Source organism: Melospiza georgiana, chromosome 1 (genome assembly GCF_028018845.1).
Source record: "Melospiza georgiana isolate bMelGeo1 chromosome 1, bMelGeo1.pri, whole genome shotgun sequence".
Classification (NCBI taxonomy): domain Eukaryota; kingdom Metazoa; phylum Chordata; class Aves; order Passeriformes; family Passerellidae; genus Melospiza; species Melospiza georgiana.
The window spans coordinates 76905733-77049911 of NC_080430.1; the positions used below are offsets into that span (position 1 = coordinate 76905733).

At 34.9% G+C, this 144179-nt stretch overlaps 1 protein-coding gene across 3 annotated transcripts; it reads left to right on the forward strand.

Annotated features, from left to right (window-relative positions):
* Positions 1 to 21848: 21848 nt before the first annotated feature.
* Positions 21849 to 115170, forward strand: CDH10 (cadherin 10). Of its 3 annotated transcripts, none has more exons than XM_058041894.1 (12): positions 21849 to 21946; positions 60782 to 61160; positions 82737 to 83031; positions 91919 to 92038; positions 92635 to 92802; positions 97814 to 98001; positions 100887 to 101140; positions 102669 to 102805; positions 104915 to 105036; positions 110945 to 111053; positions 112957 to 113208; positions 114095 to 115170. In XM_058041894.1, exons 2-12 carry the CDS (start codon positions 60930 to 60932, stop codon positions 114586 to 114588), a joined length of 2370 nt encoding a protein of 789 aa, XP_057897877.1. In that variant the 5' UTR covers positions 21849 to 21946; positions 60782 to 60929; the 3' UTR covers positions 114589 to 115170. The 3 variants fall into 3 exon arrangements, with proteins under 3 accessions (XP_057897877.1, XP_057897790.1, XP_057897954.1); XM_058041807.1 differs by lacking the exon at positions 21849 to 21946 and adding an exon at positions 22126 to 22354; XM_058041971.1 differs by lacking the exon at positions 21849 to 21946 and adding an exon at positions 23372 to 23423.
* Positions 115171 to 144179: the final 29009 nt, after the last annotated feature.

A 144179-nucleotide genomic window follows, 5' to 3' on the forward strand; every position in this document is an offset into this window, starting at 1 on the left:
CCTGGGGGAAAGTCCAGGCAAGGGAGGGCAAAACACTGCCTGGCAGCCAGGGCTGAGTGAGGAGAAAGAGAAGGATGAGGTCAGGATGGTCCCCAGGCCCCCAGCAGGGATGCCTCTGTGGCCCCAGGAGAGACCCTGTCAGGGCAGGTGGACATGCTCCAAGGGACTCTGCAGCCCGTGGAGAGCCCATGCTGTAGCAAGCTTGTCTTGAAGTACAAGCTGCTTGTCTCCAGCTCATGGAAATGCCCCGGGCTGGAGCCAGTATAGAGTGTGAGGAGGGAGGAGCAGCAGAGAGGAGCTGTTATGGACAGCGCCCCATTCCCCATCCCCCTGCTCTGCTTGGAGAGTGTACTGGTGCATTTGTATTAAGCATGGTTTTGGTAATACCTTTGAGGTGGTGCCTAAAGTAACCTAAGCCACTCATTCACAACAGAGGAGAAGAGCTAGGGGACTGACAGATGAATAAGTAAAAGTAAACCTGGGAAAAAAAGAGGGGGATAGGGGTGGGTCAAGGTGATATGTGAATTCTGCTTTTGTTTCAGACTCCTCCAATCTTTTTTTATTTGGCAATTATTTACTTTGTTTTCCACCATTCGATGGTAATTGGTAAGAGATGTCCCTGTCTTTATCTCAATCCATGAGCCTTTTCATTATTTTTTCTCCTGATCTGTTGTAAAGGGAGATGAGACTGGATGAGTGGGGATCTGGGCATTACCTAAGGTAAACTCGCCATGTCGTCCTTCAAGGTAGATGTAGATAGCAATTAATTCACCCTTACCTTTCCTCTTCTTAAAGCCAAACTTTTCCTCACCCTTGTGGCCCTCTGCTGGAATCACTCCAGTGCATTATCTCCTTTGTACAGGGCAGTGCAAAACTGGATGGTTTCCAGAGGTGGTCTTGTAAGTGCCTGTTCCTGAATTTGGATATCCATTTCCAGTTAATGCTTTATCCCTAAGTTTAAAAGTTAACATCAACATTTATTTGAAAGACCTTTGCATCTGAAAGTCCTCTGTCACAAAAAACAAAGGAAAACAGTATAAGGATCTGGAATACTAAGTTAATAATGAAGGTCACAAGTGACCACTTTAATCAGCTAATATAATAGCATAAGGGAAATTCACTTCTGTCTTTAAGCTTTAATAAAAACTGTTACAATGCCTTTATAAAAGGACACAAAGTAAATATTAAAATTAAACAGCTGTAGGTATCTTACATATGTCTTTGGCAGATTTTACATTGCTAAATTAAACTGGCCAACAAAAAAAAAACACCAAATAAACAAATAAGCAGATAAACAAAAGAATCACAGCTATTGGATCTTTCCATGCACTTATTCAGCTAAGCAAGATAGACCTCAGGAATTGCCTTAACCTGTTGAATTTTGTTTTTCTTTTTGTAGAGAAGTTAATCTTAGACCACTCATAAAAAGGTGCTAGAAGCAAGTTTGCAGCAAATTGTTAAGGCAATGTCAGCATAGGATTTTGGAGTTTTACAGTCTTTAACTTATGGATGCTTGTTAGTTGACATTATAGTATTTTTGTTCATTTCAAGAAAATTTCTAAATGGTGACCAGTTAGATAAAAACATTGGTATGCTTTTGCTTTGCTAAAGCATTTCCATTTCTTAACAGTATTACATCTGCAGGGAAAATAACAGCAAAGTGCAAATGTGTATCTCTTAGCAGCAAAAATCCCAAACTCTCCAAAGATTTTAGAGAAAAGAGATTTTATTAATAACTACTGGTAGTGCTTTCCATACTCACATTGGACTAGTTTCTCCCTCGACCCTTTTTTATTATATATTTATAAATATGTATATAGAATATAGATGTATTCTTATTATAGATCCTTATACACAGTAGAAGTCGGACAAGGAAGAACAGAAAAGAGGTTTCCCTTTTGGACAGTGAATTATTAGTAGCGTGTTCCAGTAGTATTACAATATACTCCATATTGGAGAAGAAAACTTCTTTCTTAAAGAGAGAAGTTGCCTGATTTTATTAGGAAACTAAATATGCTTGTAGATAATTTTTGCATTTTCTAAAACAAAATTGTTTCTAAAAAATGTATTGTCAATAACTGGAAATTTTTCAGAAAGATACTAAAAGTTATTGCTGTGGATGAAAACTTAGAAATATTTAAACTTTTTATTTTCCTCTCTGATATCCCCTCCCTGGTTATTTGCACTATATTTCTGATTTTCAACCTATTGCATAATAATAATGAACAAATGTCACAATAATTTCATTGCTTAAATGTTTTTAACCCAATCCCTTGCCTCAGACACTTAGCAATATTTGAAATGCTTTCATTTTTACGTACTTTAGATTTATTTTAAGCTAGATATACTGAACACTGTAATGCACTTGATTAGCTAATAAAATATCCCAGTCTGAATTAGAAACCATATCTTAAAATTATCTTTATTTAACAGTTTGAGATAACTACATTAGGTATTTAATTTTGGAGCTTTGATATTGATAAAAACATTACAGTATTTCTCCTACTTATTAATGTTCCTTCATCTGCTTTTTAGTAATTACTTTTCAGTTTCAGCAGTTTATAGTTCTCCAAGGTGCTGGAGGCTGAAATGTTAATGGTTATTGACTCACACAATTGGCTGCTTGCAAAAGCAATGGGTGCTTTGGTGAGGCTGGGTTTGCAGCCCCCAAGCAAAGGTGAGGAGGAGAATTTTGGATTTGTGATGGCAAAACCTCTGACCCAAGTAAGACAGAGGCTGTGAGCACCCACTGCTGGAGGATGACCCCAACAAGCTGACCTTTGTTTAGATAAACCAGTTGAGCTCTGTGTCTTATGGTGTCCCTGATCATCTCTGAGTGATGTCTTAAACAAGCTGTTTTCTGGCCAGATAAGGGGAAAGGCCAATAAGAATAAGATCCTGCAGAGATGTGATGGCTTCTATTATGGTAATTCCTTCTGATAAGGCACAATATGAGAAGCAGGGCACAATACTGGCCATGTCATTAGAAAGGGCCAGAAACCATCAAACAGGCCCAAAGCACCCTCAGAGTCATTCTGGGGTCTTCCACCAGAGGACCGTCCATGATCCACAGTGTTACATCAGGGACTGTAAAACTAACTCCACCCAAGGGAGATATCTGGGCATCCCCACCCAAACCTGAGCATTTATTACCCCATTGAACTTTGTGTTTCGTGGGCTTCCCCCATACCAGACAGATCATGACTGGTGACCGTGTGACCATTACTTCGACCAAGGGACATCAACTTTTTAACAAGCAGGTGTCATTTTTGGATCCATGGCTGGTGATTTCTCTCTTGTCCACTATCTACTCTTATCCTTTCTTTCTCTCCTTCCTTTTCTCTTCTTATATATATTCTCTTTATACTTTTATATTGTTATATGTCTATTTATAATTAAAAAAAAACCAGCTTCATACCTCCCTTCCATTGCAACCAAATTGCTCTAAAATAAACCTGCCACATATGGTGTCATTTCAATCTAATCAAGAACATCAGTTACCCCATCGTCAGGAGCAGGTCAGAACAAAAAACTGGGCTTTTTCCTCCTCTCTAGTGGTTTTCAACTTGTATATTCCTTTGAGGGAGAGCATTTACTTCTTAATAGATTGCTGTGGACATGCAGCTACACGGCATTGTACTGAAATGAGAGCCAAAGTCTCAAGGTCTGTTTTCTGAACCTTTTATTTGTTTTAACAAAGTTGAAAATTTGCTTTAAAAGGTTCATTATTCCAAGTTATATTTCAGTAAAATAGTGCAAAGGATCAAAGGTTCCATTATTCCAAGTTATATTTCAGTAAAATAGTGCAAAGGATCAAAGGTTCTTGGATATCTCCTGAGTGTTTCCATTTTGCAAAGAGATACAGGGTGGTCTGCCTCAGATGCGTGCATAACATGGGATGCCATTGAGGGTCTCTTAATCTGTGCCTATGCAACACAAAGGTTATTGTGCTATATCGTGATAACACTTGGGACTGTGCATTCCAAAAGAAATTTTAGTTTTCTGTTTGAATTTACAATGAACCATATTAATCATTAGAAAAATAAGTGCCTGGTTGAATGGAGTTGAATGCTTGGTCAATACAGTAGAAGTGATTCATTTTTTTCTTTCCTATTTTCATAGTATATATATCCTTCAAGTATGTGTCTTGCAAGTTTCACACAAGGCAGATTTATTTTCTCTTCCTGCCACAAGAAAATTAAATTAATTATTAAATTTCTTTCATGCGCTGTTACCCATTTTGGTAACTCTTCCAATTTTAATTTCTGATTTGATATTTTTTGACTTAACCTTTCATATGAAGTAAAAACCTTGTCTATGGGACAATTTGCATTTGTACTTGTTGCTTTAGATTTTTTTTTTTCTGTGATTAGAATGAATCTTAGTTACTGGAGATATAGTAACAAAGATTTTAAAAAACAAACTCAACAAAAAAAGCTCAAAAACTAAAAATTGGGTCTTTATTTTCAGAAATTCAGGAAAATATAATCAAACAACTTGGAAAAATGGAAAGGTCATGTTATTGGCATGACATGTTCTCTTCCTTGCCCTTTGGAGATGACTTGGTACTTTCGCAATAATTTTACTATTACTGTGAAATTGCATTTTCCTTATTAACTGAATATATAAAGTTTATGCAACTACTTGATAAATTTGTATATAACAGGAATATCTTCAATTTCTAACAAATGTCCATATGTGGTAGATGATTATATTGTTTGGCATATTGAAGAGGCATTTCAGCTGAGCTGTGTAAATCATTGCAGATATAGAATGTGAGCTATCATTCATGCAAGCAGTTTCTTTAGAAAAGAAGAGGCAAGCACCAATATAATTGCAATGTTTCTTGAAATAATTTCCTCTAAAGTAATATATACAATTTTTATGTAGTGCACTGTATAAAAGTGTACTTGTTAAACAGTGTTTTTTAATGTGCCTTCCAAAGGTAGAAAACAATTAAACACTTTTACAACACCTATCCAAGATAAGTTAGGCAAGTTATTAACTTCTCTCTGTAGCCCTCTAACTTTTGGCAGAAGCAAGGTAATTAATTCATTTTTTATGATACCTAATACTGGAATTAACTGTAATTTTTGTTCAATGAAGAAATTAAAAATTTCTAGGAAGAGTAATTTCACTAAGTGAAGAAAGACTAGGACCAAAAGATGATAGAATAAACATTTGTGCTGATTTTGGCTGGGGTAACAAAGGTTAAAATAATAAAGAGACGATTTTTTTGCTTCTGAGCAGGGCTTACGTAGAGCCACGGCCTTCACTGCTTTTCATTCTGCCACGGTGGCAGGTTCTTGAATATCTCCCGTGCGGGAGGCTCCACAGCCTCTCTGCACAATCAGCTCCAGAGCTCAGTAACGAGCCCTGCACAGTAAAGAAGTTCTTCCTCATGTTCAGGGGGAGCTTCAACAGGACAGAATGAAAAAATGCTTGCTGTCTAATTGAAAAAATTTGCCATTTCTATAGATGGAGACTTGATGACTTCTGATAAATTATATCCCACTCAAAACTTCTGCATTTGACTAAGTTAAAACAAGTTTGGCCTGGGGGAGAGGTGAAATATACTTTCTGATCTTTTTAAAAAATGTAACCAAGGTTTAGGTATCATCTTTCTCTCTTTACACATGGCAATTAGTGCCACTTTAAAATCAACCTGTCTGGCTTGGAACACTATGCAGTACAAATCCAGAAAATGGTTAGTGACAAGTAATGGCTGGTGATGCATACCAGTGTCCTATCCTCTTTAGCTTTTATTTAATTATTATATTACTATTGTATATTTAACAAAAATTCAACTTGAAAAGTAAGTTGGCACACTAGTATTATCAGTTTAAAGATGTCTCCTGGGCAGCAGAATTTTTTGGTCATTACTGAATGGATACACTAACACTGTCTCCTGCCAATTTTGGTTTGTAAATTTCTTTCCTTTTTTCCCCCAGAAAAAAATGTTGTATTTATTTCTGGAATAAGCTTTCTTTGAAATTATGGAACCAAAATGACAAACAATATACATGCCACCTCCTTATTTAATTTCAGTTGTGTTAACAGCATTAAAGCTTATCATAACTAATGGCTCAATCTACTAAAGTAGACTGAGATAAATAATCAAGATCTCTTAACTTGCTAATGCTCTATAAGTAAAGCATCTGGCAAGAGAAAGAAAATAGTTCTTTCTCTTTCTCATTAATTCTCTTTGGAAATTAACCTAACAACTCAAATAAAATGAGATGTTTGTGGACTAAGAATGACATATTAGTGGGAGAACTTGGTTACAGAGAGCCAAGAAACTGGAGATCTTTTAGAACAATAGAAATAAGAAAATATATTTATGAGGCTCAAATAAATAAAAAAAAACATTAATAGTTCTCTGAGTTACTGGGAGACTTATGAGTTCATAGGAGGCTAATTTCCAGTGCACTTTTTTTGTCGTTGTAGTTGACTGAATTTTTTGAGCTAACCTGTGGTAAAGTTTGAATGTGCACTCATCCTTCATAAGATACCAGAAATTGTTCATTCAGGAGAAATGTTGCACATGTCACATGGCCTAGAAAAATCTTGCTCAGGACATCTCGTGACATAATCCCAGGCACACATTGCCACTGCCAATGGCTGCTGGTTCCTCCACTCCCCTTTATTTTTTTGATGCAATTAAGGCTAATATTTCATTGTGGTATAAAAATTTTTAGTATTAATCATATTTTTCCTAATCTGTGTATTGATAACTTCTGTAGGGATTTATTGCTAATTGTTAATTTTTATTTGACATGCAAATCATACAGCTTCCTAGTCCTCCATTCCAAAATCTCCTGACATTCATAGGGAGGCTTTATTATATGTGCAGTAGTATTTTCCTATGTGAAATACAATAGCTTGTATATGTATGTATGTATTGTATATAATCTTACTTCATACATTTAGTTTTTAAATATATCAAGTGGAATATGTGTAAAGAGCTTATGCACTATTGTGATTTATTCCGTAAACTGGCAACATTATATATAGTACAAAATATGATGAGTTCAAAAATACCTAAATGACTCAAAAACTGCAGAGATATACCAAACAATGTCAAATCACCTCTGAACAATGCAAGGAGATTTCACATGCAGCTAGCCATATTTTCTTTGATTAAAAACTAGAGTTTATTCAGAAACTATTTTACTATTTGACCACATTGTTATTCACCCACAAGTTTACTTTAATGAAAAGTAGATGTTTTGGTTTTGAAAAGTTTTGAGTCTTTACATCTCAACATGAAAGTGCATTTCTATATTCAGTGCAGTGTGTCCTTATCTTCAGTTCCTTAATACATCCATACATCCTGGCTTGGTTCAGTTTTTTATTCTAGAAATCAGTTATTGCTGCATATATAATCATGATGAACCAATTTGGTTTTTTTGTTTTTTGTTGGTTTTTTTTTTTTTTTTTTTAATTCCATACCTTTTCAGTTCACTGGTAAAGGACATAAAAACAAAACTTAATAAGAGTTTAAAAAGTTTCATGATCACTCACATGCAATTTCTTGCTTTTCCAATGCTGACAGAAAAAAACCCACACTAGGTTACAGGAAAATGTCACAACTATAATAGTTTAGCCAGAATAATTTTATAACATCTTTTGACATTCAGAAGCTCTCTTGATTTTAATTCCCATGCAACTAAAATTAGAAACTCCATGCTGTTGTCCTGAATGGTTTCTTTACTCACACATAAGAATTACATTTGTATTCCCTGGTTACTAACTAATTTTCTTATGATTGATTTGGTTTGCTCAAGAGAAAATAAATTATTTCTGAAAACCTGGTTAAACTAGAGCAGTATCACATATATTTAAAGAAAAAGGGCTCTATTTTTTTAAATTCATTATATGACTCACATGAAGGCCTTCTGTAATTTATTTAAGCTAAAGTTTGACCCCCTCATCTTTTAACAAATACTGCTATTTTAATGTAGTTTCACTCTTTATCCCCCTTTTCTATTCTTTTCCACAGGAAAATAAAGATCCAATAGCAATTATGAAGTAGAAACTGGATGATGATTAACCAGAAATCAACTAATTTATGTAATAGAGTTGCTCATAGTCAAGGTAAGTATATAATGAAATAGCCTTTTTTAAGGATTAGATTGAAGATGGTTTTATGAACCTCTATTCAAAGACAAAGAATGTTAAAGGCTGATTTATATCTTGAAAATAATGTTAAATGCAAGTTTCAGAGTTTAAAACGAAGGCATTTTGAAATTAAATCATGGTACATAAATTACTGTTTAAATGAGGTACTGTTTGATTTTCCTTTCCATTACAATATGTTCAAGGTTCTTTTCTGAATGCTTCAAGTCAAAGCAAAGAGGTTTATTCTTAAAAATATTCCACATTAGAGATGCACAGAAAATTAAAAAATGAAGCAAAGCAGATCTTGATGTGACTATTCACTGAAGTGTATGTCCACAGCATGTCTGAAGCAAAGTCAGCAGGTACATGACAGATTACTACAAGGATAACTCTGTAGCAGTACCCGTCATCTCTCAACAAAGCACAATGTTCTTGCTTCTCTCAGTTGTCATTTTCTCAGCAACAGAAGGGACATTTCTAATTTAAATCTTGAAAACAAAAGTATTCTAATAAGACAGAAACTTCAGCATATGACTGTAATCTAGGGATGTTGTTTCTTATATTCTGAGTATTTTGATAAGATTAATCTCTCTCTCTTATTTCTGCAACATTTTAAAGTGAGGAAAAAAGATTTCAATCCAAAATGTCTTTGAAATACAGCATGCTGTTATGAAATAACATAATTGTGTCTTTCCTGTATGATAAGGCATATTGTGTTCGCCAGAAAAACTGACTTTCTGTTAGCTAAATCCAGAAAGATTGTCATTTCGAGAAAAGCAGCATGTCTTTAATGAACGCAACACCTGTCTTGCTTTGGTTTTGGTTTTGCCTTTCTGGTGATCCATACAAGGTTTGTCTAATCCTAACTTTTCAGTGACCTCAACTCTGTAGGCCAGAATGTTTTAGCTTGATATTTCTTTTCTTTTGAGCAGTATTTTCTACCCAAATGTTTCTTGTCATAGTGAAACATTAACTGCTCCTCTCCACACACACTATTTCCATATCTCTTTGTTTAGCTTCTCATTGTGAGTAAAAGAATATTCCAGAAATATTCCTGGGCTCTGGGGAAAAATCTTTCGACATTTCAGTGGGAATGGTGACCTTCAAAATTTGTCAGATTTACTGCAAACCTGAGAATTGTTCATCTGGATCAAAATAAAACAAGTATCCTCAAACAGTCTTTAAAAAATTGCCTTTGTAGAAAACATGTAAATAATTATTATTTATTGCCATTATTGTTAATATCCAGTTGTTTTCTAACATTGTATGAACATTAGTATGATACTTCTTACAGCTCTGGGGAAAGCCAATGATAAAATTAATAAATACAATCTTTTTTTGGTAGTTTCTAATGAAGGTATTTCATGTTCTTTAATGACAATTGAGACACTCTTTCCCAATATATGTCACCAATATTTTGTGGCTAGTAACAGAATTTTAATTGTTTAAAGTTTAGACTTACACAATTAGGAAAAAAAACAGTATCACATATATTTCAAGAAAAATTAGCCAGCATTCCATAAGTTTCAGTGGAAAAAGAAACATTGTCATCATAGAATTAAATGATTAATTATGCAGAAGAAATGCAAGGAAACTGTAAGCTTTGAATGAGCAATTTGCAAATTGAAGGTGAAATGTAGTAATTCTTTAATTAATATCTCCATTGTAGTGATGAACACAGATAAGGGATTGGCCAAAATTCACAAAAAGAATTTATGACAGAATTTATAATAGAGGTTATTATCTCTAGAACTTGACATGTGTTGTTACAGTTAGACTACACAGCATTTATAGTTAATAAGCTATTTTATAATACTTATGGAAGGGATTTTCTGCAGTTATCATCTTCTTCCTAGTACCCATTAATAGTCAGTTATGTTCCATGCATCATCTTACAACTTTCACAGTTAAGTGTTAAATTTTATATTTTTTGATTCATGTAAATTATGTCAGTTTTTCAAAAATTCAGGAATGTTCTTTTCTTCACGATGAAACCTAGGAGGCTGTCATGGTGTTCTCTCTGAATGCACTGTGCATTGTATTTTCTATACAATTTAACTGTCTTGAGACCTAAGAGACCAGTTACCTTTCAAAGATTTTTTAAATTAACTGTTTTTACTTAAAATCAAAAACTAAACAAGGGCAATATTAAGTGAAAAATGTTAAACAATGTTAGTCTGGTTTTCAGGGTTCTTTACTTTTGGCTGCATTGCCTAATTACTAATTCTGCATATGGCATTTATGACAAAATAAATATTAAAAATTATTTGCTATGTCCCAAAAAAACTGTGCTAATAGTCTCCCGTAGGCTTTCATTATACCTTATAACTTCATGTTATACTGCACAGAAGCATAATTAAAAAATGCCAGAAGTCGGAACTCTTGAATACTTGCTTTTTTGGGACCAGAATTAAGAATGTAGCACAATAAATGGCCTAACAAGAGAGCAAACCCAGGCTTCTAATCAGATGTTCAGGTTGAAGATAAGCTATAAAATGGTGTTGGCTCATTTGTGTCCTCTTGATTGAGTTTCTTTTTTTGTTGGTTTTTTTGGTTCAAGTTTGTTTGATTTTTTTTTTCTTTTGTAAAGCTATTGTCCTGAGGCTAAAATATTATGGTCTTTTAGAAAGCTGTATGGGAAATTAATTTTCTGCTGTGTTGTGACATTTTTGAAAAAGAGAAAGTATTAAATGACTGAATGGTGAATCATTGTATTGAGATTTATTTTATTATTATGTTACTATGTTATTAAAGGCCATATTTTGCTAAAATGTTGAAGAGTCAGAGTTTGAAGGTAAATTAATTTTTTTTAAATTTTTTAGGTCGCTTCTTGACTCCTGCATAAAAATATCTTGTCACAGAGGAATATTTTTCTAGAATGGTATCTATTAAATTTTATCCAGTATATTCCCATTATGTATCACTGTATTTTTCAGAAGACAAGAAACAGTTGGCAATATTATTGTGGTAACAAAAACATGTATAAACCTTCAGAACGATTTTACATTTACATTTAGAGTAATATAAATGTAACAATTTCTAAATTTCAAGTAGTGAAGAAAATCATATCTGTTGATATTAAAATATCTAACAAAACACAGAAATGACACTTTAATTCCTGTTTATGCCAGGAAGTCTGTAATTTTACAGAAAGAAACAAAGTTATACACAAGAGTAATATATAGTGTCTTGTATGTATTGGATTGACTGTGTTGTGTTATACTATTTGCAAGAATTTTCCCTTGCCTTATTTTGACTAAGCCATGAAAACCAACAACAAAGCAACCCACTCTATGTATTAGTTTCACTTGATTTTGATTCAATCAATTGTGATTGATTGATTGATTGATTCATTCAGTCATTTTAAACTCATCTGAACTTCATAGGCAGTTTTCTTTGCCTGTTCTTTCTGTGTTTTTTCATCCAGTTTTATTTCTGGCATCAGATGTTATGCTGTCACCTAAGCAAATCTCTTTTCCATTTTTGTTGAGTCTGCCAACAAGATTGCTACTCTAATGAGTACTGATGGCAATTTTTACGTGTGCATATTTATGATCCTTATTCATTGGGTCCTTATTCATTGGGCGGTTGTCCAAGCAATAAAGTGATTTTATTTAAACCACTAACTGGACATTAAATGATGACGACTTCCTATATTAACTACAGACTGAATTTTCATATAAGGTATGTGCATAGCCATGTCCTTGGTTATGTATATATTTGTTGACTATGGAAACATCCACATCTAAAAAGAGACTTGCCTGTAGCTATCAGATGATTTTGTATTGCAATTTAGTGTGTTGCTATTTGGCTAAAATTTTGACAATTAACATGTATCTTTTTCACAAACCTTAATGATGACAGTTCTGCAAACAATGTAAGTGCTGATACTTTTGCAGGAATCGGTAAAGGACAGACTGACTTTAAAATGCGACATCCTTTCAGTGACACTTCAGTAGGGTTCTTTTCTCAATACAGAAAGATCAGATTGAGGTTTAAGGAGGAACAACTGTGTCATGCAAACATGGATAGGAGCATTTGTTGACTTCACGTAACTTGCCCCTGGTGTTAGAGTTGAGCACTCTGCACTCTGAAGTCCTTCCTGTCAGATGAAGACAGTCCCTTTTCTGTGTCTGTTTGGTACCCCACTGAAATATAAAGAGCATGAATTCCAATCAAGGGCGCTACTTAAGATCTAAATCCCTACAAGTCTGCTGACTGGTAACTCTCTGGTATTGTATTTGGAATAGGGAAGATGATGATTTCACTAAATTTTTCATGAAAAAAAAAAATACCTGTAACACATGAATACAGAGGTTAGAAAAAAAACAGTTCTTCTAACAGATATTGATGGTGGTTTTGCAAACTAAAATGAGTTGTTTGACCTTGTATTTTTACTCCTTGTCAATTTTTTACTCTTTGTATTTCTACTCCCAGTATTTTTTACTCCTTCCTCAGAGAAAGATACTGCTATTCCTGTAGTAGTCAGGAAAGTTTAAGGCAAGAATGTTAGGCATACTGGGAGGGATTAAAAAAAGAAAAATATGCCATGTGCAACATTATGCAACAGCTACATTGTTTAAGCACAGATGAAGAGTTTCAGTCAATTATCAGCTTTTTTTTTTTGTTTGTTTCAAAGTGTAATCACTCTATTTAATGGGAGCCTCTTTTGGGGCTTTTTCCTTAATTCAATGAAAAATATACAGATAAGAGATTCAACTTTGTGACTGGGAGTTCAGAGTAAATTCTGATGTTAAGAAAAGGTGCTAGCATTTGTTATTTCAATGTCTTGTTCCTTTGTTACAAGAATAATGTAACTGCTGCTTGGAACACTTCTTTTAGCATACATCTATACAAGTTATATTTTTTTTTTTTGTTTTGTTTTACAAAGGCATCTTAATTTTCTCCTCAACATTTATTTTCCTTTACTTGTAGTCAAAAATATGTCAGTAACACTGAAGCTCTCTTCCTATATCTGGATATTGGACTAAGTCTTGGTCAGTTTATATACACAAAGTATTTTAGATGTATAGATCAGTTGCTGGTTTGTATTTGATGCCCCTAAAAAATCTTGTATAAAACAACTATAGCCAGAATCTGGAAGTATTTGATTTGCATGTTTTTAATCTGACTTGCTTTTCAGTAAAAATCTTAGGTTCTGTTTTATCATTTCTGTAGTATTTAAATGCATGTATTTTAAGCATATGAAGTCCTGGTTTTCTATCTGAGTTTTGGTGCTGAGTCAGAAATTATAGAGAAGTCTCCCTCTACCTATTCTCAAGGGTAGGCTGGATTATTACTCGGACTATCTGCAGTAGAAATAAATATTGTCTGAACTATTTGGAAGACAGCAGGTTGATATTTAATAGGGGACTTACCATTACTGTTAGTTTTGGTAGGATGTGAAACATTCAATGCCACATCACTTTTCTGCTGTTGGGCAACTTCCCCTTCTCTAATCAATGAGTTTATCCTTGTCCAATTATAGATAGAAGAGACTGAGTATGCTTAGGCTTGCTAATCAAGAATCATAAGAGTCATAGAATAGTTTAGGTTGGAAGGGACCTTAAATACCATCTTGTTCCAACCCCCTCCCATGGGCAGGGACACCTTTCACTAGACCAGGTTGCAAAGAGCTCCATCCAGCCTGGTACTGTACACTTCCAGGGATGGATCATCCACAGCCTCTCTGGAAAACATGTTCCAGTGCATCACCATCCTCACAGTAAAGAATCTTTTCCTACTGTCGAATATAAACCTGCCCTCATTCAGTTTGAAGTCATTTCCCCTTGTCCTGTGCTTTTGTGAATAGAACCTGTAAAAGAACAGATATCTGAATCAATTCCAGTAAGTAAATAAAAAATATTTTACAACCTCTCCTGTTACATAGTTTTGTATTCTCAGTCAGAACACAAATTCTTATCCAATCCCTAGTAAAATCTCTCCTAAGGAGGTGTTTCAAAGTAAAGCTGGAGTACAAGCACGTGATTAATTCCTGTAGGAGAATCTGTAGGTAAAATTTAGAAGAAATAGGAAAGACTGCTAATGGTACTTCCAGACCTGCTAATTGCAGCTTGACTTGCACATCACCTAAAACCTCCTAAGAAAGAATTGGGGGAATTTTTTGTTGTTGTTTGTTAAAACGTTTTTGTCTGACTTATGCCCTCGATATGTCATTCTCTATGAGGTAGGTTCTGTGTAAAAAAAAACATTTCCTCAGGTGTACTGCTTTGTACATTGGCAACTTGACCCATAACAGGGACAGCATAAGAAATAACAGGCCCCTTCTCTATTTCACTTATATGCTAGACAAGAAGGTGTGCCTCTTGACAAGTAGATAGCACAAGAGTAGCACTTTTCATAATATGATAAAGCTGAGAAGTGTCAATATGGATCCTGCTAATTGCATATGAAACATTCAATGACTAAAGAGCTTAAAATGTCCCTAAGTCTTTGAATTCAAATGTAATATGGCAAAAACAGCATACACATGTTGAAATGTAGCCTTTTATTTAATTTTATTTTTGTCTTTTCTACTGAGCAAGGTTATGATTTACTGTCTGCTTTTGTCTATAAATATAATTCCTGGTATTATTTAGACTGAAAATGTATGCTGAATTTGATTTTGTTCTCTGAGGGAATATAGTTTCTTTCAATTGTGAGCAATTGATCTAAAGATGGTTAGCAGTTTAGCTGTTCTTAATGTATCACCATCACACTTGCCAAATGAAAAATTGATACATTCAATCTGTATTCTTCCAGATATGTTATGTTATCAAGGGAGGTAAGATTTCTTGGCTGTTTGTTAATTTATTTTCAATTGCATTTACATGCACATTCTTATTTAAATGGAATGGAATGGAATGACACTAAACCGCCTTATAAACCTGCAGAGACAGATTTATGTGTAACAGCATTGTTATATAATATTAAATCAAAACCATGCATCTAAAGCAAACATATCAATAAGCCTGAAATATAAAAAATACCATTTACTTAGGAATGCAGAGAGACATATTAATAGGAATCAAAGAACAAGTTTTTGTAATTGTTTGTAACATTTCTGGTGCTGTTATCACTGAATGAAAAATAAGAAATGGAAATATCAAGGAAAAGAGAGACCTGGCAACCTTCACATAACTATTGCTAAGAACACTTTGGTGTGCAGTGGGTCTTTTACACCGTGTGATGTCTTATACCTGCAAATTAACTTTAACAAGGCTTGAACTAGTACTAACAAAAAAAAAATAACGAACAATTGGCTGACTTGAAAAAGGGAAATCTACAGAGTAATTTTGGTGAAGTCAAGTAATGATGTCTTTTTTCATATATATTTGCATAGTATTATACAGAAATAATTTTGATCCAAATTAGAGGATAGCTGTTCTATCAAAAGACTTCTGCTTGCTTGTATTAATAAAGCATTATTTTATAAAAGCTTTATCTATTCTAACTGCTAAAGAAATGAAAGGCTATTTGAAGACTGCTTCCAATAATCCATAAAGATTTTTCCTGCTGGTTGCAATAAATTTTTTTCCATAATTATTAAGTAAACCAAAGACAAGTTTTTATACAATATAGATTTTTTTTGACACCTTTCTTAGTTTCTTAGTAATTTAATCTTTTCTGTGTGTAGAATTCTGTATGAATTATGTTTCATTTATAAATGACACATAATTCCATGTTTGTAGATGTTTTCCATGTAAGTATAAACTTTTTATTGCACTAAAATTCACTTGTAGCATCAGAACATCTGCACTCTAAGATAGAGGAGTAAGAAGGCAGATTTATAAAAGCAAAAGTGTTTTAGCAGATATCAGGATGTGCACATTCTGAAATAACTGCAATTAATGAAAGACTGGATGTTGGACTGATTGTCTGGAGCCAGCTACTTCAGCTTTCAAAAATTGCAAAAAACCCCTATTGTTTTGGTTAAAATGAGATGCCAGAAATCCAAAGAAGTCAAAAAATCTTTCTTGTTGTTTTTGTTTTTAGTATAATAATAGATCAAGGGGAATTTATAACAGGAATCAGGGCATTGTAAGACATTGCTGAGACTGCACAGAGAGTTAAAGGAAATGTTGATATTGTCAGAGCAGCAGCTGGTATGAACACTACTGGATGGAATGGAGAGGTGATGCTACTTTTAGGAAAGTAATAGGGTACTGCTGTTGGATTTTTTTCTTAATGCATGCACTGTGAGATATTTTGCTCCTCCTTCTTTTTGTTCCTAGTAATACCAATATGTTCCTCCAGAGTACTTAGACTGTTTGATATTGGATCCTCTGCTCCTATATTACTGTCACCTCTCTCTACTATTTATTGTTATACTTTTATGGTTCTAAGAGACCTCTGCAGGTTGTCTTGTCCAACCCTTCCCACAAAAGGCCATCTAGAGCTGGTTGCCCAGGACCATGCCTAGACAGCTTTTGAATATCTCCAAGGATGGAGACTCCACAACCATCTGGAAAACCTATGCCAGTGCTCAGTCACCCCCACAGGACAAAAGTGTTTCCTGATGTTCAGAGGAACCTCTTGCTTTTTGGTTTGTGCCCATTGCCTCTGGTCCTATCACAGGGCAACTCAGGAAAGAGCCTGGCTCTGTTCTCTTTGCAACCTTCCCTCAGGTGCTCATGTACACTGATAAGATCTCCCCGAGCCTTCTCTCTTCTGGTGCAAAGAGTTGCAGCTCTCAGCCTTTCCTCACATGTGAGATGCTCTTTGCTGGATTCTCTCCAGTGTGTCCATGTCTCTCTTGTGCTGGGATGCCTGGAACTGGACAAAGGACACCAAGGCATGGCCTTGCCAGTGCTGAGCAGGGGGAAGAATCCCCTCCTTTGACCTGCTGGCAGTATTTTGTCTAACGCAGCCATCAGCCTGCTCTGCACTAAGGGCACGTTGCTGGCTCTTGTTCAGCCTGGTGTCCAGAGAACCAGGTCCTTTTCTGCCAAGCTGCTTTCCAATAGCTCAGTTCCTGGAATATGTGGGGTTTTTCCTCCCTGGACGCAGGACTTTGTGCTTCACCTTGTTGAACTTCATGAGGCTCCCATCAGCTGCTTCTCCAGCCTGTTGAGGTGCCTCTGGACGGCAGCATGGCCCATCAGCCACTCTTCCCAGTTTGGTGTCAGCAGCAGCAAACTGACTGAGGGCATGCTCTGCCCTATCATCCAGATAATTAATGAAAATGTTCAACAGTATCGTCTCTGATACCCATCCTTGGGAAATGCTGCTAACAAGTGGCCTCCAATTAGACTCCATACCTAAGTACTTAGTACATTCATGTGCATTTCATGAATAAATAATCCACATTATAGATGTGCATGTAGTCATTGTAGAAGAAAACAGATAAGACTTTAGACTCAATCTTACAGAAATTCAGGAAATATTAAGATTATTTGCTTATCCTCAGCTACGATGTGGTGCATAATGATCATTATATTTTCCTAGGTTATTGTCCTAAAGGCACATATTCACTTTTTAAAAAATTCTGCTTCGTTGTGATTATTCAATGTAGTGTATGACTTTGTTTGGGGCACACTTTTCAAATCCTGCTTTTTTACATAATTCTTAAGGACTTCTGTAGTTCCTAGCATTAATGTTTTCCAAACATTAGCTTGTCCTCTTACTAAGTGTCTGACTTGGGGCCATGATATTTAACCTTTTCCAAGAAACAGAATTTAAGACATAGAGAGAAACCACAATCAGAGGTACCGGCAGACTCAGTGAAAACACACAGACTTCACTTTCACAACTTTTGCTGTTACTTCAGCACATGAATCTGAGTGTTCAGCACTTCTTTATATCACAACTAGCACTTCAGTCTGAAACTTGGAAAGAATCAGATATAACAGGAAAGCAACTATTAAAGATATCTGGTTCAAGTAATGTGTTCAGCATCAAGCAGGTATAAGTGGCAGAGAATTAGATATGGTCTCATTCAAAGAAGAATGTTTTGATTGTGAAAACTTCTATTTTCCCCTCCATTCAGTTCCATTCCCTAAAAATTTTCTGGCTACTATAAAAGAAAATTTTTTTCTAGATAACTGTTGCCAGACTGTGACTTACCCCTAAACCAGTCCATTTTGTGCAGCAAGGAAGTGCACTTTCTGGATTGTGTGAAGAGAGATGGAAAATAATTAGGATATATGTGTAATAAACTGATTTCTTTTTATATATGCACTAAAATATTTTAGTTTATTTTTCTTTATTAATAACAAACAATTCTGGCTTTTGTTAACTTTGAGGCACTTGACTTTTATTGTTGGGTTTCTGTGTAACATATTACAGAGATAAAAAATGTATCAAATGTGGGATAAAACTATGAAGAAGTAGGATCATTAAGCTCCATACAGGTCACTGCTAAGTTTGGAGTCTTCACAAGCACCACAGTGATCAATACTTCAGGGGTTCATGAGGCTACTAATGTGCTGTCATGCTTCATGTGGGCCAACACTGAGTGGAGAGAATTCCAGTGGGTAGGACAGGCACTTGCCTGTAGCAATATTTAGGAGAATGGTGTCTAATTCCAGATATTTCTTTCTCATCTTTCTTATACCTTTTCGTCTTCCTAAAAATGCAAAAAATGTTGGCCTATGGTATCTCTGCCACTATTGTAACCAGAAATGAAAATAGAGGAAAGCATCTCCACGGTAGTGTGGTAGTAGATACATAATTTTGGATGATGAAACTGCGTAACTTGAAGATGGCAAAAAGCAACCCCACAGTCTCTGGCAAGATCTTTATCTGTTTGGCTTTTCATTTGCGTGCTTCCTCTTTTTTTTCCCACCTCAGGTTTCCTTGTTCAGTTTCCATGAATTTATTTCTTTGCCCCTATTCTGCCACTACTTCTTCCTTCTTGCTTCTTTATCAGATATACGTTGTTGTTTTTCTTTCCTTCGCTGTCCAAGAAGAATGAGTCCTCCAGCCTCCACTCCTGCTTCTACCACCCTTTATTTTCATGCTCCTTGACCTAATCTGTCCCCATTGTTAAGCTTCTGTGACTCAAAGGCCAGCTGTACTCTGTGGAGTTTCACATTCTGCCTTAAAAACATGAAGGTTGTTTCACTTCTGTGAGAAAATTTCAGCTGTATAATTTTTTCTGATTCTCTGAAATTTCAGTGTCATTGTGGCCAAAACGTTTTTAAATGATTTCTGCCCAAGGCATACCATCCGTGTAGAAAATTTAATCCTAAATAATTTGTTTGGTAAATTAATAAGTAACTAAAATGGACTTTTCTAATGGGAGGTATTAGGCAGTGTTAAAAATAGGTTATGATGCCACCTTGTTTTAAAGTTACTGTCATGTGTATGAATAAGTATATGGTTGAATAAATGTTTTTCCTTAGATGACCATATGCTATCAGTATTCATAGACACTGAATTTTAAGCAGCTGACCATACCAACAGAAACAGTAGTTTGTGAAAAAGTATGGCTTTACTAGAGTTAAACCTCAACTCTCAAAGTCAGTCCAGTTTAAGGGTACAATGTGACTTGCAGTAACTATGCCTGAATAAATTAATATCTCTCTAGGATAAGATAAGTTCACTTCAGCTGAATAAAACCCTAGGAGAAATGTACCAAAATACTTCACAGAAAAGGGAGTAAGCACACAGTCAGGGTCTCTGACCTTCTTTTTCCTGAATTATTTCCATTTATTTTCTTTCAAAATTTGGCATAGATCTCTGTGTGTATGTGTGTGTGCATGTGTAGAATAGATTTTTCTGCATTTACACAAATTGTCATTTATTACCAACTTCGTGGTTGCAAATGAGAAAAATGCTAAAAAGAGATGAGGTTTTTACCTTAATATTCAACACTTAATATTCCGTTCATCATCCAAAAAGAAGTCCAGCTTTATAAAGATATTTTGCATCCATGTATACACACTTGCACATATTTGTGTCTCCCTTCCTTGAAATTTAATTTGTTAGTATTACTAAATTGAAAGTGTAACTTTTATTCTGCTGTGGGATCAAAGCCGAAATCTAATATGTTAGGAGACAGAAGCAGAGTTGGTACAGTCCGAAAAGAAAGTTCCATGAACTTTACCTTCAGATTGATATGAGAGGATTTGCTTAAAATAAAATAATCTTGTGCTTTCAGTTCAGCACAAATAAATGTGTAAACTTGGAAAACAGCACAGGTGCCTCAATAATATTGCCAGTTCCACATGGATTAATGGGAACTGTGAATGTATCTTTACATAGTGTGGTAGAGGCTAGGAAACTTGAGTTAGTCCTTTGACAGGAAAGGAGAAGATGAGGATCTGAGAATGAAAGTCATTGGAAACCAGGATCAGAGGGGCACTTGGCAGTTCTGATTTTTATAGTGATAAAAGAATGGGAAAGGGAGAAGGAAAGGACACTCTTTTTTCTACAGAGATTTTATACATGGCACTGTATTTATGAGCCCAAGTACAACGAAAGCCAATAAATTTAATTGCTTTCCTTGAAAGATTAAAAATCTGTCAGGGTAGATGAATTTCTCAAAACAAAATCATTTCATGTATGGCAGTAAAAAGAGATTCCCTCTGCCCCCACAACTTGGCATTTTGCTGCTTTACTTGTTTCCATCTCCAGACGATATCTTCACATGTTAGTATAGTATGTTCCTGAAATGCTGACTTGCTCATCTGCCAAAAGGTTGTGCTGAGGTGATGGGTCATTCCTGTTCCTACTGATGATTACAAATAAGGGAAAGCAACAGCAGGTGGTTATATCAGAAAATGATGGTAAGTCGTGGTAATGATCTTGCCTTTTTTTTTTATTGTCTCTTATCCTGAAAGCAGCTAAAAACAAGCAGAATGGTTAAAACTGAGTAGCCTAACAACATCCAGTGAGCTACACATTTCTGTATTAGATTTCCTAATAGTGAAAAAGTTGTCATTGTTTCTTTCTTCCTCACTCCCAAATACATTTTTCAACTCCTGTTTTAAGAGAATTTGGCTTTCCTTATTTTTTTTGAAGACTTTTTTTTGCAACCAGAGAAAGCCTCTTATGACACTTCTTAAATAGAGCAATACTGACATCCATTGGTTTAATCTTATGTGACTATTTGTTAAATCTCTTCTAACTAATGTACACAGAACTCTCTACAGTATCACAATGAAAGGATTGAATTTGATACGATCCAAGGAGGATTGTGCTAAGTCCAATTTGCTGTATTAGAAACACGAAACCAACACAGATTACTCGATGCAAAGAAACACATTGCAAAATGTGAAGTCCAAATACAATAACTAAAATAAAATCAGGCATCACAAGTACCAAATGGGGAAAAAATATTAATGGGGAATCAGTAGTGATGCTGATTTTTTTTTTTTTTTAGAATCTCTAGAAATGTGAAAAAAACCTAATTTTATATGAACGTGTCTTGTTTCATATTAATCATAAGGCAAAATAGTGAGGTGTGAGGAAAAATTACTAATCTAATAGAAAAAAGCAGTTCAATGAAGAAAATAATTAGTCTCTGGTTTCACCTCACCCCTCAAATGTTTTCCTTTAACTTGGCGGCATGCTGGTTTTTAAAATAGATATATCTTTTATAAACACTGCTGTAAGACCACTGGTGATATAATGAGGCGGTTACATTTAATGAAGAAAAACACGCCACAAGAAGTGGAGGTGCTTTCAGTATTCATTAATACGACGAGCTCAGCAGATGAGGCTTAGGCTTCAAACCCAGAGAACCATTCTGGCAGCGAAGGGAGGGCGACAGGCTTCCACAAAAAAAGCTTTCCGCTCGCTGTACCCTCCCACCGCATTCACTTGCAAATCGCTGTGTGCTCGGGAAGCCTGCACTTCCCCGGGCTCCAACCTTCCCAGGGTAAGTGCTGCGGCTCCAGCACAGCCTCTCTCCGCTCCCCTCCGAGCGAGGGGGGACACCGACAGAGAGGTGTCTGTGTGTCCGTGTGTCCGTGCACGCTGCGCGTCTGTGTGTCTGCGGTGGTGCGTCTTCGCTGTTGGTGGTGGCGTTTTCTTTTTTTTTTTTTTTTTTTTTTGGTCGTAAATCAGAAGCTCTGAATGAAAGCCAGTCGGAGGGAGAGCTCCCCCCTCCTTAGCTTTGGCTCCGGACTGTCCAGAGTTAAGTGATGCTGGGAGGAAAAGCCTGAGTTAGATCCAAGTAGAATCAGTCTTAAAAAAATAACAGGAGAAAACTGACCAAGAAAAGGACTCTAATAGCTCGTTTTGCAGTTTGGTTGGGGTGGACACCACTTTCTCAGCAGAATAAAAGGTAGGAACCTTTCTCATTTTCTTTCTGTTGATATTATTACTGTTATTGTATTGGAGCAGTATGTTGTTTAATGCAATTCCTATATTTCTTCTACTGTATGCAACTTTCTGCATTTTATGAATATGCGTCAGGAGTATGAGACAAGGGATAGGAAATAACTGCTGTGCATTCTCTCCTCAAAGTAAACTGATATCATCATATGCATTCAGGATTGAAACACTAAGCATTTTATAGTTTTTTTTCTCCTAGTATGCAGGCTGTCTTTTGAGCAGCAGTTTCCATCTATAGTCAGTTCTTGAAAATTCAGAATGGGGGGAGCAAGTCTAATTTAATTGAAAAAAGCACAATGTTTCCTAGTGTAACAGTTATGAGCATAGCATGAAACACACACATATGTGCCCTCACTTTCTGTATACCTGTTCAAGTCTGTTGCAGCTTTCACTGTTAATCATTCAGCCCTGGATTGAATTTCAGAATAATTACCTACACTCACAGAAAAATGCTTCTTATCAAGGAAATCCCTGTGGAGAAGGATAGCAAAGTGGATACAAGCAATATTTCAAATATCTGTACAGAGCTATATGTACACAGATGGGGATAAAATTGCCTCGTTTGACATTTCAGTAAAGGGGAAGTGGAGGGAGAAGGAAAAAACAGGGGTTAGAAGGGAAAAGGTGGAGGGAGGAAAAATTCACTCTGCACCTGTGTGAGCATTTATTGTCAATGCTGCAATAAAATCCATATTTGATGTGGTGTTAAATTAATTCAGCACAATAAAAACCTAAATCCATGCTCCCAACTACTATTGATGGCATTGTCAGCTGCATAAGAAATTTTCAATAGGCTCATACTGTACATGATACTAGTTGCAGCTGTAGAAATCTAACAGCCCTTCAGCTTAGGAGAATGCATCTACACGTGCAATCAGTGACAAATAGCAGCCAGCATTTTGAAACGGACCTATCATCTCTGTTGCTTCCACACAAATGGAGCTGTTGCCTATAATCTTCGTCTTTCATTTCAGTAAAAGCCTCTGTATTACCCCAACAGCACTCCTGCTGCTTTGAAGGTATTTTTTAATTATACAACTTGTTGTGCATGTATGTGTGGATGCATATGTGAGTGAGTGAGTATGTGCACAGTGTGAGGAAGCAGGTCTGTAAAAAATAGTGTGGGGTGTTTTTTCTTTTCTTTTTTTTCCCCTTCTTTTAAAGGTAGTAGGCTTTAAATTTACATGGTGATGTTACTGGAGGGGAAAGGCAGAGAGTGGGAGACTGGAACACACTTCTGAATCTCTAATTCCTTTTCACATATGGCACTTACTAGGAATATTACGAGTCTGGTACTAAGATTTATTGAGATTGTTACAGCTACACAAACTTTTATATTAATTGCTTACCTTCTGAATGAAATAGCAGTCTATGCTCTTTTAGAAGAGGAAAAGAAAGAAGGAACTTAGGGAACTAAGGAAAGCAAGAAGGAAACAGGTTATCTTCCTCAAGAATTGAAAACCAGCTATTTAGAGTCAATATGGGTTTATGGCAAGAGAAGAATACTCTTAATCTAGTTTGGGCCTGAGGGCTCATATTTTTATATACTTTGTTATATAAAAGTTTGAATAAATATGTAATAATTTTTGCAGCAGTTTCTGTTAATTTCAAATTGGATTTATGTCTGTGGTTTTTTAAGTGTGGTGTCAAGACAATGATGTGCACTTAAAGAGGAACACTGAAATGTCTGAAGAGTGATGATTATAATGCATATATTTAAATTGAAAATTGATCCTGATTATTTGATTTTCTTGTTACTTTGAGTAGCATTGGAAAATATGTCTTGGCTACTTGCCTTGCCAACCATTTATATATATAATACTTTAAGCAGTTTGTGGGAAAGAAAATAGCAAAATACAACTTAAAAAGACTGTATATAGAATCTTATATATTACTAGATTATCTATTTGGCTTTGCATTAGAATAAATGAGTATAGATACACTAAAACTTCACACTTGCATGTTCTCAATAGACAAAGGGTCTGTGAAGAATGATGAAATACTGAAATGTGCTCACAGTAGACACTGTGTCTACTGTTCTTTTTTGTGCTTAGCAGTAGTTAAAAATGCAGAAAAATAATGTTATAGATGAGGGAAAATGAGCATGGAATTAATTAAATGTAGAGAGAGATTAAAAAAAATACACATCTAGACATACAAAGCAGTATACAAATTTCAGCTAAGTGATGTAAGTTTTTTCCTTGCTGAATAATTAAATGTAAAAGTCAGAAAAGGTTAATTTGAAGATAATATCTGCCTCTGATTCTGAGAGAGTAATTTCCTGATCTGAACGTGATTTCCCAAGGAAAGAAATGAATGCAATAGAGCCTGTCTCATCTGGATAATTCTGTGCAAGTGATTTTTTTTTTTTTTTTAGGTCTGCTAACCATACTTACAGTCTGATTGAAAAGGAGTATAATTTTGTACCACTAGGTTGCAGCACTGGTACAGGGGGTCAAAGTAAGGTTGAACTATTGTTGAATAGTAGTAATGGGGTGACTATGAGGTTATGTTGATATTATTTTAAATTTATTCATTATTATCACCTGAAATCATGTTTGTGAACACCAAGGAGTTTTAACTGGACTTCATAAAATGTCCTTCAAAGATTTGAAAAAACCTGCTCTACTGCTAATTCTTTGACATTACTATTAATTTTGTGACTGACAGAAACAGAAGAAAACCACTGATTATTTGGGCAGAATATAAGGGTCTAAGAAACATTTTGTGAGTGACTTCAGTGAACCACATGAATATTACCACTGAATTTGCTATGGGCTTTTTACTAACATACTGTTTGATACATTGGTTTTTGCAAAGGAGGAAAAACTGAAATTAGAAAAGTAAAAACCATCTTCTCATGAGCAGTTTAAATATGCCTGAGTAAAGCATTACGAAGGGTGACGTCACTGCGCATGAGGATGCCACATCACAGCACACTTTCATTTGCTCTATATGAGCAGTAGTATGTAATAATAGTATGTAATAATAGTATGTAATAATAGTATGTAACTATCAATGAAAGCTCATAGAAACTAAAGGTGCAGTTCATTGAAACATTAGGTGATTAAAAAGCACACATGCTGCACATGCTGGCCTTTCAAATCTGCTAATGTGAAGACCTGCCTTTGGAGAAAAAACCCATAATTCCTCTATTGTCTAACTTCTGGAAAACCTTAAAAGCAAAAATAAATAAAAAGAAATAAGCAGCAATGGTATTCTGAGCTCTAAATGTTCTCCAAATCTCTCTTTAGGCCAAGAGGAACTCCTATAGCAAAAGTTGCTCATGTTTTGCTCCCTGGATTTACATGTCTTCAGCTTTGAATCATTGGCATGGTGACTTCCCTAACATGCCTGTTTCTGTGGGTTTATGACTCTACAAGAGAGCAATAGAAAAAAAAATTGTCATCTCTGGGAGCTGTGTATATTGTAGTGAGCGGACTGCATTACTGCACACAGAAAAACAAAACAAAACAAAACAAAAAAAACAAAAAGGTATCAGCTGAACCTGAACACCTCTTTTCATCTGGAGGGAAGCCGGAGTACCACCCAACCAAAGGCTATTGAGCTTATATATTCTCTCTACTGACCTATCAGTCTATTTTTTTCATATGTGGGTGATCTGGCAAAAAAATTGCCCATTGAAATCTTATACACCTTTCTTTTTACACGCAGTCTTCCTTACTATTTAATGTCAGAGACAATTACCTCAGATGTGTATGTGTGATTACAGTAGAGGTAAAACAGGGACAACCTTTATCTTAAACAGGGCTTGCATTCTAGGAAGCAGAATACTGTGAAATTTCTTTCTTAATTTAATTCAGCCTTTTATTACTTGACTTTTTCTGCAAGTCCCACTGCTGTTTCTTGTCTTTATTAACTTTCATAAAATAGATCATGTTTATAATTTTTTTTGTTAAAGGAGTGTGTCCAGCAGAAGGCATAAAGCTCTAGTAGCATCTCAGAGGTACTTCCTAGCTTGTCACAGGGCATCTGCTCTGGGATGCAAACTCAAGTCTGCTATCTGGAACTGTGTACCTTGTACCAACAGGCTTCATTGGGGAAATACAAAGATTTAGGAAGTTAATTGGATGTAATGAAAAGCAACATGGGAGGTGTCCTTTTCAATATTATTCCCACATGTATGTCATTCTTCACATGATGTTTTTATTTGTAACTTCTTATGGCATCTCTTAATTTTAACTAAAGTGAATGTTGAACTATATTTAAAACAGTAGGGAATCATGTAATGAAGAGTTCATGTGTGTGTGTTTATGTAAAGATAATTATTCAAAAAATTACTTGAAATAGATGTTTCCAGAATTCTGTTGCTTCAAAGCTACAACTGTATTCTTCTGTTTTCTTAGAAAGCAAAAAAACCCTCTTCAAACATTTTCTCATGAAGAACTGTATATGGTATGATATATATGAATGTATGTACATGTATATTTTCTGTTAATATTCCATCACCTACCACGTTACAGATTGCATTTATTGTATCACCCTAGTGCAATATTTTGCATTAGAAGATAAAGAACATGATATGCCACCACTTATCCAGAACATGATCCTTAAAGATGGCTGCAATCCACATGAACTCTGCAGTGCTACAATACCCAGATTTTATGAACATGAGGAATATATACCAATGTAATTTGCAGCATTATTGGCAAGACTCAAAATGCAGTGTCCTAGAGGACTGTTAATTTTTTTCCCCCAAACTAACATAAAATAAATATATAGAACTGAACTTTTTAGTGCATGCATCTACCACACTTTCCATCTGTTTAATACATGCAAAAATTATCTTACTAATTGTCACACTCTCCTAATAGTAAGCACAAATAAAACAGAGCTATACCTGTGTATAGAAAACTTAGAAGCTGTGCATTCTGTCATTAGTTCCTCTAAGTATCACAGCCTTAATTAAGAGAGTTTCAAACAGTTAATATCTTACACAAAAGACAAAATACATGGAGTAAATTTATGATGTTAAATGAGAGAGAGAAAATACACAAGAACCCAAAGTATGTGTAATTATTTGGAGTTAATATTGACCATAGAGGGAGGGTGATTAAGTTTATTCTGGTTCTAAGTATTCCAAGAAAAATTATCCCATAAATGTATCAATTCCTTTCTCCTTGAAGTAGTGAGTTGTCATTTCCCTGATGCCTTTTCCATGGTGTATGGAACTGGGAACCATATAAATTAACACCCATTTTCTCTCTGTGTCACCAGAAAATTAGTTAAAAGTGGACATTTAGATTAGATATTAGGAATAAATTCTTTACTTGTAGAGTAATGGGGCACTGGAACAGGATGTCCCGGGAAGCTGTAGATTTCCTATCCACACTAGTGGGTGTCATCATAACTCATGGTAGGAGGGCCTTGGAACTACATGAGGTTGAAGATCTTTCAGGTCCCTTCTAACCCCACCCTTCTTATGACTCCATGATAAAATGTCATTGATTCTATAAATCATTACAATTATAGGTAATATATCTGCTAAAAGTTTACATGGGCTAATTAGAGTGATAAGATTTAATTCTTAAACTTATGTTGGGTGTATATTTGCTTGTTTGGTTTTTTAAATGTTGAGATTATTCAGAAGATGATCTGGATGTTCAGTTTTTTAGAAATAATTGCAAAATGAAACCCAAGAAAAACAGAAAGCACAGAAAGAAAAAAGAACCAACTGAATAGGTTTAACACAAAAAATCACCAAATATGATGAATTGAAGCAAGAGAATGACAATATTTTAGTTCTTACTTCCTTTCCACCTGTAAAAATGAATTTTAGTAACAAATTATGCAAATAATCTTTTACAAAAAGATTACCTCATGCTATAGATCATATTTTCATTAGGAGTACAGATACCTTCTAATTTTTGGGGTTTTTTATTTAATATGGGACACGGTTTTTACATGTCGATACCGCTTCATGCTATGTTATTTTTCCATGCATTATAAGTTTGATTCCGTGGCATAAGCAATGCAGAGCTGTTACCCTGCTCTCCTGACTTTCTGCTAAAAAATAAAAGCACTGTTAATCAGAGTAGTCTTGTATTAAGCAGTAAGTAATAGCGTAGACCTCAATTTATGAATGTGTTAATGGGGTACACCTAATTACTTTGCAGCCAAATCAAAAAATTTCCTTGCTTCTGAGACTACAGAAATTAGACATTTCATTATGGCATGAAATATATTTTAATATCTACTTAAAAATATTACATCTAAGTTCCCTAAATATACTTCTGCTTTCCACTTCTCTTGGCCAAGTTTTAAATATTATAGTATTAAAAAAAATAGTCTTCTAAATCTTCTCTTAGGGATAGTTTCCACACTCTTTTGGCAGAAATTTCTGGTGTCAATTAAAGAGTGGGATCTCACTATCCTGAGAACCATTTTAGGAAGTGTGATTTTTCCCCTCTGTTGGACAAAGATTATTTTCTGACATTAGCATGCTGAGATGTGCGCTTTCCCTTGAGCGAGAGTGTGGTCCTCATGGTGAAGATAGCACTAAAGCTGGAATCTTGATTAAAATGGGTGAACAGAGTCCCAGGCATGTTAGGTACATTTGGTTTTCTTCATGACTTAGGGGCATTTTATTAAGTTTCTGATTAAGAAGTTAAAAGCAATTGTGCAATGTGTTATCGGAACTACTTTGTTTTCTAGTAGTCACAACAGAATGGAATGTGAGCAGATAGAGATAGATGGATTTTCCTCTCTAATAGCACTGTTTTATAAAATTGCTGATACTATTCCTTCAAATTTTCCTTCTTAAGTGGTTTCAAACCAAATAGTATCCTGATTAGTCTAATTAATTTCTTAAGGAAGAAATGTATTGGGTTTTTTTGTTTGTTTATTAGTTTTTACTATTTAGAGAGTCTTTAATCATTCTGATCACCAGAATAAACTGATCTCTTCTATAAAATTTAAGCACATATGTGGAATACTTCTACAGGATGGAAAATTAGGACAAAATCATACCTTTATTCCTTCCGTCCTTGATTAACAAAGCATCTGAATCACTCTGAAACACATGCTGTTAGTGAATATATCCTAACTGTGGTTGGTTTTCTCCAGTTTTTTATTTGAAGCCAAAATAATGAGAAATAGGAAAGGAAAGAAAAGAACTAAGACATACTGCATTATATTATCAATCCCATTAAAGTTTTGATGAACATAAATCTTCTAGAGAATTGAAGAATCTATAATGTGACTTTTTAAAAAAGGGTCACTAGGCTTGAGATATTCTAAACTGGAAGCCTGAAATATTGTGACAATGAAGGAGAAACCAATTATTTGAGCTAGGAAATCAGAATTTGCTTTTTTTTATTTTTTAAATACCAGTATAAATACATTTCACTGCATTCAGGTGTTTAAGTGGTATTTGCTATATTGTGCTTTAGAACAGAACTTACAAATGAGCTTTTAAGTTTTTACTTCTAGCAACAACCACTTAGCAGGAGTTACAAACCAGTGGTAAAGCTCAAAGTAGTTCACCCTTCTAAATTACAGGACCAGACCCCCTGTGTTCACAGAGCAATGAGTTCTTGTTAAATTTCAGGTTATGTACATTCAGGAGAGAAAATATCTGCCATTTGCCTGCTCCACGGCTGCAGCTGTCAAGATCCAACCAGAAAGTGCTTGTGCACGTGGGGTCTGAGGTTGTTTTGCCACTTGGGCAGGCTGTGAAAGTCAAGGCTAATGGGGTAAAAGCAGCCTAGGTGGATCAGTCCCACAGCTGCCAGCCACATGGCTCCTGCTGAATCTCTGGAAAAGCACCCAGGTGGTTTTGCCTTAGAGGTATCCATGACTATTGGGTCACTTCAGTGATGTGACTGGTTCCTTGTTACTCTGAGTATGCTGGTTGGAGTCCATTTCTACTTCTAGTATATTAAAATCCTTCTTTTCTCAGAAAAAAATAACTACATAAAAGAACACCACAATAAAAATCTTGATGCCCTGATACTAAAAGACTAACTCCTGGACAAGTTTAGAGGCTATTTAGTTATCATTACAGTGGGATATTAGTTGTGAGGAAGATAAAATGAAAAAAAGATGATGTCATAATGGCATGATGACAGCAAAAAAAGTATACTTTAAAGTATTCTTTCTAATTCTATCTAAGTAAACAGAAATCATCCCAATGATTCTAATGTTTAATCAAGTGCTGACTTCTCAAGGATAATCCATTAGTTCTTTAAAATATATGAGCTAAAATGAAATGATGTGCAGAAAAAAATGTTTGAGCCTAATATGTTTCTGTAAAATCAGAAATACTGGTGATGAGGATCAGGACAATACTGACACAAACCTATTTCTTTTACAATATTAAAATTTTTCTTTAAAGGAAAATAGCTATAGTGACTTGAAATTAGCTGTGGAATTTGTAGTTCTTTTTTCAGAGATGTTTGCTTTCTTTCTCATTGGAGGTTATGAACTGCTTTTTAATAGTAGTTTTGCTGGAATTTTAATAGACACATGTGTTACATGAAATAATTGCCAGTGAAGTGATTATGGCTTGAATTTTTTGTCCTACATGGGACTATGGGGTCTGGTTTTGGTTTGCTTTTATTCAGATAGCCCTCTCCAAGCTGTTCATGTCACATAGTAATGTCCTTCGTACAGGATGAGGTTTTACTGTGGGAATAGAAAGGCATTCATTTGACAATATTGTGTCCTACAAGTTAGAAACAGTTTCTTCACTTTTCATGTTACATATCACACAACTTTTTAAAGAGCTCAAAAAATTTGAGATAAACTTTTTTTTTTAATTGCATTTGGGGGTTTTAATTGAGCAGAGTAAAGGAACAATTCATAATGCATAAATGAAGTTTCATAAATTTTCTTTAATGGAAATGATACATTGCTGATGGTTTTGGAGTGATTTTTTTTGTGTCTGTTCAGTTTTTATTAATATATTAGATATGGTTTTACTTCCCTGTCCTATAGGGGAAATATATAATTCTAAATGTCCACAGCTAGTTCTTTGCAATTTGTAGGAAACTTAAGCTTTAGTATAACAATTTTTTTCTTCTTTAACTCTGTGGTAAGTCTCTACATTTTGGTAGTTTTTCAAAGTAAGCAGAATGATACTCATAACTTGCTAACCAAATTGAAAGTCAAATATTGAAGACATTTCTTGTGCAATTCCCTGAAAAGTGTTCCTTTTTTCAGATGGGAGCCTTAGGAATGCAGATATTTTTAATCTTTTGGTGCCATCTCGTGGCAAGAACATAATTATATGGAACAAAGAGGTAGTCTTTTCAGCACGTATTTTCTAAGCTTAGCAAAAATGTACATTGCTTTGGTGATATATATTTATGTATAAATTTTAATAGGGACTGTAAAATAACAAACTAATTCATGCATAGGACAAAGCTATCTTGGGTTTTCGGTTTTCTTCCTTTTTAAGAGCCTATAAGTATCGATTTGAGAAATCTCACAAAAATTGACTGTCATTAGCGCATAGAAATAGATTTTTAGTCTGCTGCATTAGATCTCTGTAGCATACTTAACTGGTTCAAGGCAATTGTCAATATATTTTTATTCTAGCGGTGCATTACATCTCTGTAGAATACTTTAATATTTAGCTAGCTCAAGGCAATATTCACTTCAGCATCCTGTAATGTTTTACAGAAAGCCAGGGTCTGTGATAGCATTCTTGTGTTTCATTTTATTTTCTGGTTTTGGCTTGGGAAAATTCATACCAGCCTGCATCCAAAAAAAAGGGGAAGAACAGCACAGGAATGCTGTATATTTTTCTGGTATTTTCATTGGGATTCAGAAAAATCAGTAGTTTTGGTTCTGTGCTAAATAAATACTAGCTTAATACAGAGAGGCTTTAAAGATAATGCTTATAGGTATCTGCAATCAGTAAAGATCACATTCTTGCTCAGTTTCTGGAGAAATTTTCTATACATTGGTCCATATTTGCTTACTTAGCTCTAACTTCCAGTCTGAAAGTTGCTAGATGCAAATGTACTATTCTCTTTAAAGAGCTGGAAAGAGAATCGAGATGTCTGTCCTGCTTTTACTTATGGTGGAGGGTTCTCATTCTTTCAAAAGTAATGATGTTTTTTATTCTTAAAAAAAATAAAAAAGAAACTATATCTTGTTCAAGTAACATCCAAATATGCTGTAGTTATTGAAAATAGATGTCAGATTATTACTTTGTGAGTTATTATAGTATCCTGCAAGCTGAAGAAGAAAATACTATGAATCAAAATTAGTACCAAATGAGAACACTGTTTAAGATCCCACCTGTTCTTTTCATGTCAGATGATTCCATTACTTTCTGTAAATATTACCATTACTGTCTATGTACTGTATACTTCCTGTATTTTTACAGAAAATAATATTAGAAGGATAAAAATTCAATATATATTTTCTAGCAATTATATGGTAAATATTAAAATGTTAGTCACTAGAATGTGATTTTTAATAATCACTCCCTAGCTGAGGTACCACTGTGATAAATTCAGTGTACTTTGATAAGTCAGTCAACAGGTGGTTGTTGGTTAGAGATTGTGTGATTTCTTTGATTAGGGTTAGCTAGATATAAAACTCTCTTGCCTATCAGCTAGAAAGAGAAGAATCATAATAAGATACAGAATTTCAACAGTTTTATACAGGTATGTGATAATGTGATTATTTCCTCCTCATCCCAATGCTTAACATTTAAGTGTTGAATACTTCTCTCTGTTTCTATATCTGCCTCCTGTAATAGACCACAAAATTAAAGTGGTGACTTAAGAGAGAATTGCAATTGCTCATTCCAGTGAATTGATTAGATGTATATTCCCTTGCAAGAACAACAAATCTAAATATGTGTCATAGTTTTGATAGAAACTCAGACAGAAAAGTGTGAAGCTTAAGGCTTCACAAACTAAATCTTAAAAAGGTACAAACTAAATCTTAAAAAGGTTTATAGAAAGATATTTACCAATATATTATCTTCCTAACTTCTTCTTCTGGATTAATACACATTTGTTTATGGATGTCAGTGTAAATGTCTTTCTGTTACTTTTAATACAAACAGTACAGAATATTTTACAGATTATTAAAGAGGAGGAAAGTAGAATTCTGTTATATGTTTTGGACATGTTTTTTTTACTTTTAGTTTAAGGCATTTTTAAAATGTACTTTCTTCTAAAAGCTTCAGCAAAGGTAGGCAGCATGCTTCACCTGAAACATGGAATGAGATGGGCAAAAGAGCAAGCACAGGTACAGAAAGATGATGCAGCATGCCATAAGTAACCAAAGAGAAAGTCTCCAAAGAGATGAGATTAAGAAAATTTGCAGAGAGTGTTATGTGGATAAGAGGGAGGTAAAATCAGTTTAAGGGATAAAAAGAATATGTAGATAGGAAAATGTATTAGAAAGATGAAATAGTTCAATCTATCAATGTCTTCTTTGAAGTTAGGGAGGGAAGAGGAAACATGGTCAATTTAAGCGATTCTTCCTATTTGCAGAGCTTCTGGAGGTGAAAAGTTAATGATTTTGTAATTATCTTCAGAAAAGCTTGGAAATATGTATAGCACAATTTCAGAATACCTTTTTGAAAAAATGCTAGGATCTCCTCATTTTTTTTTCTGTACAATTCCTTGTATTCCCTTTCTTCAAATGGCACCTGTTGAACAGTAGTTTTTTTCTCTTTCAATCCCAGTGTGCATAATTTAGTTAGAATTTTAGGTAAGAAAATACATTATTTATGCTGGAAACTGTTGGATCCTGTATATAAAGGGGAGACTGAAAAGTGTCTGTCACTGAACTTGTCTAGATGATCAAAGGGAAAAAATGCTTTTTAAAACTGTTTCTGGGGTTATTCTATCAGATAAGATTGATCGCTGAGCTGTGGAACTTGTGTATTTAGTGTGTTCTCCTGACTGTCAAAATTATTTATATCTAGTGTGACGACCAGTTAGTCTAAGCAACACATACCTAAGCTGTGGCAGTGAAAGAAAAGAAATCATCCTGCTGTACAACTGCAGTAGTAAATAACTGACATGTTTCAGGGCCCACAAGCCTTCAGAAATTTTAAACAAGACATAAAGGTCACAAAAGCACCGGTTCCTGACAATCATGGGTGCTGTTATTACATGCACGATGTAGCTGTGCCATCTTTTCAGACTCCTGCAGAAAAGGTCTGAATGAGTTTGTAGCTATGACTTTGTCCTTTGGAGATTGCACTTCTTACGACAATCTGGGAAGGGCTTTTTCAATAGAAAAGAGAACCGCAAAATTAGAAGTAGCAGCACTGATATGTAATTTTTGGCATTTGGTTAAACTTACTTTTGTCAAAGTAAACTTGGTTGTTTTCTTGTGAAGATAAACAGAGAAGCCTAGGTATGTATTATCTGCAAATGATGCACTTTTTCCTTCCCTACCTTTTACAGTATATAAAATAATAATAATAATAATAATAATAATAATAATAATAATAATAATAATAATAATAATAATAATAATAATAATAATAATAATAATAATAATAATAATAATTTGTATGAGGTATGAATATAGAAATAAGAAAATAATTATAATTGTCTCTTATTGGACTGATGGGATGAAATCAACATGCTTCAGAAATAAAAATGTGTTTTCCTGCAATGGATTTATAGCCATGCACTCTGATGTAAAAGCACTATGACAGACTGTCATGGGGATAGCTGTCACTTTTTAGTATTGTTAAGAGAATTCAGGAAGAAAAAGGCAAAAGGAATTCTAGTTCCTTAAAAATGTGACAGAAATTTCCAGCCTTAAGACATTTTAAAACTTATTTTTCCCTGATATTATCATAATTTTTAATAGCCTCACAGTGTCTTGTGCAGGATAGAAACACTTTCAGAGAAGCTAAACCCTTTTTTCTCTAGAATTGTCTCTCTAACAGCATTCAATTATGTTCTCTTCAAGCTAAGGAAAAAACACCTTTATGTCCAGATATTCCAGAAGTATTTGTGATAGTTTTAGACCTGCCTACAGCTCTATTCTATCTCCTTAGGTGTTTGTGATGGCCGATTTACATGGGAAGGGAATGGTGACAATGATCAGCTCTCCTGTTTTTTTTGTTTTTTTTTTTTTTATTAGTCCACGTTGCTATCCACAAGGACTTTGCAGATTTTGCCCTTTGAAAATACCATACTAGTCTGTCTTGCCACTCATTAAAAAAAAAAAAATCCTGCAGGAGATAAAGTAAGAATAAATCTTCCTCTTTCTGTGTGTTTTGGTACTTCTCTGAAAGGCATTTTGGTTAACAGCAACAGTCAGGTGCTCTTATCAGTTAGGCCACGCTTGAAGTGCTGGGGCTTGTTCAGGCGGAAGAGTCATGCATGTGAGGAACCCGGAGACTCAGGGCTGGACAGCACTGCAGGAGCTCCTCGTTGTCAGTGGATTTCTGGTGCCCTCTTTGCAATAACAGGGAAGGAGTTTGCCTCCAGGAAGGACTGAAAGCCACCTCCGACTATGTATTTCAAACCTGGAGTTTGTATGCAGGAAACCACAGAAGTTTGAGGCCAGGTTATGTTGATAAACGCAAGTGCTTCTGTGCAGAGGAGACCCCAGGAGTTCAAAAATTCTTTAAGCTTGTGTTTAATTTCCAACACTGTTGACAGGATTTGATCAGATATACAAAGTTCAACACATTTATTTTTTTTAATTCTGTCCAGATATGTACACACTTGTGCTTTGGGCAATTTTGTCCTTAAACACAGGTGTGCCTTGTTCTGAGACTAATTTTGTAACAGAAAATAAGAATAAAACAGCTCTGTGTTTCTGAGGTTAACTTTTTCTAACTTCCAGTTAACCATCAATCTCATATATTTGTCTCAGCTAGTGCTTAGTAGTACTATGTTCAGAACTTATAATTTTTCCAACACTTCATTGGTTTCCACCTTCATTTTAATAAAAGGGTAATTTTAATTGCTCACATAATTCTTAGGAGGCAGTGACTTTTTTCATAGCCTTTCAATGATGTCCAATAAGTATTTCTCAGGAAGTTGATTTAATTGACTTAAGGACCATAATGAACAGCCTGCTTTAGTATTGAAATGAAGAGGACAGTTGGAATGATTAAATTTTATGCAGAACTCACATGATTAGAGCTGTCCTGGAAGAGAAGTGCAAAATGAGAACTTTCACTGAGCTGAACATTCTTATTGCCTAGGAAGTGCTCAATTGCACTTTTGCTTCAGGGTACATTGAGCAGAAATTTTCACATCCAAAGCAATATAGGGAATTATATATTTAATAGAATACTAATAAGTTACCTCACTGAAATACCACAGTGTGGCAAGTCAAACACTGCCAAGTATTTTAGAATTATTAAATCTTCCACATAAGACTTTAATATATAATTATTAGGGAAATCAAATTTCAAGCCTTTTTTAATACAAATATTTTACTTCTAGAATTTTAATGATTGCTGCATTATCCTTTATGTGTTTCTGTTAGTACAATTTCCAAAATTATAAGCACTGTTTTTGTGATGTTACTTTTATTCCAGTGTGGCCCAGCTTTTATTCAGTTCTTGATCACTGGCTTTCTTTCTGTGCTGTGTGGGTATTGGTATTTTAAAGTTTCTTTTATGTTCTTTGCCTAGGACATACTTCTTATGTTCATTGATTCTCACTTCACATTTCCTGTCAATCACAGAGGTTTATCTTCATCTATGTGATGTAATATAGCAAATTAACAACTGAATGCTTTGAAATGCAATCAACAATTGAGTGCTTCAAAACAATTGGTGCTTGTGAACAAAAGGTTTACTGTGGCAGGCTAAAAGGAGTCTGAAGTCCTGTGTGAGAAACTTTATTATGTAGCTAAAACAAAGAACACTTCTTTTTTTTTAGCATAAAAATATATTAATTCAGGCATCCAAACTTCTGTTGCAGTAGGCTGCTAAGTAATGTCATACTTTTTCCAGGTATGCCCTTCCTGGGCTGTATCACCAGGATCGACAAAAATTGGTTAAACTTGAGGAGACCTAATTGGTGCAGCAATGCCCTGAAACCATGTCAGAGACCATATGGCACAGTAGCAAGGAGAAAAATTAAGAAATTGTTCAGACATCAACAATCATGTGATAAGTCCCTTTACATCTATCTATAAGAAAAGACTGTCTCCAGGTATCAGCACACACATACAGATTATTCTTGGAGATGCTGTGATACTTTGCACATGCTTACAAATACATTTTTTCTAATGTTTCTTCAGCCTTCTGCTAGTTTTTAAACATTGATTTTATGGTGTATTCAGTGCTTTTAAAAATATTCAATGCTCTCAAGGGTATTCATGATATACAGCTAGAATTCCTAGATAATTTTTGGTGTATAAAGGCTATTATTTATAAAGATTTAATTAACGATAAAGAAAAGTCTGGTTTTATCATGTCTTAGTTATTAGCTCCTAATAGGTGTGTGAAGTAATGGAGGTCATTAGGCTGCAACAGTGTTTGTGCTTAGGCATAGACCTCTTATCTATTTGTGCACTGCCTGGTTGTTTGCAAAACAGCAAAGGCTTCAGAACTGCTGAAGAGCTTTAGGCTGTTTTTTGTCCATTCAATATATTATAATTAAAGAATACAGCCACCACCACCCCCCCAGACCATATCCACTCTGCTTAGTCTGTAGTCCTGTTACCTCCTAGAAATGTTATATGGATGCTTGGGCAGCACATTATTTAGTGAAATTTGAATTAAATTATAATTCCATAACTGGTGGGGCTTTTTTTCTTTTGAACTCAAACAAAACTAACAATCAGTATTTAGCCTAGAGAGGGGGCATTGCAATTACACTGTATAGCAAATAAAATAAGTCTTCTTGATCATCTGAGATTATCAGAAATTATGGGATACAGTTATGAGTATATAGATGTTGAAAACAGCATTCTAATATCAGTTTCATCTTGGGAATTTTTACTAATGATTGGACTGCTTTGCATATAGTCTCTGGGGCTCCTTGTCTGTAAACAGAGTCTGGTGGGATTTGCTCATTCTCTTCAAAAGTCTTCCATTTCCTTGAGGTCCTGTGCCATAATGCTTATGTAAGCATTGAGAAAAAAATGTTCATGGGGGAGAGAAGAATTAGGATGTCTGAGCTGTGTATTGGGAGGGGAAACATAACCCAGGGTACATATGATGTACAGTTGTTTGAAGATATGCAGCTTTACCCATTTTTCACTACACAGGAGTGAAAAGCAAAGAAAATCTTTCTATAGTGTGTTAGTATTGGGTTTCCAGCATGAAGACAGACCTATGTAAACTGCCATGTTTAGGTGTGTCTTAGTTTGGAGAGACAGGTGTCTGCTAAGGAAGGCAGGAGCCTCCCCTGAAATGGAAAATGCAGACCCCCTCCCTCCAATTTGCTATACATTTTAAATTAAGGGTCTCTCAGGTGAAAATATGGGTGCAGGAATAACAGTTCTTTATTAGAGAAGAAAATAAAAAGATAAAATAAACAATGCAGTAAACTAAAATAACACTGACAGAGTCAGAACATGACCTGACACCCTGTTGGTCAGGGTGTTGGTAGCAGTCCAGTTGGAATTGTGGCTGCAGTCCTCCAGGTGTGGCTCTGTTGGAGCAGGGACCCTGTAGAAAGGGGTAGTCCTCTTCTGAAGATCCAGTGGAAGAAGCAGCTGTTCCTCTGGGAAATCTAGTGAGGAAAGCCATGCCGGTGTTCCAGAATCTCAAGGTTATATCCGGGTAGGAATGCATGGCTCCTCCCTCTGGGTGGAGCATCTCACAATGAGATGCTATAGCTCTTATCAGTCATGCAGTGACATTCAATAAAGATAAGGAAAACTGCCCACTTAACAGAAAACAACTGCCATACAGATGGCAAATAGAAAACAATTTACTTGGCAATCCAGGACAAGGTGCTTGTATTTTCTTGTACTTTTGGAAGTCTTCCTATGGAATCCTGCGTATGGAAATATTGTGGCCTGTCAGAGACTGTCACAGAGATAAGACATTTGTAAAACTAAGACTGGGGAATAGCTCACAGAGTTTGGGAATAATTTGGCCTAAGTCAGGTTCATCCCTGTCCACTGGATATGGATTGTATTTGTATACTTAAGTAAAATAACATGGTGATATATAATAAAATAAATCTGGGAACTTTCAAGTCTGATGAAGTCGTTCGCCATTTTAATGAAATGTTGATTTTATTTTTTCTTAAAAAGTTTTCTGTAAAAAATACTGATTTATTTCTTCTGCTTCTTTCCACAGTCTCTTTGGAAGCATAAGATTTTTTGTTTAATGCTGAATGATGTGTCACATTAGAGCTTAGTGATTTGAAACAGCTGAAATAGCTAAAAGAATTAAATGTTATATTGGAGGCAGGTCGTTCTTAATAGCAATGTGATTACAGTTTTCATAGGATTTTTCCTCTTTCAGACAGCATTTCTTCTGCCTGCTTAGAATCATTTCATCTTTCTTTCCTTGAAGACACAGTGGGTACATAAGCATTAATCATTTTGTGTTCAGGCCCTTGGGCTGTTTCCTGATCCAGTGAGGTTATGAAGTACTGCTGAAAATCCAGTAGTCTAAAGGACCAACTGTAAAAAAAACCCAAAACATAAGGTGAGATACTAGTCAACAAAATATGAGTAAGCATTTAGTTTTTCAAATTATGTTTAATCCCTAAGCAGCTCTGACGGCCAGCCTGCAAATATTACCCATTTTATGTGGAATCTACATTAATGGAACACTTCATTATTTTTGATTTCACTAAATAGGGCCAGTATGATTAAGATTGGCTCAGAAAACTTGGTTCTTCTTCGTTCAGTTATTGTGTGGATGTGAAATATATCTCAAAGTATACATTATATAATAGCAGTTTATAACTTTTTTCAGTCTAGATAAAATGAAGTTCAGGGTTGGTCTTTTGGGTATAGCACTTACAAGGTTAAGGATGGATACAGGAGGAGAAGGAAGTTAAGCTTCAAGACAGTCTTAAGAGATTAATTGTACTATGTTAATGTGTGCTAGTTCTGTCTGTAGATGTGATTATCATAAAAAATTTTTTAAAAAATTAACTGGGCTGGAGTTTGTGGGGTTTTTTTCAGTTGTTCTTCTCAGCTACAAATAATTTTAAACATCATTTCTTGCACATTCAGTAAATATGGATAACAGATTAACTTCCTTCCAAGTCATTCATATTTCTAAATTGTAACTTGTTCTTCACTCTCACATGCTTTTTTTCCTATAGTGTAGCAGTACCAGTTTGTTCCATGTGCCATGACAGTCATGAGATTTCCTTTCCTCCACACCTCTTAAAATGTGGTGTTCAAAATGAATTTATTATTTTAGCTGAACCCTTCCCATTGTTGCTTGAGTAGAGAAGATATACTTTTTTTTTTCTTATAGGTAATAGTCCTCCTTATATATCAGTTTTGGTTTTTTTTGAATCCTGGTGATGTCTGCCGTTAAATCATATTCAGTGATCTTTGCCTCACAAGCATTAAGATGGTTGACATTTAGTAATTTTTCTCTGTCCACCAGGCATGATAATTATTCAATCATAGGAAGAATTAAGAGAGGCACTGGAGTGGAAAATGTATACTTTTAATCAGAGAATGACTAATTATTCTGAAGCTGCTTCAGCCAATTCATGTTCTATACTAGTAGTAAATTCATTAAGCCCATGCTTTGAAAACCTGCAAATTGCAGTGAACAGTGTGTGGTCCTTGAGAATCCCTGATTCTCCTGCTGAGCTGGTTTTATTTTATCAACATGTGAATGTGCTGCTGCTGGGTTGCTGGGTTTTCTAAATGTCTTACAACTGAGTCATCCCATAGCTTAGCAGTTGCCTTGCTTACAGCTGCACACCTTGTCCAATGTTGTTCCAGCCCCTTCAGGGGGAGTTTACATCACTTCTCACCTAGAAAGTGTTTGTGGATTTCTTCAGGATATTGTGTCTCCTGGTTGTAAAACATATTGTAACTCAGCTAATATGATTGCAAAAGGTGGCCATTCACATCTAAATTCTTTAATTACCCTTTCCTGTTTAATGCAGAGATCATAACATCTTGCTGCCAATATAAATTGTATTAGCTACCTGTCCTAAATATATTTGTAAAAGAATGCTGCTGTGCTAAGACGACATTCTCCAGCTTCCTTCAATTTATCTGTCAAACACTGCTCCTCCAGTGAGTATTGAATCAAAATTTTCAATCTTGCTTCTGTTCCTAATTCTCTTACAGAATTGTTTCATCCTAGACATCTCTGACTTTTTTTTGTGCCTTGACTTTGTCTATTTTACCATGTTCTTTCCCTGTTATTGCTTTATATTCATATTTAAAAACACAATGTATTTTATATTTTTGAAGCCTGTTTCACTATGTTTTGAATGAAATTACAGTGTCTTAGCCAAAGTCTATTCTTTACTGCATTTTCTATTCCAGTTTTGCACTACAAAAGGTTTTGTTTGTGCCATATAGTTTCTTTCAAAAGTTACTCCTCCTTTGGTCTTCTTGTCTTTCCTGCACATAATATTATCATAATCTTCCAGTCCTTTGGGATACTGCACCAGCTTTCTAAGATGCTTATTATATGGTTTTGAACTTTCAAAACAAAAAATGGTGTGATTTTCTAGGTTTGCTCATTTTTGTATTAATGTACAGATGTCAAAGACATCTGATTAGATTCCTAATGCAGTATCTCAACCCTGACTTGATTTTTTTTATCCTTCATGTCTCTCAATTCTTATTTATTCTGTCCTATATTCTTTTTCCTATCCATACATAACTAACATGTTTGTGTTCGCATACCCATGTTTCATCTCTAGAATCCTTTTACTAAGCTAGTACATCATTTTTCGTTCCTTATTCCCCTTCAGGTCCCCTAAGGGAAAAAAAAATCATCTTTATGTAATAACTCAGTGAAAAATATCCCCTAAGTGAGGAAGGCAAAGAAGTCCAGATGACACAGTCAGTCACAGATTTATTTACAGAATTTGTTCTATAGAAGTGGAGGTTTTTTCTTATGAGAAGGTTTTCTATAAGGTAATGAATAAAAAGAGTTTGTTGATGGAAAGAGTAAGGTGTTTTTACAAATGTTGATACTGTGGAAAAAGCTTGCAAACCTTGGCATGGATGAGCATTTGTAGCAGACTTCAGCAATTTGCATAAATAAAGCTTTTGGAGGGGAAATTAAATTGGAAAAGGTTATGGAACAGGATTTGGAAAAAGCTCAAGGCACAGAGACATTGAAGAAGCTTCTGTCCGGTTGCAGAGCAGAAGGGACTCACATGCAGCACCTGTCAACACTGAGGATAGAAATGACAGCAGCAGTGCTGCTGCTGATCTGGCTGCTCTGTGACGTGACTTCTTGCTGACCTCATTGCCTGTCAATGGTGTTTAACATCTTACCTCACCAGTTTCCAGAAAGGCCCAAAATTGACAACAATGTGAGAGTGACTTCCTATCATATTCAGTGTATGGACATTTTTTAAACACCTTTCTCTCTCAAAACTGGTGCACTTTTTGTAGGTTGGGTATTTATTTTCTTCACTGTCATAGAGCTGTCTGTCTTAAAGAGTTCCACTGAGTAATGTGAAGGAGGGATTGCAAATTAGAATGTTTGTTTATAGGCATTGGAAGAAATTACACTTGAGTTCTTCAATCCTCACTCATATAACAGTTATTAGAGATGAGATATCTGTTTTACTCTAAAATAATGTTTTGAGAAGAGTGAAGAAGTCATTGCTTGACATTTTCACTAAGCTTTGCTAATGTGTATGTATAGATATTTCATAATATTGTAGTTCTGTGCTTCTCAACACTGAGGAAAAAAATCCCTGTAGTTTATTTAAAAATCATAATATACACTTTAATTACATATCACATTTTTCTTTGAGTAGCATCAGTGAATATCTTTAGCAAGTACACTTCAGTCACTGAAGTAGATGGCTTTTTGTTGCTGAAACTGAGAACAAATCCTTGACATTCTTGTAGCAACATAAGGATAGCACTGTCACCAACATTAGATTCTTATGCTAGTCTGCCTTTCTCAAATAGGTGTTTGGAAGAGGAGTAAAAGAAACACCAGATATAAAAAAGAAGCTGTGGAGAATAAAAGAGGATAGTTGTCAACATGCCAATGAAAATCTATTTTAAAAATATAGGCTAGAGTAAGCAACTTGTGAGTGACACTGGATGGAAATTGGAAAAGTAAACACAATGAGTCATAAGAATAAAAACATTCAATGGGATGTATTACCATTTAATTTATGTGACCTTTACAGCCTCCTAAGAATCACCTTTACTTTCTATTTGGAGCCATTAATCCATTGGATTCTAATAAATTAATTTGGGACCTCAAGTAACCTTCCTCCTCTTTGTCTAAAATCCTAACCTTCTTGTAACTGCTTGCTTTACTGTAAAGCAAGATATAAATGAAAATAGGACATTTTAAATGTTCAGCATTGCTTCTTCCATGCTGACAGTAGCATTGGGTCAATACGTTTTTTTCTTGCCAGGTGCAGCAAATGATGTTTGTAGCAATATGACAGAGATCCAGTCTGACATAAACTTCTCAGAAGTGAGAAGCTGGATGACACCCTGTAAAAATATCAAGGCAGATTGGATAAAATAGTAATTCTTTATCTACTAGTTAAGTCATGGTATGCATTGGATGGAAATGGATTTGCTTGCCCTGGAGTGATTTTGATAAGAAATGATTGCTATTTCCTATATTGACAAATATAGGAAAGTGTCTATATACTGGAAAGTGCAGAAAGTGTCTGAATATATTGTTTTATGTGTACTCTTGTACACATAAAAAAAGCTGTATCTTTATGGATTTATTTCTTAGCCAGCTTTTAGAAATTGGTAATAACAGAAGACGGGAGATTCAGATTTTTCTCATGACTTTGTAACCCAAGAATTGTAAGGAGAGTCTATCACATATAGATATGTCTATCACATTTTTTGATCTTTTATGGTGTTCTCCTCCCTCTAAGTGATTTGAAATCTGGTGATAAGAATGCACAGATCATCTGGTTCTTGATATCCAAAAAGAGTAACTTTATTGAAAATAACTTTCTGTGAGGGAAGAGGAAAAAAATGCATGGATTTTCTGGATTAAACCTGGCAGGGAGTAGGCACCACACAGCTGCTCTGTCACTCCCCCTCCTGTGGGATAAGGGTGAGAAAGGGAAGGGTAAAAGTGAGAAAACGCATAAAGACACTTTAATAGAAAAAGCAAAAGCTGCTCACACAAGCAAAGGAAAGGAAGGCAATTAATTCACCATTTCCCATGGGCAGGCAGGTGTTCAGCCATTGCCAGGAAAGCAGGGATCCATCGCATGTGGCAAAGGTGATGTGGGAAGACAGACATTGCTCCTGATGTCATCCACTTCCTTTTTCCCTCAGATTTATTGCTGAGCATGATGTCAGATGACATGGGACATCCCTCTTGTTAGTAAGGATGGCCTGTCCTGGTTGTGTGTCCTCCCATCTTTCTTGTTTACCCCCAGTCTACTCACTGGAGGGATGGGGCAAGGACCAGAAAAAGGCCTCAACACCAGGCAAGTGCTGCTTAACAAGAAGGAAAACATCCCTGTGATATCCACACTGTTCCCAACAAAAATCCCAAACACAGCACCATAAAAGATACTGCAAAGAAAATTAATTCTACCATAGACAAAATCGGTAGAATGAGAAAATGAATTGAGGGATTCTAGTATGTTATGCACCTAGTGGGATTAAGTGGTGAGTTTTCTTTTTGCCTTAGTTGAATAACATTTTTAAGTATTGATTATTTTACAGAAATACTTTGTGTTTATCCAAACTATTACTTTATAATGACAATAAACTATATGTAAAATATCTCAGGTATATGCTGCATATATCTCTATATATTTCACATTTTGAAAGGGTTTGCCTTCAAATACACAGAATTATCAAATTTCTGTTGTCCTAAGAAGAACAGCTTTTTTTTTTTTTTTCCAGATAGTTTTCTTAGGCATCTGGGTGGTACATACATCTTATCATTTCAGTTATGAGGCTGACATGGAAATATATTTGTAACTGAACAGACACTTTGAGAACATTTCTAATTCTAAGAATTGGAATTAGAGATTTTTTTTTTTTTTTTGCAGTCCTTTTGTGGTTACTCATTTGTGATCTCTACAAGAGAGAATTCACTTGCTGTTCTTGAGATTTGGTAAATTTACAGAAAAACATTTTTGAGAGAAAAATGTGTAGATACTGCTTAGTACAGCATCACTTATTCAGAAATTATATCAAAATATTGCATATAATATAGGACAAGGTAGGAATAAGTCTCTGTAACACTTTACGAAGTCTTAACTGCAAAGATCAATATATCATTAATCACTTGTAATTTCTTTCTATTTAAAAAGAGGACTGTTGTTTAAAAAAACATATAGTTAAATTATCAGCTGTCGATATTTTAGTGAAACAGTCCCTTGTTCTAAAAAAACAGTCTCAAAAACCCAGAACTCAGAGACCAGATGGTAATTGACAGGTGTAAGTTATTCCTATATACTAATTGTATTTCTCTTGTACAATTTTTACTCAGTCACATTAAATACAAATAAACAAGATTTTTTTCGCATAGAAATATGTTTTTAATTCTAATTGAGGTCCAATGGTAATTAAACTATAAACATTTGCTTTACAATTATAAGAGTATTTTATTCATCTTAGATCCAAAAAAGAAATAAAAAAAAAAGAGAGGTAATTATAAACTGTTGTAAATACTGCATGCATCAATTACTTATTTAAAACCACAGAATTCACAGTACATCAGGTATATTGCTATAAATCATTGAGTTTTACTGGGATAATTGTAATCCTACAGGAATATGTCAGGAAAAATATTGATTTTATAGCTATTTGTAAGAATGTATCATTTTAATTAGGACTGTTTGTTGTTTAACAAAGGAAGTAATTGGATAAACCTATAAAGTATGAATCCATCTTCCCTTTGACCATGACAGCTACTTTGCTATTCTAATATAGTATTCCTAAACTCTCAGACAGCTTCTTGTGATCTTGCTAGCTAAGTGTGACATCATATGCATTGTTTGGATTTTGTTTTCTGGATTTTTGGTTTTGTTGTGGGTGCAGTTGGAGAATGATTGGATCAAAACATCAAGACTCATTGTCACTTTGGATATGGTGTGGACAGGCCAAGACTCTGCCTAGCAGGGCCTCTTGCAGGTTTGTATTTTCAGTTTGGACTAAAAAGAGCTATTAGGGAAAAAATATTTTGGCTTGGTGTTACATGGGATGTGCAGGGCTGGTTGAACAGCTAATATTGGTTGCTGTTTTATGAGTGTCCAGCAGCCATGTAAAAGGAATCTGTTGTGATAGGGGAAAAAAAATAAAGCAAGAAAGAAAAAAACACAGAAAAAATTAGCAGAGGTTATTGGAGGGGACTTATCAGAGAAACAGAAGTGAGTTTCCTTGAAACACAATATTGAAAAGAATGAGCAATAAAATAGAAATTAATAGCAAAACAAAGTCTTGTTAGTTTTAGCTTGTTTTCTCTTCAGAATATATTTTCTATCTTCATATATTATTCTTGCTAATATATACTTTGCTGAATAAGCATCCCTACAGCTGCAAAATTTTTACATGCACACATACTTACATACACAGAAACAAAACAAATAAGACTTTGTACCCACAACTAGAACCTTTATCAGCTATCCAACCACCTCTCAGATGGCACTTACAATAAGGCCTTTACTGTATAAAAAGCTCCAGTATTGTAATTCCAATTCCAGAGCCATTCATGGAATTTCCTGACAGAATTCAGATGAAAAAGAAACCAACTAACACTAAAAATCTATACAAAAGTCTAAATTTCTCCATATTCCTCAAATTTTTTTTATTTTGATATTCTGTTATTCCTAGTTCCTGATTATTTTAACAAATAATTACTGACCATTTAATTGCTTGTATGACTCTTTACTTCATTCATCTAGATTTCAGTTTTATCCAAAAGGAGAATTTCTCATTTCTCTTGGCTGAAAAGGATGAAAACTCTCCATCCAATGCTCGTTTTAAATAATATGCCAATAAACGCTGTAGGTGCTGTATATTACCGGCCAATTGCCAATTCACTCTATTCCAGTGTTCCAGTTCCAGTTCTGAAGACTGGTTGGCCAAAAAATGTTACGTTTCAAAAAAGTAACATGTTGTCAAGGTAAACCTTACATAAGTTCTCACCTCCAAATCATTGCTTTATGAATAGTAAAACCAAAATCAAGCAACCAACCAACCAAAACCAGCAACAAACCAAACTAAACCAAAACAAAAAAAAAAAACCCAAACAACCAAAACCAAAAAAAGCAAACCAAAAATAGCAGAAAGTTACTTTGAAAACATCTCGGATTAATTCCAAGGTCTGGGTAGTTTCGCAGGCATTTTTCAGTTTTCTTCCCCTTACAGCTCTTTTAAGTACAAGGTAATCTGTAATTACATGGGATTATTCCTGGCTTTCTTAAATCAAATCACTGTGTCCATTCATTTTCAGTTGTTCTGGAAGATCTCTACTTTCTGAGTTCAATCAAATATAGCTGCACACACACCACTATGGGCTAATCATTCCTTTTAATTTACACGGAGTCAGACTTTTTTGGTTGCTACTTAGTCCCTCTCCTTGCAAAAAGTCATTACTTTGGAATGTCTTTATGCCTTACACCATGGATGTTGCTACTTTATTGCTTGCTGCTAAGCAGGATTTAGGTGTAGGAAAGGAGATGCAGGGTGCTGATTCCCTTTAGTCCTAATTTTTCTTCTCACTCTCCACTTTATCCTGTTTGTCAGTATGAGCGCTATTAAACTACTGATTCTCCAGGCACTGAAACTGTGAAACAAACCTTCAAGCTGCAACCCCTCATGCAGAAGTTGCAAATGTCCTCCTGACTTTGCCTTATTTCTTGGATGTTTTGAAGAAAAAGGCTGCTTATGCTTACCCACATAACTTCACTTAATACTCCACTGACACACAGGTTTGTTTCTTCATTGGGTGCAGCAAAGCAGATATTTTCCCTATGGACTGAGGAGATTTTGCTTGTTATTCTATTTTGTACTCGCTCATTAGTTCACACTCAATTATGTCAATGTTCTGTTGTGGCATTGGAGTCCCTGGGTGAGCGAGGATAGGTTGGATTCAGTCTACACAGGGACTCCCAGCCAATGTCTTCCAGTTCTCAATGCAGATGTAGCCCTGGCCAGAGAGCTGGATGGGCTAAGCCTTCAACCAATCACATGTGTAATTGGGGCTCCTATAAAAGGAACAAACTGAAGGCTGTTTGTCACATGGAGCTTTGGGGTATGTGTGTTGTCCCTGTCTCCAACCACTGACCCCACAAAATGTGGATTTTAAACCTAATATTCTATCACTTGAGTTATGCAGCTAAAATAATTTCAGTATATTTATATCTCGCCAGAGCATTGCTTTATCCTACAGGCAGGAGCTTATTATTGTTTTCTTGTCTACCACACATCTTCCTTACTGAGAAGGCAAATTATCTAACTTGACTAATAGTAAATGTATTGCTAGTCATATATTAATGACCTCACCAAGCAGGCTTGGAACAGGGCACACAAGTATGGGATACAGAATAAAAGCCTCTCAGAAGAAGTTAAATGAAAGACCACACAGTGTTGTATGCTGAGACTTCAAAAGGTGCAATTTGCCTTCTTGCCTGTGACATAATTTCTCTGCAATCTCAGGTGATCCAGAACGACAGAATAATATTTTATTATTGTGTTCTGTAGAGTCAATAGAAGAGAGTATATTCCTTTTCTGTATCGTAGATGAAGCAGTAGTGAACACCATAAAGATTGCTAGTGTTGCTGTAACTAATGATCCAAGATGTTACAGATGAGGCATAATTCTTTTAATAATGTCAAAATATTTTGCTAGCCTATCTGGATGTATTTGACAAAAATGAAAACTGTAATCCAAAACATTCTTACAGGCAGAGAAACACTTTCTATCTAAAATTGAAAAAAAGGGAGTTTATACAGAAGTTGAAGAAATTTCTCTAATTTAAATTGGATAGCTATCAATTGCAATAATTCTGCAAAGAAAAAATGTATATACATATATATTTGCCACCAATGAAATAGACTGGTATGAACATAGTGTTGTGGAGAATAACAAGAGATATTTAGCTCTCAAGGGAAAGACACATTTAGTTTGTTTATAACCTGCAGACATACAGAGGTTAAAAGGGAAGGGAGAGAGAAAGTGATGCACAGTAAAAAGATAAAATCACTTGAGTTCATTGTTTTTTTCTCCTAGATGAGTTTTGAAGTTCTGTTCAATGTTTATCTTTGAAAGGTGTTTTGTTGGTTACCCTTGAAGATCAGGACAGAAAGATCAGAGAGGAAATAACTGTTTTGAATAAAATCCTTTTAGTGGCAGCTAGATATAGCCCTTACCAATTACCCATGCAAGGTCATTTCCAGTCCAAGTGATTGCTGATTTCCACTCATGTATTTCTCAGAAAAGCACACAGCAAAGAGTGTGAAATGTGTAACATTATGGGTGGGGAGGGGGTGGGGGGAAGTAGAATTCAGTGATTTAGTTCTCCAGAGAAGTGTTCTTCTTGGGAAGAGTTTCTCCTGACATTATCACATTATTGATGCAGGCCTTACAAGTGTTTTTCAGCACATTGATTTTTTTCCTGAAATAATTTTCAAGTATTTGGTTTTTTTCAAGAAGTATTCTATGTCCATGACACTTGGACAGGAAAAAGTAGGCATGTCCTTATTTGGCTTTTATCACAAATTTAGTGGCTCTCTTCAGGCTTTCTCTGCAATAGTCCAATATTATTACTGTCTCCTCAGATGCTATGGTCAACACCAAAAATTGACAATATATAGAAGGCCAGCAAACTAACATATATATCTCTGTATAACCATCATACATGACAGATGTATCAAAAAAAGTTGTACAATACAAATATGTTCTTAAATGTCAAAAGATTTGTCCAGTGAATATTTCTGAAATCCACAGGTTTAACTGACTTTTCCAGCTCAGCTTGGGAGCCCAACAGAATCTATTGCATTGGCCTGCCCTCTTGTACCTTGAAAGCTGAGACACAAACAGAGATTGTATAAAGCATAGAACTATACAGATACTACAGAAGGCATTCAGAACACACTTGATCCAAGTGTGGAACCCAGGGTCAGACTATGCATAATTTAATTTATCCTATCAATGTCTACCTCTCTTTTTATATACAGCAGTGTTATTATATGTACAAATGATGTTTTCTGAGCATGAAAAGCACTCTTGAATGCCACTGTAACTATAGTACAGATTTACAGTGCACAGAAATATTCTTAAAGTGAAAATTTCCTTGCCTCCAAAATTTCTAATTGACCTGTGTCCATCATCAGTTTATCATGTCCATGCTTATATATTCCTTAAGAGCAGATACCCTTTCACAATACCAGTCAAGACACATCCTTTTCATTACTGAGATATGCAAAAAAAGGTAATTTTTTTAATACAATTTGCAGGTTTTTGCATTTAATCCCTCTGAAAAAGTAATTTTGAAAAGTGTCACATGCAGCCTGCTGTGTAGTGGTTTAAAGTAAGAACCATTTGGGATGAAGGAGCTCTTCTTGCATACCTCATACAACAGATAGTTTCACATTGCGCAGGCAAACAGGCTGAAATATTATATTTCCTGAATTGAAAACACTTCATGATGCTGCAATGTACTGCAGATTGTCTAATGTAAGGCACAAAAGGCTACAGACTGTTATAAACTATGCATGTATCTGTTATATTCTTAAGAGATTTCTTGTCATGGTTTGACATTTGTAACAGCTTATGAACAAGCTTATAAAAGAGGATCCATAATTCTGACTCACTGAAAGGGAAGAAATTTTGATCATTTCCATTCAGCCACAGCAAACAAGTATAATGAATATTTACAATCCTTACAATTTCTTTTTTTTTCCATAATATCAGATCATCATGGTCCAACAAACACCAGTTACCCCATGAGGAGACTTTTCCTTTCCTAGATTAACTGCGAACAATACAAAAAGCCATAGCAGAATTTTAGCATGCTACAATAAAGTAATTGAGCACAAGGTGAAACTTCAGACACTTTAAGAAACATTTATAGGAAAAAATCCAAATGCATTGCAAATGTACCTTCCTGTTTTTCAAGATTTTATTTTCCTTCCAAATATGAGGTTTATGAAATTTGTCAATAACTGAATGAATTTTGCAATACTTACACTTTTGTTCAAATAAGCTTGGGAAATAAAATAATGTATTTCACAAATTTTCTTAAAATTTGATCCTCTTGTTAATTTCAGCTGTGATTTTTCGTGAGAAATGGTTGCTTCCATTTCTTCCTGACTGCTAAGAAAGAATGTAATCCTTCTGCTATCATCTAATTAGCAGGAATGTGACTATCCATGCTGCAGGCACAGGCACTAACACAAGTTTGAGGAGCCACTGTGTAGACATCAATGAACACTTTATTAAATTACACAGTTTTCTAAGCAGGCACAGTCACTCAATGCCCCAATTCTTTACACTTTAGTGAACTGCCTCTGCTCTCTAAAGCTGTAAGGTTTCAGCCTGAGCTGAAGATATAAACTCCTGATGAGATTAGAGGGAGTTTTTAGATATTTGGCACGCTTCTGTGCTTATTCTATTTCCCGAATAAGGCTTAGAGTTTGCTGGCAGGTGAAAGCATTGGATAGCAAAGGCTAGGAGATTTAAAATTCCACCTGCCCTGAAGGAAAAGAATGTCTTTCTCTTAACTGTTCAGCATTATTCATTATAATTCACCCTGCTCAGGCAAATTTCATTACAGGGAGAAGGAATAGTCACCAGGTCTAGATATTCAATGACCTCTCAGGTTTCATTCTTGGCAAAATTAATGTGGAATTTTCTGATATTTTTATTTCCTGAAAAGCCATGGTCTGTCAAAGATGAGATGTAAGGAAAAATAAAAAGAAAATAGGGATAGAGGAAGGGGCGGAAGGAAGGGGCGGAAGGGAGGGAGGGAGGGAGGGAGGAGGAAGGAAGGAAGGAAGGAAGGAAGGAAGGAAGGAAGGAAGGAAGGAAGGAAGGAAGGAAGGAAGGAAGGAAGGAAGGAAGGAAGGAAGGAAGGAAGGAAGGAAGGAAGGAAGGAAGGAAGGAAGGAAGGAAGGAAGGAAGGAAGGAAGGAAGGAAGGAAGGAAGGAAGGAAGGAAGGAAGGAAGGAAGGAAGGAAGGAAGGAAGGAAGGAAGGAAGGAAGGAAGGAAGGAAGGAAGGAAGGAAGGAAGGAAGGAAGGAAGGAAGGAAGGAAGGAAGGAAGGAAGGAAGGAAGGAAGGAAGGAAGGAAGGAAGGAAGGAAGGAAGGAAGGAAGGAAGGAAGGAAGGAAGGAAGGAAGGAAGGAAGGAAGGAAGGAAGGAAGGAAGGAAGGAAGGAAGGATCAAATACTAAAAAGCTGTAACTGCTTTGGGATTTCAGTTAGGTTTTATAATATATGAAGCAGAGGACTACCCTCTTTGTAAAAGAAAAATCTCTACTAATAGTAAATATGGATGTTTTAGAAGACAGCATGGCTATAGGTTAAACACAAAGAAGATAATTATTTAGGAAGATACACATGAGATGAATTGGAGGAAGAAAGAGATAAATTCACTATCAGGGAGAGTATAGCAGAAAATTTATGGGCTAAATACAACTACAAATTCTTATGGAGGGAAATTCAGAAGACTAGCAGGACCTTCTCTAAACCATGTGTCTAGGACTGTATCATTTGATGTGGAAAAGCATCTTATGCTGGCTGGCAAGCAAGAGAATTTCAGTTGCTCTCAACCCACAAAAGCAAATCTAAAGCCACTTTAGAGATTAAATCAGATAAATGGAAAAGGATGTAGTTGATCTGGAATGAACAATCCATATTCATATAGGAGAATAGGGTGACCAGTGGTTGCAGTGGTCACTGGTAGCAGTGGCACCAGACATAGAAAGATATAATGAAAAGGAATAATGGCATGGAAAAAGAAAGGATAGAATTCAATGGGATGAAACGTGAAAATATCTTGAGAAATACTCTGGTCATACCAGCTGGAGGCAGCCCATTCCAGAAAGCAGTTTGCTCAGACTGTCCTTCAAATCCTTCAGTCACATCTCATTCCAGCTGCCAGCTATCCCTGCAAATATATGGGAAGCTTTAGTTAACACTTAACCTAAATCACCGTGGCTGTGAATGAAGTAAATTGCTTAGACTATCAGTGGTGGGCATTGAAAATAATTTCTTAATTTCAAGAAGTGGTTCTAAAAACTACAACCATAGCCCTTTCTTCCTTTTGTTTTCTTTCTGTAGACTGCGTAGCTAGGTGTTGTTGTTCTTTCCTTAAAAATAATTTTTTTTCCTTGGTATTTTGTTACTAGCCTGATATCTAATAATTTGCATGTTACAAATAATTACATGTGTGCTCAAAACTAAATGCTGAATTTACAATGGGGCTGAGTGGAGAGGAAGGACTATTTCATACTTCTTAAAAATAATATTCCTGTCCACATATCTTCTTTCCCATTTTCTTTTTCTTCTTTTTGAAGACAAGTGATAAAAAATCCACTATATGGAAATTGCTCAAAACCATTATACTTCTTATGCATTATATTCTCCAGAACTGTGCCTGGGTAGTTGTTGGGAGGACAGGGTTAAAAGCAGAAGAGTGGCAAGGGAGGATGGTAGAATCTCTCAGGTGACCTTGCTTCGGGGAATGCCAAGGTCTGGAGAATAACAATGCAGGAAACCTCACATACTACACCTACTGCTGATGATGTCTGTCGGTGGTTTGAGAGATTTGGAGGCAGTCTCACAGACCTGCTTGAGCTCCCTGCTTTGGGAGAGATCAAAGCAAAGATCATAAAAGCCACAGATGAGATCAGAGCATAGTGGTAAACTACATGTGCACAGGGCCCTGAGAAATGTGTGTAAACAGCAGGGCCGCTGTCCATCAGGGTGGACTGAGCCTGATGGTGCCTGCATTCCCTCCTGGCTCTCTCTGCCCAGTGTTGCTTCAGGATCCTCTGGTTAGCGAGTAACGAAATTATTTTGCTCTTTTCATTTCAGACATGGGTTTGCGGTTGTTCTGGCTGCCTGCCTGTGTCAACTCAACACAGTAGTTTATTGTTATGCTGTGCAACCTCTTATGATCTTTCCACTTTTTTGCTACATCCTGCAAATTTCAGATAGTGGCTTTATTTTTTTTTAATACTTTGATTTTCTATCTTTAATTCAGCAGGGAGGGCTTATATACTCTATAAATTTACTAAATTAACTGTATACTTCTTCATCCTTATCATGTAGCAGAGTACTGAGTAGCTGCCCCGTGAAACTTAACTCAGTATATGGAGTGAGATAGGAAAGAGTCATGTAACAGGGAGAGCAGAGTGCCACATGTAATAAAATGCAGTGGGTACCTCACAATTTACAGCAGTTATAAAGATTCAAATAATGTTTGCATGTTCAGAAGTCACCCACCATTTAGTCACTGCTGCCTGTATAACTTCTCCCCCAAAACTTTATTGACAGTGGTAGATTTAACTATCTATGTAGAAAACTGCTATAATAGTGTGGCACTCTCAATGTCTTACTGTCAGAAAAGTTATATTCACTGTATGTGGAGAGCTAAGATTTATTATTAGCTGTTGTTATCCAGATAACCTAATTAACACAAAAAATCCTCATTCATAAACAGTTAAAATTGTTATGCAAAATAACTTAGTAATACCTTCTGCCTTTTCTCTGGTCTTCTGCTCACTCTTTGAATGTCCCACTCTGTCTTATGCCTAAGGGTTCCACTCTTCTGTAAGAAGACAAGGGGGAAGTTTTGATGAGGCACCCAGAGGTTTTTAGAGGGTGGAGGACTATATTCTTCACAGGAGGGCAACTGGGAAGAGTGGGTTTCAATACCTTTTTCCTCTTCAGTTTAACATCAGCTTGGAGTTATCTTTTCCATGTTTTGGATTTTTCTTCACTTAACTATAGTTGCGGATATCCAATTACTGAACTACCAGTGGAACATAGATTGCATCCTTAAACTTCCACTTTGAATTTAGTATAGTGCATGTTTACTTGTTTTGGGTTTTTTTTAATAGCTAGAATTTTTAGTACGTAAATATACTTTAAAAAAAGACATAAGGCATGCTTATATATAACCTCCCGTAGCCCAAAAAATCGGCTTCTCTAGCAAAAGTTGTAAAATTCAGTATTTCCTTTTCCTTTGTTTTCTCTGCTCGTTTTTCAGTACATTTCTCCCCAAAACACTCCTTTGAATGAAGTAGTTTTGAGGATTAGGAAATATTATTAGTATTAAAAATTATAATAACTTATCCCTGAAATGGTAGTTGTTGGGGTTTTTTTGTGTAGTATTTTGTGTAGTATTGGACTATGTATATTCAACTCAAATTCCTAAGCAGATTAATGGTTACAGGACTTCATAAACAAGACTGAATTATAAGGTTCAAAGGTATAACTGACTACTTGCAAATTCCTGTTATAATTCAATAATTTGAAGTGTGGTCACTGTGGTGTGCAAGGGTTCTGCTAGAAGCTATAAAATAAGCAGCTTATTGACAATTTACCAATTATCTTCTTAGTTCAGAATCAAACAATTAAATTATGAATTACTTCAGTTGACTTCATTGGGATATAATACATAAAGTAATGAACTTAAATCTATAATACAAGGAATGATGAGATTAGAATCCATTGTGAATTGATCATTTGACAGACCTAATTTGTCTGTTTCAAATACTCTTAAAATTCTTTATAAAAATGTATAGTCTTCTTTTCCCTTAAGGGATATCTAACACCAATGGGTTGCGCATACAGAAAGATTTGCTGTGTTTTGAGTTACAGGCTGTTGCAAAGATGTCTTTTTAAACTGCTTGCTTCATCACACTATGCTCTAAAGCATTAGAATTTCTGATTTTGATAGAGATGGCAAATAAATGAACACAACTAAATTACCTGAGCTGAAGGCTCTTTGTGAGGCTCAGTGAAAATACGGCTTTTTTTGCACTTAGCTGTCCTGTTACTTCTATTTTTACTAGCTTGTTAAATAGTCTCTATTACTTCAAATCTTAGCCAGAGGTTTGAATTTCATTTCTGACACCACAAGCCAGAAACCAGAGTTCTAATAGAGGCACCTGAGCAAGTTGCCTAAGTCAAGGAAGAACCAAAATGTAGCAGTGGCACCAGACATTATGGAATTGCGGCTCATGGCTGATGGCCATAGGAACTTTGGCACTAGGCTGAAGGCTGGAGGAACTATGATACAAGGTCTGGAAACTGTGTTGGTAACTCTCTACCAGTGGCTGGAGAGTGCCCAAAAATTTGGTGAAGTAAGACAGAAAGTAAGAAAAGTTTCTCACTGTGGCTGTGTATAAGAATAGCACTGTTGGCATCAGCTCTGCAGAGCAAGTGCAAAACAAGAACAAAATATGCTCTGCTTGCTTCCAGTATAATAAAATTAAATATTATTCTCCTCATGAGATTCCAACACAATTTAATCTAATTTTTCAGAAAGCATCTTCAGTTCCAAAAATTTCTTTCTTTTGTACAAACATAGCAAAAAGGATTGAAAGACAAGATGAGAGCTGTGAGTGGCTCCCAGCTGAAAAAGAAATGGGGAAACAGGATATTGCATAAATATCTTTCCTTAAACAAGCTTTTTGAAATGTCACATAATTAAAACTCAGTTCAAGTTTGACCAAGGTCAAATACAGAACAAAATTCTTAAATGGTAGGTATCCCAAGTAAAATTTTTATTGTTCAAATTTGCTCCTCAGAAGAGAAATTTACTAAAATTTCTTTATTAAAAAAATAAACACAATCTTTTGATCTGTATTAAATTTTCTATTTTAAATTTGGTTCTGCTGAATTCCAGAAGGAACTATATATGAATACCAAAAAACAGACAAAACTAGGACAGAACTTAATCTAGAAATGAACTCCCTAGTGTAAAAGTTCTGTCTCCTGAACCAGTAAGTGGAACTTGGACACATGTATCAGTTAAAAGCATTCAAGGCCCATCTTCTACAGATGTTAAGTCTTATGAGTTTCAAATGGCAAGAAGTATGTTTTAGTATTGGAGGGAGGGGTTGAAGGAATGAGAAGCAATATATAGTGTTTTTTAAATTTTGTAGAAGTTGAAAATCACATGAATACATTTTGAGCAGCATTAAAACATTTTTTTCTAAGTTCTGAGAGATATAGAAGTGATAAACCTATGGAAAGTACTGCCTAATGGTTTTTAAACCATTACCTGAAAGCTAATGATGATAGAAATTGTTCCAAGAAAACTCATTAGAAATAATACAAATCCACAAACCTGTATAAAAAAGATCACAGTTGGGAACAATGTTCTTCTGTAGTAATTTACTGTAATTTAGAAGGATATAACACAAAAATACGGGAATTACACGGGAGGATATTACACAGATTGGACATATCTGATAGATTTTAAAAGCTGTAATTTTTTTTCCTTTTTTTCTTTTCTATTGTGACAGAAATTCTAGAAGTGATCATCTGGAAAAAGAGGTAGAGAGAGATTTGATGAGAAAGATTGGTGAAACAGTTTAATTTAAAACTATTTAAAGCTATTTTAAACTCTTTAAATTCTTTTAAAAATAAATACTTTAAGCCAGCAAAGCTATTTAAACTCTTCTGAGTTCTCAAACCCTCCCCTAAGTTAAATTTTTTTTTCAAAAGTTTGACAGTTTTCCAACTTGTTTTCCAGGGAATTAAAAAGAAACAAAAAAACAACCACACAAACAACGAACAAAACCCCTAAACACCAAAAAAGCAAACAGACAAAAAATGTTTCTTCCTCCATTCACTCTTCCAGCACAGAATCCAGATATGCAATCTAATACAGAACTCAGATTTCTGTTTACTTTCTGTAGCTATGGATTAAAAGGTTTCCTTCATCTAATTGTCTTCAAATTTTACCTTTATACAATGCCTTTTATTAGTTTAGTCTGTTTTTTTCTTTTTCGCTAGCTCATTTTTAAAGGTAAATGTTATTACTTTAGAGTAGACTACTATCAAGCTCATCACATTTAAAGCAGGAAACTGAACTCAAACAGGGCTCTCAAAGGAGAGAAAAGTCCTTGCTGGTATGTACATCCATTAAGCAGCTGTGCTTGCCAAGTACATTAGCTACTTTTGTGAGTTTAACAAATTTCATCTGAGCTTTCATTCTGCTGACCTAATTTAACAAGAAGGAAATTCAATAACAACCCCTAATATTGAAGCATTATTTCCCAAGAGGCATTTAACAACACTTCTACATCAAATAATAATGTGTGGATAATGGAATATATATACTGAGGGCAACAAGAAAGTGAAAAAAGGGAAAAAAAGAAAGGAAACACTCCCCTCCCACACACACACACACACACACACAAAAAGAGTGAGAGAAGAAAATTCTATATACCCTTTTCAAAAACCCACTAGTTTTCAAAATTTTAGGGAAATTGAGAGAGAGAATTTCAACTTTGAATTTTTTAAGGTCTTTGAAAAAAAATTTTCTAATTATTGTGGAATAAATCATTGCCCTCTTCTCTCACTTAGTATACTTTTGTCTTAAAAGAACGCAAGTATGAGTTATGGTAAATTATTTCCAAGGTGGAGGACCTCCAGTTTGTACATGCTGATATAATTCAACATATGTAGCATATTCATCATTAGTAACTTATATTAGAAACTATTGTTCTGTGTATTAATCAAAGTTCACAAATGAGGTAAATGTCAAAATTTTAGGAGAAAGGGAAAAGGGGTAAACAAAACTATACATAACTTGGTGTTTGCTTTGACCTATGGAAATGTGTATCTGTGAGTTACTGAGAACAAGGCTGGGGCCAAAATCCTTAACAGCTGTGGCTTTGAGAAGTTGTTTGTAATTCCAAATGCTGGCAGAGAGGGAAGAATGTTCTCCTGAGTGAATATAACTTGAAGACAATAACTGGTTCCTGAAAAATATCTGTTCGGTTGTTAACATGCCTGCCCACAGACACACAGGTTTTAAACTATATCACTATATTTCATAGTGTACCCACTTTAAAAATCCTGACATTTTATTATAAGCTCTTTTAATCAACAGAAGTTTACTGGAAATAGTTTGAGTAACACATCAATATCAAACTGAAATACAGGAAGAATTTCTGAAATGTTTATATAGCTCTTCTTTGAAAAATAAAAATATTTAAGATAATAGTGAAATATAGTGTAAATTATATTTATAGTGTAAAGTTATTGAAAGAAGAGCACATCGCTGACCTATTAAAATCAGCAAAGAGGAGAAAAAAGAACCCAAGCTGGCTACTATTTGAGTTTTTTGCCACTTGTGAAAGAATATTCAACCATCATTGTTTTTTATGGGTATGTTAGGAAGAATAGCAAAACCACCCTGATTAATGTTTGCAGAAACTACACCCTATTAAGATGACAAGTCAAAGGTTATTATTGTTTACTGTAGGAAACAATTACAAAATGGTCTCACTAACAAAAACTGCCATTCTTTAAATGCTGGTATAGAAGTAAAGTGAAAAGAACTTGACTGAATTTCTCTTGCTGAAAGAACATCTCATGATTCTGTTAGATGAAGGAAGAAATAAAATAAAGCAAAGTGAAAAAACAAAAGTGGAGACAAAAAAAGGGTCTGTTGGGAGAGGCTTGCCTTCTCCCTGCAATATCATTTCCTACAATGAGATTAAATTCAGTATTTCAGGATAGCTGGAAAACAGGCAGTCATATTTTTAAAAATGTTTCCTACATTTTAACGCTGAGCTCTTATCACTCTATATTGCAAGACCATCTCAAGAACTTTTTCTGTTAAAAAGTTTCCTTTGTACCATGTTGTAGTTCTTCTGATGCATATGATATTTCCTTTTACCATTTAAAATGCCCTGGAGAACTGGTGTTTTACCATTTGTAATTTCCAGAACTACTTTGTGTTAGAGTTTCATGTCTCTTGATACTAAGATTAATAAAACACTGAAATTCTTGTAAATGAAATTGGGTGGAAAACATTTGAAGCAAAGACAGCAGTATTTAATGTGTAAGTTTCAGCAATATTTATCCACCAGTCCAAATAAAGAACACTCTTAGAAGTTTTGAATTTTTTTTTAAATGGTACTCTTACTTTTTTTAAGGAAGTATTCTTATAGCAGCTACCTGATAGATTCAGCGTTCCCCCTACATGGATAACCTTTATATTTCTGACCAGATTGCTTTCTGTGTCATCATGTTTTGTATGTGAAGGGTACAGTAGCAGTGGTGTTGGACGCTAAGGGGTGAATGCATTTCAACTTACATTGTCTCCTCTCTGTTTACTTTCAGGATTTGGTTACTGTATACAGTTCAGAGATGAGCTGCTGGAAACTGCTTGGCTGCATCAGAAACTAGATACATAAAAAAACAAGCTAGGAAAAGCAGGACTTCACGCTCCACTGCCGACCGGCTTGAAGAGCATCAGCAGTGGAGAACTATGACAATACAGCAAGTCCTATTACTTCTGCTGCTCTGGATGTGGCTGCCACATCCCTGCCATACAGAAATGCTCTTCAGAAGGACTCCTGATCTCAGACCCAGAAGCTTTGGTGGACGTGCTTTAGGGAATGATGGGAAAACAATTCACCGCCAGAAGCGAGGCTGGATGTGGAACCAGTTTTTTCTTTTAGAGGAATACACAGGATCTGATTATCAGTATGTAGGCAAGGTAGGTTTCTCATAAGGTTTTCTGTATAATTTTCAAGCATTTTTATCTTTCCACAGCCTTACTTTCTATGTTTTATTCTAATGTGTAAGAAGCATATTTCCAAGAAACAGATATACTGTTTCTCCTATTAGAATGACTAACCTAATGTTGCTAGTTAGAGCTACTGAAAAATACTTGAAGGAAACAAATGAAAATATTTTTGACAGATTTGTTTGTTTAAGGACATCATACCTACCAGCAGCCCACTCAGTATGTCTTCATTATCAAAGCATAATATTATATAAATCATTATAAAATAATTTTCCAACTCTGTCTCTGAATATTTCATGTTTCATAGGAGATATTGCATTCTTTTCCTATTGCATTTCTTTTTCTGCTCATGTTTGAGGAATGCAGCCTATTTTGAAGAAAAAAATATTCTTCCTCTTTACCTCTCCCTGAAAATCAATTAATTGCATGGAGTAAAGTATATTTGCGAACCATGTGATAGAAATCACGTGGTTAGGAAGTGAACTGCAAAAGAAGACAGCAGACTGGTACATGTGATTACTAGATGACTGGTACATGTGTAGATTACTAGAGGTATACATAAATGACACTGGAATTGTCCTTTAAATAATTTTCTGTTGATTTTTAGGTTTTCCCAAGTAATTTATTAAAAAATATATAATGCATAGTGCCACAATAACATTCAGTCAGGTACAAGTTGTTAATTCAAAGTGGTAATTTTCTTGAAAATGAAATTTAGTGTCGGCAGTAGTGGGTAGAACTTAACACCAATGATTGGTTCTAAACAAAGAAATTCAATTTTCTATAAAGCAGATTTTGAGTATTTACATGGTTTTGAACTTGAAAAATACCACAGTGATATACTGACTTTTTTAAAATCATTGACTCACAGAGCAGCTGAGATTTTAAGGCATGTTCGGAAATCAACTAGTTCAAACCCCATGCTCAAAGCAGAGTAAGCTTGATTTTCCTCATGACTATGTCTTGTCAGATTTTAAATAGCTGCAAAGGTAGAGACTTCACAATCTCACCAGGCAAACTATTCAAGTGTTTGACCATCCACTCAGTAAAAGATTTGTTCCTATATTTGAAGGGAATTTCTTGCATATCACATTGTGCCTATTGTCTCTTGTCATGTCACTGAGCACCACTGAAAAGAAACTGGGCCTGTCTCCCTCACTTCTTCCCCACAAGAATTTTATACATTATTAAAGTCTGTGCTGAGCCTTCTCTTCTCCAGGCTGAGCAATCTCAGATCTCCTCATATGAAAAATGCCCAAATTCCCTACTCAACTTTCTGGCTGTTTCCTGGACTCCACTCCAGTAGTTCTGTACCTCTCGTCACATGGGGAGCCCAGACCTTGACACAAAAGTACAGATTTATCTCATGGAGGCAGAAGAGAGAGCAACAATCATCTCTCTTCATCTCCAGGTGATCTCTTCCAAATGGAGCCCAGGGTGTGATGACTGTTGCTGCAAGGACACATTTCTAGCTCCTGGTCAGCTTGCTGCTCAGAAGGACCCCAAGGTCACTCTGCAAAACTCCTGTCCAGCCAGCTGGGCCCCAGCATGTACTGCTGCATGGGAGCATTGTATTATAAAGTATTTCTTAGAAGAATTAAGGACACTGGAGGATTTGTGAAAAGAAATGCTTATTAAAACTTATGAAATTTAAACACTAAGTAAAAATTTAAGAGTGCAGGCTTATGAATGTAAGCCGTTTTTTATTTGTTGCCTTGAGTCTGTAGTATTAGCACTAGCATTTAAATACTGCAGCCATTTCCAAAGCATGTTGAGTCTTGTAAATAGTCCCTATGTTTATTTCATCCAGTTCTCAAGTGTAAAGTCATGACTCCCAAGTGTTCTTAAGCAAGTGGGCCAGTTGCTCAGTCTGTGTCAGGTGTATAGTTTCTGAAAATTGACCTTACCCACAAATTAAGAAGGGTCACTGTGTCAAAACTTTTTACTATTACATTGAAAGTATATTGCTTACAACTGTCCTAGGAAATAAACAGCTTTCCAGGGCACCCAGAACTTCGTATGTAAGGACCTCCAGAAGCATACTGATTACTTTTTTCCTATTATATTATTTTTTAACATTTATGTTTTCATATCATGAAGAGGGAGTGGTCTTACTTAAAATTTTTCTTCCAATCATAAATAATTGAAGGAAAACTCTTTAGAAAAGAAAGGGTTAACATTTTTAGACTTAACTCACCTCCATTAGAAAAGCTGCTGATAAACATTGAACTATTTTGGCTGAAAGAAAAGAAGTGTTTGCAAAACTGAAGTGGTAAGTAAAGATAAGTAAAATGATGGATTAAGAGTACAGCACTGAGAAGAAACTTGATGAGCTGTTAAGACAGTCCTTTCATCTAGTTTGTTCTGCTTAGAATAAAAGAGTTGTTAATTTTCAAAAGCAAATTTAAAATTTAACAGTATATAAAATTGCCCAGTAGTAATTTTGTGACAAATTTTGGAAAAGGGTTGAAAACACATATAAAATTAAGAGTATCATAGCATAGTACTTGTTCAGAGAGAATTTTATACAAAGAAAGCTAATAGAAAGAGATATAATTATATGTGGAATAAAAATGTGATTGTTACATTAATAATGCTTTATTCTGATAGTCCAAAATCTCAAATGATTAGATAAATAAAGAATTACTGATGAAAATTTTTCTGTATAAATTTTATAGTATCTATCTCCTTTCTCTTGTTTTTGCACTTACCTTTCCAATGGCCATCTCAGTTCTATATTCAAAATATTTCTGGATGTTTCCTTTTACCTCATTTTATCCAGAGCCAAAATTATTTTGATAGGTGACATGAAATGCCATTTTCCTGTTAATTTCTCTGCAGCATGTTTACAGATGGTGTTTGGAAATTTTGGGAGATAATAAGAGAACTCAATGATTCATGGCCAAGGACTATGAGAGAATTTTTGTGCAATGCCAGTGGACGAATCAGCATAACTTCCAAAGCTGATTCATCTGGGTTTATGGTTTACATCTTTTGCTTCCTGATCTCACGACTGATATATTTTTTCTTGTTTCATAACCTGCATCTAAATATCTGTCAGGGAAACTTCATAACTGGTGAATATGAAACAAGTGTCCACAATTCACAATGCAATTTTTGCATTCATTTATTCACTGTTTGGGTCATCTTGAAAATGTTCAACTACAATAATGCGATGGAAATGGTGTTCATTGAATTAATGGGATACAAAATCCCGTAACAACTGAAACATGCCTTCATTAATCTGTGTGAAATGGTGGCAGAGTACATATTGGCTGGTTATGGACATTCCCTGGCTTCTTTAGATCAATATTTTTTATTATCGCAAGAAAGAGGATGGTCATCCTTTCCTTCATGTAATATAGAGCATCCTTAAAACAGAAATCAAAATTATGTAAGTGATTTTTGTATATGCAGAACCTCAAATAATAATTACAGCTGTATTTCTACTAAAGGTTGAAGTCATAAAGAAGAGCCCACGTGGAAAAACAAACCTCTCCTTCTCTCTCTCTCTCTATATATATATATGTTATACAATTTGTCTTTGAGGTATCTTTACAAAAGAAAGAAGAAAATCTGAAGAAATTTGGAAGAAATTTCTTACTAGAAGAAAATCTGAGCAAAAAGTGGTCCTCCCTGTTTCAGCTAAACAATGCAGGAATGTTCTAAAGGAAGTGTAAACCTCATGTCAGAAAACCACTTCATTAATATTATGGAAAGCTGATTCATAATTTTTATGTCTTTTCTTAGTATACAGTTTCAAGGCGCATTTATTGTTTTTCAAATTAAGTGCTGAAATTATAATGCAATTTCAAACCTATTCTAAAAAACTTCAATTTACTTTGAGTATATCCAGAAAAAAACCATGCTTTTAAAACAAAACTTTATTTTCTAGTAGTTGTCACCTAAAGGAAGCACTACTGTATACCAACAATATCTTAGTACAGGGTCATTAAAAAATAAATTTACAAATAAGTTCTGTATCCATATTAAAGTTAACTTCCCCTTTTATTATCTCAACAGATCTTGTCAATTGTTTATTTTTGCAGATATTCTCCCAACTAAGTTTTCTGAGATAGATATTGACTTTTTCCAGCAATTTCCATTACCATAGTTTTATTGCGTAAATGATCCACTGACACAAATATTTCAGCACTTTGAGATACTGAAGTTCTTAGTAACACTGCAGTGCCTTTTTAGTATCTCAAGGGATAATTTATCATATATTTGCACATAAATGTATATAATATGTGTGTGTGTCATATTAGAACTGTTGCCAGAAAGGATTATCCTGGCAGTATTCACTTTCACGTGCTTGTAATGTAGTCATTAACTTTGATGGTGTAAAGAGCAGAACATGTCAACCTCACTTAGCTCCTTTCACTTCGAGAATCCCAACCCAGACATGATTCCGAGGGAAAGACTTAGCAAGCTGTGTGTGCATGACACATTTCCAGGAGCTGCAGTTGCAGTTTCAGTAACTGTCTATTGACACTATGGATGATGTGCCACATAACAGTCAGGAAGACGTAAGGCAGTGAAGCCGCAGGTGTTGCTTGTATTTTTCTTTCTGATGAAGCAGCTACCAAAAGTACTGGTTTGAAGAGGGTAGCACAAAATATCATGTTTTGATTTCAAAGGTTTCATCATCAGGTGTGACACATACAATAAATGGTCCTAATGAAGTGATGTTATTGTAGTGGTAAGGTGACAACTTACCAAACCCTTTTAAAAATCTCTGCATTTTGGTTTCTGAAGAGGATTTCTACCATACTTCTTTCTTTTTTGAAGACTTTTGCTGCCATGAGAGAGTAGCGTTTTGAATTGCAAGTGCTAATGGGCAGGCTTAATATTTGGTGTGAAGATCTGACTGAGAGATGTAAAATGCCTTTTCTTTCAGGTGACGGTAATCAGCTCTGTGGCGCTGAAGTTCTGTAAAGGTTGAATTTTCAGCTAGAGCAGATTCTCATGACAGAGATCAATAAAAAAGAATGGAAAGGGATGGAAGATATTCTACAAACTGAATAAATGAATAGTGATCTGTCAAGGTAAAAGAGGGCAGCTAGTCTTTTAACAGTTTCCAAGTGAGGTGTTTTTGGTACAATTCTACTGGAAGCAAAGCCCAAGTTATTCACAGCTGTGTATCTTCAAAAACTTTATCTTACTGCGGTGTGGTGGAATTGATATTTGAGACACAAGAACATTTAGAAATTTATTTCTTTCTCAGCAAGACTTAAAATACAGAATGTGAAGAGGGTTATTTAAGGCACCAATTCATTTCAAGTGTATGAAAGATTGCTTTTGGGGGTACATGTGTGGCCTCCTAGAAATTTAAGAACAGGTCAACAGTGTCAGAGTGTGATATTGTTTTCCCATAATATCAGAGACATCAAAAGCTTCCTGTAGGATTGTCCTGAAGGCTGATTGATTCTCAGTGAGTCTGGGAAAGGTTCATTCTCAAAGTCTTTTGAGTCTGAGCTTAGTGGAAGTTTATAATTAAAACTGCTTAGATTCATCACTTACTCTAAATCGTTAGTGTGCAGAGGGTTGGTATTTTCTGTTTGCAAAAGGATTATTCCTTTGGAAACCTCAGTGTATGCTGGAGGCTCTGATTTCTTGCTTCAGGAAACAGCAGCAGAAGGTGCTGGTGGCAAAGAGCTATCCAGGCTGAATACTGAAGATTTATTCTCATAAATAATGAATTGTTTGTTAGCTACTGTTCTGGACGTACCCCTGCAAGACACTGGGTTTTCCTGGATGATACAGAATGCAATAGGCAACTGTTGAAGGCAAAGTCTTTGTAGTGTCCACAAGTCTTTTGGTGATGACCAAAAGGGCCGCAGTTCCTATGTGCCTGAATTTGAAGCCAAATATATTTGTTCAAAGACTGTGGCTTCACAGCCTTGGACAGATGTCTGTGCGTGTAAATTTCTTTAAAGTGTTGTCTGCTTAGAAGAAAAGAGAGGTTAAGTAATTTGAGTAGGGTATACTGAGGGCATACTTCCTTACCCAGCTGCTTAAGGGGACGATTCCCAGTGTCCAAATTATCTGATTATTTTTTTGCTCAGATGTGCCCCACACTTTAAATGAAAGACCTAAGTGATCACTCCCAGTTCCTTTCTTTTTATCCAGTGAGTTTTTTAAGTTGATGGGTCATGATGTCCCCCCTGGCCAGAATGACCTTTTACCCAATCAAAGCTGATTCAGCACAGTTGCAGCTTTGGCTTTCCTTAGAGTCCATAAATTCTGTATTCTTTGTATCCAATATTAATGATGTGTTCTTCTCCTTCAGTTTTTTTTAACCTCCCCCTGCATCTGAGGAAACACCCAGAAAATAGTATGACCTTTATCGTATCCCAAGTTCCTGCTATGGGGCCTTCTCTTATAGTTCAAGTTCTGGGTATCCCTGGAAGGATGTTTGGGCGGGCCTAGGTGTTCATTAGTGGTCATAGATGCCATCTGTCCCATAGCTTGGGGTGGTCTTTGTTTGACCAGTGATACATGTACAAGCAGTTGCTTTACACAGTTTGCCAGAGCATAAATTTTTGCCTGGATGCATTAACCAGGATGAGCTAACCAGACCTCACCTATGTGAGGCCTGGGGTTCATGCCATCCTGCTGCTCCATTCTGTTCTTATCTCATGGCAGAGTCCTTCTGTGGGATGAGCAGGGTTCAAAACAGGCAACTGTGCTCTTCAACTCCTTGCAATTCCAAAAAGAGAAGCAAAGCAAAATACATAGAAAAAGAACAGTAAGACACTAAATTGCTTAGGTAGACATATCTATATCTCAGGTAGATACATGTAAATGTGCTTTTACTCAATAGCTTGAAATTAAACACTAAGCATTAGCAGAGAACCTCTTTCACTTCCGTGGGTAGTTTGGGGCATACTTTGCATAGTTTTAAAGGTCATGATAACTAAAGGAGTTACAGTCAAAGAAGTGGGATATCATCTGTAAAATTATATGCTCAACTTTCAAGCAAATACTAATTTTACAATCTGTTCTTATATGTCTTTGGCCTCTATAGGACCTTAAGTATTTTACTTACCAAATTTAACAATTTTAATGGTCTTGGAATCTGCAATAGATCTTTACAGAAAACAAGGTGGTTTTATTTTTTTTCCCCTCTGAAGGAAAACTAACTAAAACTGAATGTAGGAGGTGCAAAATAGAGGAAGATACTAATGGAAATTTCAAGTTCTACTGAACAAAGTTATGAATCAATTGAAAATAAAATGAACTTAATTGTTCTTCCTGACCAAGATGACCCTTTGCAGGCAATTTAAAGCTTTCTGTTTCAAGCACAGCTTTTGCTTGCTAAGACCGGTATGTTGAACTTTTGAGGTAAAGCACTAAAAAGTAATTCTTGTTTGCTGTCATGTGTCAGGAGCGGGACAGCCCTGGCACAGCCCCAGCTCTGCACAGGGAGCGCAGGGCAGAGCCCCCAGAGCCCCCAGTGCTGCCCCTGCCCCGTATATGGTAACACGCTTAGCTCACGTATGTTAAAACAGCTTTTTATTATTTCCTTGTCCATGTGTCAGTAGTTCTCAGTACTGCAGAATTACATGCTGTGTTCATACTTAATCTGCTATGAGTGCTTCACAAATGCCACTTTCCAATCAGTGTGGGTGTTTCACTTCATGTATTTCCAAGTCCATCCATCTAATTGCTTTCAAGTGCTCCAGCCTTATGTAAATACTTTGCAAGTCTACTTATAAACTAATGCAAATATGAGTAGGGACAAGTAGCTGAATATTTTTTCCTCCTCTTCTGTCAAGTTAATGGAAGCTACTTGTCTAATGTTATTGAGTGCTTTGATGTGGCATGATAAATGCAAAAAACTGGGAATGTATGAATTATAGAACCACAGAATCTCCTGAACTGGAAAGGACCCACAAGGATTGAGTTCCATTCCTGGCCCTGCACAGAACCCCAAGATGACAACATGTGCCTGAGAGCATTGTCCAGTGTTTCTTGAATTCTGGCAAGCTAGCTTTACCTAAATAATTTATTGAAAACTATCTATTTTGATACAAGAGTGAATAATATTATTTGACTTCTCTATTTTTCTTTTACACATTGATACTTGAGTCCAAGCCATTTATCAATCTGATTAGAGCTGGTAAATGAGCCTGAGGAGTAAATACAGTTCTGCTAGTCATGGAGGTAGGTTTCCTGAAACTGCTTTTCTCAGGATCTGAGAAAACTATTTTTAAATCGTAGATTTTGAATTTATTCTAGTAATCCCAGTAGCAGTAATCTGCCACTTTGAAAATAATTTATGAAATAGATAATTCTCATCTGTGTAAGCACAAAGTGAAATAACATGTAACAGTTGTCAGGAATATTTAGAAGGAAGATAGTCTAAATTACGGGCATACTTCCAGCAGGTGTAAAATCACCAATAGGATACATTTTGCTGTCTTTATGAAGAACATCTATAGCTCTCTTGATGGTTTTCATTTAGAGTTTGTATCTGATTATACACTGTACTTAAAACAACATCATGCTTCAAAATAGTATAAGAAACTGAGAAATAATTTAATCTGAACTCTCCAGTTCCTTTCAGTTCAATTTATCTTTCGGTTTTAGAATTTTATGTGCTTGTCACAAAAAAAGATAGTCCAAAAGGGAAAGAACTGATAAAACTGAACTGATTTATATTCAAAACCACAACTCAGGAAAAGTAGAGTCTGCTTCATCACAGTACATTCATTCACTCAAGGAATTAAAAACCATAATAGAAAAGAGAGCATTACAAATTTTTGACCTATACCTTATTTGAAATTATAAATGTGTAAATAGCCAATAGTTACAGCAGCAATTCAAAGGCTGATTCTCCTTAGGGGCTTTTTTTTTTTCCTTCTCTTGATTTTTTTTTGTTAAATCAGATGCAGATGACCTTTTAAATATCCTGTATACACAGATAGCAAGGAAGATCTGGGAGTAATACTGTGGAAAAATTGGTGACTTGCAACAAAATACCCATGAGGGAGAGAGTTCTAAGAAGTTAAAAGTTGATGTTTACCCTTTTAAAATGTCTTCCTGCTAGAAGGTTTTCCTTATATTTATGAGAGGTTTTGCCTTTGAAGATAATTAAAATAAGCTGAAGCAAAAAGAATGCAATGGTAAGTTCTTCCAAAGTTTCTGATACCTTTTGTTTTGAGGCAGTAAGTATCTGAAGTCCCAGAAGACAGAGTAGGATTTGCTTGCAGGAGTAAACAAACATCATTGTCGAACTCATCAGTGTTACTTTCTCAAAGAGTTATTTCTGATTCCTGAGTTATTTCAATAGCTATTTACTTCAGAGCATTAAAGGAGGACAGGACCACTGAGGGAAAAAATTACCCTTTAATTTTACAATATTTTGGTCTGTAGTAATTTTAAATATATAACCCTAGATGAGTTCCTAATCTCTTCAAGCCTGAGAACAGAAGCTGTCTTGTTTTTGTTTCAAAGACTGAGTTCACAGACCACCCAAATTCTTGACAGGCAGGTACAAAGGTACCTTACACATCTGAACACATGTCAGAGCTTAGAAAATTATTAGTGAATAGTTAGGAGGCTTGGTATCCTAAAAAGGCATGCATAAACAGATTTATGCAAAGAGCTAGGTGGAAAATATGTGCTGAACAAAGAAAGAGAATGTTCTGGGATATAAATGGTGTTTTAGTTTTTAAAACTAAGAAATTACAAAGATTGCCACTCAGAGGGCTGGGAATGTAAAATTTGAGTGGGAAAAGACTGCATACTTGCAAGAACTTGTAACAGCTGAAGAAAAGCTTGGTGCTCAACAACAATTCTGATCGTCTCTCCTGTTCCCCTTATCAACCATGTAGAAAATCCTTGCTTCTTCATATTGGCTGTGCCTTTCATCTGTTTCCTAGATCTCTGGTCCAAAGTCCAGTTATGCTACCTGGATTTAAAATTATTGTCTTACACACAATGCATACCTATAGGAAATTAACTTTTCTGGTGATATTTTTATTTAGGCAGTAGTGTAGATGCTCTCCCTGCCTCTGAAATTGTATTCCTTCAGTCCTGCCTTTCCTTTCAACTTGCCTAAATATGTGGATCAAAGCAGTTGTGGGGGAAGACGTAAGAAAATTAAGCTTACTCTTGGTGTAAAGTTATAATACCGTCCTTCACTGCCAGTGTTTTGGTAATCTGAGGGTTTTTTCAGGTTCCTCTTGGGTTGTTGGTTTGGTTATTTTGTGGTTTTTTTTTTTTTTTTTTTTCTGGTTGAGAATGTTTGTACTTTCTTAATAATTCTCAAGTGAATGACATTTATTAACACAACAGGAAACAGAGATTGGAATGACGATTTTTAAAATATTTCTGGGTGAAACTGGTGGCAAAAAGAAGCACAAAGACAAACAGAAACCCACAGAAAAACCTACTTTCTGGAAATTTTGGAAGACTGCATGATGCATTAGAGATGATAATATGGGATACTTTGTCTCTTCCACACTCAAGAACAGCTGAGAAAAGATGCAACTAGTCATTCTGACCATTTGGTTTAGAAGCTGGTTTATGTTACAAAAGTGCTTTTCTTGGTTTTATTCCTAAAATGTTTTAATAGTTTTCTTAGTAATTATATGTAATTTAGAAGTACATATGTTACAATATAGGAATTAATAGAATAAATTACACTTGATATGCAGAAACATGAAGTAGTAATACGGATTTCTTCTTTCTATATTAAGAACTCCATCTTCTAATGACAGCATTTGCATATCCATTTTGATGTATGACATTTGCTGTGAAGTATGCATAAATTCAAATTTCTGAGTCTCCATGCTGATGATTGTAAATTCCATTATAAATGGTATCTTTAGGAATTAGAAATATTTAAGAAATATTATCTTAGAGTGAATGTAATATTTAACAACTATTAGTACCTAGGCAATCTTGGATAGAAATTATCTATCTTAATACCAAATTATTAAAATGACATTGATATTTTAAGTTTTGGCAGTGAGAAGATTGATTAATGCAACTCTGTGAGAGGTGAAGTAAATGGGGGGGGAGAAAAAGAGGGTCCATTTTTTAAAATTTGTTTTAACGAGTAGGAATTTAAAGAAATGTCATGAAAATCCATTTTGAGAAAGGAAACTGGAAAGATGGAGTAAGGCAGTGTTCCAAGCCATGTTACTAAAATTTAAGAAAAGTTTTAATGATGTGAAAGTACTTGTAAAAAGTAAAATTAATGAGGCAAGTTGAATATATGAGCTTCAGGAGAGGCCACTTGGTTACAGCCATACAGAAAATAAATACATCTATGAGGAGACAGAAAAAAGCATAACTTCTGTTAATTTATATAAGTTTTTAAAATTTAAATCTTTTACAGTACACTCTTATACTTTTAAAATACCTGTCCCTTGTGAGAACTACTATGCAGATATACAGCCATATTTTTACACATTTTTGCTACTGAATATGCCATAGAGGACTCAGAAATACCTCTAGCAATCAGCAGGATGTCTTAGGTCATTCAAAAAGGATAATGAGACTGCTATATAAATAATACAGTTGGAATATGAGGAAACTGCTTAATTACCTATTTAGTTAGGTCAGGTTATGTGACAGACCATTCTCTATGTGTCAGGAGTGGCATATTGTCTACTAAAAGCCAAGTGAAATAAATGAAATAGCTGGAGGACTGCTGATGGCTGTGACACTGGAAAGAGCTGCGCAGGATTAATCAAGGCTTGTCATTTAAGAATAATGGAAGAGTTTTCAGTAATATTGATTTATTTCCTAGGAAAGGATAATGATATGCTATAGAAAACAAAGTCATTAAAGGAATAAGGAATACTATTTCAAGTGCCATGCAAAAGTCTCTATATCATAAAAGAGAATTAAGTTTTCTAGGGATAGTTTAGAATTCGTTTTACTATTGAAAGAAGAAAGTAGGAGCAAGTAATACACAAGGCAAGAGCTAAAGCTTCATGGAAATGAACTAATTCTGGGGGAAAAAAAGAGAATGTAAAGGATTTCTTTTATTCTATAGGCAAAACATAAAACCCCACACAAAGAAAATGAAATAGCAGCAGCGCAACTCATATAGTGTACTTTATTTGTAATTAGGAAAAGGGAGATTAGGTAAAGGGTGCTTTTGATGTCTTACAAATGTCAGCAAATGTCATTGAAGCTTTATGGAAATACTGGCTAGGCCTATCAGCTGATTACCGGAGTTCACATAAGTTAAAAAAAAATTTCATCAGTGATGTTGTCCATGGAACACATCTTTTGAAACCAGCAATTAACATTGCAAGGGAGAATAATTACTATGGAATCCAGTTCTTAATTTGTATCACTCAAGATCACGATGGGCTTTTTGTCCCCAGTAAAAGTATTTGAGGAATAGAGTTCACTGGGGCTGATGATGCTGTCCTTTTGTATACACCATAACATGCAATTCTCTGTATTATTTGTGCCAAGATTTACACCCAAATCTGGTTATTTTGGTACTTTGCACTCTGATAGTGGAATAAAATATGCTGTTTTGGTAGAAAATTTGTAATTAATTGTAATTATAGCTATGTACACAGCTAGTACAGCTAGTATTAATAGAAACATGATTAAATTCAATTAAATTTAATTATGTGATTGTAATTCCCTACATAATTGGGGTGCCTACAAGGTGTCTACAAGGAACCATTGTGGGTAAATGCCCAAACTGTCTCCAGGAACTTAGCATGCTAGGATTGCACTCTTGAATGCCTTTATGATAAAGCATGAGGCGTGCCTAATAAACACAATGAGTTAGAGGCCTGCATACAGCTGCAGCACTCTGGTTTTGTTGGGAATATGGATCTTTAGTGGAATGACTTGCTTGACTGAAGCATTGAAATGGACAGATACAGACTCTTTAGGAAGAATGGGAAGGGGCACAAAGAGAGGGAGTTGCCCTGTGCGTGACAGAGGAGCTAGAGCACATGAAGCTCTGCCTGGGGATGGGAGAGGAGCCCAATGGGGAGTTTATGGATTAGGATTAAAGGCAGGACAGGCAAAGGTGACATTATAATGGGTGCTTGCTGTAGGCCACTCGACCAAGAAGAACAAGATGAGGCTCTCTAGAAAGAAGTGGCCTCACCTTCACAGCAGTGCAAGGGAGGAGATCCTCCCTCTCTGCTCAAGTCTGGGAAGGCCATGCCTGGAGCGCCGTGTCCAGTTCTAGGCATCCCAGAACAAGAGATGGACACACTGGAGAGAGTACAGCAAAGGATGCTTAAGGCACTGGAGCATCTCACATATGAGGAAAGGCTGAGAGAGAGCAGCTCTTTGTACCATAGGAGAGAAGGCCCGGGGAGATCGTATCAATGTACACAAACACCTGAGGGGAGGGGACAAAGAGAACAGAGCCAGGCTCTTTCCTGAGATGCCCTGTTATAGAACCAGAGGCAATGGGCACAAACCAAAAAGCAAGAGGTTCCTCTGAACAGCAGGAAACACTTTTTTCCTGTGAAGGTGATAGCACTGGAAAAATCATGCCGGAATGTAATTTTATGTAATGATTCAAATTGCAACTTCTTTATTTAGTTGCTGGTATGTACACAAGATTTTTCTTGAGAATAGTGTTCCCTAGAATAACAGATTTCATAATTTACTAAAAGAGGAGACAAACTTGATGGAAAAATAAAAATATGAGTTGCATTTAAGAGTTTATACATATTCCATCTCTTTTCTATCACTGATCGTCATTTAATGCCTTACCTACCTGTTTAGGGTTATAAGATTTCTCTCCTGGGTATATAGTCACACTGATTTCACTATGATATATATGAGGTCAGGATTGATACAGGACATCTTCATTGCTCATTTTTTTAGTTGCTGTGATTAAAAATAGTATCAATTCAGACTCATCCGAAGTCTCCTGAAATGCATAAAAACATATGTCAGCTCTCTCCTTCTGTCTCTTCCCTTCCTTGGGATTGAATTTAACAATTGTACTCAATTATTGTGGACATCACTGTTTTGGAGATTATTAAAATAGCTTTTATTCCTTAATTTTGATATACAGTCTCCTCTTAAGTTGACATTTTCCACTTCCTGGGTTGACAGACATTGTTATTCATTTCTGTGCGATAAATACAGAATATACATGAAAAGAAAAAACATATATCATAATGGTAGAAAACCTTCAAAGCTCTTACCAATTGACATGTTACAATGATTTCAGATGGAAACAAAGACAATATTTCCAATGACAATATTGTGTAACGTGTTTTTAAATGAAGTCCAGCAGTAGGCAAAATAAACCAAGCATCAGCATTTTAAATTTTATTTTATTTTTAAAAATACATTACTTTGTATGTATAGTGCAAATTATACAGTAGGATATAAAAAACTAACTGTTTCAATGGTTATTTTGTTAATAACTAGGTTACTTTAGGAAAACATATATGAACATATATATCATAAAATAATACTTGTTTACGAATAACCCCAAACCTACAATTGGTTCTTACAACCACTCTTTTGTGATTAGTGCAGAGAGCATAGAAATAAGTGGTGACTTTTCCTTTAAAAAACCCTCAACCTAAACAGACAAACCCCCGCATTTTAAATACATGAAGCTATTGTGAATTCAGTCAAATAAAAATATGTGCTGTCTTAGCATATTTGCCTTCCTAGGCTGTTCCTTGGTGGAATAGAGAAATTGTTCTGGAAGCTGCTTATTCCTTTATGCAATATTTAATACTAATTATTTTTTAGGCAAAAAGCAGGCAAAAAACATAGCACATAAAACACATGGATGTTAAAAAAACTCTCCAACCAAGTCTGAGGAAGATATTAACAGATATTTATTCTGAGACCACAGGACAGAGACAACTCATAGAAGTAGGAATGTAGGCTTGTGCCATATTGATTTCAGTAGGAGGAGAACGGAACAATGTTTCTTTGTTCAGTCCAGTGTTTTAATGAATGGGGACCTGGACAACTGCGATGGGTCAGGACTTTTTTCTTCTCTTTAGCACAAGAATTCCCTTCTGCTCACTCATAGTCATGTATTGGAGGTGCCAGGAAGTAAGGGCACTTCAGGTCTACTGGCACTTCTTTCTGTCTTTTCCTAATGTACAGATTTTATTTATTACATGAAAATTGGAAGACAATATGCATATTGGCTTATGCAAGAACTTTTTGGTGTATGAAATTCAATTAGTCTCTCATCTTAGCTCAATGATTGTGTGTCTTCTGGAGTGGAAGCTACAACAACCTAATGAAGCCGAAACTTTCTTGTTCTAACTCTCTGAACATCAGATAAGGACCTTGGCTTGAGGAGGGAGATTGGGTATTGGCAAATTGACTTAGAGCATCTATGAAAGACCTTCTGCTGCTGCTCATATGATGTATCTTAAAAAAATAAAATCCAGCCTTTCTCACCTGAAATCCTAGAATATTTTGTCAGTGACAAGACTATTTAACTTCTCCAGGCTTGACTCTTCCCGTTAAAATAATCTACAATAAGAGGAAAAATATACAAATCTAGTGATGAAAAAATGTGTTTGTTGTATGGTTATTTTCTGGAAATTGAGAATCTTCAAGATTCTATCAGTAATGAAAACTGTAGGGAGCTGAGAAAATTATAATTCTCTCTATGTGATGGTATTTCAGTCAGGGATCCGGAAAGAAATGCTAAAAAAGTATATTAATTTTAATTTATATCTTACCATTTTAAAATATTGTTAAAAACAAACAAATATTTTGAACATCTAGGAACTACTGTAAAATTTATCAATAAAAATAGTGGAAAATAATTTTCTCTTTCCTTTTGATAATGAATCAAGTTAAGCAAACACAGTCTGAAAATAGTCTGCATTGCAGGCTGGAGCTTTTAATTTCCGTTTCTTGCAAAAGAATTTCAGAGTACTCCTCATCTTACATTACTTGTTACACTTCCAGTTTAGTTTGCTCATCCCTTATCTTTCCCAGTCTCACAAAGCATTTTTTAAAAATCTTTTTCCTTTCTGCCTGTCTCCTCTTAAATAATATACAATAGCACAGTCCTGGCAAACTGACTGTATAACTGAGTGAGAAAACTTAATGTGTGACATGTCTGAGTAAAACTTAGTGCAAATTACAGAATCACTGAAAAGAGTTGCTTAAAATGTTAGCTTTTGGATACATTTAAATAAGTGAATTTCTTTGGCGAGAGAATGTGTCTGAGAGCCATGACTGTTACACCTGTCAACTGTGAGGATACCACACAGGATACGAGCTGGTCTGAAAATCTTTAGCAGTAAATGCAGCTACTGTTAAACAACTGCATCATTTAATAGTTCAGTTCATGAAGATTAAAATAAATATCTCCATTGTGGGAATTCTGTATCAATTATTTTCTGCTGACTTCATGTCAAATCTTCCCACTGTTGTGATTATGTTTAGAGACACAACCATTCCTATTCGACTAAGTATCCAGTCAAGTTGCTAACATTAAGTGTGCACGAGAACAATGAGTGAAATGGCAAATGCTTCTATGGTGTATTATGGCTTCACATTGCTAATATAATTACTAACAAAAAAGCTAATAGGTTACAATTTGCCCTGAAACTTATCCTCAGAATTAGGAGATGCTCTGGACTTATTTGTATAAAATCTAAAAGATAGACTAATTCAAGAGTGTACTGAGGTTTCATTGTTCCTGTGATAATAGAATTAAATTGAAATATTGACACATTGCCAAAGAAAGTAGAAAAAAAAATGTTGCAGTATATAATTAAAATGACTGCTATGAAGTAAGAGATTAAGAGTCCATTTAGTGAGTTAATAATAATATAGTCTGTCAGTTTGAAAAGACTACAAAAACTTTAAACTGTTTTGGAAGGTGTCCTATACATTATAGTGTATTAAATTAAGATTAAAAATAACTTGAACTGCATTAATGCCTACAGTAAATTTTCTAACTCGAGGGAGGTGTCTTAATGCACTCATATCTGGTGTGTAGTTATTTGAATACAAATCTCTGAAAAATCATACAGAGAGTTCTGAATCAGAAATTCAAATAGAAATATGTGTGACAGATCTTACAGTCTATCTCTCATTGTCATAAATCATTTTGAATTCCAGAAGTAGCTTGTATGATAAAATAGATCTGACTAGCCCAATCTTCTCTCTGGTTTTCCCAGTAGCATGCTGTCACTTTTTCGTGAAAATAGAATTAACACTTTGTATGCTATTAGAAAAAAAATTCCACCTACTTTTTACTCATTTTGGGAGATTTCAGAATTGTGTGGATTTCATGGGGAAAGATGGGGAGAAATCCCAAAATCCTGAGTGGACAGGTTTGATTTGAATCATTGGATGTTAATTAACACGGATTTCTTGTGTTGCAATTTTTGAAGCAGAATTACTATGTTATTCAACTAAAGTATTCTGAAAATATTTTTACAAGGTCTTTTACAGATCTAAAAAGTTATTGAGCTGAATTTGATTGGGGCATCTTTTTCTGAGCTCATTTTATTTATGGTTACATTTACCCTAAAGAAGGATGTAATATGTTCATTAACCCTGTGTTTTTCCCACAAATTAATAAAAAGTAAACTTCTCTTAAAATTGGTTTTTGTGTCTGCCTTGGATTGCTAATTCAGTTTCATTTTTAAGTATTCATATAACAATCCATTTTGTGCCCCTCTGTAAATATTATCTTCCATTTAACAAGATCTTCCTTTTTTATTTATATGAAATCCTTCTGGATTAAAAATGTTATTCAACCAATTTAGATAGAAGAGATGCAAAAATATCATAGTAATTGCAATTACTGTATAATGAAACAGGGCTATCTAAAATAATACCAACTGACGTTCTGATTTCCTATGAAGTGAGAAAAAAATACACATAAAATACATATACCAGTGCAGCTGAAAAGGGAAGTATTTCTGTGGAAGAACAGCAAGAAATTCAGGAGTTTGCAAAATATCAGTGACGGATATGAAAACAAAACCACATCTTCACAGCTGATCATTTTGTGCGATGAAATTGCTAAATGAAACAGATGTCTTTCCATTTCTCAGCTTGGCTGACATGAATCACAGATGCCCATTAGCTAAAATAACTATAGGAAACACATTATGCTAAAAGTAGCAGAAAAATATTTCACAGAATATTTTTTTAGTATTTGAGTAAAATGAAAAAAACTCTGCAGCACTTTTAGACAAAGTGTTCATGCATTTTGGAGTTGGGTAATGATTCACCAAACAGGGCTGTGAAGCACCTTGGGCAGACTTTAGTCACCTTGAGTCCTCTAGTAACATCTGGGTGAATTGAGAACTGAAAAAACAAAATGGGAGGTATTCTCTTTTGTTGTTTAACTATATTACAAATTTTCACCCCTTGAATTATGTCTGGAAGACTTTTTCACCCCTTGAATTATGTCTGGAAGACTTGTTCATTTTATCTACAGCTTTGTGTTTCCTGATCACTCAAAAAGACCTGAAAGGTTTTTCTGAATTTGAAGGTTTTTTACCATAACTCTGGACTCCTATGTATATACATATAATTTAAATTGGATTATCAAACCAAAGGCATTATTAATATATTTTTAGTGAGCATAGTGTTATAGCTTAAAGCGTTCTTCTAACTATGTATGTTTGTATTCCTTTTATGTTACTGTGAGGTCCAACTCTTGGCTCCCTAGAAGTCTTTATGTGGTTGTCTCAAAGTCCTATATTCAGGTCCTTTTCCAAACTTTTTGCTAATATATGTGTGGGGAAAAACAGACAAACAAAAAGTCCCAAAACCACACAAACAAAAAAAAAACCCCACAAGTAGGAAGTTTGAATTTGGCAGAGGTAATAGGTTAATGATTTTGTGGGCATAAAAACATTTTTAAATCACCTCACTAAGGCTTAAACATAGCTACAGGAGAGGCAATGGGAAATCAATAATGATGGTAACTTACATGTTAGACAAATAACTGTGTTAAAAGATCTTTGCGCACTAAATTGGATTTAAATATAGATGTTCAAAAGCTTTATATTTTGTAGTGCAGGGATTTTCTTAGTTTTCTGATTTAGTTTTCTTCACCATACTGTTCAGGCTTCAAGTGCCAGGCAATATTTTAAGGCACCAGAATATGATTATTGGGATTGCTAAATTGTTTTACTAGTTCCTGGCATGGTTTTGTTAAATATAACTCTCCAAAACAATTTACATGCATCATCCATATGTTAAGTTTGGCCAGACACTGTTGCTGGGAACTGTTTGCATGGAGTTATTCTGTTCTGGAGATAATGTATTAGAATGGATTTTGCCAGGCTGCTTAATGGTTTCTGAGTGAAATGACAGGCACTGCAGCACCAATACACTATTTTAACCTTTTGTGAGAATTAATAATGCCAGACCTGGGTTTGGAAAGCATCTGGGAAAACTGCAATGTGCCCATTTAAAGATCCCACTCAAACAGAACCTTATTTTATATTTCTGTCACAGGTCTCAGGAAAAGCATGCTCTTATCATGCTCTTCATCATTCTGGTATGAAAATATTTCGTAGAGTGGCCATATATTTCAGCAATGAGTTCCTAGGACCAAAATATTTTTAAAGTGAAATTATATTCTAGGAAGACATGGAGAAAAAAAGACTCAAGAACTACCTACACTAGATGACATTTTAAAATGGAACACAGCTTGGAAGATGCTGTCAAGTCCATTAAAGAAGGGTGAAAGGGTTAATTGGAGGCATGAAAGGTCACAATTTTTGTGAGCCATCAGGGGAGAGATTAAAGCTCACTTTAAAAATTCATTCCTCAAAAGAGGTGTGAGAATGGCTTGCAACCTTCAGTTTGAACTCATTAAGAGAAACAGAAGGAAAAGAAAGAAAAATGTCTATTTGCAAAGGATTTTTCTTAACATCTACCTTCTTACTCTTTGTGTTTGGTGGAGTTTCATAATTTTTTATTTGTTGTAGAATGAAAAGAAACAGTAAGAAAATACTTTATAAACATGCACGTGTGTAGTGTAAGCCAAGTTTAATGGGTCTAAATACTTTCATGTAGAAAATCAAAGTTCAGAACATGATAGTATTCAAATTTCTACCATGAAGGCTTTGATCCAAGATGCCTGGTGAGTTCTGTCTGTTCCACATATATCAAGTCTGTGGGAAATATTCAGTGTTTGAAAATTTTTCACAACATCAAGTCTGCAGGATATATTCAGTGTTTGAAAATTTTTCTCAACATCAAGTCTGTGGGAAATATTCAGTGTTTGAAAATTTTTCACAATATAAAAGTCTACTGTTTGACTTTGGCTTATCCCACCAGTCCACTCTGTATGCTTGGTTTCAGCACAAAAGACAAGGATAGACAAATTCGAAACCACAATAATTAAATATTTTTATTCTAATACTTGAAACAGTTGCTATGGAAGACAACATGAGGGCATCACAGATGAAAAAGAAATACTTTCATGGCTGCAAAGCAAGGGGGGTATTTATACTATGCTACATGTATAACATTTTTCATTATCTGAAATGGAGGCTTAAATTAACAAAAACTCTTCACATGACTAAATATAATCTTCCTGTGGATTTAATCAGTGCTGTAATTACATGTGCAAATAACTGTTTTTAGAAGGGAAAAAATGCACCAGTTCTTAAACTGGAATATTTTGCTATTTTTTGAGTGTGATTTCAAAAAAAATGTATTTGCACTTCAGTTTTGTAATAAGAGCTTCTACTTTATTTGATCCTTCTGCTGAACTCAAAACTAAGTTTACTAAAACGAATATATTTCATGGTGAAAATAAATCCGAGTGCCAGATTCTTTCAGTTAATTATGGAATTAATGAGATTGGAAGGACCTTTCCAACAAGATGTTTAGAGAAATTATGCTAAATGTATCCAAAAGATCAAATGAGCCATCATCCACGCGGGTGTGCTGAACAACAAAGCATAATTAAATAATTTTCCATATAAAGGCAGTCAGGACTGCAAGTTATGTATGTGAAGTTAAGTTTTATACAACTTAAATAATGAGTGTTAAATCAATACTGAATGCTTAATAAATTTGGGTGGTTTTCCTTTAGTCTGTTTACAGTAGTTGATAAAGTGCAAGTGAAAATGACTTAAAATTAAATGTTCCGCAATTTGGGAGGAGTATAAATAATATGAAATTAAATTTTAAAAATATATTATTTCATGAAATCAGTGGTTCTGATTTCCTTAATTGTCTTGTATTTAGCCATGTTCTTTATCTGCTTAGTGAATTTACAACTAGCACAGCAGTTGTGAATTTTTAATAGGATCTCTTCAAGGAAAGAAAAGGTCAGTATTAACATAAAAATCTTCTTTAAGAATGTGGTGCAGAGGTTTCTTAGCAGAGAACAGGTGTTACTGCAAAAAATCTTCCAGAACAGCCAAGTTGAAAGATTCTGAGAACTAAGTTGGGAAACTGGCTGTCAGTCAGTGGTGAATAAAAATTACATTCTTAATGGTATCAACCACATATGTGGCATACAGAATTACTTAAAATATAATATTGATATTTAAAAACAACCATTCTTTTCATTGCTTTCAAACAAAGTACTGTCTTCTTCCATTTCAGCTTCATTCTGACCAGGATAAAGGAGATGGATCCCTCAAATACATTTTGTCAGGAGATGGGGCTGGCACTCTTTTTATAATTGATGAGAAAACAGGAGATATTCATGCAACTCGGAGAATTGACAGGGAAGAGAAAGCCTTTTACACCCTGCGTGCCCAAGCTATCAACAGAAGAACTTTGAGACCAGTGGAACCTGAGTCTGAGTTTGTCATCAAGATCCATGACATCAATGACAATGAACCAACATTTCCAGAAGAAGTTTACACTGCTAGTGTTCCTGAGATGTCAGTAGTAGGTGAGTTCTCTGTACTGAGGTACAAATGCCTTTTCTCTTACTTGACAAATTATTTCCACATCTTTTCAAAAGTCAGTCATGTGCAGAGTTCTACCTGATAAGTTGTTTTTTTTCATTTTGACATATTTGTTCAAATACTGAAAAGGCATTCAGAACCAGATTTTTATGATCTAAGATCTGTTTCTACTTGGAATATCCAAATTATTTGCTTTACAGTTCTTTGAAATATAAATATTATAGATAGTAGGTGAATGGTGAATCATCCTCCTCCTCAGGAACTGTTAGAATAAGATGACTAAATTAGCCTGTTTAAAGCTCAATATTTTTTTTCTTTCATTTTCACTGCAAGTTCTTAGTGGTTGTAAGCACTGAATGGAGAGCTGTTTCCACTCCCTCTGTGGGTGAGGAGAATTATGTATTGACTCATGCACTGTTGATGCACTGTCTGAAGGTAGACACCCTCTTTATTTGCTTTTCTGTCACTTTTTTACTGTATAGACAAATCGTCTTGCGCTTTCACTTCCTTAACTGCATCCACAAATGACACCTTCATGAATGTTAAACAGCTGTGTGACTTGATCTTTCTTCTCTTTGCAATGTATTTTCAATGTATTTTCAGATCCTATCTTAACTACAGAGTTGTGGCCTGGATCATGCCAGCTGTTGAATTTTATAACCAATAACATTTCGAATATGACCTATTATCGATATTAGTGCATACAATTCATTAAGAATAATTTTTAAAAATTTAAAAATATATTATGTTTCTTTTAAAATATAATAATTATTAATTAATTGTATAAATGTAGCTATTATAATATTAAGTTCTAAAAATTCAGAAAACAAACAATGCATTCAATGTAATTTCAGGCTATTATTAGCATTTTAATCACCTCCACTGCCTGAATAGGTCAAACAGGTATTTTAGATTACTAAATTAGCCTGTTGAGATGATAAGTTTTTAAGATGTCCTAAATATATATGTATTGATAATTTAGTACTTGACTTCAAGGACCTTGGAAAATGCTAAAAGAGAAAAAAATACATAATTATTGAGAGAGAATGCCCTCAGCAAATCTGTGCAGCAATGTATGGAAGCATAATACTAATATCTTTTTGTTCTTAATATTTCAATCTGCTTTCAGTTTGTGATTGAATCAGTTTTTACAAATCCAGCATTCAGCAAGTGGTTTTTATTGTAAAGGAAAATAAAATTTATAAAGAAAGTTAAAGAAATCTGACAGATGAATGTGTAGGCCTGTACTGAAATCTCATCAAATCAGCCCACATAAAGAGAAGAACTGAAAAATCTTCCACCTTTACTGTTCCAAAATCTAACAAAGTGTGATACCAATTTACTAACATACTGGTCAGTTTTCTAAACCTCCATAAACATATACAGCTTTAGGCAGAGCATCTTGAAAGTGCATCCTGGGGGAACATTTCTGGAGCATTTTCTAGAGAAGCATTTGGCTGGATTACAGGAGGGCTGAAAAAGTATGTCTCAGATTTTCAACTTTATTTCTCGTGTTCTTTCTGTAAATTACAAAATGAATTGTTTAAAACATGATGGAAAGATATAATAAAATTAATCATTGTTTTCATAAATATTATGTTATTATATAATACTAAGTTATAAGCTATTGTTTCTTCTTTTCATCAGTCTCAATTCCATAAATAACATTTTTTCTTTAAGTGTTCTCAAACTTTCACAGCATTATTTCAATGCTTCTGAAGTATTCAGATTGCAAGGTTCCAGTGTATCTGTACAGCTGTACATAGATCATAAAATTTGGAAACTGCAAAATATCAGCATTAAAACAACAAAAAATGAGATAACATGATAAGAAAAATATTTAGAAAACAATAATTTATAGAAAAACAAAGAGCAACAAACACACCAGCTTGGGTGTACAGTGTGTTAACCTTGAATCTTAAATAAATAGCTGAAACAAATGGACTTCATTTTGTCAATAAAATTATAATAATTAGGAGAATTATAACTCAGTTCAAATTTATCATGTTCCTGGATTTTATAAATGCAGTCATTCAGCTGCTAGAGTGACTGACTGTCTACCTGATAGGCAACATTTCTTTGAGCTTTATTACTTTTAGCTTTATGTCTGCTCCCTAGAGGTTTATATTCATCTGTAGTCCATAAGAGAATGACATGATTTTATAAAGTATTCATCAAAGTTGATTTATAAAGTATTCATTTCTTCATAACACTAATTTAATTCTCCAACTTAAAAAAAAAATCTACTCAGTAATCTGAAAACTAAAGGCTAAGGGAAGAAGGAGAGAAGTCTTCTAAAAGAATAAATTGCATAACACTTTTTAGAAAACTAGAACTAATTAGAAATTGTGAAGTCATTATGTTAAAATTCTTCACATTTTGGTGCAACAATAATATATTATCACATCATTATTACAAAATATTTTTAAATTAGTATTTTTTCTGGCATCATACAATTCAAGAATTTTTAGTACAGCAACTTCCATAAGAAATTTATGAAAAAAGGAACAATTACATTTTTTATTACAATTTCACTTCCTCATTCAAAGGAAAATGGGAATACATTCTGACATTTCTCTATTTTTTTCTCTCTGGACCTTTTTTTTTTTTAAGTTATGTTATTGTGAGCAGCCCATTACTTGCCCAGTACTGTTGGCCATGGGCTAAGAAACTGTCAGGCTTGATGTAAGGCATGCAGATAGAAATTGCAGTCTTGGATGTAATTGCACATTCCGTTAAATGTCCCCTGTAGTAGTCACTTCTGTGAGAAAGTAGAAACAGTTAATTTTTCTATAAATGTCTGCAAACATTAAGAGGAGTTTATGATATTAATATTTTCACAGTGATAGGTACCAGAAAGAGAAATTAGAAAGCTAAATTGCTATGGCCCTTACCTGAATAGAGGTGAGTTATATGGTTCTACAGAAAGTGTGGTACTATCAGGACTGTAATATTTTCATTACCTAGCCCAACATAGTCAACATGGTGTGGCACCATGCTACATATTGGGAGTCTGAGAAAGAGAGATATTGCTGGAACCACACCCTGCCTTTCCTGTGTCCAACCTGCCAAGCAGACAGAATCCCAGGTGAAGGATTCCCTGTCCTCCTTCTGTTCCGCTTGGCTGAATGCCATGACTTCAGGGACAGGGGAGAATCGTGACAGGCTCCTGCCCAGTCCTGCAGGTGCATCTGTTCCACAGCTACCTCGCTGTCACAGGTGCCCTTGCAGGGGTGGTGCTGATCTCCCCTCTCTGCTGATTTGCAATAAGACACAAGAAAATCAAATGGAACTGTGGCAAGGGAAGCTCTAATTAGACATTAGGAAAAGGATCTTCATCGAGAGATTGGTCAGTCACTGGAACAGGCTCTCCAGATAAGTGTCAGAGTGTCTTGAATGCTTTTCTTAGTCATATGGTCGAGTTTTAGGTAGTCCTATGAGAAGCATTAGAAGTTGGACTTGTGATCCTTATGGATCCTTTCCAACCCAGTATATTAGATGATTCCATGACAGCATTATCCACCAAAAATACATAAATATTCTTATAGGATGACTTGCACTCCTGCTACTATTGGTACATCTAAGTTCAATAGTTTACTATCAATCAGGTGTAAAGGCTGGACCACTAGACAGACACATAAACATACCCAAACAATGTTTTTTAAGATACTAGCTTATTCAAAACATCTACACAGAGAAGGTTCCTTATGTATAAAAGTAGGATTGTACAGTATAGTAAAATGGGGTGAAAAGAAAAATAAAATACATTACACTTTCACTATCAAAGATGAAAGTGGACCTTGTGCACGTGGATGGTGCAGATTGAGATCAGATGTCATGCCTCCTATTGGAGGACAGAACAATTCTCTTTGTTCATTGTTTCCTATTCCTGTGGAAGTAAACATAGTCTTTCATATGTATATTCATCACACAAGCAATGTTTCATAGATAATAAATATTTACTCTTTTTTTTCTTTGTTATACATAAAATCCGTATCAGTCTTTATCATGACTACTAACTTACAACTTGTACCTGTGCCTTGTATTTATGTTGTGCTTTGTCTGTGTTCTCAAAACCTTGGCCATCACCTGGTGACTGCATTCTCTGTCCTGGTACTGAATATCAGTGTTTCAAATTGCCTTAATCTTATCTCTACTGTAAGAAGTGTCAAAAAAACCACAAAAAGTCAGCTATTCTGCAGTTTTGCCACTGTGTTGTCTATTTCTGTAAAGCAGCTACAATGGTGAGGTCTTCATATGAACCTTGCATGCACTTATCTGGATACCAGAAAGAAGAGAAACATGGTATCACATCATGCAAAGAAAAGAATGAAATGCTTATATAACAAAACCTTGGAGTGATTGAAATCTGTGCACCCTTGGAGAACAGGGTTTGCTCCATCCTGAAGTTTCCTGTACTAGAAGGAAAGATAAGGTGATCTGAAAGTCAGAAAAGCACTATTGAGTCTTTATCTACTCCATATGCCTCCATCCATAAACCTTATCAAGTCCTGATGTAGCCATGCACCAGCCTCTTTCAGACCACAAGAGCAGTTTTGATTTCTTCCTCCGGCTGTGGTACTAACCAGACAGACACCGGAGGATACGGCTATTTCTATTATCAAATAGAGTGTTTTACAAAGGCCCATAAATTCTTTGTTGTCTTGTTCATCTTTCTTTTGTTGCTTATTAAACATTGAAAAGGCAGACATAAATGGGCCAGCTTCAGGATCTCACAGCTGGGTCGATATCCGAGAAGACAACTTATTCTCCTGAAGTCTTTGTACTGATTACTGGATTTTTATCTTCTTTCAGTTTTTCCTTTCCTTGCTTTCAGAGTTTGTGACCCAGAATATTCTTACGGTTTTGACGACAGTCTTCTGCTCTGTCCATCATATTTTTTATCTATCTCTTTCTGCTCATTTGGAGATTTCTTTTCAAAACTGCAGATAGTCTATTTTCCTCTAGGTGGATTTTCCTGTGGAATTTGCCTATTAGTGTGTTTTTGAAAAGGTTTCAGAACTTTCTCTTTAGACCTCTTTTTATATATTTATATATCTTCCCAGCTTATATGTTCTATAATCATTCCCTATCCTTATTGCATCTTGTAGCTTTTCTGCTTCTAAATTAGGGATATCAATATATGATATTCAGAAGATGGAACCTCCTTCTGGGTTTACGTGTGATGTACAGGGTTGTTCTGTCATCTCTATCTCTTATTATATGTTTTTCTTTCTCTTTAGACAGCAGTTAGAGCTGCTTAACTTTTTACCCTAGCTTCTTCTATACTCCCTCATTAGTGCTCTTCACCAGTTCCCAATGCTTAGTCCGCTCTGCCATGGAATTCATCTTACAACACCTCCTTCTGGTTTCCTACTAAGATATTTCAAAATCTTTTTTTTTTTTTTTCATACAAAGTTCTCTCAACAAACACTTTTGCATCTTCTGACTTAGGACATTTCAAAAACCCAAATCAGGATTTTTTTTTTTATTTTTTTACAGAGTTTTATTTCACTCTGCACACAAATCCTGCCATTAGGAGATGAAAAAAAAAGTAAAAAAAAAACTCCAAAAGCAAAACAAAGTCCCATCAAGCTAAAATATTTTTCCTTAAAAAGGACATCTTAAAATAATTGAAATTATTCAGTCCTGTGCTTGATTGCAACTTATTGTTTTCTAATTTACAGGACTATCTTGTAGTCAAAGATCTTTCTGACATTGAGTTCTCTGAACATGCAGCCCTTTTCAGTTCTTTTCTGTATTCTGCAGCTTAAAATAGATTATTTCAGAGGAAAACATGTGTGGTTATTTCTGGGGAAAATAGGTGTCATTATTTCCTGTCTTTCCCACTAAAAACAGCAAAAAATTTCTATTAATTTGGCTTGTTATTTGTATGGATAATTTACTATAGAGGGTACTTACTCTAGTTAAGTATCACATAACTCAGCTGGGAGTAAAGAAAACAAAACCTAAGCTTACAATCCATCTCTACAGTGGATATTTTGTGGATTCCTTTTCCTAGATAATTATTTCCAGTGATTTTTATCTAATATGTATGCATCATAAATGAATTGTGAGGTCAAAGTCATTAATACTTGTATTGTGTTTGAAGATGCTTGCAGAAAACAGCAGCAAGGGCCAAATATATTAATTTTCCTCTCATAGCAAGTGGAGTTCTGCATCCTAAATGGCACTTGGAAGTGTAGTAGTGCCCTTGCACTTCTCCTCCCAGGTACCAGACCCATAAAATCCAAAGAGCTGAGGTAACATGAAAAAGTAAAGTTCACACTTACTGCATTTGGGTAATAGAGTGTACATTGTCCTGAACATAACCCACCAATTGCATGGTGTGATAGCGATGAAATTAAGGAGAATAAGTCTCTTTCCACAGACTTTAGAGGGAATAGGTACAAATCTACAATTTTCAGAAGTTTCTGACAGGTTTTTTTGAGGGGTGTATATATGCAGCCATGTTCATTCCAGCTGGAGAGAAGCATAGATGATGTAATTTGCTGTTTCATGTGCATGTGCACTGAGAGTATTAATTAATATATTCATTATGACACCTGATAGCAGTAACTGTTAGACATATAATATTGCATTTAAAAATGAGTTGTTTAAAATATATTTCAAATTTATTAAACATTTTCTTCAGTTTCCTTCCAAATTATTCTTCAAAATTGGTTTTCCTTATATTTTTAAACTAAAATAAAACAAAAGTCTCATACAATTGACCTATTAATAGATACATTTAGTTTCACAAATTAGGGAAATGTGAAAATTAGAAAAAAATTAATTATTCACTTACACGTAATAGAGACAAAGTGTTCATTTTTATGTATTTACAATGTAGAAGCTTCTGATTAACACATCAGGCAGTTGTGACAGATGTCTTGATTATGACTGTTCTGTGTTGGTATGGATATGAAATGGAGGAGTTGTAAACTTTACTTGCACAATTCCTTGTTGGTCAGTGTACTCAGTGGTTTGGGGGTTTTTTGCCCTTTTTTTAACTTGCAGCACTTCAGTTACTGAACATGGTTTGTGTTATCCGACTTTTACACAACTGCTTTTTCAGGGAAGGTATTCTTTAGGAGCAAGTAAACATTCTAGCGCTGCAGTTTCTCTATAGTAGTAGGATGGTCCGAAAGTGCATTTCAGAATCAAGACAACACTCTTCAGAACTTAAATATATTAAACAGAAAGGCCTATTCACCTTTTAGCAGAATAGTTATATAGACGTATATCTACACATGGAGTTCAGAGTGGCTGAAGACATAAGACATTTGTGAATCATAGAGACAAAGTTTTTAGAACACACCTACCATCCCCACATTCTTACTTTTTAAAAAATGCTACAATTTTCGGAATCAGCATATTCCGAATGGTTACCAGAGCAATCTTCAATACAATAGAAAGTTATTTTCTCTTAATTTCTTTATACTTATACTTGTGTAGCATTTTTTATTTTTTAAATTTTATTTTGTGTTTGGGTCTTTTCTCTGTAAATTCATTATTCACTCCATTTTAATAGGAATAGTATAACCAGCAATATGCCCATTTTGCCTTCTTTATGAGAAGCCAGTACTTTTAGGGACTCACTGAAACAAGTATTTTTATTCTCTAGCAGTTGAAAACAGAATATTTCGGAAAACTCATCTCTGTTTCAATAGTTAGGCACATGGCTTATTCCCTTGGTATTGGTGCTATGATTGAATAATTTACTTATAAAAAGCAGGTTTGTTGTCATGTCATAAAATCCCAAATAAATGGAGAAATGGCATTTACTTTTACTTGTTTTTCTATGTATGTTAGAATAACTGTGTAGTATAGACAGACAATGCGGATAATGTGAGGAAGTAAATAATTGTGCCAAGGGTCCTGGATTTACAGGTGTCTTTTTTCATATTTTGTGGGGAAAAGAATTTTGAGGGAATTGGGATAAAAGGAGAAAAAAGTTTTGAAGTCTTCTGATCCTCAGATTAGCCCATGGCTAGCCAGTCATGTGCTTGTGGTGATTGTTTTTCCTTTTTTTTTCCCTCAGTTCTTTCCTATATACTTAAAATAGTGTCTGCACTTTATGGATGCACAGTAGGGGGGATCCTTGTTCATACTTTATTTCTGTGATGGAAGAGTTGAACAGGATGTAGAAAAATATTTTGATTGTGGAAAAACTGTCCAACAGTGGTAAAAGCAAATATTTCATGTTTTAAAGGATTGGTATATTCTATTAAAATTTAGGAAAAGTCTTTAAGGTTAGGAAATTTTCTGTAATCTAAATAATCAGCAGATTTCAAAGTTCATGTGACAGTGTTTCTTTCGGTAATATCTATCTGTAGTAACACTTAAAATCAGGGAGAAACGATGCCTTGTTTTTCACAAGTTCCAATGACCTGTTTAATCATTTTTTCTGTCATGTTCCTGCATGTGTAGTTTCATATCATACTCATATCATTGAACAAAAGAAAAGAAAAAGAAAACAAACCACAAAACACCCCAAACCCATTCTAGGCAATGGAATGAAGGTATTTGTTCCAAGTAAAAAAGTGTCTTCTGCAAAGAGGATGTGCATACATGAAATTGTTGTAGCTAGGTAAGGAAAATAATTCAGCTCAGACACAGCTATTGTTTATATTTTCTAATTAAATCTTAATCTCACTTGGAATTACGGAAGTTTATTTTCAATTTATGTAGAAGGAGACCCAGAATAAGGAAGAATGTACCTAAAATTGACTAGAAGATCACAAATATATTTGGAAAATCCAATTAGTATTAGCTGACATTTTCTTTGGTGTCTGTTGGAATGGAAATTGATGCTCTGACACCTCCGTGTAGTGTCATATGCAACTAAGCTGGCTTTGGATGTTTCAGGTACTTCTGTGGTCCAAGTTACAGCTACTGATGCTGATGACCCTTCATATGGAAACAGTGCCAGAATAATTTATAGCATACTTCAAGGCCAGCCATATTTCTCTGTGGAACCAGAAACAGGTAATGAATATTTTCATTATTTTCATTTGCTATAAACTTTAAACTTTTCCTTTCATTTAAAAGACCTTAGATCGCATAAAAAATGTAATTAAAAACTGAGATGAAAGAGCATTTCTTGCTTTTTCTCATTATTTATAACTTTTATAATACATATAAAAACTCAAGACATGTGAAATTATGAAGTATAAGTAATTTCACAATGGGACTATTTATTGCTTAAGATTTAAATAACAACATTTCTGATAAAGGCAAGCATAAAGGTTTTTTTCCTCAGAAAATATTGTTCTTTTTTTCCCTAATGATTCTACTTAGATTAATAAAAGATGGTCTTTCTCCTAAACCTTTGGCACAAATATCTTGAAGCATTTTTAGCATGAAACTGGAAAAGTACCTGTGAAGTAGAACAAGCACTCAACCAAGACACAGCCTGTACTAAAGACTACTATAATTGTAAGACTATTATAAAACTTATGGACAGAAATTTTTTCTTTGAAACATTAAATGAATATCTTAGAGATTTATTTCAGGACTAATATAAAAAAGATAAGCAACAAATACATTATTAGCGATTCTGTTTTCCAATTTATTTCTTTTAGGCATCATCAGGACGGCGTTGCCGAACATGAACAGAGAAAACAGGGAGCAGTACCAAGTGGTTATCCAGGCAAAGGACATGGGAGGCCAGATGGGAGGATTATCAGGGACCACCACGGTGAACATCACCCTGACTGATGTCAACGACAATCCACCTCGCTTCCCCCAGAGTAAGCTGCATTTAATAGTTGACTTGTGCTGCAAGAGTTAAGCAGTCACCATCTGGTTTAATTTAGAGTAAATCTAGATTATGGGGCACACATAAACAAAAGGCTTATGTGCTGATTATTATTATTAAAGCAGTATATTAAATTTTAAAGCTTTTTTTTTTGGTTAAGAAACAGTTACATGATGAAATATAACTGCAGTAAACCTGGAATTCCTCCCAGGAATATGGACAGCAATAGTAGGTGGACTTGTAAGAGCATTAGAGCAATGTTTTTGCTCTTTCCTTACCTATTGCTTAAATCCTACATGCTCTCCCACTGGAGAACAAAACATGTTGTAATTCTAGATATGCAGAAATATTTGAATTAAGGTATCTGCTTAAATATTTAATCATGAAGAATGTGGAAAAGAAATTACTCAAAGGGAATCAGACAGATTTGTACTTTTCAGCTATAGAGCTACAAAACAATATACAAAACTTCCCAAATTAAAGCAAATTAAATTTAACTTTTGTTTGGTTTTTTACAGCTTTAGTGAAGGTTTTTATAATGCTTTTTGCTCTTTGATACTACTGCTGTCAAGACTTTGTATCCTCAAACCAAAATGTGAAAATATTTTTGGTCTCTGATGTGAAAATATTAAACTATGCAGCATTGAACTTGTAACAGTTAAGCATTTTAAATACATTTGAAGCCTTTTGCATTAATTGAAGTTGCAGTATTTGCACGATGATTTAGATTAACTTAGTACGTAAAGGATTTAAAGTATCCTCACCACACATTTTATACATTCTGTATAATTCTACTCAATCCAGTAGTTACTGATGCACTCTTCTTGATCAAAATAACAGAATCAGCTTTAAATTATGCTCCTTATGGCAGAACTGGAGTACATAATTATGTTCAATTTAATATTGAAGTTAATATATATGCATTCAGCTAAGATGTTTATCAGCATGTAATTTCATATTCACACTTAAAAAAAATAATCATACACCATTGAGTAAGAAGAACTTGTGCATTTCTACAAAGGTCATATTCTGAACAGAATGTATTGTTACATTATAATTTATTTATAATTAATTAATTTTTTAATTTTTTTTCATTTTTCCACAATTTTTAAAAATCATTTTTATTGTTTCAATACGTATATAGAAGATTATGGTATTTCCATTGTTGTGTAGGACAGGAGTGCTGTAGTACTCTTCTCTGGACACACTGGAGAAGACTGTTCAAAGAGGTGTCATGTTCAAAGCCTTACAGGAAAAAAAAAATAAGTTAAACTTAAGACAGCATAGCAGCTTCAAAAGTGCATATTTATACTTTTCGTCTTTTTTCTTGTTTCTTGAACAGTGTGGTAAATTAGAAGTTAGAATGATGGAATCAACTTTCCAGACCACTTTAACATGACTTATCTGGGATTCCAACATAATATTTGAGATAGAGAAGGATTTGATGTAGCATCTCTGCATTTTTCTTTAATGTCAGTTTAAATCAGATATGTCATTTGCTTTAAAGAAACTTAACTTTGCTTTCATGGGCTTTTGTTGTTTTTGTTTGATTTTTCTCTCTACTTTCTCTCTGCCACTTTCTTTGTTACATGTAAATGCGCGTTTCATTGGAGATGAAAATTAAAACATTTATAAGGATGACATATTTTACTAAATATATGAAAGTAAAAATAGCTATTAACTTTAAAAATATATATATTTAGCCTCAAAATGGAAGTGGACATTATAATGATTCATGATTTTAACAGAGTTCAGTGAGACTGCTGGAATTGAAACTGATTAAGTAAAATTATTCTTATTCTATTCCAATTTATAAAAAAACTCAGATGTATTAGGTTAATGAAACAATAATATTCACATAAGATTTATAAATTATCAGGCTAAGTATTAGAATTCCCATTATGTTTCCACAGGACTCCCCATATTACAGCTATATGTTTCAATAAAATGTTTAATATCAGCTTATATGTCTCCCACAAGAAACTCATATTAAAATTGGGGAAAATTTGACATAATTTATTGTATTATACATTCTAAAAACATAAATATAGAAGAACGACTAATTCCTCTGTTGTTTGCATTATGAAACAAGGATTCTTCATAATATTTTCCTCTTCTTAAAAATATACTAAATCCCCCATAGATAACAGTGGTGATGAGATTGAGAACTTTTTCAAGGTGCTACAGAAAGGTCTTCAAAGACCTCAGACATTGGATCTTTGTTTCAACTATAATACTTCCAGGTGTTCTCAGAAGTAAGGAGATGGTGTTGACCAGTGATAAACGGAAAATGTGATTTATGGACTTAGAAGCCTCAGACTCAGTGAAACTCAGTGTACCTGAATTATGGCACCCACGTATCCTGTGAGACTATAGCCTGTGGTAATTTATAATATTTGCCCTTAGATTATATGTCTATTCAAGAGTGAATGAGAAGAAGGGTAAATGGAAAAATGAGATTGGTTTTTCATTCTTTATGACTGACTGAAGTATTTGCAATCCCAAGTGTGTAGACTGTAATCCTCAAGCTGATTTCTGCTCTCCTTAGTCTAAGGAAAAGTATTCCTTTCCTTGATCCTCCCATTTCTTTTCCTGACAGACAAATGAAAGGACATCATTCACTGGAGTAAATGCAAAGAGTAAACTGCTTTCCTTGAGAAGGAAGAAATCAGATTGACAGCAGAGTTTTGCCAGGATGAGTCTACTTTGGTGTACTTTGTATTCTGATACAGGGTCCAAAGCTGCACTGCATCCCATACTTAGTCCATTAAATGTATTCAGTGACAAAAGGAATAAAATGAAGCGTCTCATACTATGGTGGAGATTTCTAGAAATAGATAGGCTAGATTAAAAATTATCTTTTAGATGATAAGTTTCTGGTTATTTTCCCTCTCTGTTTCCACTACCTTATTAGCAACTCATGCATGAGCTCTTACAATTTTGTAGACTAAATAATGACTTGAGCATTGCACTGGGAGTCAAAGTGTCCAGAAGGCATAGGGATATAATTTTAAGAGCTGAAAAAAAATGTGGAGAGTAGTTGACACCTTGTAAAAATAATTATAGCATATAAATATTAATTGGGGACAAAAAAAAGTCTTTCGCCGTAGTCTCCTATAGTACTGCTGAAGTACTAAACTGGGGATAATTTTTCTTTTGCATTTTTTTTACCATTAGGTGATTAGAGAGAGATTCTCTACTGGTGAAGTATAACAGGTTTAGATATTAGAGAAAGATAATGAAAATATTAGAGAAAATGCAGGATAAAATACTCAATTGAACATCAAAATGCCACTGAGCAAAAATAAACACATACAAATAGAAGGAGGTGTACATGGCCATAAAGAATTCATTCTGCTGCTATATGTCCCTTTCATATTAAAATATGGTTAAGTAAAATTATATGAAGAAAATAAATTAAAATATTTCAATATTTTTCATTCAGTGTTTAATTGAAAATTAAATGTGAATGCATCTATTTTTCAATTTTTGCATTTTTGCTTTTTTAGGTCTGTCAAATGGGAACATAATAACATAATAGAACAGAAAAAACATAACTCTGTGGAGGAAGAAAAAAATCTCTAATGACCCAATAAATAATAGGGTGTTTTTGTACTAAGTGTCACTCTGTAGATGGCTTGTAATACACCAGTAATCCTCAAATGACTCATGCTTTCCTGAGTTTTGATAAAATCACATTGCCAGTGACCTTCCCATACAGCCATGCCAATCTCTCCCCATGACTCTTCTTGATTGCACAAAACTAATATGCCCTTGATGGACTTTTCTGTACTAGTTATTTGGGCAATGTATTTATGTGTTGCTTTTTGTGTAGCCTGTCCAGCTTTTTACTGTTGTGGTTGCTGCCCTTTACCATTTCCATTTTTGTGTTGTTTCAAGCTTACCTCTGACTCCTTTAACTTAGGTAGTGTCTAAGTAGAACAGAAAATCTTGGAAAACTTAACAAAGGCCATAGAAGAAAATGTTTTCCAAGAGAGATTTGATGCATTCACTTTAATCTTTGGAATGACAACTGGAGATGCATTAATTTTAAAATATTTTTTCTGAGAATTCTTCATAGCGTATTATGTCCCCCACGAGTTTTTGTAGCGTATGTTCCAACAGATGGGATCAAATACCTCAATGCTTATTTACAGTTTTCACACTAAGGCTAGGACATGGAATGCTAAAATACATGGTAAGATACTTATTTCAATTTACTGCAGCATGTCTGAATGATGACAGTTTTATTCCTATGTATTTTATCAGCTGCATGACACTACCACAAAGGGATATAACTGAGATAAGGAAAGTAGCACGAACCAAGAATTGTAATATTCATAAGCCTATTTCAGTATGAATTAACTGCTTCAACAAGTATAGGCACAATTTCTGCTCGTAGATTTTTAAAATACCTCTCCCTGCATTAATGTGTTATTCAAATTTATTTAATATGATATCTTACTATCTAATTTTGAAAGCTGAAATGTCAGTCTGTTGCATAGAATTGGCCAGTGAAATCAAGGAATTCTATTCTTGCTATTGTTTCCGTGATAAAATACATGTAATATGTATCTCAAAGATTGCCCTTAGATATTAAAGGGTAAAAAAGAAGAGTGAAACTGAGCAAGAACACACAGCAGTCTTTCCAGATGATATTTCAGGAATGAAACAAAAATGAGAACAAGAAACTTACAAGGAAAAGAAAGGCAAGAAGAGTGCAGATATAGTTGATTCTTCTCTGAGATAGAATAAAGATCTTTCTCAATCCTATTTTCTATGAATGTTTTTTCAACAATTTTGTTTTCAGTCTTCTATATAAAACTTTTCTCTGGATAGTTCTCTGCCTCATATTTTCTCCATTGCCTCAGTATTAAATGGCAAGTTCTCTAGAACAAAGAAATACACAAAATTGTGTTACCAGGTATTGTGCCACACAGTGTTACTTCATGCATGTGTTCCAGCTTGTGGGGGTCCTGAATGGCTCTTTGTCTCTTTGACAGGTACCATCCATCTCCGCATCCCCGAGTCCTCCCCAGTTGGGACAGCCATTGGCAGCGTTAAAGCCACAGATGCAGACACTGGGAAAAATGCAGAAGTGGAGTACAGAATTATAGATGGTGATGGGACTGATATGTTTGATATTGTGACACAGAAGGACACACAGGAAGGCGTCATCACTGTGCGAAAGGTGTCTGTTAGCAGCATTCACTAAATTATTTTGATGTCAATGTTATGTCACAAGCGTTCATTGCTTACATTATGTGATAACACTTGCTAATTGCTTAACATCTCCCATCAGTGACTGAAAGATACTGTTTCCTTTTAAGGTGAACTGGAAATAAAAGGTGGTAAACATATCTAAGATACACATAGGTTCAAAGCATTGTTGTAAGCAAAGTATGAAAAAGTGGACCAGCCCCAATGTTTTAGCACTAATTATTTCTGTGATTTCAAATGCAGACTTCTTAAGTATTTCTATAATCTGTTTTCTTCAGCAAGCAATCAGCAGCTCACTCACTGATGAGAGACACACATTCCTTCTCTGTGAGATTCTCATCTACTTGGGTGAGATGAGATCTGTGTGCCAGAACACAGACATGAGTTGGAAGGATATGGTTTTGTTCCTGTTTCCAATGTGTGAGAGGGCTGCCACATGAGCAATGTGTATGTAATGAAGGTTTTGTTCCTGATCCAGAGCTAGCTTTAGTTCTGCCCTCTGTCTTGCACTGTCAGAGCACTTTCAGATGCTTGTTTTCTAAGTCTATCTCACAAGAAGAAATGCCGCTCTCCTACTCCTCAAAAATTTCCCTTCCATAAGTCCCTTGGTCCTTGTCCTTGGGAGTTTGAGATGAACTTCAAAGAGTTCAGGCACCATTTTTAAGATAAAACATTGTTTATATCAGCTTTCCAAACAAATGTCCTTAAGCATAGAATAATGAAATAAACAGTGATATAAAAGATACCTTCACATCTCTTGATAATGGCAACCAAGGAAGAGAGAAGTTCTGCAAAGAATGTTCCTTTTTAATTTCCGTGTTTTATTTTGTTCATAGTCAGTGTAGTTGTTTATCTGGGGAAAAAAAAAAAAAAAAACAAACTAAAAAAACGAAAGTTTGAGGTCTAATAGTTTTTCTTTTCCTAGTTTGTGAAGGCTTTCTTGAGATGCTCTTCTCTTGCTTGCTTCAGATTTTCACACAATTACATTAAATCAATAGCATCTCGGAAAAAAGTCTAGCAGCTGAATCAAGCACAAGAATTTTCCTAAATTACAATACAGCAGTTCCAAAAATGTCAATAAATACTAATGAACAAGATCTTTTGATTTTGTTATTAGCAGTCTGACAGAATTTGCATTTTTCAGGATGCTCTCTCAGTCATGAATAAATAGTTTATTCAATACCACAGACAACAGCACTAACAAGCAAGGAAGGAGATGAGAATGCTGAGTTCATTGATTCATTAAAATAGTCTCTTTTCTTTTTGTTGTTATTTATCCACTTTGATTGTAATTTCTGTTTTCAGTGGTGAATAACTACAAATAGCTTGTGTTCCTTTACAAAGCTTCCAAGTTATTAAGTCTGAATTTATTATGCGCTATAAAAGAACTTTTTCTATACAAATTTTTCTATACAATTTCTCACAGACAAAATAATTGATTTTCCACAATTTCATATATTTGGGCAAGAATTTCCTTCATTACTGTGGATGTGCTTGAATGCCTGTAAAATCCACATGTTTCACACCCATGTTTTGCACTGTAGGTAGATATGTCCAAACTGGATGTGAATGTTGTAGTAGCAAGTTTACATAATCATGGTGCACATTCTGCCAGGCTAGACTAATTAGAATAAGTCAGGACTAGCATGTCTTCTTTGCTTTTAGGATTGAAGCCAGTGTCCCTTAACAGCTGAATGATGCACTTTACAGACATAGCAATAGCCTCAGATCTAGGTTAAATGGTTGTTTTCCTCATTTGTATTCATAGATACTCTCCCCTCTGCTCTGACTACTTTTTTAAAACAAGTCTGAGGCAGTGGGGAAACTCGTTCTTTCTCATGCACTGGACTGCATCTTTCTGCTTTTGAATAGTGTATTTAAATATCTAACCTGTCACTTTGGCATCTTTAGTGAACATTAATTAATATTTAAAAGCAGCTAGGCAGAAAAAAATAAGCCATCAACCACCCATTTTGATGAATGAAAACCACCAGTTCTATATCTCTCTGAGAATCTGTGGGAGTTAATAAAGTCTTCTTTGTGTCAGAAAGGTAGATTTTCAGCTTGCTCATTTCCTTAGAATCATTAATTAGCTAACACTTTTCATCTATGACAGCTAGAAAAATTTGAAGGAATAAAATTATTTTCAATTCAAAATGATTTCTAATTATAACCGTGAACTGCTCCTCCTCCCATTTTAAAAAGGAACTGCTGACAAAAATGTCAAATATATTTTCAAAAAAAAAATCCTTCTGATGTTGGATTCATTAAATTAAATGAAAAGGAACAAGATTAAACCCCACTGTTTCTCTAAATATAGAGAGCTTTGACACACATACCTTCCTCAAAAGACACCTAAAACCTTCCTGATATTTAAGGCCTACTATATGGGCTTGACAATAGCAATACTCTGGTCATTTTGATTATTCAGGGGTTTACAGAATTTCCCATGAAACATTAGTGTTAAATACCTTGTTCTGGAATGTTTGTATTTCCAGTCAGTATCTCAAGCTTTTTAAATGGTTATATGATTGTTTCAAATCCATATTCTTATGAAACAGCTGCAGAATTCCCTGAATAATTGGTTAATTTGCACTGAAAATCTTTTTATCATTCATGCTGAGATAATTTAACTAATATACAGGAAAAGATACTTCTTCTAAAAACAATGTAATTTGTTATTTGACAAAGTGACTCCTGTGGTGGGGAAAATATTAACTGTGTTGGTGCTCCCAGAATGCATGGGTAGGGTCTGATAAGGCTTGAGCCCTCTTCAGTTTCCATTATGTACATAGGTCAACATCTGCCAATATGTAAATCTAATCTAATAAAATGTATTGCACTTTTCATTTTTAGCCACTGGACTATGAGACAAGACGACTTTATACTTTGAAAGTAGAAGCTGAAAATACCCATGTGGATCCCCGTTTCTATTACCTTGGGCCTTTCAAAGACACAATTATTGTGAAAATCTCTGTAGAAGATGTAGATGAACCTCCTGTTTTCAGCAGGTCTTCTTACCTTTTTGAGGTGCATGAAGATATTGAGTTGGGGACAATAATAGGAACAGTAATGGCACGGGATCCTGATTCTGCCTCAAGTCCAATAAGGTAATACTTCAATGTCTAAACATATTGTTTGCTAAAGAAATTAAGATAAATAGTAATACAACATTAATTTAACGTAGAGGTGTTTTATCTATTATTTATTAGTGTCCCAGAGATAGACAGAATTGGGAATGGTGCTGTCTGTAAACCTACAAATATGTCAGGCAAAAGCAATTTACTTGCACTCAAGAGACACACAAAATATTTTCCAGTGGCACAATTCATAAAAACTTGATTTCAAGTAGGCCCATCAGGATTGCTTTTTACTTCGCACTGTGAAAAGCTTTTAGAGTGCTGATTAAACAAGTTCTAGACTTCAATAAACCTAACATGTATGAAGTAAAATGAAATGCTTACCATATAAGCCAAAGAGTCTTAAATATAATTTCTTTAGAAAATAGTAGATTTTTGTTTTATTCTAGTTAAGAATTATTAAAGTAAGCTAGTAGTAAAAAAACCAAAAACATTTGAGTAAGTCTTTATTGCACTATAAGAAGTTTTCATAGGGTGTTCTTTTGTTGTTGTTTTCATATTCATTTTGGCATTGACTTGTTCATTGGGGTTTTATTTGTTTGTCTTTTTATATTTACTGCAATTGTGTGTAGTGGAGTGAGCAAACAGCAGCCACCAAAACCGGATAGATGTTGTTTTCATATAACAGCTTTTTTTATTTGGCTCAATTTAGTTAAGTACTGTAAATGAAACCAGATGCACTTGATTAACAGTTTAGATCACTCATAAATTTTCATAAAAACATAAACATTTGTTTCTATTGTACTATACAAGTGTACTATTTAACGTTTTAAAACATTTGGCCAAATTCTGAAACGTATTCTAAAAATCATTCTGTATTTGACAAAATCCTGCATTTAATTCCATTCCATTCTAATTCTAATTTTAAGGTAATGTTAAATATTAAAAAAAAAAGAGGAAAGAAAAATTTTCTGTTTCTAGTTTGACACTACCATAGCATATTGGTGGCCATTATGCCTGCCAGAAGTATAGCAACTATAGAAAAATAGAAGGTCCTTCAACATCTATGCATGAAAGTTCTGCATGTGGACTTATTTTTATACAAGTTTTTTTTATCTTGATCTCTAGTGAATTAATGCATTCTAAACAGCAGAAGCTGAGCTTATAGCAATAATTTTGAACAGCTTGTAAATTAGCTGTCAATCTCAGTCTGAAGAAACAGTATATCAAAGACAATTTTCCTTTCAGGATTAAATTAATTCTTTAATTATACATTAAAATTCTTATTTTTTAAAATAATTCTCCTATAATCTTGTAAAAGCTCCAGTTATCAAATATTACACTATTGCATCACATTCTTAAAATCCAAGTTTTAATTCCTTGTTCTATGGAGCTAACATTCAGAATTTTGAGAAGTATTTATAGAAACTAAATATATGTCTTTTCAAAACTAACCTTTGTAATATAGAACATAAAACCTGTAGTGACTTGTGAAATATATGTTTTCTTTGACTTTTTATAATTTTGACAACACTTTCTATTTTGTTGTCATATTTAGGTTTTCTCTGGATCGTCACACTGACCTTGACAGGATATTTAACATTCATTCTGGAAACGGGTCCATCTATACTTCTAAGCCACTTGACCGTGAGATATCCCAATGGCACAATCTTAGTGTTATAGCAGCTGAGATTAGTAAGCTAATTTGGCTTTTCTTTTCACTTTCAGTTTTCTTTAGCCTGTAAAGTGACAGCTGCAACTTTGTGATGAAAACATCCCTCCTTTATTTTCTCCCTCTCCCTTTATACTAGATGTTCTGGAAAAGTGAACTGTGGGGTAGCTAACAGCAGCTGTCTCCTCATCGATCTTTTCCTCAGCTACCTCAATCACTGACCTTTAACGTCCAACTTACTTCTGAAATGTTAGCCAATTAAATTATAAGTTTGGACTAATTATTTTTATTCCTTTCTTGGAGGACAATAACATGATTTTGCTGTTAAAATAGATGAGTTTAGCATAGTAATCTATGTTTTTGTCTCTATTATTTTCTTCATTTCCTTAGAAATACTTTCATTATCTCTTCCTATGGTATCTGCACCTACAGCTCTTTGAAATCAGCATCTAAAAATCACTTCCTCTCAAAGTCACTAATTTTTTAGGGCTAATTCTGTATCAGTTAAAAAAAAAAGGAAAAAAATACTGGTCAGCAGTGAAATGTGTCTGGCAAGAGTTACACTGCAGAGGACTAAATGGAACATTGTGTCCTGCCAATTAAACATTCTGTGTTTAAAAAAAAACAACAACAACAACGAAAAAAAAAAAAATACCCACAAAAACAAAAAAACCCACAGTAGTTTGTTTTTTTTAAAAAAAACAACTTTTTCTTTTGATGCTTTGTCCTGAGCTTGCAATCATTCAGAGTGCTGTCTAATGTTGTACAAATTATTTTCAGATTTATATAATGAAGAAACTTAGCATCCTTGAATGACTAGATCTTAGTGCTAAACTTACCTCCTTGTCAGGAAACTTAGAGCAAATTTACATTATGGACATATCCGGAGTAGCTAGCATTCTCCACAGAGATATGTTAATTTTGGAGAAAGAAGTGAAGAGGGAGATTTAGATCTTTAAATATTTTAAAATCCTACCTGTGAAGCATGACAGAATGAAAGCAGTGTTAGAACTGGTTTGGAAAGTTAGCATGAACATACAGAAGGCTATGAAAAACTGCATGCTAAACCTGGAAATGTAAATAATTCAGGATGTCAAAAAAGGTCCACTTCACACTCTTTAGCAAAGGTGTTACTGATAACAAGCCAATATAATTCCAGCTGCTCCTAAATGTCTTTTGTTTTATTTAAAGCAGAAGAAGAGGGGGGGAAATCAGCAATTTGGAACAATCTGGTACTTTTGTTACTTATCCAGTTCCATTAATGTTAAAAAATCATATGCTGCTTAGCTACCACACAGCAGAATTCCAAGAAACATCTGCAGTTTTTACACCCAGGAATTATTTATTATTTTTGGTATGACAACAAGATCAGCAAGTGAGAACAGGGACACTTATATTCCTGAATTAACCTATACTAACAAAAGCGCACTTTAAATAATAATAATAGTATCTTGGCATTTGGTGAGGGGGACATTATTCTTGTTTCTGAACCTAAGGTCTGAAAAGTTACATTAATATTTTTTTAAGGCAATTTAAACATTAAAAAATCTTATTCTAATAAGTTCTTTACCAAATTTTTGGAGGAGTACTTTCATTTGTTTTGTGGGAATTTCTTTGAGGGGCAAGAGAGGAAAGTCAGACTTAAAAATTTTTCAAAATATGTGTGCATGTCATAGACTAAATTAACTCTAACCCAGCCAAAACCAACACAATGCACAAATGATGTCCTTGGTATCTTTTCTCTGTAAAACAAACCAGATAAACAAAGAATTTTACAATTAAAGATCAAAACCATACAAAACCTTAAGTCCACCAGGTGATCAAATTTGTTACTCTAGTAGTGGGCATACTTTTCATATACAATATTTGAATATATTATTAACATTTGCCGCCCCTTATCTCCATGTAAAATTTAATTGCTCACTAGATCCCAATGCTTCTTTTTTTTACTCTACACAAATAATTTCTTTGTTTTTCAGAAGGCCTGATTCTGCCTTGTTACTGGTTTGTAGACTAAAAATTGACCAGATTCAAACTTTATCTTGCATGTGTATTGCTCATGAAATTTGGAAGAAAACAGAAAACTCTTAATAAGAAAATGATCTCATGTTTCTTGTCTCTTCTACTGTCAGACAACCCCAAAGATACTACTCGTGTTCCTGTCTATGTAAGAATTTTGGATGTTAATGACAATGCGCCACAGTTTGCTGTATTCTACGACACTTTTGTCTGTGAAAACGCCAGAGCTGGACAGGTATGCCTTTGATAAACACTTCCCACCATCCAGTTTTGCTACAGAACTCAATTGTAGATCATTCCTGCCTATTGCTTAAGAAAAATCATACCTAAATTATCTTTCAATATGTTCAAAATGAAAGCAAAAAAGCTCTGTAAGTGAGGCTTAGAGTGAAATGTCAGTACGTTACAAGCACACTAGTGTTTCAATCACCACTTTTTCTTACCTAACCTTGTACTGCTTTTAAATCCCAATGAGATATGTCCATGACATGGTCATGATTCACTTTGCCCTTAATTTCACAAAGAAGAACATTACATGTAACTAAAAACTTTGATCTATATTTTTTTAATAATTCTCCAATAGCAAAATTCAGATATATTTCAATCCATGCTGACAGTGAATACAAACCAAAAAACCTGTACACTTTTTTTTTTCAATCGTTAGATTCATCTTTCATTATCTCACCAAAAATTTCTGTCAAGAAAACATGCATTTTTAAAATGGTAACAAAATATTTTCTTTTGCTTCTTTGAGGCTACACAATGTGTACTTCGATTTAAATGAATTGACTCTAATGTCCAATAGGCAGTTGCTTATTAGAACTTCTAAATTTTTTTTTCTATTACATGTCCCAGAGCATAATCTGCCAATAATAAAACCTTTAAAATGATAGCAGTAGCACCTCAGTGCAACCCTTTCAGTACATTTGAATAGAATGTGGTACAAGTGCCATCTTGTCTTAACTGTTGAGAGTCCCAAAGGTATAACATTCAGGTTGTGTTGGAAATTTTGCATTCAGGTTGCCATTCTTCCTTCCAAAGTGACATAAGTTTGAACTTATAACAAAGACTTTGAGGCCAAAATTTATAATGCATAAAATATATAAAGGTACTGAGCAAGTGCATTTGTCTGCTGTGGCGGTCACAAGAGAATTCAAGGTGTTAGATAAAGAGAAATCACTGGCTAAAAATGTAGAAAGTTGGACAGCTGAATTGTCTCCTATAAATGCCAAAAAATGTTTAATAATTTTCAATATGACATAAGGATTAATACTTGTAAAAGAAGAACATTGAATTTTCCTCTTCCAGTTTCACAGAAAACACATCCTGTGTAAAAAAAAAAAAAATAATAAAAGCATACATCCACAAATTTTACTCATTTGAGTTTTCAGAATTTTTTCTGTGCAGGTTACTAGTTCTAGAGCGCACATGTAATGTTAAGAGAGCACTTAAATTTCCATGTACAAGTATTTTAAATAACAGGGTTTTTTTCTGTGCTATCTAGACTATAAAAGTCAGTATAATTTAAAAGTAAATATAAAAGTATTTCACAAACATTGCATTGTTGTATTGTTTACAATCAGAATAGGCTGTCAGTTAAAAAGTTGAATAAAATAGCACTAATCACTTATAACTAATAAATGAGATTCTAAATAAGTTGACACAATGCATCCACAAATGCTTATTTAAATTGTTATAGGGCTCAATAGCGTCTTTATCTGAAAAAAAAACTGCCAAGGTTATTGAGTGGGCCATAAATATAAATATTTTTTAAGAAATATGAGTTGCAAATGATTGCTTAAAGAAAACAATTCTCAGAAAGAGAAAAAATGTAATGCAGGATAACAAGAATAATCTTTTTGAATGTAATTATATTCTTCTTGTTTACTGGCAGCTCATAAATAAGACTTTTTAGTTTTCGAATTCAATCTGTCCTGAGAGAATGTAATCAATTCAAACTGAACATGGTTCCCTGAGCTTGATTCCTCCCACATTTCTGCTATTTTTCTTCCCTTTCAGGTTTTCATAATTACATTTGATCCATGAAATTTATATCTATTAGGTAACTGAAACTAATGATGCTTCATCAGTCACAGATTCTGTTGTATTCATTTCAGTAATTCCCATCTACTCAAGAGAGATATTATAAGGAATATTATACTTTTCCATTTACTTAATTTGTACAGAAACCTAAATTTTATACATATATATATATATAAACATACGCATACTATATATGATACCTAGGGAGGTGCACATAAATCCATGTATACAAACATACATATATATGAAAATATATAGCAAGAGAGAAATGTGACTTTTGTAGTCTGAAAGACTCAAAGGGCCTGTGATTGTTTTCCTGCTTGCTATTACTGCTGATGTCAGATCCTACCATGAACTTACAAACGATGCAAATATCCTATCTCAAAAGCTCAAGCTACACACAAGCAGCACCTCTGGCAGAATGCTATTTTGGTGGTTGCTGTTCTTTTGACCCCCCCCCCCCCCCCAAAAATGAGGACAGTCTTGGTGTGATGGCATAAGAGGACACAGGCATTCATGTGACATACACAAGGCTGACTCAAAAGGAGTTCAGGGAAATAAAGCAGCAAAATGCTCAGACTGCTGCAGCCCTGCAACCAAAGAAGTTCAGCTGTCCTCTGCCCCCAGGTGAGAAGAGGCAGGAGCTGGGCATCTGGACAGATGGAATCCCACTGGTTTTGTCAGCTCCCAGCTGTCACAAGTCTGGCAGCTCAGCTGCCAGCCTCCAAAGATCCTCTAATGTAAAAGATAAGAATCAGTTTAGAAAGCAGAAGTCCGTCCTGCTTTAGAGAGGTCTTGCATGGAAGCTAAGTAAAACTTTTCCAAATATTCATTTTCCCTATAGTAGTTGTCACAAGAGAGGCCCTTCTTCTTTATGTGTAAGTGATCTGCCAAAAAAAAAAGCAGAAGTTGACCTTGGTCAGCAGCCAAGTGCCCAACAAACCACTTCCTTCCCCCTCAATAATATAGGGGGAGAAAAGATGAAAAATAAATGGCTTGAGACAAATTTACAAATTACCATCACTGGCAAAACAGACTCAGTTTGGGGCTGTTGCAGCCGCTGGCACCACCTGGGGCCAGCCTGGGCAGCCCCAGCACAGCCCTGGCACAGCCAGCACTGGAACAGCCTCACCTTTTTCAAGTCCAGTGTGATGTTTAAATGGCTTGCTATTGTCTTGCTGTTACTAGCCTTCATTTTTACCTAATCCATGCATACCTTTTCACATGGTCAAATGTTATGTAAATAGGTCTAGCTCATAATGGATTCTTTTTCAAAGACATTTTAAAATACAAATCTTGGGGTCTATTTTCCTTTTGCCAATAACTTACTGCAGAATAGATTATAAAAACAGACTAAGTTTCTTGAACCAATTAGTTTTATGCTGCTCTTCATATTATCAGCTCATTTGACCCATATAACAGTCCTTATCAGGAAAAGGATGTCCTTTCCTCCCCATAATCTTGTTTAAATGTGGCTTTTGGGATCTTCGTAGTTCCAGAACTTTCCTTGTTACATTCACAAGTGTCTTTCTAAAAATAGCTAAAATTCACATCTATTGAAAAACTAAAATCCCTGAAGTGTTTTTCTAGCTTTCAATTTTCCCTTCCTATTTTTCAGATCTTTCTGTAAAAATTTCTTAAATCCTTTAATCCTGAAGTGTAATTTTATCTTTGTTTATTGCATCTTTCATTTCTTTTGATAAATGACAATTTGTGATCAATTTACTTGAAAATTTGTTCTCTTTCTTTCCCAACTCCCCTGAGAAATTCTTACTTTAGTTTCTTCAATATATAGCCATAGATCTTATACCTCTCAGTGATTTTATGAGTATCAGAATTTTATTTTTGCTTTACCTTTTTCAAAAACTCTCAAAGGTTTGCTTTTTTCACTCAGGCAAGAAAAAATTTTTGAACTGAAAATTGATGTAGAGTTTCTAATGAGTTCTGCTTTCTTTTTCTCAATAGCACATTATATTTTCTTTGTCCTAAATTTAAAAGCAAAACTATAGTATATTTTTGAAGAAAACATTTACCTAAACAGTTGACGGAACTGATGCTTGCCAAAGTCCTACTAAGAAGAAAGTGAATTTTGTTGGAATAAGCACACCATATAGCAAACTTGTTTCCAGTGGTTTATCAGTTTTTTAGTGGCTAATGACCCTCATGACTGCTACTGTGCCATTAATTTCCTAACTATCATCATACAGAGTAACATCCTTGGCTTCCCTGCAGTTACTGCTTAGTGCCATTTCTAGAAAGAAACAACTTAAGAGTGTTATACCCCTATTTACAAGGAAATTGGGTGGCAGGTCTAAGATAAAAGAACTTTTGGAAACCACATGTAAAACAGGATTTATCACATTAAAATAGTAATCAATATTATCAGGGAGCCATTTTCAAGCTGCAATATAATGCTTTCAATTCTACATGCTCTTTTAAAAAAAAACTATGATAATGAACACTCAGTTGATTTTCAATAGCCTAACACCCGCAACTGACCATATTCATGGTCTCTAGTTGTTAAGTAAAATAAACTAGTGTTTTGATATTTAATTTTGTAAATATATATTAAAATTAATAATGTAAATAATGTAAATAAATATTAAAATTCTTATGCTAATTACTAAATAATTAAAATATTCATTCTTCAAAAACATAATATTCTATGCTTGCATTATCAGTTTTATTCATATAGAAAGTTATTGGAGGATTATGTAAGAAAACAGATTTAGAGAAAGACAAAACTCCTGTTGAAAAAGCAAGGAAGCTGCTATATTAAAAGAAATCCCATCCTTGCCTCCTCAAGATATTTACTGCTATTTTCTGGATGGACAAGAAAGAAATTGGGAGTTAGTCATGCGTTTTTTAAGGCAAACAGGAGTGCACTGCAGTTGTTGATGTGAAAGATGATCAGACCTGACAAAAGCTGTGATATGAAGAGAAATGGCTGTATTTGGAAGAACTGGAAGAGGAAAAACAAACAGAGTTTAACAAGTACACCACAGGGAAGGAATAGTGTTAAAAATTAGATGTAATTCCATGGTTGAAAGAGCAGTGCAATTTAAAATGATGAATAAGACATGAAGAATAAAAATGATCTAGGCTAAAGATAATCTATATTTGGAAGTTAAACTTAAGAACATAACTGAACCTTCAAGCATGCATGCACAAAAATCCAGACTTAAATTCACTTTATATGCCATAGTATTAAAAAAAGCCCCAGATTGAAAATAGGCAATAAAGTAAAAAATAATAATAAAAAAATTCATTTTGCTTGGGAAACAATATTTAGCCACTCTTAGGTATAGAAATTTCACTGAAAAAGCCACATATTCACTTGCCTTACAAGGGAAGAAGTACTGATAAAGGGGTTGCCATTATTGTCCCCAAAAATTGCCCAAATTTGTTGTAGGCATTGTGGAAAGCTCTGAGTATGGAACTGACCTGGTGCAGCTTACTCTCAGAATTATGACACCTGATTCTCATCCCACTCCAAACTTGTGCAACTCTAGGGTGTGCTTCAATGTTTTACAAGAGTAGAAATATGTCTAAAATATAACTGGAATTTTTTATCTCGGGAATCATGTTGGTGTGTTCTTCTATACTAATAAATAAGAAAATCATGTTAAAGAAAAAATGTTTTAATGTAGAAATGTAATTTGAAGCTTTAACTTCCCTTTAAAAAAATGTGTTTGATAAAATGCCGTTTTTATCACAAAAAATAGAAAACTTCATGTGAATTACAGTCTTAGGTGTTGATTTGAATTTAAAATGATGAATCAAAGATGAAGTGTAACAACTACCAGCTACAGCTAAAACTATTTTTGGCAAGTTTTGTCCACTATGTAGCTACAATAATATAGGTGCACATATTCTGTCACATGAAAAATACAGATTTTTTTTCAAAAAAACTTATATAAGACACTTGTTGAACATCTGTTTGTTTCTTTATTTTACGGAATAAATATTAAGTCAATATGTGTGAATGCCAAGTTACTCCAATGCTTTTCATCTTCTTTGATCAGACAGCTCCATCAAAAAACTAGGTGTATTTGGTCTTTTTGTTGTTGTTGTTTGTTTGCTTGCTTTTTTTCCTGCAGCTTATTCAAACCATAAGTGCAGTAGACAAAGATGACCCTCTTGGTGGACAAAAATTTTTCTTCAGTTTAGCTGCCGTTAACCCTAACTTCACTGTTCAGGACAATGAAGGTAAAATTCATGCCTGTTCCGAGGAAGGAGTTTTATCTTTTCTGTCTGGCTACATCCCTGAAATATATTTGCTTTTGATGTCTATCAGTATGTAGAGAAGTTGTGAAGGTTGCTGCTACCAAGAATACTTTACGTGAATGAGGTATAGGACATCTACACTTGTATCTGTGTAAAGCAAAAATGTGATTTAAAAAAAGTTATGAAGAAAATCAGAAAATTGTTGGCTTGGGGTAAGAGACAGATGAAATACTTGACTACAAAAGAAAAAAGGCTTTCAAAAATGTCTTCAGCTGAAAGTTGAGATTTTTCACTTTAGCCTTTTGTGACATTGTTCTGATTCCCCTGGCCTTCTGTTTCGCTTCTTTCTGACCATTAATGAAAATAATGGTTCTGAGAGTCACTTCAGCTTTTCTTTTGATCCTTGCTCAATCTGTCTTTATCAGAGAAAATTTTCAGAAGCTTCTGTTGGGGAAGTGAGACTATGAATTTTGGCTTTTATTATTAGTATGACTAATTGAGAGGACTCTAGATTACAGAAGACATAAATGAGAGAGGACGTGGTATCAGTCTTCAGATGTGTCAAAGGCATAAAGGCAAAGGAAATAATCCTCTGTTCCTGATGAATATTTCTGGATGTAGTAGACTACAAACAACAGCAGAAAAAAAACTTCTAATGGTAGGGAAATTGAAGTAATTAAATAAAATATTTCACATACCTTATAAAATCCTTTGCAGAAGAGGCGTTTCAAGATCTGTAAGAGACTTTTTGATGTTGAGTGAAAACAAATAATGTTAAAATACCTAAAACCAGTGAAGGGAAGCAAGAAAGAAAAACTTTATGTTTCACATCTTGAAGTCTATGAAAAAATACATTATTTAGTATTTTAAACAAAGGTTATATCTTGGTGACTAGGCCCTGAGTACAGAGAGGTATAGATCTTGATATTTCCTTATTATCTGTAGTTATTTTCTTGCTTTTTGCACATGGGTTATTTTAGTTGTGCCTGAAGTTATCTATCAAAATAGCTAACCACATAGCTCAGGCAACCCACAAATATTATGAAAATTAAATTTTCGTTTTAGTGCACATTAAAGCTATATTTTCTCTCTTTTGGATGAAACAGTTATCAACTCTGGTGTTGGCTGCTACTCTAGCATTGTGGCTCTAAAAGTAGAAGAAATAGTCTCTTCCTGTTATTCATTCCTTCTCTTGCTTCCCTTCCCTGTGGCCACTCTATGGGCACCTTTTGGTGCTGAAATATCCTGCTCTCAACTAAGATTTGTCTGCTACAGATACAGTGTAATAAGTTCACTTCTCAAAAATGTGCAAGAATACCTACCATCTTTCACATTTTCTGAATTCCTAAGACAATTTCTATCCAAAAAAAGCCCTACTTCATGTGCTAGGGTACATAATTCATTGTTCTACAGTGTGTTGAAAGCGGTTTGGTTTAACAAATCTCATTCTGAGTTGACAGCATTCCTGTGGGTGTTGTCACAGATGAGCCATAGAAAGAATCTTCTAGAACAGAGTACTTGTTGAACTGCACAAAGTGGAAGGTTCTTTTTCCTCAGTTGGTTGCTGCATTTCAGGGTTTCAGCCCTGAACTGTAACTGTGTCATGCACTGCATGCATTAATCTATAAAACATTTTAAGCTTTGAGAAATCCTCTTTTCAAATCACACGCCAAAGTGGTGCAGAGGCACAGAGAAGCAGGCCAGATGTACCTAAAAACTTATAAATATCTTTCTGATCAAATGAGAATGCCATTAGAAAAACAGAGATACCACTGTGATATCAGGACCTATTTTGAAGTCATATAAAATACGATTATTGGCATCTACTATAAGTGATATGGTTTCTGCTTGTATAGGCTACAACAGTATCTTTTAATCACTCTAGATAACACTGCCAGGATTTTGACGAGGAGGAATGGCTTTAGTCGGCATGAAATAAGCACTTACCTTCTCCCAGTGGTGATCTCGGACAACGACTACCCGATCCAGAGCAGCACGGGCACGCTGACCATCCGCGTGTGCGCCTGTGACAGCCGGGGCAACATGCAGTCCTGCAGCGCCGAGGCCTTGCTGCTCCCTGCCGGCCTCAGCACGGGGGCTCTGGTGGCCATTCTCCTCTGCATCATCATCCTGCTAGGTAAGGGGAGAAACGCGCCTTCCCCTGCCCAGGAACAAATATTTGAGGCCTGACGCGTTTCACGAAATTATGCAGGTTGATAGAGTTAATGGTCCTGGATTTTGCAAGAAGGATATAACCGCAGCTTAAAATAAAAAGGGAAAAACAAGGCCAAACCCTCATTATCTTTGTTATCTGCTAATTTAACACCGTAAATAAGAATTCGAGTCCCAGACTGTTAAACTGTCACTGTGCAGCCAGAAGCTCATTTATGTTCTTTCGTTAAGTTTCCCGAAAAAAGAAAGTTCAGAGAGGATGAATAGGGTAATCAAAAATTGCTTTCATGTCTTTCATTTTAAATTTTTTTGAGGAAAAGTCTCTTTTTCATTTAAATAACTACTGAAAATCAATATGCAGTATATATTTCACATATAATATAACAGTAATCAGTAATTTTACTACATCAAAGCCCTGTCTATACAGTGGTTTCAGTGCTGTAATAAAAAAAAAAAAGGAAAATTTTGTAAAACCTCCATTTTGTGGTTTGTAGAATAACACTTAATGACCTATAATTCAACTCAAACCCACTTTTTAACAATTCCTTTGAGCTTGAAAAAGGAAAAAGATCTTCAGAATAGACCTGGCTATTTTAAAGCTCATTACAGCTACAGAAGGAGCATGCAGACAAGCTCATGGTCCTGTAAGCAGAGCACAGAATGTGTGCAAAATAGGTTTTTGATATAGACTTTATTGTGCTACCATTATACAGATAGGGGTGTTTATCCAGTTATCAGAAAAAAATGAGTTGGTGAAATGTAGCTGAAATGTCGCTCTTGCACCCGGTGGATTTGCTGCTAAGAAATTGTTAAATAGAGATCTTTACCCATTCTTTGTTTCCCTCTTTAAGTTATAGTGGTGCTATTTGCTGCTCTGAAGAGGCAACGAAAGAAGGAGCCTTTGATCCTCTCTAAAGAGGACATCAGAGACAACATTGTGAGTTACAATGACGAAGGCGGCGGAGAGGAAGACACCCAGGCCTTTGATATCGGCACACTGAGGAATCCTGCGGCTATCGAAGATAAGAAGCTTCGGCGAGACATTCTCCCTGAAACGTTATTTGTGCCCCGGAGGACTCCTTCGGCACCAGACAACACGGATGTCCGAGATTTCATTAACCAAAGGCTAAAAGAGCACGACACTGATCCCTCCGCGCCGCCGTACGACTCGCTTGCAACCTATGCCTATGAGGGAAACGATTCCATAGCTGAATCCTTGAGCTCCTTGGAGTCAGGTACTACCGAAGGAGACCAAAACTATGATTACCTCCGAGAGTGGGGCCCTCGGTTTAATAAGCTAGCTGAGATGTACGGTGGAGGAGAAAGTGACAAAGACACTTCTTAACCTACAGTAGGCTACTTTTTTCTTTTCCTTTGAGCGGAAGTAATTTTACAGACACCTTCTGCACTCAACAGTATTTAACATTCAGGAAAATTTTCCTGCCACTCAGCACAATGGTTTCCTTTTAAAATTTGTTTTAAACTTGTCCATTAATGTCATTCATTCTTTCTAGTAGGATGCCACTTGGAATATATACAACATTTTATTTAATCAAACTTCCAAGAGCCAAAGCTATGGAAATTCAGTGTTGTACATTTTAGTAAGTAAAATAAAAAATATCTTACCTTCAGAAATTTGAACAGGGTGATAATCCCCTAAGCAACCTCATGTACAAGCCGCTTCTGTTAGGTACATGTCCTATTCCTGCAAGTGCAGCTTTTAAGATGGCGAAGAAGAAAAAATCCAATATGTCCTGTTCTGTACATTAAAATAAAACAAAATGTACACGTGGTGTTAATAAGTGTAATATGCAGCTGGTTTAAAAAAAAAGTTTGTGCAACTTCATTTCATCAAATTCTATCTGCCAATGTTTTATATTTATATTTTTGTATTTATTTTTAAAAAATAAACCAGTTTTTACAACTATGCTAATGTTTGCCTGCCTGTTCTCACCATGAGTTTCAAGCTTGAAAAGAACATGGAATTTCTCCAGTGAGATCACAACCAACTGCTAATACTTCTGTGCTGAAGTATTCTCCATACATATAACACAGTCTGAAGTGCTTATGCTCACTGAGACAGGTGCAAGTTATACAATTTCTTGCTTGCTCAGAAGTGCTACTTTCTACTGTTCAGTGTTTGTGAGAATTTTCTTGGTTTTATTTTTTAACTAAACTAATCATATTCTAGTCTAGAAAGATTAATTACTCTCTTGTGTCACCTCGAATAGCCTTATTCTAAAAACACACTGGCACAATTTATCTATCCAAACACATAACATTAGTTTCAAAATCTCAGTTTATTTGTTTTATAGTTCTCCATTTTGAATCATACTTACATCATCATCAGAAGTGATCTGTAAGTGCAACAGATAAAGCGTAAAAAGATGCTCAATCCTTTTAAAGCTCTATTTTTCCAAAGACATTTGCTGACAAGCACTATGTGTTGTTTTTCAACCACTTTTAAAGCTGTCAATCTGAAGACTGAGAAAGTGTCACAAAAGCCAGCATCCCCTCCCCTCAATTTACCGAGTTTTCTCAAGTCTGGTAAAAAGAAACCTTAGCAACTAGTCAACTGTAACCAAAAATATACTTTAGCTATCACAAAACAGAGTAGGTATCCGAAAACATTTTGAAATGCTTTTTCTTTTCCCATAATTTTTAGGTTATGCAAGTTTTATACTAGACAAGCACTGAAGACAATTTTGAAATGCTGCTGAGATTAAATCATTTCAGAGCCAAAGCAGTATGTTAAAAGGTCTGTATTAGCAACTGTGGGAGAAAAACACCTGAAGGTTTATTCCTCCTCACTTTCTCTTAGCTAATTATTGACATAACACCAAGAGATATTGGAAATTTACTAGTCCTTTGAAAAGTGAAATGTTGCATTCTCTTTTAGTTGGATATTTCTTCTCCTTAATGGACTGATAAAACCTAGTGAAGCTGAAAGCTACACTACCATTTAGCAATCTGTTTTGGTGCAATGGAGACCAAATTTTTATTGACCTGATATCAAGCTAACTATTTGATCTATTAACAAACTGTGAATATTATGGATTTTTCTTCATTTCAATCAATAGTACTTTTATTAACTAATGATTTTTTGTATTCTTTACTAGAATATGAATCTAAGAATATTTAGACGTGTCTTACGTAATCAGCATTACAAAGGTTTTTAAAAGTCTTACAGGTGATGCAAACAGTTGATCTTCTTTATGATCGCTTAGCGAACAGGACCTAATTTTTTTCTTCCAAATCCACATTAGTCCTTCAACAGCATGCAATAAGAAGAAACAAACAAATAATATCGAGCCATTAAATATATAAATGGACAAAAGACACTCTTCCAAAACTAATTTTGTCTACAGCCACACTGAGATCAGTGGCATGCTATGTATTTAACTGAGTACATACTAGGACAGAAGGTTAAATAGGCTGTAAAACATCTGGGGGTTTTACCTCTTTGCTAAAAAACAAAACAAAACAAAAAACAAGCAAACAAAAAAACCACTACCAACAACAACAACAAAAAAAAAAAAAACAACAAAGTTAAACAGGTCCAAACGACACTTCTACATATAAAACTTCTGGTTTGTTTCCAGAAGGAAAAAACAAATACACATCTCCCACACTATTCATCTATATCAGCAAACATCAAATAAGACTCTATGACTTTGATTTCCATTACAGTACCAATTTCCAAGTAATAACCATAAGGAAATATTTTTCTGTCACTGTGTTAGAGGAAGTTATTTTATAACTATTCAGCAGAATCTGAATCTGATATTTAAAATTTAATCCTGTGTGTTCTATTAAATAAAATATTAGTATATATTGTGAAAGTATACAACCATATATAAAAATCCTACTAAGATTATCATATAAATAGCATATTTTTTTTTATTTGCTGCCATATCCTTGGGCATTTATTTCTCAGTACCTTTTAGGAAAGTTTAGGAATCAAAGGCACTATTAAAAATGTCTTCTTGTACCCTTAATATAGTGAGGAATTGGAAAGTGAAACTCCTGGACAACTCAAAATGGAAAAATTTTAAAATAGGATACCTGCTTCCCAAGTAGTATCTGCTAAGCTTAGCCACATGAAATCAGATGAAAATTAACAAAACATACCAACATGTACTAAACAAAATCATGGTATTGTTTGGTCTGAATTAATTTTCTATATTTTCTTAAGACAAAATTGCCACATGACCATAGAAACAAAGAAAATATATTAATATTACACTTCAATTAAACTTACAAGTTATTTACAATGTTTAAAAAGTCAGAAGTATATAAAAACAATTGTAGCCACTGGACATGCAACTGACAGTGAGTTCTTAGAGTCTGTTGCAAAAAAAAAAAAGTATATTTAAAAGGATTTTACGGAAGCAGACGTGCACAAGATCTTATGTTAGTGACAACAATGTAAAGAATAATATTTCATAGAGCCTTCAGGAAAGTGGTGGATGGAAAGAACAGTCTAAGGAGAGTAAAAAAACACCTGACTACAAAACAAGCACTGAATCCATCAAAATCCTCATGTTGCAAAGATCAGGTAATATCCACCATGTCCATCTCTGTATATGCAGATGTTTTTAACTCATTCACTATAACAGCATATCATATTTCCATAATTTCTCCTTCAATTATATGTAATAATACTCCCAGGCCAAATTATTTATCAATTGCATTACTGTCTGTCAAGAGTTTATCCTTCATTCCTCTCACTCATTGTCCAGTGTGACTCAGTTGCCTTTGAATCACATGTTCCTATTACTTCTTAAATTCTTCCTGTGGTACCTGTCACACAAAGCTGGAAGAAGGAAAACCAATTTTGCTACATTATTTCCCTTCAAACCTTGTTGTGATAATTTGCTCCTACTGGGTAAACTACATAAATACTTAGTAATGGCTACCGAGCTGCTCATTATGCTAGCAACAGAATATTCTGAGTTGGAAGGGACCCATAAGAATCATCATGAATGATGGAGAAAATTAAATGCAATCATTGCTCCAGGTTGCTTCAACCAGTTTGCCCTTATTCTATCAGAATTAAAATTTTTGACAGTGTTCCTCTAAGTTAGTCCAATATTGAATAAATAAGCAAACACGCTTTTGGACCATCACTAACTACTCAAAATAAAATAAATTGAAAAAAAACCACAACCTTTCAGGAAGCTAGGTAGACACACATCTTACATAAGAATATACAGAGTTTCCTTACTTTGAGTCAAGTAAGTTGAACTAGAGACCAGGAAATAAAAGTTACCAGAAGCCTTCAAACCCTGTGTTATCATTATCAGGCTTGAACAGCACAGAAATCACTCAGCTGTAATCTGTTCATAGCAAGATGCACAAATAGATGTTCAGTCTAAAACAATTCACTTATTCGTAACAGTGTTATCTGTTATGTTCAAAGCCATCCTATAAATAGTAAACATAAGGAGATAATTGGAAACACAAGGAGACATGTGAATACAACTTTTATTTTTCCAACAAAATATTCTAGGCTTCTCTATTGTCTCTCCAGTTTTTTAGAGTCTTATTTAAGCTCTATTCTAATATGGTTAAGCTGTATGAAAAATCACTTTCTACATGACAGAAGATAGAGCTAATAACATGGGAATTCACAAATACAATAAGCCAGAGAGAATTTTTAAAATTCTTTTGTTTTTCCTTCTTCATAGCTATTTTTCTTTCCATTTTAAAAGAATATAATCAACTATTAAATCAAAATGACAGTTTTTAAACCAATATTTTTCAGAATGTCAGTTTCTCTTAAATTTCCCCCCCCAAAAAAATCAAAACAATCATTTAATTTTTGAGAAAATTCATTGTCTTTAAATTGATGTAAATCCTAGTCAACAAGGACAAACTAAAAATATATTTGAAAATAATTATGAAATATTCCTTTATTTTTTGACTGCAAACCAGAAATCATATAAATTTTGAACTTATATTTGGCAAAAAAATTTTGTACATTTCCATTAATGTTTGCGAAAGAGTATTTTGTTTAATTATTACGTTTTGGAAGGCAAGCATTTTATAAATATTTTTGCACCCATGTCTAGCTACTCTCTGTAGAAACTTCTATCAAAACTTTTTGAGGGAAGCAGAACAAATTCTAATTTATTATAGTCACTAAAAGGTCAGAGAAAAGTCAGTAGCTGAATCTAAAAAGTATTTTTTATGTTCCAAACAGGTAGCACGACTTGCAACTTTGCAGTCACAGAAAGTACAGAAAATACAAATTAAATAATCAGTAACACCTGAAAATGTTTGAAAGTCATCACCCTGTTGAAAAAAACTTTAATTTACTGAGGAACTTCAGTGTATTTAACATAGGTGCGCAAGAAATATCTCCATCATATTGCATGTTGCCATTATTTGTATCATCCTACTCATTTCAGAATAGTAAAACATTACAGAATCAATGAACTTTCTTAACTTTGGCTGGTTTCTGGATAGTGTGGCATCCTCTTTGTTCACAAGGACAGAAATTAAGATTTGGGCACTCGCACGCAGGAATTTCATTCGAGTGCTATGAATCAAGGGAGTTACACTTCTTACATATCGAAGAGGGAGCTTCAGATTTCATAATCTGCTGAGTTTTTCAGAAGGTATTTGACAAGGTCTATCATCAACATTTCAAAAGAAATTAAGCTAGAAAATCTTCTCCTCAACAAAATACAGAAAATTTAATTAAAGTAAACATTCAATAATCCTAATAGAGGATGGAAAAAAGTGGAATTCTTTTAGATCTGATCTTTTGATCTGGCAAAGGAAATTAATAATTGGTATGAGAGCTTATTTGGGATTGTTATTAAGACCAGTAAATAAAAAGGCCATTCAAAAGAATGTGAAGTGATGAAGTGGTACAACATGGTTATTCACAAATGAGATCTTTTAGTTATAATAGCTCATTGTGGGAAAGTCTTACCTCAGTGTTAAGTAAATAAAGGAAATAATATATTAAGAATTTTTAGGAAAAGAAGAATAAATGTTATGCTACTAACTGGCATGTCCTTATAGTGAAGGTTTTGTTGTTGTCATTAACATATCCTCCCTCAGACAGGGTATTCTCCATCTAGCAAAAAATAAAGAAGAAGGCAAGTGATGATCAAAGTCAGAAAAGGTTTTTTCTATAAAGAACAACGCAGGCTGGGATTTTCCAGCTGATAGGAAATAGATGTCTATGAAAACATGAATTATATGCAGAATCTAATATTCACGGTGTTTTTCAATAATAGAATCAGGAATCTTATAAAAAAACAACAAAAAAAAATTACCAGGTTAAAAAAGAAAAGGAGGTTATTTTCAGATATAAAACACACTTTGGACTGTGGATTTCCTTGCTGCAAGATTTTGCAGATGCCAGCTGCTTAAATGGATTACAAAATAGTTGAAGGAAATGTTTCAAAAGCCCCTCCATGTAAGTTATAATCAATCAAAAAGCCCCACAATTTTACACTGCCAGTGATCATAGAAGAAACTTCTATATTTAATTACCACTACATGCTTCCTTCATGCTTTCACTCTTCCTAACCACCCACAGCTGGCCACCATCAAAGACAGGCTTTGATGACCTAGACATTTGGATTTCTGTTACAATGATTAATATATTCTCATTTTTATGACCTTCCCTCTGTCCCCAGAAACAAATCCCACCATATAATTCTCAATGGATCAAATGGATCAAGAATCCTTGACATTCTTTCAATATATCTCTAAGTGCTGCTAAATTGTCATGCCAGAAAGTGTTTTAACAGTGTGCAGAAGAGAAGTAGACCGGGAAAATGTTAGATGGCATTGACAGAAAAGCTCTATTTGACCTTTACTCATCTAAACTCACCTTCCCTTCATTACAGTTGTGCTTTAATATAAGTGGGGCCAAAATAGAAATTATTCAAATTTATATTTTGTGGATACAAGTGGATACTTTTCTAAGACATGGCTGACATAATAGCTAGCAAACACTAGGTATAATGAGATGATATATAAATTGCAATTTAAAATATTTCCCTCTACATAAAATTCCATCAGACATAGTCAAGGATTTTATAGTTAATTTAGCTGTCATAAGCATCACTTTATTTAGTAAACCTTGTTCATAACTGAGAGACTGCTGAATCATGAATCCAATGCTGATCATTGGAAGGAAACTGTGGCCCAACTTCTTTCTGTCCCCCAAATAATTCATGTTTGAGAAGTTGTTTTGCTTGCTACTCTTTATGTTACATTCAAAGCAAAATATAACCCAAAGAAAATACTATTTCTAACATCAATATTCCATATACATATATCTATATATCTATATATCTATATATCTATATCAGTATGTATTAATGTTCTAGGTAAACATATCACAACATAGATAAATGTGTATACAATATTGATGCATGAAAAGGGAAACAAACATGTTTCATTCCTATTAATAAGACACAGTTTTGCAAATGTCACAGTAACCTTTCTGAATGACACTCCCAGCAGAGAAACTTTAGGAAGCTGCTATGCACAATTATACCAAAGATGTATAAAACTTCCTGCATCACCAGCTCAAAATAGTGACCTGAGCAGCCTTGGCACAAATGAGGCTGGATGACAGAAAAAAAGAAAATCATGAAGGTTGTCTTCTGACCTTTAATTATATAATCTAAAAAACAGTTCTTCTAAAAAAGTGTTCCTTTGTAGCTATGGCCTCAGTCTGGCCTTCTTCCATACTAGTGCACTAGAGAGAGAGAAAAATCTTCTTCCTTATTGCAAATTTCCATGTACTCCAAGTACTATGGTAACTCTTATGCTCCCCTATTTTATTTTTGCTTGCTCTATTTTCCTCAGTTCCACACTGGGTAAACTTGTTTTGGGAATAGTTAGAGGCCACTGTAAAATGACTATTTTCTGTAGAGATTTGCCTCATTTCATATTGAGATTGTCATTTGTAGTAAAAATATTCCAACAAAATACCACTTCCCAAGGAAGCAGTCTTCTATTTCTATTTCTACTGGACAGTCTTAAAATAAAATAAATATTGAGAACCATAACCTATATAGTTTTGAATTTCTGAGCTCCAAGCTTGTGGCAAAACCATCAGTCCTTCAAACCAAGAATTCACAGCTACATATCTCAGCTGGCAGATATTTTCTTTAGTAGTTATTCCTCAGGTCTTATTTGTAAAAGACGTATAAATAAGGCTTTTAGACCATGAGGATTTTTGTTGTTCAATTAATTCTCAAATGCTGGTCTTCTATAGTGGAAACCACAATAGGAGTGCGAAAACAAAGAAGCAAACAAACAAACCAAAGCAAAATACTTGATAGCCCCTTCTAAGGAGAATAAGGAGAATTAAATATTTGGGTACTCATTGGACAAAGTCAATAGTTACTTATGAAGTGTAGGCCAGCTGTCCTTCAGCAGAGAAAAAGAAATGTAAAAAAACCACCACATTATTAAAACTCACCTACAACACAGACATAAAATACAGAAATAAGCACAGCCTCAATAACAGAATTTTCTGAGCTGCCTTTACTGCCTTAATTTTAACTAATAATAAGTTTAATTGTTATTCCCATTAGTATGTGATAAAGTCAATCAGAATGTTCCTTACAAATTCAGTTATACCTATATTGTAATGTGTAAGGAACCATTTCATACATTAAATTTGAAAATCTGACTGCTCTAAGATTCCCTTGTAGTTTTAGCTAATTTAAAATGCAAGGAAAATTTGGGGTTTTGTTTGTTTACTGTAAATAAGGGCCTGCCAGATTATTTTTCCCCGAAAAAAATTTAGAATTTTCTATTAATATTAATATTAGTAAAACTTCAGAATTCTTATCTGTTTTATAGGAAAATAGAAAAAATATACCCCAAACCTTCAACTATAAAACATTAAAAAATACCTTTTTATCAACAGACATATAAAAGCAAATTCTATTTCCCTAAAATTCCAGTTCATAGAGTAAAAACGTGATTGAATTATAAATTGTAAATATTCTTAAAAGTAGATTGAGCAATCTTCAGTATTTGTTCCTTTCAGATAACACATTAGGAAACCCCTTAAATAAGAATATGACTTACTGCTGTCATATTTGTTGACAGGCATGTTCTGACTAACACCATAGGCATTACCCCTACTCTTAAGAACTGTCAGAATAAAATCAAATATCTAATGTGAAATTGCTCTTATAAAATGCTCTAATCTTCTACCTTTGGTTCAGTACACATTTTTGCCAATGTAAAACATGCTTGCAAACTGAAACTGGTTTTTGACTGAGACAGTGTGCAAACAGTCCTGTGTATCTGCTTTCTAAATTCAAATCTTTTTAGTTCCAGAGCTACAAACCTGCCTGATTATGCTCGTTACAGAAGGATGTTATTTCTTTCAGCATCAAGTGCATCATGTTACAAACCACACAAAGAATGCCTTAACACTGTTAAAATGAATGCCAGTAAGCTTCCTTGAAGGTGCCTAAAACCAGAACTGAGAGTAAGTTTGAAGACCTGCAACAGAAAAACAGAGGAAACCTTTCTCAAAGTTTTTATGTAAGGAAAAACAAATCAACCTACAGACCTTACAAGAATCTGCATAGTTGAAAATCAGCTTTGTAGCTATTTGTCAGGTCTGTCCATTTCAATGAAAACAAAATATTTCTGTGATTGCATCCCTTAATTTAATTAATGTAAGTAAAAGCAATATTAATCAACATTCACATGTGCAGATAAAATCTCTTTAAGCCCACTGAAAATAACTACTCCTAGCCACTGTCAGCTATTTATATATATCTAAGCCATTTAATGCACAATTAACTTACATAAGATATTAAAGGAAAAACATTTTACATTTTATGTTGAAAAGTAAAATGTCAGGAGAGGGGAGTGGTCTAGTTTTTTTCTAGCAACCAAATGCTGTGAAATGAATTAAAAGCAATTCATGCTGCCACTGGAGGTTGAATATAAATTATTTTTTTATTTATAAAGTAGTGAAAGCTGAAAAATGTTTTGGGCTTGGTGTTTTTTTTTTTTTTGCACTGTTATTGCAGGAAAAGGTATTGAAGGAATGTAGCAATAAAATATTGTTGTATTACTTGAAAAAATGGCCAATGTTTCCTTCTATCATTAGTTCAGCTTTATTTCTTCCAGTGGATGTACCTCAAATAGATTCAGTTTAGTTAAGCACAAACGAGCCATTCACGGCCTAACTGAATATTTTTAGGCACCTTGATGTTCCTCTGCTGATATTAAAGAAAGTAGAACCCTAAAGTGATAAGACAACTTTAATATAAATTCAGCAGGATCCTGTTTGAGTTAGTCAGGACCATTTACTTTATGAATTCCGATTGTTTCTTCTCTTTCATAACTATAGTGGGATTTTTCATGCACAATCAAGGAAGTAGAAATTACAAAGTAAAAACATATGAATAAATAAAACATTCTATTAAAAGAAATTTGTTTTGAGAAGCCAGAATGTACTAGTAAAATGAGCTTGTTTATTCATTCTGATAGTCTACTTTTCCCTTATTAGTCCTTCTGTAAAGAAGAACAGTCATAGAGTTTTAAAAAGAAAAACAATGGGCTATGGATTTTTTTAACTCTCTTCTTATGAGAGATTGGCATAAACTAAATTGTAAACTGAGCATAAGGGGGATTACATGTGAAAAGAAGCTGTAGTAGATTCTACTATTATATCTTAGTGTAGTTCTGGAAAGAAGCACCATGCATTTCCTTTAAAGGCATCAGTTCCAGAGAGATAAGGATGAAAATGAGACTAGGAAAAAGACAATTTCAAGTTTAATGTCTATGACCCTTCCCTGATTCATAAAAACAAGAAACAATATAAAGATTTTTTAATTTTTTTTTTTTTACTTATTACTTTCAGAAAACTAAGACCTAAAATTATCTATATCTCTGCCTGGCGTTACTGTGATTGAAGATGACCCATATCTCTTCCCATTATTACTATATTTCAGGGAAATTCCATTGTTAATACTTCACAATTACCTTGAGAGTCAGATATACATCTTAGTAGCAGAGCACAGCTATTACTTGGTTCTAGCATATGTGGTTACAGGTTCTTCTTAACCAGAAGATTTACGAAGAACAACAACCAGAAGACTTACAAGAACAACAAATCTGCTCCAGTTTTTGATCTTTGCTGGTGCTCCTGAAATGTATACTGAAATGTATACTGAAATGTATACTTTTCAAAAATATCACCCAAGCCATTCAGGAGGCATTCAAGATACAGCTGTCTAAAACTCATTCTATGCAAACAAATATTTCTGACTTGCAGTGAGAAGTTCTATATTTCTAATGTCTCTGCAAGTTATCATCTGTTTTCTTGATGATATGCAAATATCAGCATATTTCAGTTATATCATCTTGAGTATACTTAAATAGAAAACCAAATATTCAGCAAGCAACAATGATATTTTTACAGCATGAAAAAAAAATAAAGCTACTTAAAATTAGGTCTTACGATATTGCCTTGTATAAACTGAACTCCTGACTGCTGTGTTAACTGCGCATTTTATTTTAGGAAGGCACATTTTAAAAGTGTACAGGAAGAAAAGAAATTATTTTTCACAAGTATTAGTATATTTCATAACCTTTTCACAATAAAGATGTATCATTCCTCTCTGATAAGAGAGCTCTGATTATGTCGCTCTGTTGAAACATATCCGACACATTTCAGCACATCATTAGAAGTATCAATTTCACAAAGATGGAATAGCTCAAGAAACATGTCATGTAGATTTCTGACTATACAGGACATGCATATTATTATCTCACTAAGAGATTTATAGGAAATGGCTCACGAACTATAAATTAGAGCATTGGAAATTTCTTCTATAGACAAACTTATTTTACAAATACAAAATTAACCATTATGTGAATTAATGACAATTAATCCTCATGACCAAGTGAACAATATCCCATATATAATATTTTACTTCAACACTGTTTTGTGTAAGAAAAAAGTGAGTTACATTGAGAATTAAAATATGTTTTTGTTAGCATATTCAAAAATGTTATTGTACATTTTATTAATTTAGTGATGTTTTGCTTTAGGAAAATTCATCAGTGCATGGTGAAACATTTCTATTGCTTTTCAGTATAACTGATGTGCCAACTGAAAAAAAGTAAAATCACACCAAATCTGATGGTCTATATTTGGAAATGAAAAGCTTTTTATTTTTTTTTAATGGGCTTCAAATCCTCCTATTCTGATTTATGTGTCTTTCATCTGCCTTTCCCCATTTCCCCCCACCCCCGTTCAGACATTATCTTTTTTCAACTGGACTGATGCTTCAAGCAGAGGCATATGATGCAAAAATGCTGCCAAACTGCTTTCACCTTAATGTTTTGGACTCAATCACATAATGATGGCCTAAACTGACCCTTCATGGAAGATTATATTACTGTAATAATTGTTTTTTCAACTCTATTATTTTAAGACTTTTATTAAAATATACTCAAGACTAGATGACCTGTAGTAATGTTATCTATGCAAAGCGTAAAACATTAGGAAGAATTAGAAAAAGGCAAAACCAGGTGTTCATTTAGTGGCTTTACATACTAAAGAAATATCTGTTAGAATGCTCTTCATTTTTTTTCTTTTTGTTGTTGTTCATATTACATAATGCTATCTTCATAGAAAAGAAATCTCATGTCCCAGTCCCATGCTACAACTTTGAGTGATGTTCTATTAGGAACCTCTCAGTATATTTTACATAGATTGCAAATATGGCAAAAAAATAGCATCTTTTCTGGGTTGAAGTCTCAGAACAGTTTTAGCTCTTTTTCAGCCAGCCATGTTATCCTGCTCAAGACTTGGCTGCTCATTCTTGGTCAGCCAAATCCAGTGTCTGATGCCAGAGGCTGTAACTATTCATTCTTTCCATGTAAAACCTTTGGGAAGGTTCATTTCATGTGTAAAGGATCTGTACTGGTTTTTCTAAACAACAAAGTATGAAGATGCAATGGTGTTCACAGCTTTTCTGAAATCTTATTCCTTTCTCATTAAATGTGAAGCATTCTTTACTATGTCACTCGCAGTATTAAAGGCAGGATATATTATTTCTCTAAGGAAGCTACATCAGCTGCTGCAGTCTATGGAACACATTTTTCAGGCTGAGAAAAAATATAATTTTGTATAGCATCTCATCTTTTCTAAAATGCTTTCTAAAACATGGCAATAAAACACCTGATTTCGCCAATTCAGCTTCTGTCTTCATAACATTTACAGCAGTGAAACTGCTCTAATTTGCTCCCATGCAAATTTTAAAGGAAAGCAAGCACATTTCAATTAATTTCTTTGGTTTTTAAAAGGAAATAGTCAAATTTTGGCATCTTTTTTTCAGATAAACATTGAGTGCTTTTTTTATTTTCCTTAAAATATCCTTTGTTGGCCAAATTCAGGATGGGGGAAAATAGCCAGGAATTTTTGGTGAAAACCACTGATTGTTATTTAATTTAACCCTTCTGAAAAAGGGTTTCACACCTCATTTCTGCAGATGTTATACCTCCTGAACTGCTCCTTACTTTCATGCTAATTAGTTATTTCACACATTTTTCACAGGTCTTTTTTTGTCAGGGACTGTGAGAGGGTTTGCACTATAAAATGAATGGCATAATCTTGTGAGGTAGAACTTCTTCACTATAACAGTCAAAACCTGAATTCTGACTCTGAAACACCCACTGCTGTACATGCTGCCATGCAGGGTTTGACTGTCTGCATGCTGTTTTCTTTTCTCTAGGTAATTTCTGAGATTTTGGCTGAGAATTAGAAAGTTGTAATCAACTGTATGTGGAATCTACCAACATACAGTGCTAGCATAGAGAAAAAAATAAAATGCAGATACGAAATGTTTCCTTGAAACTTGTTTTTACCAGACCACAGTACTCCTGTGAGAGGTTTTGTTTAACTTTTGATTAAACACAATGTCTCCTAAATGTATGGAACAAGGATTGTTGGTGACCAGAGGTCTCATAAGCCTATCTTTTACTCTGTGGGATTTACATTAACTTTTTTGATCTTTTGCCAGGGTGAGGGTGGAAAAACGTTTCCAGATAGGAATGAGAAAATCGGGTCATTATTATTTATGCATAAATTATGTTCTGAGACACTAAACTGTAGACAGGCTTGGGGGGGGGGGTGTTGGGTTTTTTGTTTGGTTGACTTTGGGGTTTTTTTATGCAAACCAAAGTAACAAAGCAAGTATATGTTGCAGCATATTGTTTGCAACTGAAAAAGTTGGGGATGGATATTTGGAAAATTTTAAGTAAACAAAACTTCATGACCTGCCTAGTGGATAAAGGAAAAGTTGTGGGTTTAGTCTACCTGGTGAATGGAGTTACATGCAGCTGGCTACCAGTCAAAAGTGGCATTCCCCAGGGCTCAGGATTAGGGCCAGTCAATGATCTGTCTGATGGATTGAGCACATCCATGCAGGATGGCACTAAATTGGTGGGAGTGTTAATCTGCTGTAAGGTAAGAGGGCTCTGCAGAGGGATATGGACACCCTGGATTCATGGGCCAAGGCCAATAGTATGTAGCTCAATAAGTAAAATGCCAGGACCAACACTTGATTCACAATGACCCCGTGCAACACTACAGGATGGGAGCAGAGCGTCTGGAAAGTGGCCCAGCAGAAGACAATCTGGGGGTGCTGGTCAACAGCTGGCTGAACATGATGCAGCAAGTTCCCAGGTGGCCAGAAGGGCAATAGCACCCTGGCCTGTGTCAGCAGCAGTGTGGCCAGCAGCACCAGGGCAGTGATTGTTCCTATGTACTCAGGGCTGCTGAAGCTGCACCTCGAGCCCTATATCCAATTCTGGGTGCCTCACCAAAAGAAAGGCTTCGAGGGGCTGGAGCATGTTCAGAGAAGGGCGATTATTGGAAAAAGGCTCCCAATATTACCAGTTAGATTGTGCCTGGGCCAGCCTGACCCTCGCTGCTGGGCCAAAGGCAGCAACTGCGGTGTGTCACCCCAGAGATACCTTGGCTTGCTGGTGGTTGCAGCTGGGCACTGAACAAGTCCAGGCTTGTTAGGAACCCCATTTACCTCAGGAGGAATAGCTTCAGGCGATGGTGAAGAGAAAAGGAGAGGATTCTGCTGGAGGGTTTAATGTCCAGAGGTTTATTCCATGGTTACAGAGGTCTGAACGTGAGGAACTGCTCCAACAGAACCTCAGCCGCAGGGTCTGATTCACCTTTTAAGCTCAGGGACAGGGGGAGGGGAGGTACAGGTGAGCCACCAACCAGGTGAGAGGGGCAGGGTCTCAGGGGAAGATGACACCCAGAAAGGCCAATGACCTCTGGGCATAGGGGCATCCTTTGAACTTGACCAACCACACGACGCCTTGCTGGAATGTTTAGCTTGATTGACAGGACTCACTCAGCAAGGGGGCAAGGGGGAAGGGAGAGAGTATAGGCACACCTGGGAAAGTGACCTGGAAGGCCAAAATGGGACATTACAGCACACCACAACAGGCGATGGAGGTGATGAAGGGTCTGGAGAAGAAGTCTTGTGAGGAGCAGCTGAGGGAGCTGAGATTGTTCAGCCTGGAATAAGAGAGGCTCAGGAAAGACCCTGCCACTCTCTACGACTACCTGAAAGGAGGCCATAGCCAGTTGGGAGTTGCCATCTTTCAGTTGCAGCTAGCAATAGGACAAGAGTAACTGGTCCCAAGATATGCCAGGGGGAGGTTCAGATTGTACATCAGGAAGAATTTCTTCACTGAAAGGGTGGTTAAGCATTGGAACAGGCTTCCCAGGGAAGTGGTAGAGCCACCACCACTGGAGGTGTTCAAGACATTCCCTGTGGTTCAGTTGACATTATTGTGTTCAGTCACAGGTCAAACTCTGTGATCATAGAGGTCTTTTTTAAACCTAAGGGTTTTATGAATCTATGATTTGGTTTTATTCATAAGAAAAATGCTCCATCTTTCTTGATTTCTTCTGGGTTTTATTACTGAATAAAAAGTCATTGATCACTCTGGATACAAAGATAACTTCTATAAGTATGAAACATAGGTAACTCAGTAATTAAACTGGCTGGGTCCAACCTGGTTTTCTTCAAACTCTTCAAGTTCCAGCTGTGAGTCCTGTCTCTCCAGCCATTCTTTTCACATCATTCTGCTTTTCCAACTGTGAGCAGTCTTTCAGCAGGGAGGGAAAGTATTGCACTTACCTATTTAAGGCTAGAAGTAATTGAAAAGTGCCATATGGTGATGGTATTCCCATTAGATATAGCAAGTTAATGTGCATGTGCTGCTTCACACATGCGTTTTGCATAGATTGAAAACAAATTATGGTGACAACTTGCAAATATCCCAAGTATCTCTTCAGCAATTAGAATTGTCTTAGCTCATTTTCAGCTGACAACATCTTACTCAAGGGTCCTAGAGACAATCCCAACATTCCCTATGAATTTTCTAAGCTCATTATACATTGCTTCTGTTGTCAATTTTATCAACTTTCGTGTTTACCCTTGGAAAGCCCCTACCCTCCTAATGAGAGACATACAAGTAGTATCCTCAAAATTGCCCAAAACCAACTTAACATCCTTAAAGATGTGAAATAAACCATTATTAGATGTCTGAAACTTGGAAATAATGTGTCAATCTAAAGCCTTGTGGATAGATGATAGGCATTATTACCTTTACTACTGGGACTGTCTAAAATTTGATTGACTGCTTTTCCACTTTCTCCCTATATACAGGCACCTGTGTATAAAAATATATGTATATGTATATGTATATGTATATGTATATGTATATGTATATGTATATGTATATGTATATATATATAATGTTTTTCACTAGGCTACAACTACATCAGGCAGCTTTACATGATGGGTGATGAACACATTTTTTTGCTACATTGCTACATTCTTTGTTGTATCTCTTTGACAAATGAATAACTGGACCAGAAGAGTCCTTAAGGTGGTGAATTAAAGCACACAGCTCCAGCTCCCACAATAAGAGTATTGTCTTAAATACTTTGCCACAGCTTTCATTTAAACAATGCTTTTACTCATGATCTGAAACCCTGTGAGCATATTCTTGTTTGTATTTTGGACAGGAATAATTCTACTCCTTTTTTGCCCTTAGCATGTTTGCTTTTAGTCTTACTCTTGAGAATATGGCCCGACTCAAATGGAAATCACAACTCCGAAAAACAACGGAAATTAATTTTAGGTTTTTGGTTGTTTTTTTTTTTTTTTTTTTAGTTTTGGTTTGTTGGGCTTTTTGTTTGTTTGTTTGTTTGTTTTTTAAGACATACCTCATAATTTGAGTATGATTTAATTTGATTGCACAGATGGAACTAAAAAATGCTTTTTTGTGTATGTTAACTGAGTCCAAATGAGTTTGTGAAGACATTTACCTTTCAGGAGAAAGACAGTGATAATGAACATAGGAAATATGTAAATATAAATATTTTCTTCGTGTCTTCAAGACAGGCTAGGTACTGAATTGTTTGGTGTGTGGTTTTCTTATCTCTGATGAAATCACAGATGTATTTATGAGAGCCTTTTAAACTCACACATAGAACAAACAAGAAGTCTGAACCGCACCACAAATGTTTATTTATGTAAGACTACTGAAATCATTGCCTAGCAAACAGGGAAATGGATCATGGCTACAAAATACAGGTGAGTCCATTTAGTAGGTTCCTGACATCATAAACAGAGGTTTTATTCTTCACAAGATTCTCTTAAGAATTTCCTGAAATTCTGCAACCTTCTGACACCTCCTACATGCCAACTCTGCCACTTAAACCTGACTGTTGAGGAATGGAACAAACAGAGAGTAAATTAATTACTGCAGTCCTGCAGAACCTTTTTTTTTTTTTCCTATTTGGGTCAGAAAAAAATCATAGGATCAATAGAATAATTGGAAAGGTAGCAAGCAGAAGCAAACATGCTTTGCTTCTGTGGGAAGTGGGAACTTTAATGGCTGCAAGCTTGTATCTGAGAACAGTTATATGAAAATTAAAATGAACTCAGGACCTGATCTGGTAGCTTACATAAGATGTAATGCAATGCAAAAATACCCACTTCGTGTTTGAGATATGTGTAATAGAAAGAGTCTTAATTGGAGGAGAAGCTGACTTTTCAAGAAGAATCTCAAAATGAGTCTTGAGCTTGTTGTATGTTTTTGAGTATTTAATTTTTGTCTCCAAGTGTTGGTAAAGCAAAACTTTGCAGAAATATTTAAGCATGAAGAAACTAGGTGAATTGAAATTATAGCAGAAAGGTGACAAACAGGATTAGGATGCTCTGACTTAGACTAAGGTCCATCACAATAATTAGGAGAAATTTTTGGATGGTTGATATATCTGCATCAACCATTAGAAAACAAGTCATTACCCATTTTAAGTCTGGCAGGGAAAACTTTCATTTTGCTATGTGGAAAAGTAGCACGTGTTGGCTATTTGGATGTAATTTATTTCAAGTATCACTTAATGAACAGCTATAATCTATTTTAAATTCTGTTTTTATACGTGTACATTCACAATATTTTGGGGTTTGTATGTTTGTATGTACAAAATGTACAAGAGAAATTCAAATACTCTGCTGTATATAACATTTATACTTTTTGTGTTGATGGCACAATTCCTTTAGAGGCTACTATTTCTGGTCTAATGCACTTTCTTTTCCACTCCACTGACTGCAGGTCTTTACTAAACCATACAACTCCTTCCTATGCAGTATAGATCCAAGAATAGCAATGAGATTGTTATATGGCAAAGAACCTTCAATTTTTCACTTAAATTCAGTAGTTTAAAATTAGAAGCATCTAAATATTTCCTTGAAGTATTATCTGAATAGCAATGGTATATGTAATTAGAACAGTCAAAAGAGTTTGAATTTTCATGTGATTGATACACATTATTTGAATAAGAAGGAATTCTAGTTTCCCTATTAAATAGATGTAATTTTAAAAGTAATTTTATACTTTTGTTTCCAATCTTTACTTGCTTGAAGCTAAGAGTGTCAGAGTATACCTACATCAGGCTATTCTTTGAAATGATATCTTAGGATGTGATTTTTGATTACCCTTAAATTACTACATATCAGGATTAATTCTGCTAAAGCTTAAAAAAAAAGGATCAAAACAGTAGTATAAACCTTTTGCAAGGGAAATCAGTTTCTTGTTTTTTTCAGTTTTTTCTGTGTTTCATTCTTGTGAACTAAGTCCTGAAATTTTTTTTCACCAAGATTTTTCTATCATTGTACAAAGAAATTTCTAGAGCTACCAATCTGAAGATTTCACTTGACTTATAATTTTCTGCACTAAGTGCATATTATTATGGCCAACAAACAAATAAATAAGAGAAGGAGGGTTGCAGAACTTGGTCATTTTATTTTCTAGTCCCATTTATAGAAAAAAAGGATGTTAAAATCAGACCCTAGATTAATCCATCATCAGTTTTCCAATGTTATTGAGAATTTAAAAAGTTGGCAAATTTATTAAGTTGTGCGTCTATGAACAAACACATTTAGAAACAAGAAATTGTACTAGAAGAACATAATTAATACACAACCTTCATAAAGGGTCAGAACACTGTTCTAACCCATAAGGATCAAATCACATCAAATAATATTTTGCCAGGCTCTAAGCAGAATAATATTGACAAAGAATTGATATGAACAAGTCCACAGCTTTTCATCTGGCAAAAGCCTGGAAAATACCACATTCTTACATTTTTTATTGTGAATAATAATTAAATGGAGCAAACAATCCACAAGCCAAATATCAAAACATCACTAAGATTTGAGTTTTCATGTGCCTTATTTCGAGCTACGTTTTTCATTTTGACACACCGTAGTCAAGGAATGGTTTCCATGTACTTTGGCCTGTTCAATAAATATGAAGGAGGAAGAGATTGTAGAAAAATGCATTAAAATACTAAGTGGGTTATCCAGGTAGTGAAAACATTTGTTGCCAACCTTACTCAGTAAATATAACCCCTCGCATGTGCCCATTCTTCACAAAAAAGCATCAAGTGGAAAATGAAAAAGAACAATTATTTTAGGAATGCTTGATGATAAATAGAAGAGGAAGGAAGGAAGGAAGGAAGGAAGGAAGGAAGGAAGGAAGGAAGGAAGGAAGGAAGGAAGAGAGAGAGAGAGAGAGAGAGAGAGAAAGAAAGAAAGAAAGAAAGAAAGAAAGAAAGAAAGAAAGAAAGAAAGAAAGAAAGAAAGAAAGAAAGAAAGAAAGAAAGAAAGAAAGAAAGAAAGAAAGAAAGAAAGAAAGAAAGAAAGAAAGAAAGAAAGAAAGAAAGAAAGAAAGGAAAGAAAGAAGGAAAGAAAGAAGGAAAGAAAGAAGGAAAGAAAGAAAGAAAGAAAGAAAGAAAGAAAGAAAGAAAGAAAGAAAGAAAGAAAGAAAGAAAGAAAGAAAGAAAGAAAGAAAGAAAGAAAGAAAGAAAGAAAGAAAGAAAGAAAGAAAAAAGAAAGAAAGAAAAGGCCTCTAGCTTTTTCATTTATGGCATAGGGTAGAAATATGACAGTTCCTGCACAAATAAGAGCTCTTCATGTTTTTCCACCCTTCCAGAGACATTTACTTTAAAGTCATAATTTTTCCTCTCTTTCTGCCTCTATTCTACACTCTCTGCACCAGTGAGGAGAGAAGGAGCAAGCTCACAGAATTGATTAGTCTGCCACAGGTTCATGGGGTAGCTCCAGGTGACATTACAACACACTGTAGGAATACAGATATCTTAAGGCAGTTCTGCACCAGTTCTGTCACAATAAGATAAATGTAACAGTACTGCCCCTAGGGCTTGTACGTATTTCATGGTACCTGAATGATTAATATCAGTTGATTAGCTAGCACAAAACATTCTAAGTAAAATGTGAGAGAAAAAGTAGGCTAAGCTTGTACCTTACTTAGGATCATCACAGCATCTCGTCAAAATTAGATTCATTTATTATCTTCTAAGGAAGTTTCTGCAACCATCCATTCATAGGATCTCCACTATCCCTTGTCTGACAAAAATATATTTCACACAGTTTGCCAGTGCCAGAATATTAGTATATATGAGTGGGAAGATTACAGTTTCCTTAGCATTATTACAAAAATTCATATTTTAGATTAAAAATCAAATATTCACTGACCTAATCTCCTCAGTACTGTCAGGTAGTTCTCAATTACCTGCAAGCACTTTTCAATACATCTTTATATTCTGTCAACCTGTAGAAGTATGAAATGTGAAGTCAGGACAAAATATTACTTATTCTTCCACTGTGTGGGATATACGTTTCCACTTATCACCTCTTCAGTGCATCTTCAAAAACTTTACATCAAGGAAATCTTTGAATTGACAGTCCATGTACAAAATTGCCTGTACAGAAGGTGTTGGATGTGTAACAGCTACTAAAGTTATGCTAATTTCATGACACCTGGACAGGTGCCAAAATCTTCTTAGCAGCCATCTTCTAGGGGAAGGACTGTCCATGGCCAAACCTTCCTGCTGCTTCAGGAAGGTCACCTGTTACCTTGGTTTCTGGATAAGGATCACTGGAGGGCTACCCAAACTGGTAAAATATGGCACGTAATCCATTAAAATTGCCACCAGTCAACGAAATTTGGCTAGTTGGAGTGCTTCTTTCTGCTGGATATTTTGGGTTTGCCTAGCTTGGAGAAAAGGAGGCTGATGGCTGACCTCAATGATCTACATTTTCCTGAGGAAGGGAAGTGGACAGGAAGGAAGGAATTGATTTCTTCTCCCTGATCCAGTGATAGAGTGTGCAGGAAAAAAAAAGATGCACTAGGGGATATTTAGACTGGATATTATAAAGCATTTCTTTACCATGAGGGTGGTCAAACACTTAAATACTTTCTAGAGATGTGGTTGAGGCACCAAGCCTGTCAGTGTTTAAGAGGCATGTGGACACTGTTGAAAATAACATGCTTCAGCTTATGGGCAGTCCTGAAGTAGTCAGGCACTTTGACTAAATGATCATTGTAGGTTCCTTCCCATTGGGATAATCCATTCTATTCCAGTATTCTGGTTTTCGCATTCCACATTTCCTTTCATGTTTTCTTTTATTGTTAAAATCTAGAGAGATTCTAAAAACAGGTCTTTACACTATATAAAGTCGAGATATTACAAGTGCCTTCATGTCTGTGAAATATTTTTGAGTACTGGATGTCCAGTTTTGAGAATCACCTTCCTCAAAGAGTAGAGGAACATATTACTTTTGAGGTCTCCTAGCCTGCTCTGGGTCATGCTGGAGCACACTTGGCATCTTACACAGGTGGGCAGGGCTCATGGAATAATAGGAACCAACAGGGAAATACTGCTGAAACACCTCAAAGGAATTAAAGTGCATTCCTCTAAGAAGGTGACAGCTGAAGTGCCTTCAGAGTTATGCACGGAGCATTGTCAGCAAACAGGAGCTGGAAGCCACCATGCTGCTGGAAAGCTGCAACCTAGTTACCATAATTGAAACTTGATGATATGAATACAAAGCTGAGAGTCTGGCTATCAGTGGTTGTAGGCTGTTCAGAAGGGACAGGAAAGGAAGGGAAGGCGGAGGGGCTGTCCTCTATATCAAGAAATGAACAGAAATACAAAAACTGTCACTGAAGAACAGCCATGAGCAGGTTGAAAGCTTATGAAGAATAACTAGAGACTGAGGCAAGAAAGGGAGCATTGTTGTTTGTGTCTACTAAAGTCTGCCTGGTCACGAAAATCCTGTTAACAAGGCGTTCTTGCTCCAGCGGTGGGAGGCATCACATTCACAGCCTCTTGTCCTGGTGAGGAACTTCAACCATTCTGACATCTGCTGGGAAAATAGCACAATAAACTGTAGGCAATCCAAGACATTCCTGAAGTGCATTGAAGATAACTTCTTATGCTGGGTAGCAGACAACCCCACAAGAGTGAACGCAGTACTGGACCTGATGGCACCAATGAAAGTGACTTGATCAATGACCTCAAGAGGGAACTTGAGGGAACTTGAGCTGCAGTGATCATGCACTGGTGGTGTTCACCAGTAAAGTCAGGACCCTGAATTTTAGGAAAACAAACTTCCAGCTGTTCAAAGAGTTCATAGTTAGTCAACAGGACTCCCAGAGAAATGCCCTGAGAGACTAGGGAGAAGAGTGGGAGAAGGCAGATATTTAAGGATCCTTTCCATAGTGTGCAAGAGCTCTTGATCCCCCGATGCAGGAAATCAAAAAAGGAAGGTAAGACACTGGCATGGCTGAGTAAAGCCAGGAAGTCTGAGGCACAGCTAGAGCTCACACTAATAATAATAATAATAATAATAATAATAATAATAATAATAATAATAATAATAATAATAATAATAATAATAATAATAATAGTAGTAGTAGTAGTAGTAGTAGTAGTAGTAGTAATAATAGTAGCAGTAGTAGTAGTAGTGAAAGGATTCTACAGGTATGTCAGCCAGAAAATTAAGGTCAAAGACAGTTGACAAAGAGAAGGGTGAGGTACTTAACAACATTTTTGCCTCAGTCTTCATTGGCAACCTCTCTTCCCACGTCTAATGAGCAGATGGACCTCTGTACCTCAAGGCAGGGACTGGAGAAACTAAGGCATTTAAAAGACTTACAGATGTGACACCTAGGGACATGGTTTAGTGGTGGACATGTCAGGGCTGGCTTAACTGTTTAATATGATAACCTTAAAGGTATTTTCCAACCTAAATGAATCTATTAATTAGGAAATTTTCTCACTGATTAAGAAATCTAGATGTGAAGAATATGTACCTAAATATAGCATGGATCTTTATATATGTAGCTTTTAAATTTTTTTGCATAGTAGAAATTCTTTCAAACTGTTCTTCACTTGACATAAAAATGTGTCTGTTATATTTATGGAAAAACTTTTTTTTAATTTTATTTGTACATTGTAGTAATTATACTATATGTATATAATATATATATACATATTATATGTATATACTGACTAGATGCTCAGACTGTATATTACAATGGCATCTTTTTTAATATTAAAATATTTTAATTATTATAGACATATTAATTATATATCTATAATGGAAATAATCTTTCAAATTATTATCACAATATTTATAACATATATACAACATTTCTGTAATGGTTACTGCATTTAAATAAGATATATATATCCTACGGTGACCAAGACAATATAGAAAATATTTAAATTATGGAAAGTCTGTAGAAACTTTTCTGACTACATAATAGGCTGTTAAAATGAACACTGTATAGAAAAACATAGAGATGTTAGTGATTATGTATAATAAATGAGAGCCATACAGCATTCTTATAGTTGTTGAATATTTGTACTACAAGATAGCTTAGGTTATTAATTTTTAAATAATTTTCTTCATGCATGTTTTATTCATAATAACAAGAAAATAGTTTAACATTTTCTCCAGTCTCAAATACAGTTTTAACTTCTTTTTTATAAAAAAAGTAATATGATAGAATATGCCTTTAATAAAAAAAATAAAAAAGAAAAGAAAAAAAAAATCAGGCTTTAAATAACAATAAAATAACAAGAAGAAAAAAAAAGTAAGCTTTTGTGGGAATCTGGGGCCCAGGGAATATTTTTCTGTCTGCTCTGGGGTGTTCTGACCTCCAGAGAAATACTGCATTTAACCTTCACCCATGGAGAGGGCTTCTAAGGTTTTGAGATAGACTAGAGTCTACCAAAGTGTGAAATAAATAATAGAGAGTAGTACAGTATATCACTTCAGTGAGAAATTTAGGTTTTGGGATTTTTAGTATGGTGTAGATAAGAAGCAAGATGGAGGAATTTGGGTGTAGTCCCTGTCTTCTTCTTCTTCTTCATCTGCTCCATTTTCTGCATTGTTGGTGGCACAGGGTGATTGGTCAAGGAAAGCAGAGTGCAGAGGTCATGTGGACAGTCAAGGCAACTTTTCATCTTAGTGCCCCCCTGCAATCAAGGCTCTCCCAAAGCAGATGCTGCTTGCACATTCTCCACCCGTTCTCCCCTACATTCCCATTCCAGTAATGGAGTTGAAAACTGGAGTCTCTAAAATATGAAAATTAGGGTTTGAGATAGGAACAGTTTACTGGGAACAGCAAAAAGATAATATAAAAAAACAGTAACAGCAACAGTGTTAAAAAGGTATGAGAGTAAGACACTATTTACACAGAAAACCGTGACAAAATACTGACTGGCTCTTCCCCACCACATCCTGCTTTCTCCCACCCGGAGTGAGTCCCTTACTCCTGCCCCTTGCATCTCATCCCATGACATGGCATTAAATAATGCTTGGGTCTGACCATGCATCCTTACTGGCTACTGAAAAAATGGACTGTGTTCTGGCTGAAACTAGGACAGTACTGCACTTCATTTAATAGTGTTTTACTTTTGATATGGCTTTGTATTTTTTTCCTAATGGGATTTTTGAAAATTATGATGCATCTTTATAGACTGATCGATAATTAAGTGACTGATTATGATGACCCTAGTAATGTTTTCAGTCTTTGTTAATTTTTTGCACTTTGAAATCCCAGGTAATTTATTTTCTCTTCCTATTTATATTACAAACAGCATTTCGAGTTTATATCTTCTAGCTTACGCCATTAAGTCCTTATGCTGGCAATCTGAGCACTACTTAATTATTTATTATAGAAATTGAATAATCAGGAAGAAAACACAGGGAAGATAACTGTTAAGTGTAGCTGTAGGTAGTATAACATACAACCATGTCTCCAGGGAATATTTCACCAATTAAAGAATCCTAATTACTAAACAAGACAGTTGTAGAATGAACATAAAAGCACAACATGGTTCATCTGACAGCAACCAGCCTTTTTAATTTTCTCATTACAATGGCTGAAAGGAAGAAGCATTCTACCTATGATCTCTCAGTGTTTTTTAAAAAAAGAGATTCTACATTTCAAAGGCTGTGTTTAGTAATTGCTGACCATTAGGTCCTTTGCATCTCATATAGGCTATTAGAAGAATAAAGATCATAACATGAATAATCACTGCTGAAAATCATAGTTGGATGCCCAGGATCATAAAATGATTCTCATGAAATGGAAGGTACCTGTCTTATTTAATCTTTCTTGTAACTGACTTAATTCTTCAGAGCAGCTCCAGTACTTTTTCTCCTAACAATAAAGAAACTGTTAGAAGGGGATATGAAATAATTAAACCTAATAATAATTAAACCTAATTCCCTAGAGATGAAAAATTGACTCATATTTCTCTTCTTCATTTTTGCAGGGACCTTGTCTCTCGTACTTATATTCCCTGTATTTCTTCCAATACCTCTTCCACTCATTTCTATCAAAGCATCCACACTTTCATTCCTGATCAACCGACACCAAGTAACAGGCCAGGCATTGTTCTGGAGGTCACAGAAGCTTTCTCCTTTTTTACTTGTCTTCCTTACATGAAGATTACTTGTCTAACTTACATGAAGTTAATTCTATGACTTCTGCATCTTTGGGACATTTGGTTCTAAGTGTTCATGGGTTAAAAAGCTATTATGAGATCTGAAAGGTAGAAGGCTGACACTGATCTCTTACTTCTTGTTGCTTTAGAAAATCATAAAATATTTCTGATAATAGCAGCCTCCTACCAAAAGTTAATTTGAAACCATTCTAAACGGAACTTAGAACAAATACTATAAGTTTAATTATCTCTAAGTTTTAAATACCCATTTTCTGGATTCAAGATGTACTAATTATCTTTCAGAGAATATTTCACAAAGAACATGCTTCTACCTTATTACATTTTAAAATAACAATTGTGCTTTCCTAAGTAAAATATAAAAAAAAAAAAAAGAAAAGAAACCAAAAAAAGTTATCTTTATCAAGAGAGCTGTTGGCCTTGTGGCTTGTTTGGTGGGAGGTTCACTCAATTTGAATTACACGTGACTGCAGGGATTCCCTTCCCCATCAAGGGGGCAACAAGAAATATCACAAGTTTCTAGAGAACTTTGGTATTGTTAATCATACTTCAGTATATCAAGCATTAACACTTGCAGAACTAAATCTGTTCATGGACTTCCATCCATTTTGACATTTCCATCTGTTTCTCACCTTCAGAGTTATTCCTGAAAAAAATTAAGTTTAATAGAAATAAGATCTGCATGAAATTGTTTCCACTGTACATTTCCTGATAGGAACAGTTGTGACAATCTGACTGGAACTCATTTGGAGCATCCTTTTCATCAAACTTTTCAGAGGAAAACTTGTAAAAACCCCATACCAAATTGAAATAGGAAGCATTCATGTTCCAGTACCTACTGGATGTGGAAATAGACTTATGCCTCTAAAAATACCCCTTTTTTTCCCCATTTATATACCCAAAGCTGGAAAATTCACTTTTGTGAATCTTATTACTGTCATCTGTATTGATCTATAACCTCAATTTTGTGTTTCCTAACTGGCCCTATATCATTTATGTCCTATATTGGGCTAAAAATATTACTGTCCCCCCAAAACTCTTCTAAATATTTTAGAAAGAGAACAAGTGATGGAAACCTTGCTGTTCACACTGTTACAACAAATATCTGGCTACTTGTAATGATTTCCCAAATGCTTTCATTTCCTTCACAGGGACAATAAAACAAACTGAAATAACGACTTTGGCATTCATCTCTAGGAAAAAAAATACATTACTGAAATTAAAAACAGTGTTGCTGAAAGGATACTTACATAAATTGTTTCAAGTAATGAGCACCATTACAGCAAAGAATTTAATGTCACAGCAGAAATATGAAGTAATCTGAATGTAATGGACCTGGTCTAAACTAGAAAACAAATTCTAACCTATCATATTCAAATCCAGGCATAAATGCTTTGCGGAGTAAGACGCACTCTGGGTTCAAATTTAGCTGCAAGACCAATTCCTTAAATACTAAATGGTATTATAGTAAGAATATTTTAAAAGGTAAAGGACTGTGAAGGAAAAATGTAAGAAAAATGAATACCAAAATCAAGTCTGGAATATACTCTAAAGCTTTGGTGTATATCAACTGTGAAATATAAGTTTAAAAAAACAAAAGTAACCTTATTTCATCCATAGGTACACACTGTTTGCTGTATTTTTTTCCTTTGCAGCATCGTTTTATTGTTACTGTGTCATACACAGAATCGAATAATTAAAGCATTCACATATTACAGCAAGAATTATAAAATTAGGGGACAAAAAAAAAAAAGACTTCTAGAAAAGCAAGCAATGCTTCTCACTCCTACCAAGATTCTTGGCATTGGCTATAGTGAAGAAATGAATAATGAACTAACATCAGTATCCTAAAAACATGAAATTAATGCTTGAGATTATAAAATTGCTCTGACTTCTATATGAAAGCTATTTCAAAAAGGAGATGTTAGGAATTTAGCAAAAAACCATGAGGCAAAAAGTTGAATATTAAATAACTACTTGGAACTATTTCATGCCAGTCATTATCTTTATAAACTTGCTGACATTGTATCTTTTATCAGCATTACTATATCTTTTCAGACATTAAGATGTCTGATGAGTTTTCTTGATTCAATTGCCCTACATTTTGGGGTGGTGAAAATGGAAGTTGTCATTGCTTTGCAAAAATATTAAGTAGTATATTAACGTTTTTCAGTTTCCTTTTTTTTAGTTTCTGAAACAAAAATACTTTCAACATGGCATAAAATATGCAGATTAATCCATTTTAAGATCCATGTGTTTATTTTGGAAATAACCTGAAGACTGACTTGCTCCACAAGTGAATCCCAGACTGGGTATTTATAGGAGCCTTTCAGTCTTTCTGAGGAAGTAGCATAGATATTGCTATGATATTTAGGTAATATCATTGAAATAAGTAATTTGAAGCCTTCAAACAAAATTTAGTTGATTTTTGAGCTTCAAATAATGATTTCTTTTAATTACATTTCCTGTTATAAAGAAATAGCAATAATAGAACTGTAGCAAGTCCTCAACACTGAGTGGATTTTCTCAGAATACATAAAGTCTTCAAAATGCAAAAGTACAAAAATAAATTTTTTGGTTTTGGACCAGTCATAGATTAAATCCCTCCTTTTCCTTGCCTAGTGGAACTTAATCATGGTACAAAGTGAAATGCAAGATTTATGTGGTCTAAAAGAAAGGATTTTAGTTTGTAACTAACTGATCACCTTGATGGGAAGACCTATATTTTGGACCCTGATCCCAGTGTTTTTTTCGGTTTCCAAATAAAAATTACGTGCATTTTCTAACTTCTGCGCGGATACCAAGGAACTGAATCTGATTCTAAGTTTTCAGCAGTAGGAGTCCTCATCCTAGTATGGGCAGTGACCAGCTTCCAGCCTTCATGTTCAAAAAGATCCTTGATTAACTACTTGTCAGGGTTCTCAGTCCACCTTTGTCTCTGCTTCAGTGGCAGTCTGAGGCTCCTGAGACTGTAGTATTTCCCTGGATAGCCTTCCTGTCTCTCACTCATTCTCAGGAATGCTTCACAGCCTGCTCACTTCCTTCTGTAGCTCCTTCACCAGACAACACAGCTCAGCAACAGCAGCACACCTTCTGCAAAAAGGAATGATTGTCAGCCCAGAGAGGCATCAGGCATGCTGGGCAGCCTGAGATCCAGGGAGCTACATCTGCCATCACAAGATCTGGCTGGAGGCCTCTCACACGGCACACGCGGTGGACAGCAGAATGAACTCTTCAGCCCGCCGAAACCAGAGCTGAGAAAGTATGCAGGCTGGTGATGAAAAGACTTCTTTGTGCCCTTTGTCACAAAATTCTGGGGCTGGTCGCTGCCTCTATTAGATGCTCCCAGATGGTGAGAGACAAGCCCTCCCTGTTGCACAGGCTTGAGCAAGCTGCTGCGCCATGCCCTGTTTGCCTGCTCCGTTCACCACATTCCTGGTCACTTGCACTCCCTGTGGGCCCCGTATGACAGAGTGGGAGTGTCACAGACACTTTTTATGAAAAATCCATTCATTATGATTTTT

Excerpts from the sequence above, each read along its gene's own strand:
- CDH10 (XM_058041894.1), top strand. The coding sequence starts at position 60,930 with ATGACAATACAGCAAGTCCTATTACTTCTGCTGCTCTGGATGTGGCTG. Across the intron at positions 92,803-97,813 it reads TCCACCTCGCTTCCCCCAGA|GTACCATCCATCTCCGCATC; the intron begins GTAAGCTGCATT and ends TCTCTTTGACAG. Across the intron at positions 101,141-102,668 it reads TCTGCCTCAAGTCCAATAAG|GTTTTCTCTGGATCGTCACA; the intron begins GTAATACTTCAA and ends TGTCATATTTAG.